Source organism: Mytilus californianus, unplaced genomic scaffold (genome assembly GCF_021869535.1).
Source record: "Mytilus californianus isolate M0D057914Y unplaced genomic scaffold, xbMytCali1.0.p SCAF_2, whole genome shotgun sequence".
Taxonomy (NCBI): Eukaryota; Metazoa; Mollusca; class Bivalvia; order Mytilida; family Mytilidae; genus Mytilus; species Mytilus californianus.
This window is the reverse complement of record NW_026262668.1, coordinates 89,573,140-89,709,038: the sequence shown is the minus strand read 5'-3', so window position 1 is coordinate 89,709,038 and position 135,899 is coordinate 89,573,140. Positions and strand designations below refer to the sequence as shown.

Here is a 135,899-nt window from a genome sequence, read left to right as displayed (position 1 = left end):
ATGTGTCAAGGAGACAATAACCCGACCAAAGATCATAATGATTCCACATAACGAAAATTCATGAAAGTGATCTTTTGCATACAGCTTTTCACGGCAATAATGTTTATCATATTTATAAGCTACAGAAAATTCAGAATATTTTGAACTTCAAATTTGCTTCCATGGCTTTATAGACCTATTGATAAAGGTGGTGATGATACTGAGTTTCATATTTTATTTTGATACTAGTAATTCAATTCGCTAATCAGTTTGAACTAAACTTTCAATGTTTCTTTTTGATTTTCTGAGTAGTTTGTTTGTTGTCATTGCATACGATCATGTCTCCCTGTACTATTTATGGCGTTGCTTTATAAAGTCCTCTTTGAAGTACATTAACAAATATAAAGTGTAGGACCGAATGCGTTCCTTATCATCTAGTTAAGAACGTTGAGCTTGTTTTCAGTAACTGAACGATTTTTAATGCGGTATAATGTTTTTTTTTATCTACTAGCATACCTTTTATGTTTTAGAGTATATTAGTCTTTTTCCTGTACTTACTTTATTGAATTTTCGTGTTTGTACTTTTTTTCACTATGGATCGAGATTTAAAAAAGTGGGAGATTTATGACTTAAATAAAACTATGTTAATCCAGCCACCTGTTGGAACCTGTTCGGGATTTGTTTTATGTCATAACTTAAGAGTTTTTGTTATATGGAGAATTTGGTTATGATTGCAACCTTTGATTGTATTTGTTAAACTTATCCACAACATTTGTGGAGGTTGGGACAATTCAGAGCTTGGCATATTATATAGACTCCTGTCTTTTGTTGAAGATGCTTATTTTACACTATAAATGTGTTTTTGCTATTTTTATCGTTGTCTTACTGTCCCATTTATGTATACCCCACACCACCTTTTATTCATACTGCAAAGATAAAAAGTAGTAAATTTTAACAATTTTTAGTATTATAACGATAAAAAATTCTGTTAAAGTTTAGAAAAAATATCTATTATAAGATGTGGAGAAATTAATAGTGTAGATACATATAACTGCATTGATATATATCTGAATTAGAGCAAGACACAAATTTCGTTAGCGTGTGACATAGGTAGCCAACTTTGTGTATGATTTCAATTATCGAGTAAATTTTATAATTCTATTTTAAGCCTGTATTTTAAGAATTTGCTGAATGATGATGATAATGGATGGCTGCTTAACGTCCAGCGGGAAATTAATATGCATATTCATGTTAATGTAACAGAAATATTAACCCTGCTTTGTACTAGACAGACACGCTGAGCCGGATTTTTAACGTGCTATTTCACAAGGTAACAATCGCAGTAAGACTTGTCACCTTACACGGACACATTATTATGACTCCGAGCTTACCATTCTTTGCTCTTATTACTTAATGCCGCGTGCTTAGCGGAGAAGCAGCATTTTAAAGTCCTTGGTTTGATCCGGCCTGGGTTCGAACCCACGACCTCCCGCATTCGAGGCGAACACGCTACCACGAGACACCCAAGGTGGTTAAATTTTGTGAATAAATGGCGTATTGAATGTTAAGTCAGACTTTATCAAGTACACTTTTATATTCCTTATGCTAAAGATTCACTATTTAAATTTTTCAATTAACAAATGTAAAGGTAAAAATGTTTGCATTCATCGACCCCTTGAAAATCTTTATTATTCGTGATAGTGAATAAGTTTGATTTTCTTATAAGAAATAATCACACGTTCAGTCTTTTTAGCAATGAAGCAAAACACAATTTCTTTTATTACAAATGATTACTTGAATAGTTAACATTGTTGTTAACTGGTTCGTTTGGATTATTAACAATAGTGTGTTGCAAAATATCGTATCCTACTATCATCTACTGTAAGATCACGTTTGATTAGAGGATTGATGCCTTTGACCCATTCATTCATGAATATTAGAAAGTTGAAATGGCCTAGAATGGATGGAAAATTCCGAATTAAAACCAGTAAAAGCAACTGTATAAGATAAGATAAGATAACTTTTAAAACCCCTTAGTAAGTAACCCAACCTGTACAATAAAGTTTTAAATAAACCTTTGTGCAAAACACTGTCATGAAAATTGTCAAAAACTATTCTTACATTAAATTATCAAATAAATGAAATGTAATGCACTAAACTCCCTGTAATGTTGCTGTCATTTAAAGGATCGTCTACAGTCACACATATTCAGATACAAGTGGTGCACAAATGTATAAGTACAGCTCTGCGACGGATCCATGCATTGGATCACCAGTGAAGGTGATAAACGGCTGGTAACACATATTATATTCTTAATTATATACTCTATAAATAATAGGCCACCGAAAGTTGAATTTTTAGTTCAGTCTAGGTGGCCGAGTGGTTTAGAGCGCTGGACACAGTGCAGGCGGTGTTGTCTCGATATCTCAATAGCATGAGTCCGGCGAGGGAAGAACAAAAATTTTCTTCCGCAAATTTGCAGATTTAACATTGTTGTGCTGATATTTAGGGTAATTATGAATATAATATGTGTTTTCAGCCGTGTATCACCTTCACTGGATCTGTTGTAGAGTTGTCACTTGTTTAGACGTACCTATCAAATAAATATTTCTGTGACTGCATCTTACGATCCTTTATGATAGATAATTTAGCTAATCTGCAATCAATTCCATCTTCATGTCTAATATATCATTTACTGTGTTACAACTCTAGATTATACTGACGAGGAAAGGTAACACTAGGCCACCGAAAGCTGAATTTTCAGTTCAGTCTAGGTGGCCGAGTGGTCTAGAGCGCTGGACACAGTGCAGGCGGTGTTGTCTCGATATCTCAATAGCATGAGTTCGAATCCCGGCGAGGGAAGAACGAAAATTTGAAAAGAAAGCAAATTTTTTGTTCTTCCCTGGCCGGGATTCGAACTCATGCTACTGAGATATTGTGGCACCAAATCGCCTTGCACTATGCCCGACGCGCTATACCACTCGACCACCTATGCTCTACAAAAATAAAGCTTTCGGTGGCCGGGTGTTACCTTTCCTCGTCAGTTTTTATCTAGCGTCGTAACACAGTACATGATATATAAGACATGAAGATAGAATTGTTACAGATCAGCTGAATTATCTATTGTAAAGGATCCTACAAATCAATGTAAGATGCAGTCACAGAAATAATTATATTATAAGTACGTCTGAACCAGTACCGACTCTACAACAGATTTTATCCATCGGATCACCAGAGATGGTGATACAAGGCTGAAAACACATTCTGTATATATAATTCGTCTAAATAACAGCCCAACAATGTTAGATCTGTAAATTTGCGTTAGCAAATTTTTTTTGTATATATATATATATATATATATATATTAGCTTTCGGTGGCCTAGTGTTACCTTTCCTCGTCAGTATAATCTAGAGTTGTAACACAGTACATGATATATTAGACATGAAGATGGAATTGATTGCAGATTAGCTAAATTATCTATCATAAAGGATCGTAAGATACAGTCACAGAAATAATTATTTGATAAGTACGTCTAAACAAGTGATAACTCTACGACGGATCCATTCATTGGATCACCAGTGAAGGTGATACACGGCTAAAAACACATTATATCCATAACTACTCTAAATATCAGCACAACAATGTTAATATATATATATATATATATACAAGTCTAAATTGAAAACAACATTCAAACCTATGATTGCGTTGGATAAAAACCGCAATTTTTATACGTGTGCATGCAAAACAAATTTCTTGATAGAGGAGTCTAAATACAGCACAAACAACATTTTCCAAAAGACCAAAAGTGAAAAAAAGTATATTTTAACAAAACGCATTTGACTAGCAGGTCGAAAAACTGATGTTCTTAAACCCTGCTGACTGCCATGGCGATTGCCAAATAAACGGATCACCAGATGTAACAAAATGGATCTTAATTATTAATCTAATACCAAACAGAAAACAATAAACTTGCGGAAAAGATTGTATACCGCAAACATGAGGTGCAAAATGTGCACACCATATCCGGATTTCGACAATTAATGTCTCTTCAGTGATGTTAGGAATCGAAACGGTATTTGGAAGGCTATATAGTTTACCTCAATTAAGGATTGACTCTTGACTTTTGAAGGGTCGAAATTCTTGACTTTTGAAGAGTCGAAATAGGATAAACGGATCACATAAACCCGGAGGCAAATATAATACAAGCCCAAACGAAAAAATATAAACAAGTCTAAATTGAAAACAACGTTCAAACCTATGATTGCGTTGGATACAAACCGCAATTTTCATATGTGTGCATGCAAAACAAATTTCTTGGTATAGGGGTCTAAATACAGCACAAACAACATTTTCCAAAAGACCAAAAAAGTGAAAAAGTATATTTAAACAAAACGCATTTGACTAGCAGATATATAATTACTCTTAATATCAGCACAACAATGTTAAATCTGCAAATTTGCGGAAGCAATTATTTGTTCTTCCCTCGCCGGGATTCGAACTCATGCTATTGGGATATCGAGACAACACCGCCTGCACATACATACATATATAAATGTATATAAATGATAACTGTTAAATGATAGGGTTATTTTTTATATACCAGAATAATCGTTTCCATTTTCAGCTCATTTGGTCAAATGGACCAGGTAAGCTTATTTTCATCACTTAGCGTTCATCATCGTCGTCCGTACGCTGAAACCACTTCATATAAAAAAGAAGATGTGGTATGATTGCCAATGAGACAAATCTCTACTAGAGAGAACCAATTGACATAGAAGTTACTAGTAACAACTATATAGGTCACCGTACGGCCTTCAAAAAACCCATACCGCATAGTCCGCTTTAAAAGGCCCCAAAATGACAAATATAAAACAATTTAAACCAGAAAATTAACGGCTTTATGTATGCACAAACCTACAAACAAAAAACAAATATGATATATACAGAAACAAACGACAACCACTGAATTACAGACTCTTCACTTGGGACAGGCACATACAGAATGTGGCGGGGTTAAACATGTTAAACATCTGGCGCCAAACCCTCCCCTAACCTGGGACAGTGGTGTAACGGTACGACACAAGAACAAACTATAAAAATCAGTTGAAAAGAGCTTAACTAATCAGATCGATACAAAGCACATAAACACCCTAAGACACAAAGTACAGACCTGAGAGTACTCGCAGTTAACTGAAAGCTAGTTCAAAGCCAATAACTTAGTCTAATAAACAATCATGTGTCGAAGAGTCGAAATAGGATGAACGGATTATATAAACCCAAAGGTAAATATAATACAAGCCCAAACGAAAAAGAATAAAGAAGTCTAAATTGAAAACAAAAATTTGAACACCATATCCTGATTTCGACAATAAATGTCTCTTCAGTGATGTTAGGAATCGAAACGATATTTTGAAGGCCGTATAATTTACCTCAATTTAGGATTGGCTCTTGGCTTTTGAAGAGTCGAAATAGGATGAACGGATTATATAAACCCGAAGGCAAATATGATACAAGCCCAAACGAAAAAGTATAAACAAGTCTAAATTGAAAACAACGTTCAAACCTATGATTGCGTTGGATACAAACCGCAATTTTTATACGTGTGCATGCAAAACAAATTTCTATGTATAAGGGTCTAAATACAGCACAACTGTGACAATATTTTCCAAAAGACCAAAAAAGTGAAAAAGAATATTTAAACAAAACGCGTTTGACTAGCAGATATATAATTACTCTCATTATCAGCACAACAATGTTAAATCTGCAAATTTGCGGAAGCAAAATTTTGTTCTTCCCTCGCCGGGATTCGAACTCATCCTATTGGGATATCGAGACAACACCGCCTGCACATACATACATATATAAATGTATATAAATGATAGGGTTACTTTTTATATACCAGAATAATCGTTTCTATTTTCAGCTCATTTGGTCAAATGGGCCAGGTAAGCTTATTTTCATCACTTAGCGTTCATCATCGTCGTCCGTACACTTCTTGAAAACTCTTCGCTGAAACCACTTCATATAAAAAAGAAGATGTGGTATGATTGCCAATGAGACAACTCTCTACTAGAGAAAACCAACTGACATAGAAGTTAACAACTATAAAGGTCACCGTACGGCCTTCAAAAAACCCATACCGCATAGTCCGCTTTAAAAGGCCCCAAAATGACAAATGTAAAACAATTTAAACCAGAAAATTAACGGCTTTATGTATGCACAAACCGACAAACAAAAAACAAATATGATATATACAGAAACAAACGACAACCACTGAATTACAGACTCTTCACTTGGGACAGGCACATACAGAATGTGGCGGGGTTAAACATGTTTAACATCTGGCGCCAAACCCTCCCCTAACCTGGGACAGTGGTGTAACGGTACGACACAAGAACAAACTATAAAAATCAGTTGAAAAGAGCTTAACTAATCAGATCGATACAAAGCACATATAAACACCCTAAGACACAAAGTACAGACCTGAGATAACTCGCAGTTAAATGAAAGCTCGTTCAAAGCCAATAACTTAGTCTAATAAACAATCATGTGTCGAAGACTTATTGCAACAAAACTTCGACTGAATGACCTAAGGTTATCGCATGTGAAGCTTGCGTCTGTTCATACAAATCAACCAAACCTGCAACAATGGATAAAAAAGAACATACGGATAAATACAAATAATAATTTTCTAATATCTTGAAAAAAAATAACAGGTAGCGAAAATGTTATTCATAAAAAAAACTCCTTGGATTTCAAGAACTGCACAAAAAGAACTTTCTTTTTCCTTTTTGTACATGACGACTCCTTAGAGGAAGGTACTTGCCAATTTTGACCAATTTTAACTTTTTTAAACTATTTAAAAACCATAATAAATAGAAAGAAATATGATAAGCGACAAAAGATCTTCAAAAATACCAAAAAGACTGAAATGATCACTTGAATCCTTCTAGGAGTTTAACTATTGATTTTGTTTAATTGACTAATTTTAGCTGTTTTGCTTATTGTCTTCAAAACTATAGTAGTTTGAATGATAGACCAAAACTGTAAACTGCAAAAATGATCAGCAACGTTCAAGATCTAAAAATATACCAATATGACTGATAACTATCAACTGACTCAGTATAAGAGTTCTCCATTTATTACAACCGCCTATACATACTAGGACGGAAATCTGTTGGTTGCACTTGCCAAAAAATAATACAACGACTGAAAAGCTAAGTTACGCTCGAGTATGTTCACACTATACGGATTTCATTAACAGGGGTCTGCTCTTTACAAAAAAACTGTTTTAACAGAGTTATGACTGAAATTGACGCTATTTAAGTTTAACGGTCACCATTACTAATTGGTTGACCGATACGATGTGTCTTTGTCTCACTCACTAGCATCATGTTTCACGATCTTAGATCTTTATATACCAGAATAGTCGTCTGATCTGTGATTGTATCGATTGTGTCCTATTCCCGACTAAAACATTTTGACTGAGTTTGTATTCGCATAGCGGGTGATGCATCATATGAGGGGATGCTTACCCTGTCGACGCACCCGCTCCTTTGAGAGCTCATGTGATTTCCTCAGTTTTTGTATTTGTTACATTCAGGGGATGCTTACCTTGTCGACGCACCCGCTCATTTTGGAGCTCATACGATTACCTCAGTTTTTGTATTTGTAACATTCAGGGGATGCTTACCCTGTCGAGACAGACGCTCCGTTTAAAGTTCATGTGATTCCCTGAGTTTTTGTATTTGTTACATTCAGAGGATGCTTACCCTGTCGACGCACCCGCTCATTTTAGAGCTCATGTGATTCCCTCAGTTTTTGTATTTGTTACATTCAGGGGATGCTTACCTTGTCGACACACCCGCTCATTTTAGAGCTCATGCGATTCCCTAAGTTTTTGTATTTGTTACATTCAGGGGATGCATACCCTGTCGACACACCCGCTCCTTTTAGAGCTCATGCGATTCCCTCAGTCTTTGTATTTGTTACATTCAGGGGATGCTTACCCTGTTGTGGCATCTGCTTCTTTCAGAGCTCATGCGATTCCCTCAGTTTTTGTATTTGTTTCATTCAGGGGATGCTTACCCTGTCGTCGCATCCGCTTCTTTCAGAGCTCATGCAATTCCATCATTTTTGTATTTGTTACATTCAGGGGATGCTTACCCTGTCGACGCACCCGCTCCTTTTAGAGCTCATGTGATTCCCTCAGTTTTTGTATTTGTTACATTTAGGGGATGCTTACCCTGTCGACGCACCCGCTTCTTTCAGAGCTCATGCGATTCCCTCATTTTTAGTATTTGTTACATTCAGGGGATACTTACCCTGACGACACATCCGCTCCTTTTAGAGCTCATGTTATTCCCTCAGTTTTTGTATTTGTTACATATGAGAGGATGCTTACCCAGTCGACGCACCCGCTCCTTTTAGAGCTCATGTGATTCCCTCAGTTTTTGTATTTGTTACATTCAGGGGATGCTTATCCTGTCGACACACCCGCTCCTTTTAGAGCTCATGTGATTCCCTCAGTTTTTGTATTTGTTACATTCAGGGGATGCTCACCCTGTCGACGCACCCGCTTCTTTCAGAGCTCATGCGATTCCCTCAGTTTTTGTATTTGTTACATATGAGAGTGATGCTTACCCTGTCGACGCACCCGCTCCTTTTAGAGCTCGTGTGATTCCCTCAGTTTTTGTATTTGTTACATTGAGGGGATGCTTACCCTGTCGTCGCATCCGCTTCTTTCAGAGCTCATGCGATTCCCTCAGTTTTTGTATTTGTTACATTCAGGGAATGCTTACCCTGTCGACGCACCCGCTCCTTTTAGAGCTCATGTGATTCCCTCAGTTTTTGTATTTGTTACATTTAGGGGATGCTTCCCTGTCGACGCACCCGCTTCTTTCAGAGCTCATGCGATTCCCTCAGTTTTTGTATTTGTTACATTCAGGGGATGCTTTTCCTGACGGGGCACCCGCTCCTATTAGATATCATGTGATTCCCTCAGTTTTTGTATATGTTACATATGAGAGGATGCTTACCCTGTCGAGGCACCCGGTCCTTTTAGAGCTTATGTGATTCCCTCAGTTTTTGTATTTGTTACATTCAGGGGATGCTTACCCTGTCGACCCACCCGCTCCTTTTGGAGCTCATGTGATTCCCTCAGTTTTTGTATTTGTTACATATGAGAGGATGCTTATCCTGTCGAGGCACCCGGTCCTTTTAGAGCTTATGTGATTCCCTCAGTTTTTGTATTTGTTACATTCAGGGGATGCATACCCTGTCGACACACCCGCTCCTTTTAGAGCTCATGCGATTCCCTCAGTTTTTGTATTTGTTACATTCAGGAGATGCTTACCCTGTTGTGGCATCTGCTTCTTTCAGAGCTCATTCGATTCCCTCAGTTTTTGTATTTGTTACATTCAGGGGATGCTTACCCTGTCGACGCATCCGCTTCTTGCAGAGCTCATGCGATTCCCTCAGTTTTTGTATTTGTTACATTCAGGGGATGCTTACCCTATCGACACACCCGCTCCTTTTAGAACTCATGTGATTCCCTCAGTTTTTGTATTTGTTACATTCAGGGGATGCTTACCCTGTCGACGCATCCGCTCCTTTTGGAGCTCATTTGATTCCCTCAGTTTTTGTATATGTTACATTCAGGGGATGCTTACCCTGTCGTCGCATCCGCTTCTTTCAGAGCTCATGCGATTCCATCAGTTTTTGTATTTGTTACATTCAGGGGATGCTTACCCTGTCGACGCACCCGCTCCTTTTAGAGCTCATGTGATTCCCTCAGTTTTTGTATTTGTTACATTTAGGGGATGCTTACCCTGTCGACACACCCGCTTCTTTCAGAGCTCATGCGATTCCCTCAATTTTTGTATTTGTTATTCAGGGGATGCTTTTCTTGACGGGGCACCCGCTCCTATTAGATCTCATGTGATTCCCTCAGTTTTTGTATATGTTACATATGAGAGGATGCTTACCCTGTCGAGGCACCCGGTCCTTTTAGAGCTTATGTGATTCCCTCAGTTTTTGTATTTGTTACATTCAGGGGATGCTTACCCTGTAAACCCACCCACTCCTTTTGGAGCTCATGTGATTCCCTCAGTTTTTGTATTTGTTACATATGAGAGGATGCTTATCCTGTCGAGGCACCCGGTCCTTTTAGAGCTTATGTGATTCCCTCAGTTTTTGTATTTGTTACATTCAGGGGATGCATACCCTGTCGACACACCCGCTCCTTTTAGAGCTCATGCGATTCCCTCAGTTTTTGTATTTGTTACATTCAGGAGATGCTTACCCTGTTGTGGCATCTGCTTCTTTCAGAGCTCATTCGATTCCCTCAGTTTTTGTATTTGTTACATTCAGGGGATGCTTACCCTGTCGACGCATCCGCTTCTTGCAGAGCTCATGCGATTCCCTCAGTTTTTGTATTTGTTACATTCAGGGGATGCTTACCCTATCGACACACCCGCTCCTTTTAGAACTCATGTGATTCCCTCAGTTTTTGTATTTGTTACATTCAGGGGATGCTTACCCTGTCGACGCATCCGCTCCTTTTGGAGCTCATTTGATTCCCTCAGTTTTTGTATATGTTACATTCAGGGGATGCTTACCCTGTCGTCGCATCCGCTTCTTTCAGAGCTCATGCGATTCCATCAGTTTTTGTATTTGTTACATTCAGGGGATGCTTACCCTGTCGACGCACCCGCTCCTTTTAGAGCTCATGTGATTCCCTCAGTTTTTGTATTTGTTACATTTAGGGGATGCTTACCCTGTCGACACACCCGCTTCTTTCAGAGCTCATGCGATTCCCTCAATTTTTGTATTTGTTACATTCAGGGGATGCTTTTCTTGACGAGGCACCCGCTCCTATTAGATCTCATGTGATTCCCTCAGTTTTTGTATATGTTACATATGAGAGGATGCTTACCCTGTCGAGGCACCCGGTCCTTTTAGAGCTTATGTGATTCCCTCAGTTTTTGTATTTGTTACATTCAGGGGATGCTTACCCTGTAAACCCACCCGCTCCTTTTGGAGCTCATGTGATTCCCTCAGTTTTTGTATTTGTTACATATGAGAGGATGCTTATCCTGTCGAGGCACCTGGTCCTTTTAGAGCTTATGTGATTCCCTCAGTTTTTGTATTTGTTACATTCAGGGGATGCATACCCTGTCGACACACCCGCTACCTTTTAGAGCTCATGCGATTCCCTCAGTTTTTGTATTTGTTACATTCAGGGGATGCTTACCCTGTTGTGGCATCTGCTTCTTTCAGAGCTCATTCGATTCCCTCAGTTTTTGTATTTGTTACATTCAGGGGATGCTTACCCTGTCGACGCATCCGCTTCTTGCAGAGCTCATGCGATTCCCTCAGTTTTTGTATTTGTTACATTCAGGGGATGCTTACCCTATCGACACACCCGCTCCTTTTAGAACTCATGTGATTCCCTCAGTTTTTGTATTTGTTACATTCAGGGGATGCTTACCCTGTCGACGCATCCGCTCCTATTGGAGCTCATTTGATTCCCTCAGTTTTTGTATATGTTACATTCAGAGGATGCTTACCCTGTCGTCGCATCCGCTTCTTTCAGAGCTCATACGATTCCATTAGTTTTTGTATTTGTTACATTCAGGGGATGCTTACCCTGTCGACGCACCCGCTCCTTTTAGAGCTCATGTGATTCCCTCAGTTTTTGTATTTGTTACATTTAGGGGATGCTTACCCTTTTGACGAACCCGCTTCTTTCAGAGCTCATGCGATTCCCTCAGTTTTTGTATTTGTTACATTCAGGGGATACTTACCCTGACGACACATCCGCTCCTTTTAGAGCTCATGTTATTCCCTCAGTTTTTGTATTTGTTACATATGAGAGGATGCTTACCCAGTCGACGCACCCGCTCCTTTTAGAGCTCATGTGATTCCCTCAGTTTTTGTATTTGTTACATTCAGGGGATGCTTATCCTGTCGACACACCCGCTCCTTTTAGAGCTCATGTGATTCCCTCAGTTTTTGTATTTGTTACATTCAGGGGATGCTTACCCTGTCGACGCACCCGCTTCTTTCAGAGCTCATGCGATTCCCTCAGTTTTTGTATTTGTTACATATGAGAGTGATGCTTACCCTGTCGACGCACCCGCTCCTTTTGGAGCTCGTGTGATTCCCTCAGTTTTTGTATTTGTTACATTGAGGGGATGCTTACCCTGTCGTCGCATCCGCTTCTTTCAGAGCTCATGCGATTCCCTCAGTTTTTGTATTTGTTACATTCAGGGGATGCTTACCCTGTCGACGCACCCGCTCCTTTTAGAGCTCATGTGATTCCCTCAGTTTTTGTATTTGTTATATTTAGGGGATGCTTACCCTGTCGACGCACCCGCTTCTTTCAGAGCTCATGCGATTCCCTCAGTTTTTGTATTTGTTACATTCAGGGGATGCTTACCCTGACGGGGCACCCGCTCCTATTAGATCTCATGTGATTCCCTCAGTTTTTGTATATGTTACATATGAGAGGATGCTTACCCTGTCGAGGCACCCGGTCCTTTTAGAGCTTATGTGATTCCCTCAGTTTTTGTATTTGTTACATTCAGGGGATGCTTACCCTGTCGACCCACCCGCTCCTTTTGGAGCTCATGTGATTCCCTCAGTTTTTGTATTTGTTACATATGAGAGGATGCTTATCCTGTCGAGGCACCCGCTCCTTTTAGAGCTCATGTGATTCCCTTAGTTTTTGTATTTGTTACATATGAGAGGATGCTTACCCTGTTGAGGCACTTGGTCTTTTTAGAGCTCATGTGATTCCCTCAGTTTTTGTATTTGTTACATATGAGAGGGATGCTTACCCTGTCGAGACACCCGCTCCTTTTAGAGCTCATGTGATTCCCTGTTTTTGTATTTGTTACATATGAGAGGATGCTTACCCTGTCGAGGCACCCAGTCCTTTTAAAGCTCATGCGATTCCCTCAGTTTTTGTATTTGTTACATTCAGGGGATGCTTACCCTGTCGACCCACCCGCTCCTTTTGGAGCTCATGTGATTCCCTCAGTTTTTGTATTTGTTACATATGAGAGGATGCTTATCCTGTCGAGGCACCCGGTCCTTTTAGAGCTTATGTGATTCCCTCAGTTTTTGTATTTGTTACATTCAGGGGATGCATACCCTGTCGACACACCCGCTCCTTTTAGAGCTCATGCGATTCCCTCAGTTTTTGTATTTGTTACATTCAGGAGATGCTTACCCTGTTGTGGCATCTGCTTCTTTCAGAGCTCATTCGATTCCCTCAGTTTTTGTATTTGTTACATTCAGGGGATGCTTACCCTGTCGACGCATCCGCTTCTTGCAGAGCTCAAGCGATTCCCTCAGTTTTTGTATTTGTTACATTCAGGGGATGCTTACCCTATCGACACACCCGCTCCTTTTAGAACTCATGTGATTCCCTCAGTTTTTGTATTTGTTACATTCAGGGGATGCTTACCCTGTCGACGCATCCGCTCCTTTTGGAGCTCATTTGATTCCCTCAGTTTTTGTATATGTTACATTCAGGGGATGCTTACCCTGTCGTCGCATCCGCTTCTTTCAGAGCTCATGCGATTCCATCAGTTTTTGTATTTGTTACATTCAGGGGATGCTTACCCTGTCGACGCACCCGCTCCTTTTAGAGCTCATGTGATTCCCTCAGTTTTTGTATTTGTTACATTTAGGGGATGCTTACCCTGTCGACACACCCGCTTCTTTCAGAGCTCATGCGATTCCCTCAATTTTTGTATTTGTTACATTCAGGGGATGCTTTTCTTGACGAGGCACCCGCTCCTATTAGATCTCATGTGATTCCCTCAGTTTTTGTATATGTTACATATGAGAGGATGCTTACCCTGTCGAGGCACCCGGTCCTTTTAGAGCTTATGTGATTCCCTCAGTTTTTGTATTTGTTACATTCAGGGGATGCTTACCCTGTAAACCCACCCGCTCCTTTTGGAGCTCATGTGATTCCCTCAGTTTTTGTATTTGTTACATATGAGAGGATGCTTATCCTGTCGAGGCACCTGGTCCTTTTAGAGCTTATGTGATTCCCTCAGTTTTTGTATTTGTTACATTCAGGGGATGCATACCCTGTCGACACACCCGCTACCTTTTAGAGCTCATGCGATTCCCTCAGTTTTTGTATTTGTTACATTCAGGGGATGCTTACCCTGTTGTGGCATCTGCTTCTTTCAGAGCTCATTCGATTCCCTCAGTTTTTGTATTTGTTACATTCAGGGGATGCTTACCCTGTCGACGCATCCGCTTCTTGCAGAGCTCATGCGATTCCCTCAGTTTTTGTATTTGTTACATTCAGGGGATGCTTACCCTATCGACACACCCGCTCCTTTTAGAACTCATGTGATTCCCTCAGTTTTTGTATTTGTTACATTCAGGGGATGCTTACCCTGTCGACGCATCCGCTCCTATTGGAGCTCATTTGATTCCCTCAGTTTTTGTATATGTTACATTCAGAGGATGCTTACCCTGTCGTCGCATCCGCTTCTTTCAGAGCTCATACGATTCCATTAGTTTTTGTATTTGTTACATTCAGGGGATGCTTACCCTGTCGACGCACCCGCTCCTTTTAGAGCTCATGTGATTCCCTCAGTTTTTGTATTTGTTACATTTAGGGGATGCTTACCCTTTTGACGAACCCGCTTCTTTCAGAGCTCATGCGATTCCCTCAGTTTTTGTATTTGTTACATTCAGGGGATACTTACCCTGACGACACATCCGCTCCTTTTAGAGCTCATGTTATTCCCTCAGTTTTTGTATTTGTTACATATGAGAGGATGCTTACCGAGTCGACGCACCCGCTCCTTTTAGAGCTCATGTGATTCCCTCAGTTTTTGTATTTGTTACATTCAGGGGATGCTTATCCTGTCGACACACCCGCTCCTTTTAGAGCTCATGTGATTCCCTCAGTTTTTGTATTTGTTACATTCAGGGGATGCTTACCCTGTCGACGCACCCGCTTCTTTCAGAGCTCATGCGATTCCCTCAGTTTTTGTATTTGTTACATATGAGAGTGATGCTTACCCTGTCGACGCACCCGCTCCTTTTGGAGCTCGTGTGATTCCCTCAGTTTTTGTATTTGTTACATTGAGGGGATGCTTACCCTGTCGTCGCATCCGCTTCTTTCAGAGCGCATGCGATTCCCTCAGTTTTTGTATTTGTTACATTCAGGGGATGCTTACCCTGTCGACGCACCCGCTCCTTTTAGAGCTCATGTGATTCCCTCAGTTTTTGTATTTGTTATATTCAGGGGATACTTACCCTGTCGACGCACCCGCTTCTTTCAGAGCTCATGCGATTCCCTCAGTTTTTGTATTTGTTACATTCAGGGGATGCTTACCCTGACGGGGCACCCGCTCCTATTAGATCTCATGTGATTCCCTCAGTTTTTGTATATGTTACATATGAGAGCACTACAAAAGTCAAAAAGTCTGAAAAGACCAGTTTTTGTCTGAATTTGCATGAATTTTTACTCGACATTCTTAATTTGTCTGAATAATTTTTAAAAATTCTTGACATAGTATGAATTTGTCTAATAAGGTTCTTGATTTTTCTTGACAAGTGTCTTGACAGTATGAACATTGTCTTAAAATTTCTCGACACTTCCTGTATCATCTGATAAGAGTCTCGATTAGTCTCGTTCAATTCTTGACTGTCTTAAATTTGTCTCGATCTGTCTTGACATTCTTAATAATGTCTGAATATGTCTCGACATATTCTTGACATTCTAAATAATGTCTGAATATGTCTCGACACATTCTTGACAGTCTTAAATATGTCTTGACACTATCTCAACAGTATAAATTTAGCCTGAAATGTGAACAGACTTATTCTGCACTGTTTATGACATTCTATTGCTGTTGTATACTCCTTTTTATTATAGCTAAACTAAACTTTGAAGAATCAAGGATTAATTTGGTATAGTAAGATACCCTTTTGGTGCAACTAAGTTGGAATACCCTGAATAATCCCCCATGTAGTTTAATTTTGATTTATTTTTATTAAACATTTAAGTAATTGTTTTCACTTGGAATATTAGTCAAAGGTATTGACAAACAGCATTTAGATTTTTGCCGTTCGCAAAACTGCCAGTCAAATTTGCTTTACTAAAATAGGTGTCTTGTATCTCTTTTGGACCCCACAATTCATCTTTTGGGTTTGTGTGGCTAAAAAAAGAGGGGGGGGGGGGGGGGGCTTTCGTTTAGGTCAAAGAATTTGTTCCCATCTTGATTCAAAAACCTTATTCATTTTTTAGAACAACCCAAAAACATTTTTTATTCAAATGTGAGTGTTGAATTTTATAATTTTTTATCAAAAATAAATATTTGTGATAACTCCTTCCTGAAAAGAAAAAAATGTTTAGATCTATATTATGCAAGTCTGTGTGAGAACCATTTCATAAGACCGATGATTTCTATAGAAATCATTGATGGGACCAATTATAAATACATTTTTGTTATTATTCCTGGAGTAGATAATAATTTTCTTTTAATCTTTGGGAATTATTCAATTTGTTTTTATGTTAAAATAATTAACTTCATAATTTTGATGAAGAAAATCCATTTCAATTCAATTTTTTTTCATCAAAATGATGATTTTCATTTTTATCTATCAACAAACTTTTTAAATTGTAGTGGCATGGTCGGTCAACTGATAAGTTGTATGGCTGATTACAGGTAAAGCAATAACTTCTATTTGACAGTTGCGTGTACTCTGGGGTGTGGAATACCTTAATTTTATGGGGAACATCCTGTCCATGTGTAATACTTAATATATTCTAACAGATGACATTACACAAATTTTTCTTCTTTAAAATGAATGATTTGTATATCATCATAATTTGCTATTTATATAAACCACATTTTGGTATAATAATTATTTACCATATCAACATTGAATATTATGAATGTAGAATGAAATATGTCTACAGTATGATTGGTTTGAATCATTTAATTTATAAGATTTAGGAATCAAAATTTGTAATTATTTAAATGTTTTATATCAACACACCCACATTTGAATTATTTTATACTTTAGATTTCATAGCCATATTTGCATTTGTAAAAATATTTATATACCCAAATTTTGAATTATTTAACATGCCCAACTTTTATTTTTGTTGTAAAGAAGTGCAACTTGAAACAACAGTATATCATATAAAGAGAAATAAAGATTAAAGTTATATCATGAATATTGGTCATGATTGGTAAAACTCAGAACTGTCAAGTAAATTTAAGACACGATTCAAAATGTCCAGAATATGTCAAGCCATACTGAGAAAAAATAAGAATGTCGAGAATATGTCGAGAAATTTCAAGACAGTATTCAAATGTCAAGAATTTGTCAAGAAATTTTAAGACCATATTCAGAATGTCGAGAATATGTCAAGTAAATTTCATACAAATTTAATATAAATGAGAATTTGTCAAGAAAAATTAAGACACAAGTCATACTTTTGGAGAATGTCGAGTAAAAGTTCATGCAAATTAAGACAAAAACTGGTCTTTTCAGACTTTTAGACTTTTGTAGTGGAGGATGCTTACCCTGTCGAGGCACCCGGTCCTTTTAGAGCTTATGTGATTCCCTCAGTTTTTGTATTTGTTACATTCAGGGGATGCTTACCCTGTCGACCCACCCGCTCCTTTTGGAGCTCATGTGATTCCCTCAGTTTTTGTATTTGTTACATATGAGAGGATGCTTATCCTGTCGAGGCACCCGCTCCTTTTAGAGCTCATGTGATTCCCTTAGTTTTTGTATTTGTTACATATGAGAGGATGCTTACCCTGTCGAGGCACCCGGTCCTTTTAGAGCTTATGTGATTCCCTCAGTTTTTGTATTTGTTACATTCAGGGGATGCTTACCCTGTCGACCCACCCGCTCCTTTTGGAGCTCATGTGATTCCCTCAGTTTTTGTATTTGTTATATTCAGGGGATACTTACCCTGTCGACGCACCCGCTTCTTTCAGAGCTCATGCGATTCCCTCAGTTTTTGTATTTGTTACATTCAGGGGATGCTTACCCTGACGGGGCACCCGCTCCTATTAGATCTCATGTGATTCCCTCAGTTTTTGTATATGTTACATATGAGAGGATGCTTACCCTGTCGAGGCACCCGGTCCTTTTAGAGCTTATGTGATTCCCTCAGTTTTTGTATTTGTTACATTCAGGGGATGCTTACCCTGTCGACCCACCCGCTCCTTTTGGAGCTCATGTGATTCCCTCAGTTTTTGTATTTGTTACATATGAGAGGATGCTTATCCTGTCGAGGCACCCGCTCCTTTTAGAGCTCATGTGATTCCCTTAGTTTTTGTATTTGTTACATATGAGAGGATGCTTACCCTGTTGAGGCACTTGGTCTTTTTAGAGCTCATGTGATTCCCTCAGTTTTTGTATTTGTTACATATGAGAGGGATGCTTACCCTGTCGAGACACCCGCTCCTTTTAGAGCTCATGTGATTCCCTGTTTTTGTATTTGTTACATATGAGAGGATGCTTACCCTGTCGAGGCACCCAGTCCTTTTAAAGCTCATGCGATTCCCTCAGTTTTTGTATTTGTTACATTTGTTTGTATTATAAGTTTTGAACATCGGCTAACTTTACCTGAATAAAAACAAAATACAAATATACTGCGCAAAATAATTTAAGTATCAGTTTTTTCGAATTTTTTTCATATTGATTCTAATTATTCTAGGTATTTATTTGAATATTTTTAACTTAAGTTATTTTTTGCCATTTAACGTAATTCTTTACTTGATTTTTACGGGTTTTTAAATCAAGTTGAATAAATCCACAAGTAATAGCTTTTCAAAAAAAGGCTAGCCGTCTCTTAGCTGATGAAAATGGAAAGTGTTCTCGCTTTGTAGATTAATTCATTCAGAATAGTCTTGCATATCAATCAACAAATTTTACCACTCACGTGAGGTCACACGTTATGAAGTAGTATATCGTTTAACGTTGTGTGTGTTTACAAACTCCAGAAGATTCGGCTATTTATAGATAAAAGTTACCTGTGTACCAATCTCATGAATATGCATGATTAATGACCAGGCAAAATCTAATTGCTAAAATAGAGAGGACAAATCCGATACTCTACGGGATTAAAAGACATTTACTAGGTTTGGATTGTCCAAACCAATCAAGAAACTTTGATTATTCACGTCTCGTAATATCTTCCAATCAGGTAGTAAGAGGCATTCACGCACTGACTGTCCATCGTTCAATTCTTAATAACGTCTACGAGGAGACGTTAATAAACGAGTCATGGCTAAATAAACAAATTCATTCATGTGTACCGAAATGAATATTTAAAGGTTAGTATCAAGGGCTGAATATTTTTACGACGGCATTTTGGTTTTTGTACGGTAAGTTTATTTTTCTTTTAGTGATCATTTCCCTGGTGTACACATGCAAAACTTATTATTGACAGAGTTTGTTCATATATTTGTGTCCTATTTGTGAGATTTAGGCTCTTCTTTAATACTTCTGTCCATTACTATGTATTGGTTTAAATATACAGACGTTGTTTCTCTCATAACTGGTTTACGTTTTTTCCAGTTGATGTGTGAAATTGAGTTGAAATTTTACTTAGGTTTTTGGAGTTAACACGAAGATACAACCTGGCTTTGAAATTTTTAAAGACATCAATAATATTGTCAACCATTTTTAGAATTTTGAGTATTTTTAAAAAGAAACAAAGTTTAAAACTAATCGTTTACTTTTGTTTTCAATTTTGAGTATATTTTTTAGCAGTTAACATTTACATACTGACTGTGATTAGAATGTTAGAAGTTAATAACTTTGTTAATCTTCAAGAAATGTTATGAAATTTGGACAGAAGCTTATTCAAGATAAAAGCAAATTGCATTTGAAGAAAAGTGATTTTAGGATGAAAGGACTAAGATTTTGTCAGTCAGCATTACACTTTTACTCTAACGGCAGCAACATCAGTCGAGACACAGGGTTCCGCGGTTTCCTTTACGAATTATTTTCAAATTTTGCGACGAATTTGTCTGTTTTCTTTATTTCACCACTTTGTTTTTTTAATAATATGGTATTTCGAGGTTATGAAATGTGTTTACTTATTGTATGTTATATTAAATTTTTAAACTGCTCTTCTGTGTTTGAAACATCAAAATATTCAATAATTTAAAAATAAGGAGATGTGGTATGATTGAGACAACTATCATAAGTTGTTTTCATCAAGCACGCTTCTTAAATTAACTTAAAAATAATGCATAAAAATCGGCTTAGTATTGATCTTGGTATTATAATTTTTATATTCGTCTCAACTGAAGCAGGTTTGTTTGCGATTCCTGTGAATTCATGTTGTGCATAGATATTGATTACTTCATCATATATATTATTGATAAATGTTAAGATAACTTTACCAGTATTTTTCTTATTTAGATATAAGAAGATGTGGTATGAGTGCCAATGAGACAACTCTCCATCCAAGTCACAATTTGTAAAAGTAAACCATTATAGGTCAATGTACGGCCTTCAACACGGAGCCTTGGCTCACACCGAACAGCAAGCTATACAGGACCCCAAAAGTGACTAATGTAAAACCATTCAAACAGGAAAACCAACGGTCTAATCTATATAAAAAACGAGAAACGAGTTATTTGTCTGCTATGTGATCAATAGTACACAATGCCCTTCACTCAAACCTGTTTTGAATCTTTTATTAATTCAAAAAAGTGAAAGAAGGTGAACCAGTAGGTTTAAATATCAATGAAAATAAGTTATACATCTCATATTTCATTCTACATTTCACTTTTAATCAAACAAAATATCATTGTTCAAATCACCTGGGGATATTACATAACGTCATTTATAAACTGATCTGTGTACTTATTCAATAATTTGTGAGTTATCAGCTATTGAGAGTGGTTTTATGTGCCCGTTACCTGCATTTATTCTAGTTATCTCTTACTTTGTGACTAGTATTCTTCAGAGTGTCGGCTTTGAGCCTATGATTTGTCGATAGATGAAGATTTAACTCATTTTAAACCATATCAAATGTATATCAAACGAGAAAAGACAATTAAGGGCATACGATAAAGTTTTAATCGCACGGGGATTTTTTTACGAAAATTTGCATACAAGCTATTTTCCCCCTAGTCAATTCAAATATGTAATAAAAAATATATCCTTATGTGCTTTTTTCAGAGATAAATGGGGTCGGAAATTTAGACATTTACACAAAATTTCGGTTTCTTGATCATTTCTATCCGTTTTTGTTTTAAAAGACAAACACGGGCAGGCAGATTATTGTGAAAACATTTGGAAAATCTTCTTTACATAAGTATGCTCTAAATTTTTTGGAAATAATTCATTTTTATCATAGTTTCATGGTTTTAGAACAAAAAAGGCATTTTTGCTGTATGTAATTTATCTAATTTAAAAAAACTCTTCGGCGATTTTTTCAAAAAAATTGCTACAAATAACCTTTCTGCATAATCAACCCAAATGTCATTTTAAAAATGAGGGGTTAGTGTTCTCGTGTTCAAGCTAATGATTAAAATCAGGCGAAAAATGCATTTGGGTAGAATGACATCTCTCCCTGTGGATTGTTGCATTAGGAACTATCACTCTGTTTGTTGTTTAAGATGAAAGCAAATATAACTTTATTCAGAATAATTTTATCGTTCTGAGATGTAATATCTGTGAATGGATTATGTTTTTTATTCTTTCGTCTGCAGTGGTGTTACCAACAAAAAAAGATCATGAAAAAGCAAGTAAAAAAATGATTACAACTTCCCGTCGATAGTTCATTGGTATTCACTGGCAACAATACATCATAAAAAATATCCTTATTTTCAAAACTTAAAGTTCCAATTTTTGTTTCAAATAGCGCTTTTATACTGATTTTATGCCCGTGCAACTAAGAAGACAATTTTTTGTTTAATTTTGGACCTAGAATTTCATGAAAAATGATCTTGTCTCTATTTTTTGTATAATGCCTGCAGATCTGGGTTGTCGGTCATAAACTCTACTCAGTACTCAGACTACAAAATGTGTGCTCGAAACAGCAATCCAGCATTTTGATTGGTCTAATTCTGAGTACAATAACTGGAGCTAGTTTTATTTTTTAGAACCATCACATAATAGTAGGTACTTATATATGACAAACAACTTTCCTGAATTTTTCGTGGTTGGCGGACTTTTTGTGGAAATTTCGACCATTGGACTTCCTGAATTTTTTGTGTAGTACCTGTAGGTATGAGGCTGATATCCCCATCGATATAATTATTAATTATCTATACTGAAAAGCTTGATTTTTGTCGAGCCTAAGTGGTCGAGTGGTCTAGCGGTTCGGGCATAGTGCAAGGCGATTTAGTGCCACGATATCTCAGAAGAAGCAGTTCGAATCCCGGCCAGGGAAGACCAAAAAATTTGCTTCCGCAAATTTACAGATCTAACATTGTTGGGCTGTTATTTAGACGAATTATGTATACAGAATGTGTTTTCAGCCATGTGTCACCATTACTGGTGATCCGATGGATAACATCTGTCGTAGAGTTGTCACTGGTTCAAACGTACTTATATATATATACAAGTCTAAATTGAAAACAACGTTCCAATTTATGATTGCGTTGGATAAAAACCGCAATTTTTATACGTGTGCATTCAAAACAAATTACTTGGTAGAGGGGTCTAAATACAGCACAAACAACATTTTCCAAAAGACCAAATGAGTGAAAAAGTATATTTTAACAAAACGCATTTGACTAGCAGGTCGAACAACTGATGTTCTTAAACCCTGCTGACTGCCTATGGCGATTGCCAAATAATCGGATCACAAGATGTAACAAAATAGATCTTATTACTAATTTATTACCAAACAGAAAACAATAAACTTGCGGAAAAGGTGGTATACCGCAAACATGAGGTGCAAAAATTTGTACACCACTACATGTACAATTAATATCTCTTCAGTGATGTTAGGAATCGAAACGGTATTTGGAAGTTATCATAATTTACCTCAATTTAGGATAGACTCTTGAATTTTGAAAGAGTCAAAATAGGATGAACGGATCATTTTAACCCGAAGGCAAATATAATACATAAACAAGTCTAAATTGAAAACAACGTTCAAACCTATGATTGAGTTGGATAAAAACCGCAGTTTTAATACGTGTGCATGCAAAACAAATATCTTGGTAGAGGGGTCTAAATACAGCACAAACAACATTTTCCAAAAGACCAAATGAGTGAAAAAGTACATTTTAACAAAACGCATTTTGACTAGCAGGTCGAACAACTGATGTTCTTAAACCCTGCTGACTGCCATTGGCGATTGCCAAATAAACGGATCACAAGATGTAACAAAAAAGATCTTATTATTAATTTATTACCAAACAGAAAACAACAAACTTGCGGAAAAGATGGTATACCGCAAACATAAGGTGCAAAAATTTGTACACCATATCCGGATTTCGACAATTAATGTCTCTTCAGTGATGTTAGGAATCGAAACGGTATTTGGAAAGCCATATAATTTACCTCAAATTAGGATATACTCTTGAATTTTGAAAGAGTCAAAATAGGATGAACGGATCATATCAACACGAAGGCAAATATAATACATAAACAAGTCTAAATTGAAAACAACGTTCAAACCTATGATTGCGTTGGATAAAAACCGCAATTTTTATACGTGTACATGCAAAACAAATTTCTTGGTAAAGGGGTCTAAATACAGCACAAACAACATTTTCCAAAAGACCAAAAAAGTGACAAAGTATATTTTAACAAAACGCATTTGACTAGCAGGCCGTACACCGGATGTTCTTAAACCCTGCTGACTGCCATTGGCGATTGTCAAATAAAATGATCACCAGATGTAACAAAATGGATCTTAAATATTAATTTAATATTAAACAGAAAACAATAAACTTGCGTTAAAGATGGTATACCGCAAACAAAAGGTGCAAAAATATATATCGGTATTTATCAAAAGTAGAGCTGCAATTTATTCTTTCTTGTACATATGTATTTATATCATTAAATGGAAACTTTAAAACTATTCCTATTTTTCCTTGACTGTTGATCGTCTACGCAAAAGCCCACTAATACCGGTATGTGACCTAATGAACGTAATAAATGGAATCCAAAACTACTGAAAATTTGCAACACTTTGAGACCTTCATGATATGTCCGATAAATATGTCACTGTCAAGCGACACCTCTATGATGACTTTTTCTATGTAAAAAGGAAGGAAGTAGCTCATTCAAATTTTGGATAAATGTACCTGAATTAACTAATAAAAGACCAATATCTCAGTTATATTAATTTCACAGCGATTGATTTGTTTTTCCAAAAAGGGATAAGATTATTTTGTTAGAGCTTTGATCAGATCGCTTTTTACATCGCGATGACCGTGAGGGCATTCCGATGTATTGTTGCCGACGAGGTTTCTACTTACGTAACTTTCGTGTTTGACTGGTAACCGATCTATAAATACGCGGACATTATCGAGTGCAAAATAACATTCCTTATCGCTTGTTATAAATTCATTTCTTAAATGAATACTCATAAAATATTTTTTGTTTAGAACATAAATTAATAATATGAAAATGTTTTGTCGTTAGAAATATATATATATACAATTAAAAAATCATTGATAATATCTATGCACACGTACAGAAAAATTGTGTTAACGCATGCGGAGGAATATCTCAAGAACGTTTTGCGGGAAAATATCAATGCCTGCTCAAATCCAATCTATTAGAAAAATCATATTATTACAGAAGAGTGTCCACCATGCACTTGCACTGCACTATTATTAGAATAGTAAAATAGAATGATATACAAATGGATGAAAATAATATTTCATACATGTAACTGTTATATAAAAAAATTATTATAATATATAACAACAAACCAGAGTATAATGATTTGTATCACTACAATATAATAGTTATTACGGTGACGTTGAATTCCCTGTCATTCATTCATTATCCACACACGAACTTGTCTCCGAAAAAATATATCTCTGTACATTAACCTCACTTTCAGGTATACAGATGTGATTTTTTTTTCTGAGACAAGTGTTTGTGACCATCCACAAGAACTTGCGGTCATCCGATGTTCAGTACTTCAGTACTTTGATTAATATTTCTATGTATTCATTAAATGTATAATTGGAAACTTTTCGTATAGCGAAGTTACTAGGTTTATTACGGGCGTGTTTCGACTACATTCGGTTTTAGACTAAATTAAAACATTAGTATTTAGTCCAGAAGAAACAGACATACTGTTTACCTAAAGTTTATGCACCGTCATTGTCAACAGAGCAAACAGAGAAATCCTGATAAATAGACTTATACGATAAGAACTCGTCCTTGAGTCTCTGGGGGATAGTTATCTCAATGGCAATCATACCATATTATCCTTATTTTTTACTTTTATTATTACATTAAATTGTAAAATCTCTTTCCTTGAATTCATTCGAATAACAACACCAATGTATTTATCATTTAAAAATGATTCTTGTTATTTTAACTTTGGCTGTTTTATAATTTATGATTGTTTTTGTTTTTGTTTTTTTTTTTTTGTGTCGAATTAAACTGTGTTTTAAAAACTATTTTCATGGTTCAGTGGTTATAGTTAAGTTTTTGTGTTTTGGTCCGTTTTTCTTATACTTTATGCAATAGGTCTTCTATATTTGGTGTATGGAATAATTGTAAGGTGTACATGTCCAACTGGCAGGTGTCATCTGACTTTGACCTCATTTTCATGGTTCAGTGGTCAAAGTTAAGTTTTTGAGTTTTGGTCTTTTTTCTAATACTATATGCAATAAGTCAACTATATTTGGTGTATGGAAATATTTTATGATGTACATGTCAGTCTCGCAGGTTTTATTTGACCTTGACCTCATTTTCATGGTTCATTGCTCAGTGTTAAGTTTATGTGTTTCGGTCTGTTTTTCTTATACTATAAGCAATAGGTCAACTATATTTGTTGTATGGAAGGATTGTAAGCTGTTCATGTCTGTCTGGTATGGTTCATCTGACCTTGACCTCATTTTCACGATTCATTGGTCAATGTTTAGTTTTCTTGGTTAAGTCTTTTTCTTAGAAACTATAAGAAATAGGTCAACTATATTTAGTCTATTGAATGATTGTAAGGTGTACATGTATTTCTCGTTTGGTTTATATGACCTTGACTTCATTTTCTTGTTTATGTAATAGTTGTAGTAAAACTTTCATTTAGGACTATCAACATAATATCAATGGTTAGTAAAGAAGGCGAGACATTTCAGCGTGTGCACTCTTGTTATACTATTTACCTGTATTTACACATGTTTTTGTCGCAAATAAAATGCCAATTGGCGCAAAAGCAAAGAACCGGAATTAAATAATGAAGAAGACAACATCATGAAGGACTATATGCTATTTAGTGCATAAATAAATAGTCTTATTATAAGTAGTAGATACACCTTGAGGGCGTTATTGTCAATGCAGAATGATAGTTTTCAATAATTTAACAGGGGGTCTTTCAGCGATTTGACCATGCATATGTTGTTATTGAACAGCATGATAAATGCAGGGTATTCAATTTCATTTAACGACATCTTGGTGTAAATATATATATTTCTTGTTTTATTTCTTTTGTGTTATTGAATTTTTGTGAGGTTAAATAGCGTTTTGTCCGTCCATATATACATTTATGGTGCGTCTGGCACATTTTGAAATTAAGAAGCAGTACACCAAACTATATGGTGTATGGGGGAACTCGGAAGAATCCCTTTGGAAACTATTGTAAAACGTAAAATGGTCCTATTTTCTATTCCTACATTGTTTCTGTACCTCATAATCATAAGGAATAAAAAAAAACGAAAAAATGAACGAAAATAACTGTTTTAAATTGTACATCTTTTTATTAAACAAACAGTATCCTCCGAAAAATAAGTGGCTGCTACATGTATCATCATAAGTATTTAAAACGGACTGCTATCTTTTAAGAATCACGACAAGCCGTGAAAATTTCGAATTCTGCTGTTAAATTATATTTAACTAAGATTTTAAGATTTTTAGAACATTTGATTCTTATACAGTTTTTTGGTTTTTAGACATATCATTAAAATTGCCTGCTGGAAAAAAGTGGCTGCTATCTTGATTGGCTCCTAAAAGTGTGTGCCAGCTTAGTCTGGTAGAATTCAGGATTCTGTAACAATTTCTTTTTTTATTATATCTTGATAATTTTAACATTATACCAGCATGAATAACTGTCAAATGCCTTACGTAAGTCTATAATATAAAAATAAGGCGATTAGGTATCATTGCCAATGAGACAACTATCCACCAAAGTTCAAACAAAGTGGATGTAAGCATTTATAGGCAACCGTACAGCCTGTGGCAATCATATGATATCTCCTTATTATTATATATATACTTTCTTGCATCCTAATTTGCGATATTCATCAAATATAATGCATTGACTATTCTATTTTGATTTAAATAAACTTAATATGTCCTTTGATTGAGTTAAGCTATTTCAGTTGATATTTTATAGTGTGTCTTTCTATGTTGTGATGTTACACTATTGTTTCCGAAAAAAGGGTGAAGGTTTGGTACCATTAAAACGTTTAAACCCGCTGCATTTGTTCGCACTTGTCCTAAGTCAGGAATCTGATGTTCAGTAGTTGTCGTTTGTTGATGTGGTTCATAAGTGTTTCTCGTTTCTCGTTTTTTATACAGATTAGACCGTTGGTTTTCCCGTTTGAATGGTTTTACACTAGTAATTTTTGGGGCCCTTTATAGCTTACTGTTCGGTGTGAGCCAAGGCTCCGTGTTGAAGACCGTACTGTGACCTATAATGGTTTACTTTTATAAATTTTGACTTGGATGGAGAGTTGGCTCATTGGCACTCATACCACATCTTCTTATATCTACTAATTGAAGAAAGAAAACCCGTGCTTATATTGAAAATGTTATCTTCATTTTCACACATCTACATCAATGGACAGAATTAGTAATTACCGATCATAGATAATTATTACTTGTTCATTAAACTTGTCATTTAGGCTTTAGATAAATCTATTGTATTGCATACAGAATGACAATTTTATCATAATGAAGTGATAGACTAATTGATAAATTAATCAAAATTTGGATTATACTCTACACGGCGCACCATTTTTGCCAACCTGAGGGGGATGACACGTGCGACCGGTGACACCCCTGGATCCGCTTCTGTATAACAGTAACTGACAAAATTTGTTAATACATGTACAAATGGTGAGCCGAAACTTGACGTTAATAACTGAAAAATGATACAACCTTCTTATAGTGACTGCAAGACATAATCTAAGTCTGATGATATTTGTTCAGTAAGTGGTTGATACAGATCTATATTTTAATTAGATTGGTGGTTGATACTAGTCGGCGGATATCACTTACTTGTGATGTAGGGCTTTATCTATTAAATAAATATAAGTATAGCTTTAAACACTTGTGATTTGATTAAATTTATCATTATGTACTTTATTTTTATTTTCTATTGTCATATTGCTTTAACAATTAGTTTTTGTTTATCCCTTTTTCTTTTATGTACTTTGGTGTTTTGTTTGTCTCTTGCTTATTATGTAATATTAGGCAATTAATTAAGATTATATATATAATAAGGTTAGGTTAGTAAGGAATATACACACGTCGGCTGTATGTTTACGAAAACACTAAGTAGATACATTTTTCATACTTTACTTTACAAGTATTTTAACATATTATGTTTGATATTGACCTCTAAAGTTTAATTTAAGAGTTCTTTATGACATATCCACAGAGTACCTTACAGAAGCATTACGGTAGGTAACTTTAGTTTTTTTTTTGCAGGATTATAGCAAAATTTGATCTGCAGTCTTACATACATGTATAAATATTAGAAAAAATTTCGGAAGGAGAAGAAGCAATTAGAACTAATCGACTTTATATTGTGTCGTTCTGCTTGAGGTTAGTAGTTGGGTTTTCTCCGTGGATTGCCTTAGTTATCCTTTTTCTTCAATTAATTGAATTATTGCTTATAAATTCATTTTCTTATACAGACGACTTTGAATAATGGAATTCCACAACTTGAGCGAAGAAAACAACAGTACAAATTCTGTACGGGCACTTGTATCTAAAAAAAAGAAATCGCGACAGAATGTTTGTTTTTATGGGTTTCTGATATCTGCATTAATAGGAATTATGATTGGATTAGCCATTGGGATACCTTTAGCAAAGCGTGATTCTCCTGATCAGAATGTACAAGAAGCTCAAAATGTACTAAAACAGTATCCTTTAATTGATGGGTACGTATAAATTATGATATGAAGTATTTTAATTCATCTTGTAAGTATTGATTCGTAAGTATTAAAAATATGCAATATGTCTCATTTTTAAATTATAAATTGATATTGAAGAAAGCTTACCGTACTAATAAACATTAAAATCTTAAATAAAAGGATAACTGGAATTGCGAAAAATATCGGATTGTACAAACAGAGAGCAAGGCTGTAAAAAGTCAAACATAATTTATAAAGTACGTGAAGTCTAAACGTTCAACATAAATTCAACAAATTCAACATAAGTTTTTTTTATACGACAAATTATTTCAGATTTTAAGTTGTGCGAATACTATTGCAGCTATATGAACTGTCTCTTTGTGTACATGTATATCTTTTATATATCAATTTTAGTCACAATGATTTACCATGGCAATATCGACAATATGTTAAAAACAAAGTCTACGAAGTGAACCTAAGAGAAGACACTAGAATACAATGGACAAACACAACAAATATGACTAGTTATGATTTTCCTAGATTACCACCACAAACTGACATTCCAAGATTAAAGCAAGGCATGGTTGGCGCTCAGGTAAATGATTTCAAATGTGAATAAGGAAGGTCTACTTATTAATTAAATAGGAAGAAAGAATTAAATTTGTTTCATAAACGGTTCCATATACGATTTTTGTAATAATTATGAAAATATCACCATCTCCAAATCCATCTGTTCAAAAGAGGATCCATTTGTTTTCCGGTAGTCTATCGATTTGAAGGGTTAACCTTGCGATTAACATTTACTATTGTTAATAATCTCGTTTGGTAGATCTAGACAAGTACAACTCCCTCTCATGTCGTTAGCCAGTAGAAAAAAATTGTCAAAACTACTTTTGGGTCTTCCCACTGTTTGTAAATATATGTGTAAAATCTTTTAATCGGTATATGATATCTATCATAATAATAAAAACTTATGTATATACACGGTTGTCTTTTAACTCTTAGTTGTCAAAAATTACCACCACATATTTTGTACCACCTTCGTGAAAGTATACGACATATATAGATACACGTTACAACTCTGTGATTGTTTGATGTACATAATATACATCCTCTTTTCCAAACCCGTCCTATAAAGCAAGAAGGGATTCATGACCTCGTCCTATAAAGCAAATCAAGTTTTTGGTATCATGTAATGCAAAATATGAAAAAAGTAATTTACTTCAATTTATCTTTTTCTGATTTATTAGTTTTGGGCAGCATTCGGTCCATGTTCTGCAACTGGAAAGGATGCAATACGTATTGGTATGGACCAAGTTGATGTGATTCATAAATTTGTGAATAAGTATGATGACACCTTTGAACTAGTGACAACTGCACAAGGTAACTTAATGACTAAGTCTGATACAATATCTGTAATAAAAATCTACTTGGAAGGAAGTTTACATGCAACGTATACGACTCCATTACAAAAAAATATTAGGAAATGATACCTCTGGATATTTGCCATGCAATTACGATGATCTCAAAGTGATTGTACTGTAGACTGGTACCCGGCCGTTATTTGACAAGTTTGACAATATTGTATATATATAGTTATAATTCCGAAGGCGTACTGAATATTTTAACGTTAAATAGATGCAATCAAATGCAAAAGGTAACTTTTGGTCATGTATTTCGTTAGCACAATCAATACGAAAAGATCCTGACAAGGATAGACGATAACAATGTAATCCGTAGTCTAGTCACACTTAATTATTCGAGGCTTTTCCCATTGTTTCAATTTACCGAAAGCTAACGGTATGATATGTTTTGGAGAACCAAAGCTAAATAGAACCTTTGGCGTTTACGGTATAATACTTTACTCGAGGGGGTTGATTATTGTTCTATATCTATAATAATTATACCTTTAAGACGTGAATAGAAAATTTTACAATGAAAATATATTACGTAAAGCATGCCAGTAGCAAAGCAATTATTTTACGAAACTATAAATCATACCATATAAAAAAGTTTTGAGTATACATTGTATGTGTCGCATGTTCATTGATTCATATGTGTTGTTGAGATCATTCTTATTCATTTTTTGTTCTATGATTACGACACATTTTTTTGTTTTTGTTGTAAGATGTAAAATAAAATAACCTAATTCTTTTATCCAATTTTATTGCATTTTGAAAATTAAAACAATGATTGATAATTATACTTTGTTCTCGTTCAGGTATACTTGATGCATATCTCTCAAGGAACAGAATTGCGAGTCTGATTGGTTTAGAAGGTGGTCACATGATTAGTAATACATTGGGAGTTTTGCGGTCATTTTATTCATTAGGGGTTAGATATATGACATTAACTCACAGCTGTGACACTTCATGGTAATGTTTATGTCCATTCAATTAGAATGATCTTTAACTTTAAGAACATCCCAACACCTTCTACGGTCAATTTTCTCTGGGTAATACCAACTTTTTATATAATAAAATCAGAGACATATAGTGTATTGTTATGTATCTCATAACATAAACTATAAACTGAAAGCTTCAAATCGAAATGTATTTTTTTAAATAACGCAAATACCACATAAAAATGAGGAGACGTATCATGATTCTCACTGAGACAACTATCCATAAAAAAACAAAGGAGCTAGGAGTAAATGTGAACAATGACCAAAACCTAATCGTAAAGTAAGCTATAAAACAATCCGGGATGAAAATGTGAAATGGGATATATAAACGTCTGATTTATATTACAATAACAAACTATGACAGGTAGCAACCAACAAAACAACCACGGGATTATAGTTTCCTGACATGGGGCATTAAGATTGTTGCGGGCTTATACCATATATGTAATCATGTTAGTTAGTGATCAACCCTATATCTAACCTTGAACACAACATAACAATCAGTTGGAAAAGCTTGTCCCATAAGATGGGTACTACATATACATGTAAGCACAAAACAAATAAAAAAAAAAGACAAAAGACAAAAAGTTTAACAGTACTCGAAGCTACTGAAAGCTAGCTCAAAGCTCTATTTCAAAACTAAATTCTCCAAGAGCGAAATGGCAATAAACGAAAACAAAATCAAGTCAGCAAAAACTACAAAGAAAGTAAAAAAATGCATTACAAAACCTACCAAAAAAAAAGTCGGAGGTAATCTGACTTCAAAGGTGGTCCGAAAAGTTCAGGAGTTTCTGCTCCTCCATACTTATAACAAATAAAAATCTTGTGATATATATAGCTACATGTATTCAGTAAATATGTTTTGAATTTTGGGTTTTAATTCTGAAATGTATAATAAATGGAAACTTTCGAATATCTTTTTTTTAACAAAACGATTATTTTTACATGTAAATTTAGACATTTATTCAATTACTATTTCTTTTTACACTCAATTTTTGTTTTGAATGTTGAAAACTTTGTCATTTTAAGATCAATAATACGTTAAAGTATTTGTGTTTTAAAGGGCAGATAACTGGAAACAAGATTTAAACACGACCGGTTCACGACGCGGTTTATCGGCATTTGGAGAGGTAACATTATTAATACATTAAACTGTTACTTTTGTAAATATAAACGGGTGTTAATTTAGAAAAGTAACTACAAAGAATTTATGAAAAAAATAATAAGACACAACATAATATAACAAAATAAATACAGCTGATTTTTGTTTTTTTTTGTTTTTTTTTTGCATGTCCAATGATATCTATGTGTTTATGTTTTGAAACATCACGGAATGGTTTCCGTATGTCGCACAACAGCAAAATGAAACATGTTCCATTCCACCTTACTTCACGACAAACATATTTGTTGGTCTTGATCGTACACATGAAGATTATAAAAAAACACGTGTAATGTACAAACACAAATAATATCATACAATTTTAGCTTCGAATTCAGTTGTTGTCAATCATTCAAAATGATAAAAAAAACAATGCATGGGAAACATGTGATAAAATATTATTTAATGTTTATTTGGATGAATGTCTATATGTAAATATTGCGTTATTGAAATGTGTATCTAAGGTACGGTTTCATGGTGTTTTTGAATGCTAATAAAATACATCTAATGATATCAATTTGTAGATAGTTGTCAAAGAGATGAACCGCCTCGGCATGATAATAGACCTGGCTCATGTAGCTAAACAGACGATGATTGACGCCATTAAAATATCAGCTGCACCGGTTATCTTCAGTCATTCGTCAGCTTTTGAAAAATGCGAGCACTACCGAAATGTACAGAACGATGTTCTAGAGATGGTGGTACGTATTTATTAATATAAGTTTATTAATACCGGTTACGCTTATTTGTATACTATAAACTACGCTTCAGTGTTAAACTTCAATCTTATCTGAATTGAAGCTAAAATATAAAGTTAGTCTACGATTTTTATTTTTAGGGACGTTCAGGCAATTTACACATACTTCATCTTAACACTTAGTCAAACACTGTTAGATCTGTAAATTGGCAGTAGTAAATTATTTCGTTTTTCGTTCTTCTTCTGTGACATTGTTCAAATCTGCCTGCACTGTGTCCCGCGCTCTACACATCTCGGCTATATAAGGGGTAACTTCTTGGGTTGAGTTATGTGTTTCGATGTTTTGACCTTATCTAGTGTTGTTAAATAGTACAAACTGTATTGGTGCGGTGACGGAATACCTTGCAGATCAGCAGTTTCTATTGGATTGAATCATTGAAAACTAAATTGTTTTAAATTAGCACCCATGATGCAGCTGAAAAAACAAAATGAAAGGAAGATACCTAGTTACAAATACATATATGCAATTATTTAACAGAAAAACAATACTGGTTTGGTAATGGTAAATTTCTACGACGGATATATCAGTAAAGGATGTCTTCCAGTAAATGCTACAGAATCAACCATGCAGCACGTGATTGGTAATTATACATACTAAACATGTGTTTAAGTTCAATCTTATCTAAACTTTTAAATTATACATACTTCACGTCCACTTGTATTTGTAGTATTTGTATTTTTATCCATCTGATGAGTTAAGCCTCTTTCAACTGATTTTCATAGTTCGTTCTTATGTTGTACTGTGACACCACTGTCCCAGGTTAGGGGGAGGGTTGGGATCCCGCTAACATGTTTAACCCCGCCACATTCTGTATGTATGTGCCTGTCCCAAGTCAGGAGCCTGCAATTCAGTGGTTGTCGTTTGTTTATGTGTTACATATTTGTTATTCGTTCATTTTTTGTACATAAATTAGGCCGTTAGTTTTCTCGTTTGAATTGTTTTACATTGTCATTTCGGGGCCTTTTATAGCTGACTGTGCGGTATGGGCTTTGCTCATTGTTGAAGGCCGTACGGTGACCTATAGTTGTTAATCTCTGTGTTATTTGGTCTCTTGTGGAGAGTTGTCTCATTGGCAATCATACCACATCTTCTTTCTTATATATACAAAATTAATTGAGTTTGAAGAAAATGGGGTTTATTCCGTAATAGAATGATAAAGAAAAAAACATAAATACTTTGTCTTTGCCAAAGATTATCAATAATTGTTTCCCAAAAAGAAAAAGAGAAACAATATTTTGGAATATAAAGCTATTAACACATTAAGTTTTATACGTTTTGTAATGCCAAACTAAGTAGTTCAGAGAATTTATAGAATGATGTGTTATGACTTTTTTTATCATTATGAATCAGTTGAGGCAATCGTTATGTTTTATTATGTAGTAATCATGTAGTGAAATCTTCATCAGTTTCAACTCTGCATTGCACTTACATTAATCAGATGAATAAGTAAGAATTAGTTTCATGTATAATGTATTGATCCCATTAATCATGGAAGTATTGTATTGTCAATATGTCAGAATGTTCGGCAATAGACGAATGTAGACAAACACTGTTAAAGCATCATTTTGTAAACAGACCAAATATTTTAAAATTTCAAGATCTTATGAATAGCAACAACCCGTCTGAATTAAACAAACTGTGCAAATTGATACGAATAATTATTAAATTAAAATGCCTAGAATTTCCTGGGTAACCACTTTATGTCTCTGCTTTACATTTGTACTTACATTTTATATTATGTATTTTAATTTATTTGCATGTGTCTCTTTACCATTGTACTTTGGTTTATGAGAATAAAGATATATATGCAATAATGTAGGAATTTTTAGTACAATTATTTATTTATCTTAACACAGATCATATTAATTACATCAAAGACTTTATTGGTGTAGACTATGTCGGTATTGGTGCAGATTACGATGGAGTTCCAACGTAAGATTTTTTTTATTTTATCTAAATGAAATATTGTACTCGCTGTTAACAATAATTGTACATGTATATCTGTACTACGCTGATACACTTGTCTCAGCAAAGTTATATGTTACATTTGTAATTAGTAACAGAAGTCCGCGGAATTCATTTTGATGTTTATATTTTGCATTTTTGTTTCGTTTTCATAGTGTTTATATTAAAATTGAACAAGTATTTTAAACATGTTATGTTATCCTCTAATTATTTACTAATGTAAAAAAGTAATAAACTTTAAGACTCTCATGGAAGTTTCTATGCATTGCGTTTTTTACAACGCAATGCATAGAAACTTGAAAATAATATATATTAAGATGAAACAGAGTGGGACTTTTTTTTTAATTTACAGCTTGCCGGTTGGTTTAGAAGATGTATCAAAGTATCCGGATTTGTTTGGAAAACTCAGAGCAGATGGATGGTCTACCGAAGATCTTAAGAAGTTGGCAGGAGAAAACTTTATACGAGTGTTTAAAGATGTTGAAAAGGTACCTGTTAATAAGGTTAAGACGCGTTGCCTTGAAACATAATTGAACTAGCTCACATATTTATACTTGCTTCACCCTGCCACATTTTGTATGTGCCTGTCCTTATTCAGGAGCCAGTAATTAGTAATGGTCGCTGTTTGCCTGTTTTTTTCTTTTCTTTCGTTTTTAGTTTTAGAATAAATCTGGCCGTTGGTTTTCTCAATTGAATTGTTTCACATTTTGTCATGTCGGGGCCTTTTATAGCAAGCTATACGAGCTTTGCTTGTTGTTGTCGAACTGTCATCTATAGTGGTTTGTATCCTCGTCTATTGGTCAATGGTGTATAGTTTTCTCAATGGCAACCATGTCACATCTACATATTTTGTTTATCGTGAAATGTATTTTCACAGCCTGATATAACAGTATAAACTTAAATGATACCACATTTAGGATGATGCAGTATGTAAGCATTTCAAAAATAAGATTTTCACCAATCGTGCCCAAAAGAAATTTTGGGAATCCGAAAGTATTCATTGGAGAAGTTCTAGTATGCTAATTTGTTGACAATAAGATCTTCATGCATTAAATAATTTAAGTTCCAGTATAGAAGTATAGTAAAGAGCTATTTAGAGTTATCTTATCAGTATTTGTCGAATTTGTTGCTTGGAAGTAAACTATAATTTTTTTTTAAGTTGAAATGCAATACAATGGAGTGTTTTTTAGTCAATAGCTTTAACATAAAAGCAAGATTGACGAGGATATTAGAATTGACGTAATACTATTGTTTGGTTCTTTAAGACAGATATTATCTTTTCACATCATGCAATCTACAATTAAAACTGTGAAAACGGTGTTTTCCGATTGCCCCACTTATTGAAATTACATGTAAAAAAAGTAATTAAATAAGGAAGATGTTTCAAATTGTTTGACTATGATAAGTGTAAAAATAATTTGTCTCCTCTCAGTTATCTACTTTTGCGGGTATAATGGGTCATGAATATCTGTTTACTGGTAACGCGTTAGCAGAACTAGCAAACAGATATCTGTAAAAATCAAATCAAAAAGTATAACCTACCAATTTCCAAATTCAAATCTATTTTATTTTTAGGCTTTTCTCATCACTTGGCGTCCGTCGTACGTCGTCGTTCGATAACTTTTACAAAAATCTTCTCCTCTGAAACTACTGGACAAAATTTAACCAAACTTGGCCACAATCATCATTGGGGTACCTAGTTTTAAAAATATGTCCGATGACCCGCTTCCCAACCAAGATGGCCGACATAGCTAAAAATAGAACATAGAGGTAAAATGCAAGTTTTGTGTATTATTTTTATAACCGTTACTAATAGAGAAATTCTGACAGGACAAAAATGTTCAGAATGTTGAACTCTACCAATTGTTCGTTGACGTCAAAACTGTCAGGCGACGTCTTATAGAAGTTATTGCCCTTAAATGTTTATCTTGAAAACTATAATAGAAAGATAAAAGTTGCAAAAATGATCAGCAAGACAAGATCTACGAATAATTATGCATGGTCGTAATCGTCATTCGACTCCTAATTAGAGTTATTGCCCTTTGATGACGGTTTTTACCAATTTTTTACGTTTTTGCCTTATATCTTAAAAATTATGATAGATAGATAGAAACTTTAATCAGCAAAAATGATCAGCAAGACAAGATCTTCATTTAAAACAAGTGGAGGAAATTTTCTGAAGACTCCTTAATGAAGTTATTGCCCTTAAATGCCGATTGTTACCATTTATTTTGCGTTTTGCCTTATTTAATAAAATTTATAATAGATAAGTAGGAACTTTAAAAAACAAAAATATATCAGCAAGGCAAGATCCACAAAAAAGTAAATTTTTGCCGATATTTTTACTGTATTTAAACTAAACAGACAAAATGATCAGCTATTCAAGATCAACAAAACAGAAATTTTTGTCATGATTTCTATTTTTGTTTAAAATGTTGGAGAGAGTCCATTGTTGATTATGCACATAGACCTAGGTGAGCGACACATGCTCTTTAGAGCCTCTAGTTTCTATTGCATCTTAAAGAAAACATTATGATATCATCTATTTCAGAAAAGTTTAGATCAAGTCTAAGCACAGTTTCAGACTAACGATCATGGAAATAGCATGTGCAATTTTCAATTGGTCTTGAACTATTTTGATAGATTTATTAAAAAGTAAATATTAGGGTAAAGAAGCTACATTTCTGACAACAAGTAAAATTTTGTTATTAACAATATGTGACCCACAGCATTATTAACATCAGGTACGAAAACAATATCAAGTACATTTTTTTTAATGACAACAATTCAAAACTCAAATAAAAAGGCAGCGTCTTCATAATTGAGCAAATTTTGTCAATGTTGCGCCATTTGAACTAGAAATTGAACAAAAATGGCTTTATTCTAAATGTCCGACGTCTGGCCTGCGTGTGCAAGTTTCGATTAAACAGGTCAGTTAAAAATATGCTTACCTCTAGGCGTCTTACATTTTCTAATGAAGTTTGGTTGCTGTCCATCTTTTGTGATGTTAAGTTTATCGCAATTCATACAGGCAGTAATTCCAAGAAACCGATCTTTTGGTAATGTCAAACAGAGAATTGTTACTTTTTGGCAATTATGAAATGTTTCAACTTGGCTTGTGACCACACCTGATTTTTGTAACATATTTCTGACAATAAATTTTCCTGTATCTCTATAAACGCAAAACAGTACTGACTTGTACATATTTCTCATTTAGGTTAAAGAGAAACAAAAGACATTTCAACCATACGAGGACATTTTACCAGAAGATGAAGCTGTTCCAAACCGCATGTGTTATACATCCTTTTAAAGCAAAACATGATAGATATGTATATATATATATATATATTATATCTAAGTTCTCAATAAATTTGAGATATGACGCTTATGGTATATTTTATAAACTGCAATATATTGAAAAATCAAAATGACGATGTTTTAAAAGATTAAATTAAAACTTTCAATTCTGTATATATGTCAACCGAATTTGTATAAGTTAATGTTAATGAAAAGAAATCTGAATTTTGTATATATAGATATATATCTACAAAAAAAGTTATATTCTAGTACAATACTATCTATTAAAAACTAAGCGAGATTCACTTAATAATTATTGTCGGCTTATTAATAACTTAGACTACATGTCAATTAATAATATTGTATATTGTTCTGTCCATTGTAATTAATTTTGTCATTCATATAGGAGCTGAATTTGTCACTTGTTATATACTGCAGGACGTGTGTATACATTTGTTTACTGAATATTACCCTTGTTGACTGAGGTGGAACTTGTATTATAATAAATGTGTACTTTTTTTCTCTTGAATAGTAAAATATAAAGATATTTTCCTTCTAACTTGAAATACCACGAGTATAAAGTATCGGTTTACAGTATGAAACATAGACACTTCATATGCATGTCCCCTTTATCTTTCAAAGATTCTTACAAGTATTCTCACTACATTCAAAGAATGCCTTCAGAACTTTCATGAAGAGAGGTACTCTACAAGCTGTGTCATAAGACATGGATTGGAAATAATTCAAAAGATTTGCTGATATAGAGTGAGAGACCTATATTCGCCGCATAATTCGCTCATTTCCACTTACATCCGACCTACATTCGAATATTTGGAACTTTTTATAAAGGTTTCAGAAATTTAACTATATCAAAAAAATGTTTGATAAAGAAATTATCTTCAAAACATTGTTTAATTGTTCTAAAAACGAACGCAAACTCAAGAGGAAATCAAGTTGTTCGTGTACCATGGGGGACACATTTTCGCCGCAATGTATGATATGACCATCCTCATTATCTTCGTATATTATAAAAACGAATGTTTGCAATTACATGAATTAGCTTGAGAGATCATTCCTATACGATTTTTCTCACAAATATTTACTTTAAGACTGCGCATGATTGCCATATAAATCTTACATAATTGCCAAAATCATTTAAAAACACCTGCGTATTTTCTCAATATGTGCGAATAACCTTGGAAATGGGGTAAAGAGGAATATCAACAATTGTAACATTGCAAACAGCCTTTACCATCTATTTAGGCAAGTATTGAGTAAAGGCACACACATTTTACAGAAAAAATAGCAAAACGGCGAAAATGTGTCCAAGGCGAATATGCGCCACCCACTCTATATTCATTAAAAAGCACCCAAATATTGCACGAATTTCAAAATCTTCAACAAAATGTACATTACAAACTTTAGATCATCTGCATCTTTCTACTAAATAGTCTTTATTTTAATCGAAGAGAAAAATCCAGTCTTGGTCAAACCACACGTATTCTAATCACATGTACTTGCAGATAGTGTCCCTTTGTTTATCGACTTGCTTATGTGGTAATATGAAATAAAATTTAAACAAATCTTGCTTGTACATGTTAAAGATACTGAAGAACACTCCTTTTATTTCACTTTCATATCATCATGATGATGACCTTTCAATGAGTTTTCTTTATATTGATGCTGATGACCTATTTACAAACTTGATGATTTCAGTTTGATATTATTCACTTCCAATTTTTGAGTAGTACCATCCTGTCTTTCCACACATATGACGTTTATATATGAAAATAAGTAGTATTGATTGGTGAATATCGACATTTCAGTGAACTGAAGTATCACGTTAATGAAATTAAATAGTAACAAATTTGCCGCACTGTACGTGCATTTATACTTTTGTAGGTTAAATTTAAGTATGATATTTGTTTTTTTTTGCGAATGTTTCTGGAATAATCTCCTTCATGAACGCTGGAACTCAAGTGGCGGAACTAGAAATTTTCATAAGAGGGGGGGCACTGACTGCCACTGCCATAGAGGGGGCCCGCTCCAGTCATGCTTCAGTGAATCCCTAGATAATCAATCAAAAACATGAACACATAAACTATCAAAAGGAAAAGAAATAATATAATGTATCAATAAATTTCCCTTGGAGTTCGGTATTTTTGTTATTTTACTTTTTTCATGACACAAAACCACTACACGCACATGCATTAAAAATAAACAAAAGTAAAGTTACAGAACTTATTTCTGTTCACAGTGAGGCCTTCAACATGAGCAAAACATTTACATTTTACTGCAAGTTCAACACTTACTCCGGTTTTAGCAGGATTCTTTGCTACAAATGTAGATGTCGATCACTGTACACCTGTCAATCATGGAACTCAACGACTCTATTTAAAAAACATCTTACGATTTAAATTGATCGTAAGTTTTACTGAAATGTGTGTATTTCTACTCTTAAGATTTTTTTGTGAAAAGAGTCGCAGATGCGGAGACTATAGCTAGGTACCATCTTAGGCCTTGAAATATAATGGATAGTTACATATCTTGTAAGATAGTAAGGACAACCATCTGAAAACTGTTACAAATGTACGATCTATCAACAACACCTATAACAAAAGATGCAACCTGATAGTGTAATTTAAAAATTTTGAATTAAACAAACCAAACAAACAAGCATTTCCTGCAATAGTATGTGCATACAAATAAATAATCTTGCCTCTATGTGTTAATTGAATACAAATTCTTGAAAGTCATCAGTTTGTTTAAGCCATTGTGAAATAAAAATAAAACATTTATATAATCCACAATGTAATAGTTTTCAGGAATACTACAAAAAATAAAGTTTCTATACGTATCCATTTGATTACCTCGGATTTCCCTGGCTTTACCAACTATTATAAAAATTACAAATACATGTAATAAATGACACCTTTGTTTAGTACTGAGGAATGAGTCAAAACTATTAAATGCTGCAGATTTTATTTCTTCAAGTTATATTTATCTTGCATTTCCAATTCTAATAATGTATTAATTCATTCTTTTTGTTGTTTTTGTAGTTTTAGGTTTAATCACTTTTTCGCTAGTTCCAACTACATGTATTATATTCTTTCATTTCCACGTCTTTATAGTTTTCATTACAATTTTGAATCTTTTATTTTTTAAGTCAAAATGTTTGTTTTAATTAAGGTACATTCCGATAAAATTCATGGAAAAGATATATATATATATCTATATAAGGTTGTCACTGTTACAATTTGGCTAACAGGGTCATGGATGAATAATGTTCTTATTAAAGAAATATTATTTAGTGTAATACCCACTAGGATGAGGTCAGTTGGTGGTTAGTGAATTAAAGGTATGTATTAAAATAAATATCTTTGTCCGCTTAAAATAGAATTTCTGATTTTTTCATTACTTGGGGGAGTTATTAAATTTTTGTGAACAAAAATAATAATTTATATTATGTGTAAATAAATGGTCATTTGCAAATTACAATGATTTAAAAAATATTTGCTTTGTTTAAATAAAAAAAAAAAGTTGTGAATATGTCATATAGTATAAAACGAAAATAACACTTGATAAGTTGTGTACGTCCGAAAAAAAATTATGTGTAAAATGACAGTGTGTACCAAGGTCTCAGGAGTAAATTATGTGTAAAATGACAGTTTGTACCAAGGTCTCAGGAGTAAATTATGTGTAAAATGACAGTTTGTACCAAGGTCTCAGGAGTAAATTATGTGTAAAATGACAGTTTGTACCAAGGTCTCAGGAGTATATTATTCCATTAATTCAGTAATAAAATTCACAATTTTTGAAAGGATTGAGGAATCTTTCTAGTTTTGCAATTTAAGTGGCCATATAATAAACCATTGCTTATTTTTTACATTATGATTCAATTCCATAATTCTACATATCGGTTACATTGATAACTTTTTTGCTTTAAAGCAAATCGTTCTTTATCAGTTGCAACGAATGTCACTGTCGGCGATTTAGAGAATCCATATTTGTATGCAGAAGGTAAATGATCTTATGGATTGGTTCTTACCGCCAAAATCCAATGGTTTGAAGTTTTCGTCTATCAATTGTTGAGCGCACTCGACCAGGTTTCAATGAGAACATTTAGCTTTATACATGTCTGACATTTTGAATGATAGGTGAGATATAGATTGGGCAGTGCTTGTACGATGAGGGATTTTGTAATAATAAATGAAATATCATGAGATGTGTAAAATTTCTAACTAGCTTAGTTAATTTATGAAGATTCTTTTTTACGGATTCTGGTATAATTCAGGGATTTTAGAGAAAAAACATTTTTGTATTGAAATAATCAAGCACTACCTTCTTGTTTATAGTCATTTTGACTCGCTCTCTCATATTTCCTTAAGCACTAACTCTCTGAAAACAAAGCAAAATTTATAATAGTTGATTAAAATACAAATTTATGATTTGGTGCTATTCGGGATTAAATTGACGAAAATACTTGATATCAAAAGTGTATTTTATTTACTGGTTATCAACTCATAAACGTTTTTGTTCATTGTTTGTAGCAAATATCAGGTCATTGTTTTCTTTCTGAATTGTTTTACATTTTGTCATGACGGGATCTTTTATAGATTTCTGTACTGTGCAGGTTCTATTTTTACATATTTTCTGGTTAATTCAGTTTTTATACATTATTTTTTTTTTACAAATTCCTCTGGATTAAATCAGTTTCATATGTTGTCATGTCGGGGTCTTTTAAAGCTGACTATACGGTATGTGTTTTGCTCACTGTCGAATGCCGTACATTGACCTATATTATCTTAAATCAACTTCATTTGGACTCTGTTGAATAGTTATCTCATTGGCAATCATACCATACTACGCATTGTATATTTAAGCCATTTGCAATCTGAGTTCTGCTTAAAACCAGTTCGATTTTGATCTGTGTTGGAGGCCCCACTGTGACTTTGAGATGAAGAACAGCAATAAAAGCGCAGTTCCTTTGTTTGATGCAATTTTGTGTTGATATCTTATACACCGCTTCCTTTCTTTTCCCTTACATTGACAGAGTCTGTATGGATGCCGTATAAAGTTCTAGGGGCGTGATGTCTTTTTTTTAATATTTTAGTTATTACTTTAACTTACTGTGAGGTGTGAACTTTTGTTCTGCGTTGAACGTTTCACTGTGACTTTGAAATGATGAGGACATGCACATTAAAGCTTGTTCGTTTGTTTTGGTTTGCAGGGTTTTTGTGATCAATAAATACACTTTATTCTTTATTTTCCATTTTAGTCACACTCTAACAAGAAACAGAATGCTGTAAAATTACCCGTAAAATGTTTCGATAAAGCAGAACTTCCTATGTGTAAATAGTCCAAATAAGCATAATGCTGATTGGCAGTTCGAGAATGTTGAATGACAATACATTCTAACCACTCAGATTTTCAATGTACCTCAGAATATTTCGTTCAAAACTTGAAGAACATAAGCAGAACTATTTGTCCTCAGTTTTTTGAAAGACTATCATAATTAGGCTACTTATTTCTTCCTTTTGTAGTCCAAACAATTGACAACTCCATTTTCTGCTTGCATGATCGTTAACGTACATTTGTAAAATGTGCAAGATAAATTAACACGCTATAAAGATGCACTGATAATAGTTTTGGGTGATCGTGGTGATTGTTGAAGACAAAATTCAATAAATTGAAATATATTTGTCGTAAAATTTAGTTTTAAATTGACCTCAATATATTTCAATATCCCGAAAAACGTGTGGATCGGACCAGACTGTATCCTATTTGTAACTGTGAAATGCTTTATTCCAAGTTTTAGAATTAGTTGGTAAGAGGACATATCTACATAGAGGGACGTGAAGTTAGAGGATATTGCATCATATTCCATGGCATGCCCCCTTTCAGGCACCAACTATGTTGAGGATTATTTTGTCAAGAATTATTTGAAGAATTAGCCAATGAACATTGATTTTCAAATAAAAGACACATTCCCTATTCTTAGAGTAATGAATTGTGTTGGTTGTAGAAACTTTTCTTGAAATTCACTCCTATTGATAACTATTGTACTTAGCGTTTTTAAAAATGACGTCGTGGAAATGAGGTTTATCTCTTCAATTGAAATAAACGATAATTGTTTTCTATGGTGGCCGGATGCGGCCATTTCGCCTTTTCGCGTTTTCGCGCTTTCTCCTTTCAATTTGCAAACGCGAAATCGAGAAATCGAGAAAAGCAAAATCGAGAAATCGGGAAATTGAGATATCTGGAAATCGGGAAGTCGAGAAAGCGAAATCAAGAAATCGGGAAATCGGGAAATCGAGAAAGCGAAAACGCGAAATCGAGAAATCTATTTCCCGTTTTCGCGTTTTCGCCTTCGCGTTTTCTCGTTTTTGCTTTCTTGATTTCTCGCTTTCTCGATTTCTCGAATTCCCGATTTCCCGATTTCTCTATTTCTCTATTTCTCGATTATCCGATTCCTCTATTTCTCGATTTCTCGATTTTCCGATTTTTCGATTTCTCGATTTCGCGTGAAAGTGAAAGGAGAAAACGCGAAATGGCCGCATCCGGCCACCATAGTTTTCACATTAAACAGGCTATGTCTTTAATACACTTTACACTTTTTTTCTGTCACAGCTCATGCTTAACTGATAAGTAGCTGATACTAGTTGGAAATAGATAGTGTACTTCATTAACAAAAGTATGACAGAATCATATAGCGTTAATGGAAAATCTTCAAGAAAAATAACATGGACCCGACATAACTATTATATGTTATTCGGCGTCATTTCAATTTCATTGATAGCTATTTGTATAGGCCTAGCTGTAGGTATTCCATTGTCCTCAAGACGTTCGTCAGATCCTGTTGTTCAAACCGTCCACAATGTTCTACAACAATATCCCTTAATTGACGGGTGAGTCAAAAATAGCTTAGGTTAATTTTGATAAAAAAATACATTCTTTGTAGATATTTTCATCAAGTTCACACGTTGTTTTGATAAGCGTTCTCTCTTACTCAGTAAAAAAAGTAAACAAGAAAGAAAATAAATTCAGACCTTTTACAGAAATTTTATTTAGAAACTATCACTCTTGCTTAGGATTTGTTTCTACTAAAAGATTGGTTATAATTTTGAATCCATTTTCAAATTTTGTGAACGATTTAATAAATAGGAAAATGATAACAATGTAAAATATCTGCCAATATTTATGATTTTACCTATATATTCTTTGTATTGTCTATTTGAAGACTATCAATAAGCCTAAAAAAATAAACAACTCGTATCTCAAAAACTAAACCGGACAGCACAATTTCTTTTTATATCTTCTGGTAAAACAAACAATATGTGAACAAACATAAAGAAAAATCAAATTATTATGTTTATCGTTTAATCGTTCCTCTATCAAATCTAAACGTAATATTTGCATACGTTATTTTTTTTTTTATCCAGCCACCATTTATATAAAAGAAATAAATTTAAGCTTTCTTCGCTAGACACAATGATTTACCATGGCAATACCGACAATATGCAAAGAACAAAGTGTATGACGTTAATCTACGAGAGGACACGAGAGTACAATGGCCTGATACGCTACCGATGGACAACATTGATTTCCCTCGGATATCACCGGCAACTGATATCCCGAGACTAAAGAAGGGAATGGTTGGTGCGCAGGTATATCTGCATTTTTATACGATAATTTATAGAAGCAATCATCATTTTCTTCTTAACATTTGTATCGATTATAAGTATGATTAAAATATCGAAGCCATTTATAAAATGAAACTTTCGTGTAAAATATGCATAACACAATGCTGATTGCAGTTATTATAGAACAACTTGAACAAGCCTATAAATGACACTGCTACATTTACACAAACAGTAATAAATATACAAGTCTAAAGATTTTTCAACGGTTCCAATTAGAGATACATACAGTGAAAAGAAACTAAATCGTACTACAATAAAAATATTTTGGCACAATAAATGGTCTTCTTCATTGTCGTTATTGGTTAGACAATATCGCCTATGTTGAATCGTAACACACACCTTCACACTTGTTAATGTATATAATAGATAGATAGATAAAACCCAAACAGATGGCATGGTATCCACAAACCTGTATTCTTAGCTTACTGACACTCAGAAATACCTGTCACCCAAAAGCGACCACCCTGCTCACTGTACTAAAATATTCCGTACGATTAAGCACTCTAGAACGGAGTCAAACTAATATGACACAGATACAATTAAAAAACGGCTGAGCAAACTGGAAACCAGTCTGATGACACTTTGTTATAGACACGTGCACAAACCCTTTAAATTGTCAAGAAAAACAACAGACCAACATATTCAAAAGGTATTGGATCGTGGAGATTTTACAATACTACATAGACAGGAAAACAAATTAAAATTGTGTTACTGTACTGATAAAAGATAGACTAAGTATTATATATGTACGATTAAGTTGAAAACAAATATTTCGGCATTACAGATGACGTTCGTCATTGTTAATCATTTTTCTTCAAAGTGTAATAATAGAACAAAAGTTCTTTGACTGTATATTAAAAGAGCTCACTCATACAGGTATAGTTGTAATCCTAAACTTCCTCAAAACTAATCAAAACTATGTCCAATATTGTTGACGCGTATTTAACCATCAAACGATGTCAAAAGGTAAAACTACTAGTGAAGACTGCTACTTTTTTCTGGTGATGCCATTTGGGTAAAGCACTTTAACTTCCTTTCATCAGTATCTTTCCAGATCTTTTCGCTGGGCATAATTCCAGTGAAGAATTTGTTAAATCACTAGAATTTCCATGCAGATAAAGTCATCGAGGTTGTGGTCCGACTGCCTTAATTGTTGACTTTCTAGGGGAATTGGCTTCTTTGTGATATCACTTGTTTGTAGGATAGTTGCATTGACGCATTGACTCTCCAACATCGGAGGACATAGATCGAACATTCTAGAATGTAAATAGCATTCGGTCGTTTTTTAATGGATCACTAAATTTGTATGGATCATAACTTATTTACGGGCAAAACTTTTAATTTCATTTATAGAAATGTTAAATCAGACCACATGTTTTGTGTGACTGTCCAAATCAGGAGCCTGTAATTCAGTGTGTGTCGTTAGTCACCATCTGCCATATTTATTTTCGTTTATCTTGTTATGCATAAATAAGGCCGGTAGTTAATTGTATCTCTTTTGGATTGTTTGACATTTTGTCCTGCCGGACTTCTATTAGCTTACTATACGGTATTGGGTTTGCTCATTGTTGGAGACCGTACGGTGATATACAGTAAAAGTTTTTGGCATCCTCATGATCCAATGGTATGTGGTGGATATCATAGTTGTCTCATTGGCAATCATACCCATTCTCCTTATTTCTATATCAATACTTAAATCGTTGGTGTGTACTGATACATTAAAACTGTCAAAATCTTATGTATCAGCCAACACATAACACTGATGAATGTACAAATGTAGTGAAGAAACAGCTATTGTATCTGCTAATTCATCTTGATGAATGGCGTTAAGTTCTTTTATTTAGCTTTTTACTAGATCCTCCCGACACGTCTGAAGGCCATTTGTAGTGTCAAAATATTTGTCAATATGATATCATTTCATATAAGTTGTATGTAATAAATTTTTTTTATCAGCATCGTTGTCTTTAGACTTGTATTATTTATCCCTGTTTGTGTAGAATAAATAAGTTATTAAATATTTCGAGATGGTTGTTTTCATTTGACTTTTTTCATATATAGATATTTTTAATGAAATATTGAACTGCTTTGACACCCTTCGTTATAAATGTTGTTTACATTAAAGTATTTTTTTTCTAAGTTTTGGGCATCTTTTGCATCCTGCAGTTCAACAGGAAGAGATGCAGTACGTATTGGTATGGAACAGGTTGATGTCATCCATAAGATAATCAACAAATATGACGATACGTTTGAGCTAGTGACAACTGCACAAGGTATCATATATATATTGATAATACAATAGGTCGTTCAATCTAGATAGAACAAAATCGAATTTGAACAGTTTTCATTTGATAGTAATTATGCTTATGACAAAAGTAAAGGCATGTGTATATCACACTAGCTAAAAACGTTGACAAAATTTTAACGGGTATACATAGTCTTTAACAAGCTGAAAGGCCCATTTATAATAAGATGTTTATTTTATAATTCAAAACGGCTTTATGAAAGTAAGGTGTCATAATAATGATAAAGAAATTCTTGGAACAAGGACATCCAGTGACCTACAGTGTTCTTGCTTGAAACAAGGACATCCAGTGACCTACAGTGTTCTTGCTTGGAACAAGGACATCCAGTAACCTTCGGTGTTCTTGCTTGGAACAAGGACATCCAGTGACCTACGGTGTTCTTGCTTGGAACAAGGACATCCAGTGACCTACGGTGTTCTTGCTTGGAATAAGGATATCCAGTGACCTACGGTGTTCTTGCTTGGAACAAGGACATCCAGTGACTTACAGTGTTCTTGCTTGGAACAAGGTCATCAAGTGACTTACAGTGTTCTTGCTTGGAACAAGGACATTAAGTAATAGAATGAAACAGGAAATATAAAAATAAGGAGATTTGTTATGATTACCAATGAGACAAATATCCATAAAGACCAAAGGACAAAGATAATTTTATGCACAATTAAAGGTCACTTTACGGTCGTTATCAAATAGAAAAACTCATACTGGTCTAGTAACGTATATGATGAAAAGTTGTGGAATAATTCTAAGGAGAAATTCAACAATTTTGTAATTTGAGGTAGTTACCATGATCATAAAAATATGTCTTTGTTGTGTGCAATTACTGTCTTATTCAATAGGAATTATTTATCGCTAATGCATGTAATTCAATTGCAATATTTGTTTTGTTCAAATATATTGTTTTAATTTATTTTAGGAATTTTAGATGCATACCTTATAAGAATATAAGATTGCAAGTTTAATTGGGTTGGAAGGTGGTCACATGATCGGGAATACACTTGGTATACTGCGGTCGTATTATTCATTGGGAGTTAGATACATGACTTTGACACACAGTTGTGACACTTCATGGTAAATCTAAAATAAATATTGTAAATATATGTTCTAAAATACTTGCTATATTGAAAAATCATACTGATGCAAACAACAACAACACCAATAACTAAATTATTAATGATAAACACAATAACCAAGCAAGAGAAATGAACTAACTTAAAGTTTACTCACAGCTGTCGAGTTTCAAGTTAGAAGTATAAAATAAAACAGCAAGATACAGGGCAGGCATATTGAGACTATGACAAAGTAAGTTGGTCAATGGTTAATGAAAATGTTAGATAAAAGTTATTACCCGTGAATAATTATATTTGAGAACTATCACTTCTTTTATCCTGCAATCAGCCAACTATTGTACAAATACATTTGCAACAGGTACACGCAAAATTTATTTGTACTCGCGACCAAACAGGAGAAAAGCTCGGCAAGCCTCGCTTTTCATCCAATTTCTTAAGCTCGCAAAAATCGGTTTTATATTTTCCGACAATGTACATATATTGTATATTATATATAATTTTCAGGGCAGGTTTGTGGTCTGGGGTCATAAGCAGTGAAGTGTCATATATTAACACGAATTATGTATTTTCGTGTAAGTTTGAAAATATATGTTTAGATGAAATATATTAAAAACGGTAATTTTGGAAATGATGCAAGTCAATTATGCTTATTTTGAAGAAAATTATTGTAGTTTGATATATACGAATAAAAGTAAAGTATACGGTTAAAAAACTACGAAAACAAATATATTCTTCGTGCAGAAGGTGTATGGGCTTATATTTTTATATGGTGTATTTATATTTGAGATAGGTTCTCTTTTGTATGCTTCTTTATTTCTTTATATAATTTGTTATATTATTCAAAGTCCGCCCTAATTATTTGCCCCTTGCATGCATTATGCCTACCAATTTATCCAACATACAATTTGATCTACTCCCGTGATAGTCTTAATGTTTGTATTGTTTCTGTATTTCCGAAGAGATTTTTCGGACAATTTATGGCAATTTTGTTAAATTATTTTTTGCCCGATATAATTTATTTCCCACAACTATGTTTGTCAATACACTGATGTAGTGTGTTCAACAAATCGCAAACAATTCCGCTTAAAACGGAAGGTTTCGCTGTGACTATGACTTAGATGAAGCACAGCAATTAATGCGCTTTTCGATTGTTTTGCAATATTTTTTTCCCCAGAGATCAGCATATTGTATTTAACAATAAACCAGACTTAGTGTGTATTTTCCGGACCATATGAGTATTTGGATCATATGCGTATATTCTCATATGATCCGACCATACACGTATGGTCCGGGTAATTAATACGACGAGCGTTGAGCAGTAATTGCGTAAGGCATAAATAACCTTTCAAGGTGTCAAAGATTAAGAGTTTCGAAAAATGAGATATTGACTTAGATAATAATTTGGTAATCATTGTAACGTGATTAATGAAATAAAATGAATTTTACTCACAATTTAAATTATAGTAGAAGCATTTTTGCATGGTCATTAATTTGTCTTTACGAAACACGTTAAGCAAGAAGTCAACTGTTTTACACATTAGCAAATAGAGCATAGAACCCCCTATTTTCTTTATTTTGGTGTTTCAATTTGTAAAATAAGATTTCTTAAACATTTCAAATTATTTTCAGTTATTTAATTTGTTCATACTCCTCGTTATACGATTTACAATTGCAGTAGTTTATACGTGCTGCCCCTTTATTCTTATGTAGAAACCACTGTTATTGTAAGATCATACGAATAAGAGTATGAACACATCAGTTAAGTGAAAATAAGTGGAAATTTGAAGAAATTAAAGAAAATCTAATCTAAAAGCCGGGGAAAAGAAAAAAAATATCCATGCCCCAAACACCTGTGGTTTCACGTACGGACGAAACTGTCGACAGCATAAAGGTGCTTAAAATTGAATGTAGATAGCGAGGGCAAGATAACAAATATACCAAGATTCAGACAATATGTAACAAAGATAAAGGATTTCAGATAATAAATTGTACAAGTACAAGTAATAAATCCTCATAATGGACAATAACAAAAACATCTGACCATTATATGTCAAACGAATATCTAATATACAAAATTCATGACAGGCAGCCCTGCAACCCCGCTTTTTCAAAATTGATGGTTGTAATTTAACAGTTATATTGGTAAATCAATTTCTTTTGCATTATCTACCGGAATAGTATCGTTTTCATAACAGTGTGGACGAGACCATTTTTTGGCGCGCTCAAGTCTCCCATTGACAGGGTTAAATTAGGTAAACGTTCGTCTGTAACGCCCACTTATCACGTCGTATTTATTAAAGACATTTAAACTGTGGGGTCGCCAAAGGTTCTCAACGCCTGGCTCAAACAATTCGAAAAACTAGTACAGGAACAACCTTTGTGTTTTATGTTTTGATCAACAATTTCATTTTATGTATCGAAATGTGTAACACGTGTTTATCTAAATCCCCACTGAAAGGCCTCTGTCAGACTGCGTGAGCGTAAAATGATTGTTATCGATAGCCGACGACAAACAAGTTAAAGGTAAATTTATTGTAAAAAATTAAAACTACTAAGATATCCTGCACAAGGCACGGGCTTATCTATCGTAGTCCGCGATAACAATTTATTTAGAATTTATTGTAAAAAATTAAAACTACTAAGATATCCTGCACAAGGCACGGGCTTATCTGTCATAGTCCGCGAAAACAATTTATTTAGAATTTTATTGCAAAAAAAAAGTATTTTATTAAACAGAAAAAAACTCATATCAAATAAGTTTTAATAATTTTTTTTTTTATTTTTATTTTCTGAAGAAAAATTTTATTATTTTAAATAATCAAAAATTCTTTGTGAAACAATAAAGCTTATTACACTTTTACAGAAGATATAGTTAGGAAGTACATATATTGTATATAGTTGTAAATATTTATTTGTGTTCTTTTTTTCTTAATTATTATTATTGGTTTTGGTAATGCAGCCTTGGTATACCAAGACAGTCACAAGCCTGTTTAATGCAGAGTGTCCATACCGTAATATAATTTCATTATCAATTAATGATTAATTATGTAATGGGCACGTGTCAGTAAACAACCATCTAATTAACAATATGATAGAATTGTAAGGTAATAAATTTATGAACTTACCTGCTTTCTATAAATCATTTTTAAGTTATAAAATACACTTATAATACAATATTATTTAATTATCAATGTTTAAATGTCACCAATATGTGCTAATATTAAAATTTCAAGTGTTATTCGGTGATTACAAGTGTTATTTGGCTAATAACGGTGTTATTTGGTGATTCGTGTTACCCAATGATTCAGTAGTATTAACAACAAAAGTACAACGGTTGTCCACACTGTTACGGGAATACCTCTATTATAAAAACAGAAGTTCAAGTTAGTTTTCGATTTGGGAGAATTTGGGAGTTTGAAGGCTGGAGACCTCTTGTGAACATGTAACCGTAAACGCTTGATCATGAATAAAGATAAGTACCATCATCTCTCGTTTCCTCAATATTGCATCAAATTTAACAGAGACTATCCACCAACAAGATATACATAGTTCATCAACACTAAGTATAAATCCCTTAACGGACAAAACATAAGATATGACCAATGAAAATCACTGACATGATTCCTGATTAAGACAGACAAATGTGGCGGTTTCAACTAGAATAAATTATGTTATCACTTAAGGTGGTACATAACACTACAGGGAGATAACTCTGTAAAAATCAGCTGAACGTTTCAATCAAGTTCTATTGTTAAGGAAATATTAAGCTTCTCAATGATCAAAATTAGTGTTTGTCAAACTGTTATTTATGCAATGATTTTTTTCCGATAAAGTGTGTGGTTCAAGTTTTTTGAAATTTTGAAATTTTTGTCGAAGGATCAAAGTAAATATTTTTACAAAATTTTATGAAAATTAAACGAGCTAAATTAATTTTAGTCAAGGTGTTTGGTACCACCTTAAACTCGATCAAATGTACATAAAACGACATCGGAAAAAGAAAGGGTAAAGCTGTATAAAACCGGTATAACCATGATAACAGACAACAAAAATACAGGAAAAATAATTATAAAGTGAGTAGATTATATGACTGAAAATAACGTTTACTAGAGATATGATATAATGATATACTGTTATACTTTTCATTGTTCTGCAATAATTTATTTAAACAGATTATGACACTCATCTAGTACAGAACATTCCGATTGCAACAATCGTGCACTTTAAGCCATGAACTTTTTCAGCATTATCTAATTCAAATTATGCATCACGAAGTTTGTATGAATACCAATTGTTATAATTGTTAATATCTTTTAGGGCGGATAACTGGTTGCGTGATCAGAACAAGTCAGGATCAAAACTTGGGCTATCAGATTTTGGAAAGGTAATAATAGATGTAATCTATTACGCATATTTCCTGAAATTACACGAGAGAAGATCACAGCCTGCCGTAATTTGTACAATACAATTAATTTCTCCATTTGCGTGTGGCAATCAAAAAGGATAGACTCTGCTGAAACAATTGATTGTCATAGTTATATTTAGTTACAACATTTCAAGACTTTAGAAATATACAGAACAAAGTATCGATGATGGTGGTATGTATTTGGAATTAGTTAAAAGATAAGGCAAAATAGTTCAAAGCATCTTTATTGAACTGATCGGGGATAAAAGTCTTCTCGCAATAATTTCGTATTATTCAAGTTTCCTCGAAATAATTTATTGTGTTTCAGCAGTATTATTGTGTTAGTTTGTATAAACGATATACTTTGTTGGGAGTTACTGTAAAAAAAGTTCTCGAAACCTTGTAATAGTTAAGTTCGAACTTGACCTCATAAATCTTATTTGCAGTTATAGTGCAAACTATATTGAATGTTTAATTAATGGATTTATACTACTTAAAACCTCTTTTGCAGATAGTCATTAAGGAGATGAATCGTCTTGGTATGATGGTAGATTTGTCTCATGTGTCAAAACAGACAATGATAGACGCTATTGAGACATCTATTGCCCCAGTCATATTCAGCCATTCAGCAGCATTTGCAAAATGTCAACACTATCGAAATGTTCAGGATGATGTATTGAAGATGGTGGTATGTTTTGGGAGTCCGTTGACATTTTAAGAGGATAGTAACAAAGATAATTTCCTAGATACACACGTTTTGTTATCGCAAATAATTAGCTTTTGCCATTGCTTGTTTTAACTTTGATATGATTTTATTGAAAAAACTTACCTTTAATTAACAAAAAAGATTAAATAAATAAGACTGTAATAATAAAACTACGAGAATGTGCAAGCGAACAGCTAACTTACTTAGGTAGGAGGTTGACATCGCAAACGTGTAGATCCATTTTTTCTCACCAAGATCATATTAATTCTGAATTTATATCTATTTTGATGTACCCATAGCTCTTACTAACTAACCTGCCAAGATTCATTATTTAGACAGGCACATGAACTTGGGTGGAGTTAAACTTGTTTAGTTAGATCTCAAAAACCACTTATAATCTCGATCAGTAGACTAACAAAATAAGAATACAACTTTAAACATTTAGTGCCCTCGAAGCGCTATTCTAGACTTACACTCACTAGAAGCTCTTAAATAAAAAATGAAGACAGGGATGTATAAATACCTAATACGTGAGGAGCTATACCACCAAACATGACATATAAAGAATAGCCAAATCAGTATAAGTCAAAAAATCCTGAGGGAAATGAACCCTTAGTTTCCTAATAATTTCTAAATTTATAAACGGTGAATTCAAGAAAAGCTTGCATCTAATCATGTCAGTACCGAAGCACGGACTACTGATATTACCCTCGGAGACTAGCAGTCAACCAGCAGAGATATTGACCCAGCGCTAAAATATGAAAATAGCACTTTAAAGTTTGATGGGTCCAAAGCGCTTTTTTATTGACCTTCATCAGACAAGCTCGAACCAAAACATTTTATGCCAATGATCTGAATACTTTAGGAGCTATGCGATCAAAAGGGACATACAAAGAATAGCCAAATTCATCCAAGGTCAACTTTGCCTGAGAGAGGTGGTTCAATTATATGCACATATATATATATATATATATATATATATGTAAGACTCTGATCGACGTCCGTTCCTCAAATCGACGTCCAAATCTGACGTCACAATAAATTAGGATTCCAAATCGACGGCCAATATTATGCCCCTCTAATCGACTTCTTTTTTGTAATTCTCAAATCGACGTCCAATTTTTGGTTTCTGTAATCGACGTCCACTTTATGGACTTGCTGCAACGACGTCATAACTTTATTAAATGGCTTTAAAAGGCCCCGACATGAAAAATGTAAAACCATTCAAACTAGAAAACTAACGGCCTTATTTATAACAAAAAAAAAATCCAAAAAACAAATATGACAGACATGAACCAACGACAACCACCGAACTACAGGCTCCTGCATTGGGACAGGCATATAAAGAATGTGGTGGGGTTAAACATGTTTGTGTGCGCTTAACCCTTTCCTATCCTGGGACAGTGGTGTAACAGCTCAACATAAAAACACAATAGATATAAGAAGATGTGGTATGAGTGCAATGAGACAACTCTCCATCCAAGTCAAAATTTATAAAAGTAAACCATTATATGTCACAGCACGGTCTTCAACTCGGAGCCTTGGCTCACACCGAACAATGCCCATTTCTTTTGTATATGTTTCACTCCAGATGTAAAACTCAGAAATATGTTGAAAAATATCTTACAGAGTCAGAAAATAATACTCTCAAAACAATTGGCTGTATTTCTTTGTTTTGTCTATTGTTGAAGACTGAATGTTGCCCTCTAAAGCTATTGTTTGGTTATCTTTGTCGTTGTGTTGTTTTCTCATTGACGTATACTCACATGTCATTTTATCAATATGAATACGAATGACATACGACAACGTAGATTGATTGGACTAATTTCAATCAATATGAATATTAATATGCATGTTTATGTTATAAGCTGTCGGTGGTTGTCTTGTGGTCATTTATCGATGTTAGTCCTTTTACTTTGTTTTAGATGAATCTTTTGGAAGAGATGTAATTGACTTTGTTGTTCCCTCTCATACGTCTACTAAGTCATTACAATTCGTCATGTATAAAGACAATAAGTTTCTTAAAACAGCTTTACATCAATACAAAACGATACAGATGATGTAAATAAAGATCAACCTAATAACAATAATGCTGGGTCTAAAAATGAATATCAATAAATCTGTAACACATTTCGGTTTGAAAAAATCTATGGAAAGTCTATAACTGTTTGAAAATTGAGTTTTTATAAGAACTCTACAAAATAGACCAACAAACATTCATCTTTTATTTCGTATTTGAATATTCCAAATTCAATCAAAGTCTTATACATGTACATGTATTCGTGCAGTAATTTATTATTTATTGAGGACGTCGTTTTGGCAATACATGACGTCACATTGGACGTCGATTAGAGGGTCAAAATATTGGACACTAATTTAAGAATGTGACGTCAGATCTGAGTCTAACATATATATCCGGATATGGTGTACTAATTTTTGCACCTTTTGTTTGCGGTATACCATCTTTTCCGTTTATTGTTTTCTGTTTGGTATTAAATTAATAATTAAGATCCATTTTGTCACATATGGTGATCTATTTATTTGGCAATCGCCAATGGCAGTCAGCAGGGTTTAGGAACATCCGTTGTTCGACCTGGTAGTCAAATGCGTTTTGTTAAAATATCCTTTTTCACTTTTTTGGTCTTTTGGAAAATGTTGTTTGTGCTGTATTTAGACCCCTCTATCAAGTAATTTGTTTTGCATGCACCCGTATAAACATTGCGGTTTTTATCCAACGCAATCATAGGTTTGAACGTTGTTTTCAATTTAAACTTGTATATATATATATATATATATCTACTACATCTTATAGGCCTTACCGTTGCTACATTTATTATCTAATTACAGAAAGCAAATAATGGAATTGTTATGGTGAATTTCTATCCTCCATACATTAGTAAAGGATGTCTACCTAGGAATGCTACAGAGGCATTACTGACACATGTTACAGGTACTATTATACAATCACGTTGCAAAAATTAATGAGTATTCTAGAAACATCGGGTGTCCTTCTGTGTTATTTGTATTACCAGCACTACTATAGACGTTTTAGCTAATTTTATTTAAACCAAATTACATAAAACGAAAAACAAAGCAACATTTATGACAGAAAGCAACCACAGGACTACAGAGACACAAATAATAAGGTGGGGTTTAAGATGTTTTTAAGAAAATTTCCCTCTCCAAAAATTGGATAGTAGTGTAACGGTACAACATTAGAAAAAATAAAAATCCGTTGAAAGGGCTAAACTCGTCAGATATGTATTAAGCACAACAAGTGCCCACTAGATTGGGGTCTATTAGTAGTTTTTTTTTATGTAACTACAAGATCAATCTTCCCTAGATCGGTAGTTTCTTACCGTGATCAATCATCGCAGTACTTTCGGCTTTCATTTAGCAGCAATACAGCTAGGCATATCGGTTTGGTTTCTTAAAGGAGAAGGTCCGGTAAGGGCTTTTCAGATGGCTTTTGTCAAAAATGGAAGTGGCCGCATTCGTGTTCAGTCACAACCTTTGTATATGTTATGTATTATCATCAAATACAACATGTATTTAAATATCAAGACTGAACACAAATGCGGCCACTTCCATTTTAGACAAAAACCGTCTTAAAATTAGCACAAATGCTAAAATTGTGAAGATTTCAGTAATTTTGCATGAATTGATGATGCTAGAACCTGATGCCTGTGCATTGCATTGTTAAAACAGCCCATATTTTTAAAACAAAAGTATTCTACTTTCCAATAGATAGGTAAAAGTTTACATTTCAACAAATTTGTAAAAATGCTATATTTTGGGGCCAAAAAGGGGTTTTACCGGTCTTACTCCTTTGTCCTGACCGGTTTCTTGTTTATTTGATGTCATTAGCGCAGCATCCAGGACGACCTTTTCCTTTACTTTGTATATATGTTTGCACTGATTCTGTATTATTGCACTTTCTATGGAATTGTTTTAGTATTGATTACGTTTAATGACTCTGCTTGGTATTCTACGGAGCCCTGTTGGTCTCACACATATTATAAAGTGTCTTTTAAAGTCCTGCGCTGAAGATGTGTAAAGTCTAGCGCTGGAGATGTAAAGTCTAGCGCTAGAGATGTAAAGTCTAGCGCTGGAGATGTTAAGTCCAGCGCTGAAGATGTAAAGTCTAGCGCTGGAGATGTAAAGTCCAGCGCTGGAGATCTAAAGTCTAGCGCTGGAGATGTAAAGTCAAGCGCTGAAGATGTAAAGTCTAGCGCTGGGGATGTAAAGTCTAGCGCTGGAGATGTAAAATCTAGCGCTGGAGATATGCAAAGTCTAGCGCTGGAGATGTAAAGTCTAGCGCTGGAGATGTGCAAAGTCTTGTGCTGGAGGGTGTCTACTTTCAAAATTATTTCCGATGTTCCGGCCGGTCATCCAACATGGCCGCCATGGCTATAAATAAAACATAGGGGTAAAATCAATAAAAAAGTTCTATAAAATCATTTAATAGACCAATTGCTACCAGAATTGGGGTAAATGAAACACTTATGATTCCCTTTAAGAATTATGGTTGATGACCCCAACCGCTTTTAAACATGGCCGCCTTTGTTACTAAAAATAGAAAATTTGACAATTTTTTTTAAAAAATTCAAAAATCTTCTCCTCTGAAACCACTGGGCCAATTAAAACCAAACTTGGCCATGATCATCCTTAGTGTGTCTTCTTTCAAAATTGTATCCGATGTACCAGCCTGTCATCCAACATGGCCGCCATGGCTATCAAAAAAACATAGGGGTAAAATCAATAAAAAATTCAATAAAAAAATTCTATAAAATCATTTAATGGATCAATTGCTACCAAAATTGGGGTAAATGATACAGTTATGATTCCCTTTAAGAATTTTGGTTGATGACCCCAACAAATTTCAAACATGGCCGCCACCGTTACTAAAAATAGAAAATTTGACAATTTAAAAAAAACAATTTAAAAAATCTTCTCCTCTGAAACCACTGGGTCAATTGGAACCAAACTTGTGTTCGTTGACCTCGACCAATTTCTAAGATGGCCGCCACCACGAGACATAGCTTAACATAGAATCCTATGGGAAATACATATAATAAACAAGTTATTTTCCGAAGCCTTTTTTAGCAATGAATTGATATTATGCATGAATGATCAGATATTGGTTCTACATGAAAAATATGTTTTTGGCATCTATCCAACATCCAGAATGTCTGCTATGGAGGAACATAATTTAACATTGGACCCTAACGGGAAATATGTAAACAGCTTCTTCTCAGATACCAATTACCATTACAGAGATTGAACTGGTATTATGTATGAATGATCCTATGATGGTCCTTCACAAATTTTAAGATTTTTGTGTCAATCCGAAAAATCCAAGACGGTCGCCATAGCGGAGCACATTTTAACATTGGACACTATTCCAAAAACATATTAACAGTTTTTTTTCTCAGAAACGGCTACACAGATTGAATCAACATTATACATGAATGAACCTATGATGGTCCTCCACAATGTTTTGACGGCCACCTTGGCGGAACATAATTTAACATTGTGCTTTTGCCATCACTTGACATCCGTCATCTGTTGTCAGTCTATCCTCCGTCTGTAAAAATTTCACATTTTTAATCTTCTACTTCAAAATTGCTTGGTCAATTGGAACCAAATTTTGCAGGAATGTGTATGGAGGGTCCTCTAAACAGATTCCTCATTTTGTGCCGATTGATTTTCAAACATGGCCACAACGGGCAATACTTGTTTCTGATTTGTCGAAATAAACAAAATTTTTTCCTCTGAAACTACAAGGCCTATTGAACTGTTACTTGGTAGAAATGAAATATGGGAGGTTCTCTACAAAGATTTCACATTTTGTGCAATCAAACATGGCAGCCAATAATGCCATGGGCAATTCTTTTTTCGAAATTTAAAATCATCTCCTGTCAAAGTATATTCAGTAACTGTAACTAAAATGGTAGGAATGATGTATGGAAGTCCTGTACAAAGATTTCGTGTTGATTCAACCTCAAACATAGCCACCATTACCGTGACCATGGGCAGTACCTGTCTCTGATTGGTCGAAATCAAAAAATGTTTTCCTTTAAACTGTAACTTGGTGGGAATGGTGTATGGGAGGTCCTATACAAAGATTCCTCATTTTATGCTGATTTGATTTCAAAAATGGTCGCCATGGGAAATTCTTGCTTCTGATTGGTAGAAATAAAACTAAAGTCTTGTCCTCTGAAACTACAAGGCCTAGTGTTTAAACCTTGAAAATACAGTCGACTCTCGTTATCTCGAACACATGTACTGTATTCCTCGTATTAAGCACCCTTGCCATTATAAGCACCCCCTACCTAGTTTTCCAACAAAAAATTAATAAGAGCCCTCTAAAATAACCAAAAAGTATCGTTTTTTTGCGTAGAAACGTCAGTATGTTTCTGTTTGTGGCATGAGTTTCAAACTGGAAACACAATTTAAATGGTAATTTTACTCCAGAAACAGTTTCGAAGCGGTAAAAATTCCGGGTTTTGTCAATTTCAATAAGCGCTCCCTCTTTGGAATTTTGTAAGCGCCCTGGGCGCTTAATACGAGGAATACGGTAAGTCGAATTGTCGGATAACTCGAACAGAATGTTTGGACCATTTGTAGTAATATTTAAGTAAATTTACTCCTGATTACTCGAATTTTTGGTTAAGTAGAAATAAATTCATCGGTCCCTTCGAGTTCCACATAACGAGAGTCAACTGTATCCTAATAGGAATGATGAATAAAGGGTCATCTACAATATCTCCTCGTATCCAATATGGCTTTCATTTGCTATGCCTTGGGACCAGGATCGGGTTACAGGATTAGCGACACAGGCTATGGTGCACCCCTGAGATTCAAGTTAGACCAAACCGTCAAACAAATTTGCCAAAACACACAATTTATTTTGTTAAAACTTTGCAATCGGTACTGACTCAATACAAAGAAAATTTTATGATTGTGGTGCCAATTTTTAGAAATCAAAGATAGCTTCCGCAGCCAAACATAGTTTTGCGTAGAACATACCAATAAGTTCATTTAAACCAGGTGAACGATTACAGACTCTAGAGCTTCTGGTTTATCAGACTTGGATAAATTTATATATAGGTCACAATAATAGCTGAAGTGAATTCAAAGATGAGTTTTTAAAAAAAATTTGGTAGGAATTATGCATCTTGATAACTTTGAAAGCACTGGGTACTGTTTCACTAAAGGTCGTAAGAGTTACGACTGGCTGTAACTCTTACGACCTTTAGAGAAACGGTACCCTGGAGTCCTGGTTTTTAAATCTTCAACACTTGACTTTACATCTCCAGCGCAGGACTTTACATCTCCAGCGCTTGATTTTACATCTCCAGCGCTAGACTTTACATCTCCAGCGCTTGACTTTACATCTCCAGCGCTGGACTTTACATTTCCAGCGCTTGACTTTACATCTCCAGCGCTAGACTTTATATCTCCAGCGCTAGACTTTACATCTTCAGCGCTTGACTTTACATCTCCAGCGCTAGACTTTATATCTCCAGCGCTTGATTTTACATCTTCAGCGCTAGACTTTACATCTCCAGCGCTTGATTTTACATCTCCAGCGCTTGACTTTACATCTCCAGCGCTAGACTTTGCATATCTCCAGCGCTAGACTTTGCATATCTCCAGCGCTAGATTTTACACATCTCCAGCGCTAGACTTTACATCCCCAGCGCTAGACTTTACATCTTCAGCGCTTGACTTTACATCTCCAGCGCTAGACTTTAGATCTCCAGCGCTGGACTTTACATCTCCAGCGCTAGACTTTAAATCTTCAGCGCTGGACTTTACATCTCAAGCGCTAGACTTTACATCTTCAGCGCTGGACTTTACATCTCAACCGCTAGACTTTACATCTCTAGCGCTAGACTTTACATCTCCAGCGTACACATCTTCAGCGCAGGACTTTAAAAGACACTTTATAATCTGTGTGAGACCAACAGGGCTCCGTAGTATTCTAATACAATAATGTTTAACTGTCTGGTCACTCAGTTTGATGGTCGAAAAGTAAACAAATGGGAAAGATTTACATATCCCCTTATTTACACCCATCAGAAATAATGATATATTCATTTAAAATAAACTATGCATAATATCACTTTATTAATAAAACATATAAACCTCATCTACATGTACCATAGTCTTGATAAAACTTTCATTGTGATCGCGCTAGGTTTGTTTTATTTGTCGGCATGATGTTTTATTTCTTTAATTTTATTATTGGTGAAATAATTAGAAAGGTATAAACAAACTGGTCAAATTGCATTCAAAACAAATGCAGCGTACATGGTGTACATGTATTGATGTTCTCAAAAAGTCTTAGTCTATACTTATTTATGTTATATATCTTTGAAACGTTTTTATCAAAAAATAATATGATTTCTAATAATGCGTTTTGTGGTGTCGCTATCTTGATAACAATTAAAATGAAATAGACTTGGACGAAAGATTTAGGCGAGTATGTTTGCATATTTTTATAGCATTGTATCAATTGATTTTTTTCGGGGTGGTGGCTGGGGGCTAGGTTATATATCTCTTCAACTATTTCGGTTCTTATACATCCTTGGCTTTCAAATATTCGGATTTGAACGTAAATCCGAATATTTGAAAGCCAAGGATGTATAAGAACCGAAATAGTTGAAGAGATATATAACCTAGCCCCCAGCCACCACCCCGAAAAAAATCAATTGATACAATGCTATAAAAATATGCAAACATACTCGCCTAAATGATTTGGACGCATGAAATTTATAAAGTGCTGTTTTATAACTTTCTTGTACTATGACTTGTCACAGCAGGACTTCGGAATAGGTTAACTAATGTTCTATTTAATCTGTGCTGATACAGTGTGTTAAATAGTACTTCTACAACCATACCTCATGGCGGTTTTCCTAGTGAGAGGAAGAATTTACATACGACATTTCCTTACGTTCGCAAATCTTGACTTTAAAATGTAATTGTTATTGGAATTTCTAATATTTATTCTTTTTCTCATAAATTTTATAATCATGTATGTTTGTATTTTTGTTGTAGTACGAAATCGTAAAAACAGGAGAAACTATATCAATCCTAATCCCAAGTATTACCAATCCAAAAAAAAACAAAAAAACAAAACAAAACCAGACAAGCCCGCTAAACATTTATCAGTTACAACAATATAAAGTTGAGTAAAACGAACCTACAAAATACAAAGGGTATATTCATACGCAAGTCTTTCCCACTCCACTAGTTACACCTGTTGAGTATTAAAACCACAAAAATGACACGGTAAAAATAACATCTTGGTCGCACTGCAAAATAACATTTACATTTTTTAAAAACATTAAGATACAAAACATGTAGCTCGATGTCTGTGCTGGTAACTTATTCAGATACGATAAGAAATAAGAAAAACAAAATGCTGAATCTTATATTGTTTTTAACATTCATCGTACTTCGGCTACGAGTACATTATATGTGACCATGTTTAGTTCAACATAATTCAGTTTGAATTGCGATTCTTAGATGAATTAATCTTCAATTCTTACTTTCACAGAACTGAACCTTTTACAAGTACACAGCAATCACTTGGCATATATTACTACGTTTCACTTTTCAGATCATATCAACTATATTAAGGATTTAATTGGTATTGATTATGTTGGTATTGGTTCTGATTTTGATGGAATACCAAGGTAAGACCAATAACATGACAGTTTCAATTTGGTTATTTCAATTTAAGGTGGATAAAACACTGGATTGTGCGTAAGTGCAACATCATTAGATCATGGATATATTAGGGTTTCCTTTAGAGGTTATTCATCTTAAGAGTCTCCATTCCCTTTAAAAATGCCTGACAAAAGTTGGACCCCAAAGAAAATGTTAAAAAGAAAGAAAAACATAATATTTTAGGAATCACAAGAAGTCTGTATTTGGACTTCTGTAAAGGAGAAGGTCCGGTAAGGGCTAATTTCGGCCTAAAAATCGAAATACAACTGATGAAAGATTTTTGACGTTTTTTAAACACTTAAGTGTCTACTTTAGTTGATTTAATTAGTTTATGTTAAAGGTTTGAACTGATTTGGTCATTAAAGACGCTCAAATTCATGCTTAGATAGAATCATGTGCAAAACAGTGTAGCCGAGACCATTGATTGGCGCGCTAAAATATCCCATTGACTGGGTCAGATTAGGTGAACGTTCGTCTGTAACGCCCACAACTCACGACGTACTTATTATAGAATTTAAACTGTGGGGTCACCAAAGGGTCTCAACGCCTAAATAAAATAATTCAAAAAACTAATCAGGAATAACCTTTGTGTTTTGATTTATATTGAATACTTAAACGTTCTTTACTTGTGTTTTTGTTATGTTTTGATAATGAATTTTTATGATATCGGACGTTCTTTCAGCAAAAAAGGATTTAACTGGCTTTAAAAGTTACAATGGATGTGTTGATTATTATCTTTTTTTCGGACGTCAAAGCGATTTAACAATTGCGGTTGTCTAATTATGTCATCTTTCAACTTTTATCTGGTCAAAATTTTATTTTAGAACGAATGCATGATCAACTTTAAAAAGTGTGCAAACACAAAACATATACACAAAATATACTTCTTTCCTATCTTTTTCGTACTTGCAAGTTATTAGACAGTAAAAAGGCTATTTGGATCAAGCCTTGTGAAATTTGCATTAACATTTTTGAATAGGTACAGTCAAGTTTAGCGATTGATAATTCATTGATAACATTCTGGCGTATCACAAACAAACAACTTGTAACGTCTCATTTCATTGGCCGAAAGATTTAAATACAACAACAATTGTAGTGTGCACGTGAATTGACACAGGTGACCGACAATGGAATGTACTACGTTACTACGAACGTAAAAAACAATGATTTTTGGTCGAAATAATTAAATAAGTATTTTGTGAATTTCAAATAGTGGGGTCGAAATATTATACTAATAATTTGTGTTAAGTAATATTCTTTATGCATGCAGCACTTGTACCGCACTATGAAAAATATAAGGATAAAATAAAATACATGTGCCGCTTTAATACGGATGAATGTATGAACCACTTTAATTTCTTTCATATTGACGCTAGGTTATTATCCTGACAATGTCGTAGTTACTTATAATAAGGATCTCATAATACTGATCCATTTCAAATTTATGATGGGTTGCACATTCCTCTTTTATTGTTTTCATGCTATAAAACGAAAATAAAGTAGCTAAGCGTTTGGTCATTCAGAAATGACGTGTCATAAACGGGCAAATTGTCCCCGAAAGATCGTATCATGTGTGCACGTGAATATAGATGTGCTATGCAATGTACTATCATGGTCACCACGAAATTCAAATGAATTCAGTGAAGGCATGTTGGTGTAAAAAGGTTTGAAATGTTTCATCGGCGAAGATTTTATTTTTGAATGTGTGGAACTAAAAAATAAATAAATACTTGTGAGAAATGTCGTAGTTTATAAGGAACTATATAAATGTACTGTTTTCGATTTTAATTGGTTGAAAATTTATCCTTTAATTTCATACCGTAAGAATAGAGCTTTGCATAACATTGTTGAACTATCCGCCAGAGTAACGTGTGGCATGCGTGCGTATTAAAATGAAATACAAAATCATACATGTATGATAAACTTATAAACGAAATATTAAGAAATTAAGGATGACTACTGTAAAAGTATGTACAAAAATGGAGTCACCTTTTATCAATACATTTAGTGAATAACCACACTGTTTAAAACTGATTGTTTTCTATGCAACTATTTAAATATTTACAATATATAATTTTCAACCGAGGATAGCAAAACAGTTAATTATAAATTAAGAAAGTATATCGCTGGAGTTTATAAAGTACATTTCCTTCCACTGTGCCATGGTTTGCCATCTCCATTTTTTCTCTAAACAAAGCATGGTTGGTTACATGTTCTGAATTTACTTAGAATTTCGGGCTTTTTTTTTCAAAATCAAGTAAACTAAATCAGAAAAAAATCACACTATCCTAAAACTTATGAAAGAATATGAATAATGAACATGACAGTTTATAACACAAACCGATTTACTATAAAAATCGAGCAATATCTTTAGTATGTAATTTGGTTATTTTTGTAGTTAAGTACGGTTTCATTTCAAGTACAACGTTAATTCATCAAGTCCATTGAATTAAAGATAAGGCAGGGTGAGCAACTTGACAAAAAAAAATGCAGGATGACGATTCATGTAAAAAAAATCAGGATAAACTAATAAATAAAGTCAGGACCTAACAGACTGAAAAATAGAAAGACAGGACAGAGATAACAACTAAAAAAAAATGCAGGACAAAATGTTTCATCCAAGTCCCCCACCCCCAATCAAAATAAAATGGTAGTTCCCTTAATCCAGAACCAATTGAGAGGAGACAGTTGAATTAAATATTTCGACGTGACTGTTAAGATTAAAGTTTAAAATTTTACATGCACATGTATAAAAGCTAGAATTGCCATGGGATAATCAAGAACACAATCATCTACGTGAATACGACGATGGAAGTTTTTAACGACCTTGACCGGCTACGTGAATACTGATCAGTCCATTCAGCTTTATAGTACGCTTGTTCTATTTTCGCAGGTGTGAGGTCAAGGGTTTGAATTGACCAATGAAAACGATCGTTCCTTAACGAGTTAATCTAATAAAGTTTGTTTGACTGATTATGTTGCACGACCTTTCGCTAAGCTTGGCCGCAGTTCAGTATACAATGTATAGTTTGATGATCTTTTCTGCTAACTTCTATACTTGTGAAAAACCCTTGGCAACAGAAACATATTCAGCTTTTTTTTTAATCGACCCAATTTACATAGTAATGGACGACTTCGTACATTTTATGATCGCAAATAAAATATGTATATAATATACTGTGCACTGTAGTTCGTATATATACTGAGACCCTTTGGCAACCCCACAGTTTAAATGTTTATAATAAATACGTCGTGAGTTGTGGGCGTTACAGACGAACGTTCACCTAATCTGACCCAGTCAATGGGATATTTTAGCGCGCCAATCAATGGTCTCGGCTACACTGTTTTGCACATGATTCTATGAAAAATCTATCAAATATGCCACAACACGTCACTTTTCAGATGATTTTTGTCTAAAATGGAAGTGGCCGCATTCGTGTTCAGTCTCAACATTTATAAATGTTATGTATTAATATCAAATACAAAATTAACATATATCTAAATATTAAGAATGAAGTGCGGCCACTTCCATTTTCGACAAAATGCTTCATCTATAAATTATTTTCCTTGCTTAACGTCCAGTGGGTTAATATTCCAAGACGAGAACAGATTAACAATAAATCCAAGTTGCTTGACAGGAATGAAGGGTGGGTATTTCGACGTCAATCAAAAATAAGGATATGATTTTAATTAATCTTGTAACAGCTTGTTGTTTGAAGGGTTCCTTTACGCGCAGAAAAATTGGCCTTTTCTCTACTCAATCCATCAAAGTAAACGTCCCTATTCTAACCGGACTTAAAATCGTATTTAAACATCTCGTATAGCATATATCTTTATTCTCAATAAACCATCATTTTGACCCAGTCAATCATTTTAGTATGTTTTGGCTTTTATATTGTTACATACTTTCAGAAACAAAAAGGTGCACAACTTTTGGCATATTCGTAGTTCTACCTAACCTTAATATAAATAATTGAATCGTAAACGGCCAATATAGATATTCCTGACAGTGTTTTGTTATTGTTTGGAAAAAAATTAACCTTTCGTTTGTTTTTCCAATTTCGATTCACGGATTGAAAAACGAACTTTTTCATTGAAACAGCCACTAACCACTAAAACTCAAGTTCAAGCGTAAAATGTAAAGAAAAGAAATAAGTAAACATAGGTATGTAAGTTCTAATATTGAATACATGAAAAGAACAGTACCTTGATAAAATCTACTGAAATTTGGCGATCGCAAAAAATAAAATAAAACACTGCACAAAGATCACACAAATACATAAAATCGGTAAAAAAGATATATCAAACACCGTGATAAATTTTCAAACTAATAAATGATCTTTATTTGAAGTAAGTGCTTTAACAAACACACGTTGTGTTCTATCATTACCATAATTGGTTTGTCAGCTGTAATCTGTTAATTTTTATCATAGTTACACAACAGGCCTTGAAGATGTATCCAAATATCCAGAATTGTTTACAGAATTACATCGACAGGGATGGACTCCCGATGAATTACAAAAGCTGGCAGGCGAAAATTTTATCAGAGTATTTAGAAAAGTTGAAAAGGTAAATTCATCGAAAAATTGACCATATGCGGAATAAACAGTAACCTCCTCCGAACAAAAGGTCCGTCCTTAGTCGTTTTCTAAAAATTGCAATACTACCTGACATGTATGAAATCTTATTGAGTATCTTCACTGGAGTCATTCAAAGTTTTTTTTTATTTTTTGAAATACAGTGCATAATAATATTAATCACATTTTTGAAATGTAAATTTAAAACAAAACAGTAATGAAACATTAAAATGATATTTAACAACAAATAAAACTAACCAAGCCCAATTTTCTGTTTGAGAATAAATCAGGCCGTTAGCTTTCTTTTTCGAATTAATTCACATTTTGTCATGCCGCTGCCTTTTATAACTTTACTTTACAGTATGGGTTTTGCTTATTGATGAGAGCCATATGGCGAAGTATAGTTGTTAACATCCTCGACCCTGGTCACTAGTGCACAATGGTCTCATTGGTAATCATTACACATTTCCTTATTCTCATATAACATATAACGAAGGATATTGGTATTAAATGATGCTAAGTCTGAAAACCATGTCAGATGCTTCTCAAACAAAACCGATTATTCCGCTCTTGCTATTTTTTTTAATTGTAAAGAAAAGTTATATTATGCATTATTACGCGTAGGCGAAATTAACACTCATCTTACTAAATTGCACTGTTTGAAGATATTGCTATTCAAACTTAGAACATAACTTTTGGACACACATTTTTCTATAATGTCGTTTATTCTGACTTTTCTTGGCCTTGAAATCCCAAAGGGGGATTTAATTTTAAAAATTATATTTAATCATTATGTGAACCAACACTAATTTTTGCCTTAGAACAATTGTAATACACATTGAAATTCTATAAATTGATATATGATTTAATTTGTTTTCCCTTGACTAGTCATAATGGTACCAATTATTAGTAAGTTGTTATCCGATAGTGCATTTGCAGCAATACACATGTATATACTATTCAAGTTGAGAAAAGAAACTACATGATACCAAGTTTAATTTGTTTAATGCGCATTAGAAAATTTCTCATCACTGCGGTGCTCGAAATCAAATATATATAAAAAAAAAAGTAAAATCACAAAAATACTGAACACCGAGGAAAATTCAATCGGAAAGTCCCTAATCACATGGCAAAATCAAATGACAAAACACATCAAACGAATGTCATCTTAACAAATGTAACATGTTTTAGTTATCTTAAATTTTTTTCAAGTATCAATGAAATAGGATCGTGTCGGTACTAAACTAGTTTTGTAGTACCCTCGGCAACGTAAGTATACCAGTAGCGACATTTACCCAGTTGTAATACTACAAAATATCCTGTATCTACATTAATTGCAGATAAAACAACAGCTTAGAGAAATCCAGCCTTATGAGGATGTTATGCCCGAGAATGAGGCAGTTCCTGATCGAAATTGTTATACTTCTTTCTAACTCGATCACAACTCAATTTAGCTATGTATTAGATAACATTAGTTATGTATATGTGATTCCTAATTGACATTGTATGTATAAACAAATTCAGCTATGATAATTATAAATATGTAGAACAGTAATATGTAGATGGAATATTAAATATTGGATACATATGTCATTAACTGCGTTAATGCGTTTGTGAAAGCATATGAATGTCGACGTTTGGAATATCATGTAATAACTTTAAGGTAATTACCAATGTTTTAAACCTCGAAGTGGTATAGAAAATGGAAAGTTCGAATAAATATCAAGAACAGGAAGAAAACATTTAAAACTATTCTATCAATTAATACTGTATTACTGACACACTTTTCGTCCTTTTATATTGAACACGGCAAGCCTAATCTCCCACATGCAGGAGTTAAAAAGTTCAAAACGGATGTAAAAGGTTTATAGAGAAATCTATGAATGCTGAACAATGTATTTCCTAAAGCGGTCCACCAAATATAATAGGTCTATTAAAAATCAGTTACATTGAATTGCGTTTCATCATTTGTTAACATTATAAACATCTAGCTTCGAATGGTAATGGTATCACTTAATGAAATTGGGCACATGCATTTAAATCATAAATGTATGATCCAGGATTATGACAATAAGGAAAACGTATAACAAAATACTGAACTGCAAGGCAAATTCAAAAAGGGGAAGTCCATAAACACTGACAAAATCAAACGCTATCAATCAACGAAACAAGTGAAAAACAACTGCTTTATTCCTGACTTGGTATGTGCTCTGGACATAATTTAACATTTAGTAAAGAAAGATGCAAAAGAATAGTAAAATGTAAATCAAAATTAGAAACGAGTACCATCAGGTTTAAAGATGAAAGGAGAATATGCAATTATCAGCTGCATAAACTAAGCCAGACAAAAACAAATAGTTGCATGCTTATATCATCAAGTGCGCTAGTTATCCTTTGTGTAATACAACCCATGCTGAAATAAGCTTGACCCCAAACAAATTAAAATTATAAGGTAACTAAGAGGAATAACTCTTAAACAGAAAATGTCAACATTATCAAATTCGAACTTGACCAGTATTTTATTATTTATAACGTTGTGTTCAAATTTTCAAAAGATTCGGTAACCAGTATTTTCTATCGTCATCTGCGAACCGAACTTGAGACACACAAAAGGCAATCAAGAAGCACAATTCTTGGAAGTTTTTGTACCACGATTGAGAGGCATTTGATCAGGTAATTTGTACCATATTGAAGTTGTATTAAGTCATTAATTTGTCCAATGGCGGAGTCTTATAATCATCATTTTGTACCACTGGATTCGTATTATCACCTGTTCATCCATGTTGGGAGTCATTTTATTACTTCGAATCACATAAAAAGTAGAAAAACAAAAATACCGAACTCCAAAGAAAATTCAAAACGGAAATTCCTTTATCAAATGGTAAAATCAAAAGCTGAAACACATCAAACTAATGGAAAAAAAAACTCCTGACGAGGTACAGGCATTTCCTTATGTAGAACATGGTGGATAAAACCTGGTTTTATAGCTAGCTAAACCTCTCACTTGTATGACAGTCGCATATAATTCCATTATATTGACAACAATATGTGAGCAAAACAAACAGACATAAAAGGTAAAAATGTCAAAAATTGTGGTACAGCAGTCAACATCGTGTTATGTTCTTAATCACTATAGACACAAAGAACTATGCCAACAAAGAAAATCAAGATGGCGTATAGTGACTCTATAGAAAAAAGCTCATAAGCAAAAATGAAAGAAAAAAGAATACAATGAATGTCCATAGCACAATAACACAATGACGGGATAGATCAAAACTATATGATATGATCGCCGTAACATTGTTACGGGTTTGTTTTCTTAGCTAATATGGTCCGAAACATGTTTCTTTGGTTTTTTGTTTTGTTATTTTTATCATGAAAAATACAACATTTTTTCCGTTTGAAGTGCAAGACGTATAAATATCAAGTTAGCAAAATTTGTAAATTATTTTTCCATCATACGCATTGTACAAATGAATCTTGACTTTATAATACATCACGGTTACTTTTTTTGTCTCTTTGTTTTTTCGGTAAATTAAGTAGGGGAAATGCATTTAGCTGATATTTGTGCTTGTGCTAATACGTCCAAGCCCTATTGGTATCTTGGGTAAATACATATAGTCATCTAGGATTTTTTCGTCAGACAGTAAAACCCATGCTAAAGAGGGGTGTCCGTTGGCTAGTGCGGATTATATCAATACGGAGTCAAAATGCAGATGTTAGATCCAATGCATCGTATGAGGAAACTGTGAAATTATCTAAACTTTAGAAAACCTTTTAACAACTCTGTAAGTGGTAGGTAGGTCGCCTGTTGCAAGACATTTTTGTTTACTCCGTTTAAACATACCCTATTACTATTGGCGGGCTAAATGATGATCGATTCGAAAACATTAAAATATACTACAACGTGTTATATGATATAAGTAACTAATTATTTTCTAAAACTTCTGTAGCGGCCTTTTTATCGAGAAGTACTCAAATCAGCATTCTTTTCTACAGTCAGATCTACAATTTATAACATTTTTCTTTCCGCTTGAAAAAATTGACGGCTATAAATTGTTTAAGGATGTATCTTCTGATGTTTCAGTCTCGTTTAAATCTCGTTCGGGAATTGTTTCCAAAACATGTGATACAAGTGGAAAATATCAACGAATTTAAAAAATATTTCAATCAAACTATACTCTTTGAAAAAATTGTGTACTTACAAATAGTAGTTTTTGAGTAATAAAATTTTCAAATTTTATAACCAATCCGGTCAGAGTCATCAGCCAAAATGTTGAGAAAATTGGTGAGGGGTACAAAGAAATGATTTTACCAAAAATATGTACATCCCATATCAATTTTTTCTTTTCAAAATTCTAAGCTGTATTTTTTAAAACATTTATAACAAAGAAATTGAAATAATATGCTTTTTGTTCTAAGAAATGAGAAAAATCCTAAATTTACAAAATTAACAGCATGGTCAATTTGACACGAAAAAGCATTAAAGTTTAATAAAACTTTTTAATATTAACACTAACCTATAGTTTTTTTTAAGTTAATTTTATTCAGATTGGTCCACTTCATCTTTTATAGTGAAAGTATAAAAAAAAGTTTAATTGTGAAACTATGATTTTTTCATGAAAAAACCCCCAAAAATGGGTAAAAATTGATGAAAAAAGGGAAAATCATTAAAAATTGGGTACTTTCAAATGGCCGTAGCAAAAAAAGTGCACCATCATATGATTTTTTCTTCATCAATTACTTTCTTACAGTCATATAAACTCAAAAATCCTGTTAAGAAAAAAAGTTTAATTCTAGAAATATTTAGCTCCTCAGAGGTGTATATTCTTAATCTATTTTCCAAAATATAAACTCGATTTCAGAATATAATCTATCATTTATAGATATTGTCCTCTATTTAATTACATTATGTAATTGCGTGTAACATTCAGGTTTAAAGTTCGTATTTTTTTTTATCTTTCTGTAGTCTTTTACTGGCTGACTATTGACCTAAAATAGGTGAAGCTTTTTTCGAATAACTATCGAAAGATTTAAAATAATAACCACTGACTTTTTTGAAGTAGTCCTTATAGTAATTGTGATGATAAGTAAATCAATATGATGATGTCTCTACGTATAGCCGTATTAGCAATTACTGCTAAAATGCAATAACGATGTATATGTACAAAACGCATTTATTTCAAGGTTTCAAAATGGGTAAATTTTCGTCTAATCCCTGAGGCGCATTTACATTGAGATCAATATCGACATTACACATTGGAATAGTCAGTTCCTTGAGTTCCATGTTTCCATTTGTATCCCAAGTGTCCGGAATACACGTGTGATGTGTGTCATGGTCTGTAACGAATGTTTTTAAACGTGAAGACATGTTGCTTTGACAGCGCATTATACGCCGACGACGCCAATGCTTCTTGATTTCTCTTTGAACCTGTGAATTACAATCAATAAATGAAATATATTTAATGAACGGTTTTAAACTGAAACAAATGTCATTGGACCACATGGAATTCGACAGGCGTATACATATCATATTAATTTCTCATCTAAATTTGTGATATAGCATATGATGTGTCAATATCAAAACATATCATTGTTTCTCCTTATAAAAGGTTTGGAACGTGATAAGTTGCTTTGCCTTAATATCATACGCTGTCCACGCCAATGATTCCTGATCTCCGAATGAACCTGTCAATAAAAATCGCTCTATGTCAAAACTGAAATAAAACAAATCAAAATCTCCGACGTGTTTTGTTTGTTTGTTGGTTAATATGGAATTGCCGATCATTCACGGCGGACTTTTTTATTGACGAAAAGAGCACATTGCTAACATTATCTTGCTGTTGTATTTCAAACGTTTTCTTTAACTTAAATTGCATATAAGGTCGTACTGGTGCCCGGAATTTTGTAGGTACCATAACAGGTACATTGTACTTTACAACTAAGAAACAAGCAATACATGCCGTTCTTTTTAAATTTCATTTTCAGTTTTATTAATATATTGTACATATTTTGGAAGTTACATCTATCCATAGGAACTATTATGTTTGAACTATGTATTACTTTCTGGTATGGCCTTTCTGTCCGGGGCACGAATTATTGGTGTTAAACATTTAACTTATCATAAAAACAATATTGAATATCTCTCATATTATCTCCCACTTTGATCTCAAATATTATTGTCAACCTTAGCACTACAAACAGAAGGTACCCCCAAATATATATTTTTTCGAGACATTGACACATCTGGACTTCTTCAAAGTTGAAATAATCTATGAAAAACGTGATGGTTTCAGTGTTCCCATTGTCTGTCATCTTCACACTTCTCGTTACCTTTTGTCCTATCGTATAGCTTATGCAAATCTTAATTGATACGTAACGCTCGTTTGTGGACTGCATTTATCACATTCAGACGATCAACCAGGGATTTGAAGAAGAAAAATGATTAAAATCGATCACAACAATTCATAACAAACTCACATGATACATGTTTTCTCCATCTTAAATTTTAATACAGCAAACTAGTAGTCTAATTAGGATATCTACTAATTGTGTTGTATGACCTATCGTGATATTATTTGCTGGGTGCGGAATTGTACTTTGGGTGATGTATACATATTAGGTATTACTTAATCGACTCAGACCATCGCGCTCTGTTTTGAGTGTATTCGATTCGGTCAGTTCTTTCTCTTAGTTGGGATATTAAAAAAAAAATTTAAGAGGTTTGAACATATGTTAACTACTGATACGTTTTATTAAGTATAGTGCATTTTAAGATCTTGTAAGAAGTCAAAAAAGATACTAGCCTTATAACTGAATATTTTTTTTTTCAAATATAAGAATTTTAATGAAAGAGTAAATAGTTTAATATGGCAATATCAATCAAACTATGAAACTGAGTGCGATTATTTGTCGTGCAATTTGTCTAAACGAGAACCATAGTTTATCACTTTTATTTTAATACAAGACATATTCTGAAAAAGGCAACATATTTCTTGCGTCATCAAAATAAAATTTAATTTTTCTGTAGTTTACCCTCTCAATGTTTAAACTATGTAATTGTGTAATAATTTTGTTCAAGAAACGTTATGATTACCTCCCCGTTCATGAAGCAAAATAATAAGGCAACTGCAAATCCCTGAAACGAAATAATAACCAATCATTGATTTGATATTTGAAATATTTAAAACATTTAATGTAAACAACAGGATACTTGTATCTATATCACCTGTAAAACTTGTTTAGCCCCCCATGTTTGTGCCTGTACTACATCAGGCTATCTTGACCATATTTTGTTTGTCTTTGTTTTGTTTTTCTGTTTTTTTCTCTCAGAAGAGTCGGGTGTTAATTGTCGATATGGTCTGTGGTTCTGTGCAGTATTTTTGATGATTCCAGTTATCCCTTTTAATTTTTATGTAAAATTGAAATAAACTATATACATTTGTGGTTACATCCTTCATCACTAACCTGGAATGAATTGAAGAACATTTCCGAATACATCCATATGACCTCTAATTTAGGATCCATACATATAGGCACTGCTATAAAAACTGCATAATACACACCAAACAAAGGAATGAGTACCAATGTTGATCTGGCCAACTTTCTACAATATTTTGAATTATTCACATAAAAAGATAATACATGTGTGTAATAAGATTATGCGTAGACATTTTCGGCATAGTTAAAATTACAGACCAAAAAATATGGACTTCTGAAAACACATATGGTTATCATCAATTCAAGGTTGATATAAACCACATTTTCTAGATTTATTTTCTCCAAAAACTCTTAAAATCTCCCAAGATGAGAAACCCTTAAACTTGTTATCACCTCGGCGGTATGTTTTAAATTCGATTATTTGAATTAAAATAATCATATTCTAAGGTCTGCGTTACCTTATGGAGTTGTAAGCATGTTTTGTGTTTCACGTTTCTCGTTTTTTATATAGATTAGACCGTTGGTTTTCCCGTTTGAATGGTTTTACACTTGTAATTTTTTGGGGCCCTTTATAGCTTACTGTTCGGTGTGAGCCAAGGCTCCGTGTTGAAGACCGTACTGTGACCTATAATGGTTTACTTTTATAAATTTTGACTTGGATGGAGAGTTGTCTCATTGGCACACATACCACATCTTCTTATATCTATTTGGTAAAATGAACAAAATCTATCAGCTTACAATTCATTACAACATATAATGAATAAATACATTGACTTCTGAGAACAGTTTATCAACAGTCGTATCGATCATTGCGAACGTTCCATTGATTTACCGTTCCATAAAGATATTCCCAAATTCACCATATATAACAAGGAACGTAGGAGGCAAAATATATTGAAGATGTACATATACCTGGATAGCTATTAAAACGTTCAGTAAAAAAGACACTAAACGTGTAATTTGCCTTATTTTTGCCCGTGAAATTTGCCTTATTTTTTCCAAATGTGTCATTTGAGAATTTATCAAATGTATGTAATAATTCAATCATGGCTTATTTCAATCGTTGTTTATTTTGATGCTGAAAGGTATACAGTATGACAGTCATAGTATTAGTCTAATGATCGCGAATCAATACATGTACCAGCACCAACTCAGGCTACCTCAAAAAGTTGTCATTCGTTATTGTTTTTCTTCGTTTGTATGTTTGTTTTTCGTAAGTGGACGGATGTTGGTCGTTTATTTGGTCTGATGTACTGTAGGGCAACTCCTACTTTGACTTTTTATATATTACTTGATGACACATCTGTTGAACCACATAATGCTGGCTACAAATGTTCGAAAGAGAAAAACATAATAAACATTGCTATTGAAGTTAAAACCTGATTAAACATACCTGTATTTATTTGGATCTTTTGTGTGTGCTGCATTCAATTTTGTATACAACACTCGAATAATATTAATAAAAAACACTAGATTTATCTGCAATAAAAAATAATTGAATAAAGAATTTTCTTTGAAATAATATTGAATCAAGTACATAGTCAAATTAACTAGAAGCTCCATGGAGTCTGAATCGTTCACTTGGCAAAAATATGCAGCATTGAAACCTTGATCAACAAATACCATACATCTTTCACACACAAAACAAATGACTAACCAGGTTTGATTTTGATCAATTAGGAAGGCATTTTGGAAAATAAGGAGTCACATTACGATTTCCGCACGAAGCCAAAATTAAACAATTAACATAAGTTTTAATAATTAAGTATCACATTTTCCTATTAATAGGTGTGACAATGATATCTTTGAAAAATATGTTTATTCATAGAATAAAGGATTTGATAAAACCTGACGTGTCATTAATGAGAAAATGTAATACATAATCATTAAACTCATCACATATACTAGGTTTACAATTTTGAACGAAAGACGACCTTTTTGCCTACATCATACTTGTCCGTGACGCTAGAACCTAAACAGTCGGAAAGCCGAATCAAATACGAATTAGAAGAACATTTTATATCGAACATTCCAAAACAATTGAGCCAAATAAGGCTAATATATCGTCACTATTTATAAGTTAGATATTGCTATTGCTTCATTGGCATGTTTTGTAGTATGATATTGAGTTTCGTATTTTCAGGAAAGTAACGGTACTGTAATTTGTTAACTTACAATACATGTTACCATAATTGGACCTTTAATTATCCAGAAAAATCCTTTGTCCATAGTGTTCCAACACCTAAAGATATAAATTTAAAGTTTTTTTATAATGCATGAAAATAAAGAGATTATGCGACAATACACCATCATCTGACTAACTTCGACAGTCAATTAAAGATGCAAATACTTTCTCTAAACGACATCCTTGGATCTTCGCCTTTTTTCTAGTACACCACAGGTATGCAGATAATTATGTGTATCGCTTTGATTATCTGAAGTTATCAGGGTGGTAGTAGATTTTTAAAAGGTTGAAATGAGGTATTTTTTTCAGTTGTATCTCTACTGAACATGTGAAACGTTTAATATTTGTGTAAATAAGAATAAGTATAGTAAATAATAGTATTCCTTTGCTATTCACTTTTGGTTTTGCCTTTATTGTAAACAATACTACCGTTTGACATACAGCACATATGTCTTATTCTTACTGATTATTTATAGAAAAAAGAACAAGCTGAGCTCATGAATTCATCCCCATTGTCCTCATAAAATATACCTGAAAGACGTAATTAGTTTTGCATATTTAAGAAATAATTCATGGAAGTAGATAGATATGAGAAGATGTGGTATGGTGCCAATGAGACAACTCTCCATCCAAGTCAAAATTTATAAAAGAAAACCATTATATGTCAAAGTACGGTCTTCAACCCGGAGCTTTGGCTCACACCGAACAGCAAGCTATAAAGGGCCCCAAAATTACTAGTGTAAAACCATTCAAACGGAAAAACCAACGGTCTAATCTATATAAAAAATGAGAAACGAGAAACACTTATGAACCACATCAATAAACGACAACTACTGAACATCAGATTCCTGACTTAGGACAGGTGCAAACAATTGCAGCGGGTTTAAAAGTTTTAATGGTACCAAACCTTCACCCTATCTGAAACAATAGTGTAACATCACAACATAGAAAGACACACTATAAAAATCAATTGAAATGGCTTAACTCAATCAAAAGACATTTTAACACCAGTGAACATACACTGAACAAATAAATTTGATCTATGATACAATGTAAATACTTGTTGGAAATTTATTCGAATTTTATGCTAAGAGATAGCGAGGGATAAAATGAACGAATATCACGGCCCAGGCCATGTGTAAATTTCCTACAAATCCATGGCTTTCGATTCTAATAGGACAAATACGATAATTAAAAAACTGAAGCGAGGGAGGGTATGTCGTGTGTGTGGCTGTTCTGTTTTACCCCCTGTTAGATAAAACTGAAAAATTCCAATAAATCTATAGCTTGCATGAATTATTTCTTAAATAACCACTAGAAAAAATGTGTTTAAACCCCAACATTTGCAATTTTTAATTTACATTTTTTTCTCGTAAGCTACCGTCAAATTCACAGTTGACATTTCGTAACTAAGGAGCCGCCATGTTGACTTGGTGAAATCAGTGAAATGTGCGAATAATGCAATAGAATAGAAAATAAAACAACACCAACCTCAAAAACTCTATTTTAATGCAATATTATCCGAATTTGGAGTGTTCACGTAACGGAAGAAGCTTCAGCTTTAGCGTTTTCATTCGTATGGCGTCATGTTTTGAAATGACTTTCATGCGCCAAAAGTAATAATGGTGTTGTGGTATCTTCTCCCTCTCTTCTCTTCTTCCACTGCTAACGGACATGCATGTAAACATGCAGAAAAACGAAATGCAAAAGGGGCCAACGGACCAGTCACAACGATCAGTGTATACTAGCGCACCACAACGGTCGAACAGATGGATCGAAGCGGTCATTATGAAACATTTAAACTTCGTGCATCCGGAGCATTTTTTGAGGAACTTCGTACATCCAGAGCGTTTTTGAGGAATGCTCCAACCATAACATTTGAAACCCTTGGATGTAAAAACATGTAGAAATCTTTGAATCTATATGACATTAAGGAACCTATACTTAACTTTACCCCTAGAAACCTAACAATAACTGTTATCAGTTAACAAAACTAACTTTATTCTTAACTGACAAGACATATATGTACTTTTTCTGATATACTTTTTGTCCAGAACAGATTCCCTCAGTATTTGTTGATATCATAATTTTGTCTTCTTAATCGATTTATGAAATGTGAACATCGGTAAACTATTGTTGTCTTAAAGCATAATTTGGTGACTCCGATCGCGAGTTAATATCATTATCTGACCAGTTATTACATTCTCATCCATATTCATAAAAACAGTCCTAGGACAAAGGGTTGTTTTCAAGTAATTATATGTTTTGTCATGTGAACTATTATATCTGTCGTAGTCAAAAGTCTGGTTTAGTGGCAATACAGTTTTGACTATAACAAAATATATACACAAAAACCCACATTATTCAGAACAGATCGACAAAAACATAAAGTAGATAACTATTAGAATATTTCATGTTAATGTAATGTATAACATAATTTTATGCAACTGCACGGCTAAATTTCTTTATCCAATTTTAAAATGTATAGAACTTTGCTTTTATGATAAAATTTTGCATATGGTATAATAACGTAAACATTGTACTTACAGTGTGTTTTCGAACATATATCGCACAATTACCCATGGTATAACTGATAATAAAGGCACACCTGAATGAAAGATTTTCTGTTATTAAATATAAAGACATGCTACTTCCGTTTTTACTTGAATATGTAAATGTGTTCAATCTACGTTGTGATATGTAATGGTTTAGAAATATAATGGTTATACATATTATATGCTGGTTTCAAAATATTACATTTATTATGCTACATGTGTATCTACATATGTAATATTCAGAAACGTGTCCATCCCCAAAAACGTATCCAACCCCAAAACGTGTCCATATGACGTCATTGAACTCCAAAACATGCCTAGTTGATTAAGGAGCCAAAACGTGTCCTTGGTATGTTCCATCATATCCATATTTTAAAAACAACCAAACGTGTCCACCTTAATTAAAAGTATTTTGTTGTCACAAATGTTTGAAACCAAATCCAGTCGAGATTCTTGAGATATTTTTGTTGCTGTTTTGGAGGGGGGGGGGGGCATATCAACTACAGTTTTAATTATTCTATTCGAAATCTAATTGATGCATATCAAACTCTTTCTTCCTTTTAATTCGAATTCGGTAATCGCAGGTTTGCACTCTGGTAAATAAAAACGTTACATATAAGGCCACACCAATTTAATTTCTTGTTCTACGGATTTTCCACTCCAGACATTGGGGCAAGCGAGCGATTTGAAAATTGTAATAAAATAAATGTCATTTGCAAATTTTTGAGGCGAATTATTTATTTGTTTGTTTACATAAAATCATAGGTTCTGACAATATTGATAAAAACAAGATGGTATGAAAATTGATTTACCACTTGTACTTTGACATTTCTTTAATTTATCAACTGCTGAAGTGTTTTGTTTCCTGTTCACGAAGACATGTAATGCCCACTTTTAATTGCAGCATATTTGTGACTTCTTGTATTACTGTTTCTTTCTGAGGACATCAGATCTTGAACTGAATAATTGAATATGACTTATAACAAGCACACGGCGGGTGTCTTGCAAGAATTAAGAACTAATTATCCTCACGGAACACCTGAGTTCACAACCAGTTTTAAGGGTTCGTGCTGTTCGTTGATTTGTGTACTTTTTAGTTTTTTGTGTTATATGTTGGTTGTCTGTGTCTCAGTCGTTTTGGTGTTCTCATTTTTGTTCTTTGTCTTTTGGCACTTTGTATATAAATAAGATGTGGTATGAGTTCCAATGAGACAACTCTTTATCCAAGTCACAATGTTTTTAAAGTTAACAATTATAGGTCAAAGTACGGCCTTCAACACGGAGCCTTCGTTCACACTGAACAGCAAGCTATAAAGGGCCCCAAAATGACTAGTGTAAAACAATTCAAACAGAAAAACCAACGGTCTAATCTATATACAAAACGAGAAATATCTTTGAACCACACCAATAAACGACAACTACTGAACAAGAGGCTCCTGACTTGGGACAGGTGCATAAAAATGCATCGGGTATGGATAGTTTTGCTTAAAGGTGTCTGTATTAGCACACACACCTTTATTCTAACAACGAAACTCGGCATGATTTTGTGAAGGATCGTCCTTGACTTTGATAAGAAATCTATGTTAATGCTCGAAACAGTTTAAAGGGTCGCGATTTGACGTTGACTAAAACGCTCTGGCGATCGCTTTTTTTAATGTTTACAAAAAAAACCGGCGCGGGAAATAAACACGATTACTTTTCCGGATGCGGGAAGCGGGAATATATAAAAAAAAAATTCCGTTTAGAAAAAAAATATGTGCGGGCGGGTCCGTGGAACAAGGAATTAAATTGGCATGGCCTAACGCTTTAATATTTTAAACACTGACATGTTCCAATTGTCGTAACAACTAACACGTCCATCCCGGGGTAAAAAAAATTAGATCTGAAACGGTCATTTTGTTGTTTTGTATACTGTCATTTGTCTTTTAGTCGTTTATATTTTTGGTTACGGTCAGTTTCTCATCGAATTGAATTTCTCTTTGGTATATTCCGCCTCTCTTTTTTATTATCTCATGGAAGTAGTACTTTGAAATATTTTTCTGTGCAGCTAACTTATATTTTTCTGTGCAGCTTATTATTATTACAGGTATGTTACTGTCTGGTGGCATTTTTGTAAAGATATCAACTATTGTAGTTCAAATGGCACAGCAAGTTGATTAAAATGTACAACAACGAAAGAGGTCTATTGGCAATTTTCGAAGCAATAACATCATCAAAATGTAATATATACTCACACCATCCTAATATAAGAAATGTCCTGTAAAGTCGTCGTGATACGTTGTATTTTGTCGACAAAACAAAGGTATGTAAAAATAGTCCTTCAACAAATATCCACATGAAATTTGCAGTTAATACATAGTAGAAGATGACGTAAACCGATTTACATATCGATGCCTACAAATCGAGCAAAAAATAAACATGTAATATTAACATTTACGAATTAATGTATTAAATGCTCGAACAGTGCAACTTTGAGTGCATAAATTATTTTAATGAGTAAGGTGTGCCTAAATAAGATTTGTTATAATAATGGGCTTTTACATTTGTCAAATATGTTTATTTCATTATAGGATGCCTTTACACAAAATGTCTGTTATTCTAAGATAATGACATTCGTTTTCCGTAGTAGCTTGTTTTTCAGATGCATGTAAATGAATTTGTTGTCTTGAGATTTTCAATGAGATTTACAGCCCCGAGCAAATTGAATAGTGTTACTTCCCCCACAATTCTTGGCGGATACAAACAAAATCTTGTTTGATATATTTTGTGGATTGCTTTCAAAGCCCCTAGGATAAGTAGTTTAATGCGACATTAGTTTAGCGATGTTCAAATCTCGTAAATCGATTAGGAAAAGACAAATCAATGTCATGTAACAAAAATCTGAGAAGTAACCCCAAAAGAAACGAGACCGAGTTCATCGACAGGTCACGCATCTCCTGTTATGCATGTCTCACCCTCAATGCGATTTTACACTCATTCAAAATGTCTCAATCGGAAATGGGACACATCCGGTAAAATTACAGATCAGAAGACATTATTGATATTCATAGATTTTAAACCACGAAAACACGTCGTTAGTGAGTTGAGACACCGACACATTGTATCGGTTAAACAATTGATGATGGTTACAGTAAAACTTATGGAGGGGCGATTTCATACATCCATCCTCATAACTCTGTTGGAGCAGTTTTTGTATAAGGAGCACACCTCTGTAAGTGAACATGCACGAACGTAACGCATTAACAGAGATATGTAAACACCAAACGATGGAGCAGAGGATATGTTACTGCTGAGAAATGGGAAAAATTATGTGCCAATATAGCGGAAAAGATCTGAACCAGATTAATTTTCGTTAGTAACCTTAAATTTAAGTTTATTAGGATATATGAGATGTAAGCACTCTTTGATATGTGGGTTCAAAGGAGTTGTGATCAAAGGAATAATAATTGTAAAGGTATTCTTCCTTTTCAAACAACAGAAAAAAGAAAAATTAATTAACTGCTTGTTTATTGCGTAACTTCCAGTGACAGATATTTAAAGCATGATCATTTTACGGGGAAAGACAACGTGTAAAGTGGATGAAATGAACATCTAGTAATAAATATTTCTAGTTATTTATTCTGACATGATAAAAGTAGAAACCCCACAAAAACTGAAGTTCAAGAATCGATGTCTTTAAATACACTGGTTGGGGTCAATAGGAAAAGGAAAAACATGATGATCCTAGTTTCCTTCAAACATATTTTTGTGTAAGTGCGACCTATTTATATGTATCTCGATTTTATTACCTCTAGAAATTTGAAAGCATTTGATGAAAAAGAGGAGCAAAAGATACCAGAGGGACAAACTCATAAGTCGAAATTAAACTGACAACGCCATGGCTAAAAAAGAAAAAGACCAATAGACAAACAATGGTACACAATACATAACATAGAAAACTGAGCAACACGAACTCCACCAAAACTGGGGGTGATCTGAGGTGCTCCGGAAGGGTAAGCAGATCCTGCTCCACATGTGGCACCCGTCGTGTTGCTCATGTTAGTGCAAAGATAGATATAAGAAGATGTGGTATGAGTGCAAATGAGACAACTCTCCATCCAAGTCAAAACCCATAAAAGTAAACCACTATTGGTCAAAGTACGGTCTTCAAACCCGGTAATAAGTCTAATTCGGTATGAAAATATTTTACAATATGCCTCTTTGTTTATAGACCACGTTATATCCTTTTGTAGCTGCTCTCGGACCATCATTTACTTCACGGGACACTTTACTTTCTGGTTAGGGTTAGAGTTCCGTGTAAAAAAAGATTTTTTAATGTATGCAATGCATTTTTGTCATGGCTTGCTTTTCATAGCAGTTTCTTGTGATACACCGTCTTTTTGGTATACTTTGATCGAGTGTTGAAAAAACAACAGTTTACTGTTAATGGTTAATAAGTCTACATAACTGAAAACTCAAGCATAATCTCATTTAAGTGCTTATTTACTATAAACATAAAAAACACTACTATTTACATTTCCAAAAAAAAAACTATGATAGTTGTTTTTGACATTTCTACGTTTTCATAAGTGGTGTAAAACATAATTTAGCCTCTCAGCTGATAACAGACAGTTGTTTAACGTGAATTCTCCTCCTGCTGAGTCAAATTTTCAGCGCTTATTTTTGGTGAATACATTATTGCTTAAATCATTGATATGAATTTGACAGAATTTAAATATTATTTTCGAAATCAATCTTAGCAAATAATATTGCGTTTCCGTATTGCATTTGCATTGTACAGAACGATATTATAATTGTCGATGGAACACATATTCGTTATAAAGGATTATCAATTTAGTGTTGTCGGATAATGTCGCTTCGTTGTTTGCATTATTTGTTTTTAGTCTAATTTTTTTTTACATTGAACATATATTAGAGCCTTGCATTAATTTGAAATTTTCTATCTCGTGTTATTTTTAAAAAGAAGTAAACTAATAAAATGAGTGCCAATGAGACAACTCTCCGTCCAAGTCAAAACTTATAAAAGTAAACCATTATAGGTCAAAGTACGGTCTTCAACACGGAGCCTTGGCTCACACCGAACAGCAAGCTATAAAGGGCCCCAAAAATTACTAGTGTAAAACCATTCAAACGGGAAAACCAACGGTCTAATCTATATAAAAAATGAGAAACGAGAAACACTTATGAACCACATCAACAAACGACAACTACTGAACATATGCTTATATTTCAGTATTTATGTGAGGTCATAGTAGTTCCTTTTATATTGGTTTTTTTTTCCTACGTTCGCCAGGAAAATGTGTTTTCCGACTCAATGCATATTAGTTTCGTTATTAACTACAAAACATTGAAAGTTAAAATGGTGGTCTATACCTGACCAAATGTTGTTTCTTCTTCTATAGTGGAGTTGTATACTTCAGGCGTTATGTCTATGTCCTTGATGAAACAAATGATGGATCTTAATATAAATGAAATAAACATGTTGATGTGAACAGTATTCCTCTGGCAATGTAGCTTTCTGAAAGAAATAAACAAAATATGTATTTTACTAACATTACAGTATATGTGCAATTACGCATTGATAAAAAAAGATAAAACTGATATATAATAGTTATTTTTTTATCAATTTGTCTGTCGTCAGGTTCATATATGACCTACACAATGTTTTAATCATTCGTTGTATAATCTTATTTTGCTAAGAGGTGCGTGTTCTGAAAGAAAATTAGAAGGTAAGCGATACAAACCCTCCTAAGTCGGAATTATCACAATGAAAAAGAATTTCGTAGGGTTTTCCAGATGAAATTCAAATCAGACAATTTGGTCAGGTATGCAAAAACAATCTTGTAAAAACCCCCTAAAAAATATTAGTTTAGTGATCTGATGTCGAATCTTAACGCACTTGGCTCCTCGAAATCCTTGTTTTCTGGTTTATGACAACCTGTTATTGAAGACAACGGATATATTTTTGTTCATAAAACAACAGTTAACTCCATTGAAGATCAGAGGGAACATTACTATTCATGTTACAATACTGATGGTTGAAAAAGCAAATTATTGTTATATCCGGGAAAAACCAACCGCACCTTTTAAATCTTGTAAAACTTAAAATAACAAAAAAATCAAACGACCGATATTTTAACGCCTTATAGCTTTATATGTCTAATGATGATTGTTTGGGGCTGATTAAAACAATCTGTACTTTCAGAGCCAATATTCGGGTTAATTTCTTTCTGCCGAGATTTTCAAAATCTCTCAATAAAATGTTATATCAACGAAATGCATGCGAAATTTATGCTTATGTTTACGTGCAGGCGAGTATCTTCTTTTTTCACCCTATTTTAGTTGTATCTCATATATGTGTTAATCATGACAATCTAAAGACCACTTTGACTTTAAGCAACGGTAAAGTTGAGTACGAAGAACTATATATTAGCCCACTTTCAGCCATATTCATACGGCAATTTAAAATACTGAAATACTGCCTGTATCATGTATGTATGCCAAAATATCTCAAAAATCCGAAAATATAGAAGGCTGTAATAACACTATGATTAATCCACAAGCATTGGTATTCACAAAACTAGTTAAACCTGACCATATTGTTTATGCAACTGTCCTAAAAAATCCCATCAAAAATGTAAGTCAAAAATCCGTTTAGTAGTTTTTTTTTTTTGTGGGCTATTTTTTTTTGGGGGGGGGGGGGGGTGGATTTTTTTTTGTTCTCTTAAGAAATTTATATTTTACGTCAGATCATTGATGTTTCGTGAATCATTATTTCGCTGTCTTTTAAGATTGACTAATGGTACAATTAAAAACCGTATGCTGGTCTCTAAATCTTCTAAAATAACAATTTTTGTACTGTCATCTTAATGTTTTTATTTTGGAAAAAATTAAAATGATGCACACTGTAAAGTAAAAATACTAGTAGAACAAACGTCATGTGTTTCTGATTTGGATTAAAAGGGTAATTGGTTCCTTAAGAATGAAATATATTGCCTCAGTGTAAACCTCGTTATTGTAACTGTCATTCAACTCAAGTAAATTTATCGTCAAAATATTCAAACAAATGCTTTGAATTTAGTTATTACGAAATATTTGAGCATTTGAATATATTAACGTTTGGCACCGAAAATTAAGTTATTAAAACACGTTTTTATTGAATAACCATTATAACTAAATGCAATCGAATTCAAAGGTTTAAAATTCATAGACTCATACAGTGTTGTAGGTTAAGAAAAAGAACTATCAAGACAAAGTTTTATGATGAGAATGAAAATACCTGAAATAAATCATTAATATTACTGCAACGAGGAGTGAAATCAGCGAAATACCATAACCAAAGTTGTAGAATATCTGGATCCTAGGCATATGTTCCTGTAATAGACAGACAGGATATATTTCACGGAAGAAATACTAGTAATGATAAAGATTAAGCCGTCACATTAGTAAAATATTCGATGGTTGCTCTTTATCCTATGTTAAGTACCAATGCAAGCATCGTTACTGTAAAATCATTTTTCAAAGAGATGTACATCATTATCGTCCGTTTGAGTACTATAAATCTTCCAACATATCTTTATTAAAAATCATTTTAAAAATGATATATATGGTAGTTAATTTTATACCCCATCTTTTTTATACCCCATCTTTTTAACTTTTTTACGAAATATGACGATTTTTACTCGCCTTTTTAATCAATTATCAGATAAATAGTTCATCAGTCTGTCTCCATAGTAGGCATGTATTGTATGCAAACAAACGATCCTGTATGGAGGGAGCAGCTATATCATTATCACCAACAGTACTATTTTCATTGAAATTCAGATAAAGGACCCTTGACCATTTGATCCCCTTTCGTATCTTAATTATCGTATGTTGAATAGAAATGTGAACCGAATTCCTGATCAGTTGCTGTCATGGTCAATTTATGCAACATAATGATAGTATGTTAGCAAGTACAAATATCTCTGACACGGATAATTTTATGAGACTTAAAGAACTTAACACTACCGTTTCATAAAGTACCTGTTTGCAATGAAGAGGATTTTCAAAAGTAGCCATCATTAATACTAAGGTTTTCATATTTGATGTGTGAACTTTTAAAAATCCTTTTCATTGCAAGCAGGTAAACACGTTTGCAGTTTATCGTTGTATCCGTTTATTGAGATTATTGCATATACATACATATATATATATGTTTATTTGGCAATGGCCAATGGCAGTCAGCAGGGTTTAAGAACATTTTTTGTTCGACCTGTTAGTCAAATGCGTTTTGTTAAAATATACTTTTTCACTATTTTGGTCTTTTGGAAAATGTTGTTTGTGCTGTATTTAGACCCCTCTAACAAGAAATCATAGGTTTTAACGTTGTTTTCAATTTAGACTTGTTTATATTTTTTCGTTTGGGCTTGTATTATATTTGCCTTCGGGTTTATATGATCCGTTCATCCTATTTTGACTCCTCAAAATTCAAGAGTCTATCCTAAATTGAGGTAAATTGTATGGCTTTCCAAATACCGTTTCGATTCCTAACATCAATGAAGAGACATTAATTGTCGAAATCCGGATATAGTGTACAAAAACCTTTGCACCTTTTGTTTGCGGTATACCATCTTTTCCGTAAGTTTATTGTTTTCTGTTTAGTATTAAATTTATAATTAAGATCCATTCATTACATCGGTGATCCGTTTATTTTGCTATCGCCAATGGCAGTCAGCAGGGTTTAAGAACATTTGTTGTTCGACCTGTTAGTCAAATGCGTTTTGTTAAAATATATTTTTTCACCATTTTGGTCTTTTGGAAAATGTTGTTTGTGCTGTATTTAGACCCCTCTAACAAGAAATTTGTTTTGCATGCACACGTATAAAAATTGCGGTTTTTATCCAACGCAATCAAAGGTTTGAACGTTGTTTTCAATTTAGACTTGCATATATATATATATATATATATATATATATAAATAACCAGTCTAAAAGGGTACAACATCACCAAAAAATGACAATAAACGAACAAATGTAACTATAAATATTTCGGATAACAGATATCCTTCATCAGTATGAGCACGATGTAAAATGAATCAGATCAATCTATTCTGATTATTAAACTTTAGCAATCTTGAATTCTATACAATAAAAAAGTGAAACAGTTTCACCCGAACATCATATGTAGAGACGCTTATAAATTTTTAAAATTTCCAAATAAATAGCAGTTTTATAATGCTATTTATTTGGGATGATAAATACGCAGCCTCTGTTTGACATATTTTACCAGCTTATATCGATCAGTGCTGTTTTTTTGGGAATGTATTTACACGCAGTTGTTGTAACATCTTAACTGACGTCATTTTGGAATTTAAGAGTTGTGCCTGTTCATATCTCTAATTACTGTTTTCATTTTAGGAATGTCTTTGAGTCGTTTTTTGAAAATTTTAAAAATTTATTAGCGTCTCTACATATGATGTTCGGGTGAAACTGTTTCACTTTTTTTATTGTATAGAATTCAAGATTGCTAAAGTTTAATAATCAGAATAGATTGATCTGATTCATTTTACATCGTGCTCATACTGATGAAGGATATCTGTTATCCGAAATATTTATAGTTACATTTGTTCGTTTATTGTCATATTTTGGTGATGTTGTAAGAAGCTGGGAAATTTACATTTATCTCAAATAGCATATTATCTTTACAAGATGATAGTTTTTTTACTCTGATTCGTTTTCAATTGTACAATTTTAAGCACCACTTATTCATCTCATTGAGATATCAATACCATCACGTGTTTTCAATTAGACATAAATTATTATTGAAAGTGTAGTCTGTTGAAATGTAAAGCAGCCGATTGGTTGTATTTGAAATTTCAAAAGGAAGTACAAAAAGTCATCCAAATAAGAGTCTGTCTTATCTTAGAGTAATCCAAAACCTAAACATATACCTGAATTACATCCGGCACTAGTGATTGGTTATCTGTTATGTTTTCAACACAACCGGAATAGTTTGTCCATGTTTTGTTTAATTCAGGATGAACAAACCAGTCGCCACTTTCCAAACATCTCCTGGTCGCAAAGCCTTTAAAAATAGATAATATTTTCATTTTTACAAAACAAATGCATGTAAAACATCCAGAGTCCATTTATAGTTATTGCCACACATAATAAATCAAATTACGCGAACTAGCTTAAGATACATTATAGATGAACTTAATCTCGGAAATAAACATTTGTTGACTTTTATAATTCACCTATTCAATACTCAGCCGTAATCTACGACAAGATAAAATGAACCTGTAGTTGGTAGAAGCCTCATGTGTACATTTCAGCATGCGAATGACTATCACAATATGCACCATTTTGTTAAATAACAAAAATTTGATACAATAATACCAAACTTAACACTGTAAATATAACAAGAAAATACAGTTTTCGACAAATCTTCGAAAAGTTATTCAAATAGAATATGCGATATAAAGCCGAATTTGTTTTTACAAAAACGACAACATTTGGCATACAATATTATAAGCCTTTTATCGATGTTACTGCTGGTAGGCGTTTCCTCTCCTGGGGGTATCACCAGCCCAGTCAAAAGTAAATAACAAAAATGCCGAACTCCAAGGAAAATTCAAATCGGAAAGTCCCTTATCAAATGGCAAAATCAAAAGCTCAAACACACCAAACGAATGGAAAACAACTGTCGTATTTCTGACTTGGTACAGGCATTTCCTCATGTAGAAAATCGTAATCGACACTTTTGTGTTGACATTTAAAATCATTGATATGCTGATTTTCTGTAAATTTACTGTTTATAGAAGTTGAATTATTCGAAACACTGATGTGTTTCTGCTGCCAGACATAGATTTTCTAAGCCGTATTAGGCACAACTTTTATGTTTTCGGTTGTTAATGCTCTTCAACTTCGTATATTAGTTGGCCTTCTAACAAACTCTATTTGAGCGCTATTGATGAGACTCATATAGACGAAATGCGCGTCTGACGTACCGAATTAAATGCCTGGTATCCTTGATGAGTTTTTAATTTTCACATACATATGATATTTGCTTGTTAAAATTTAAAGCAATACATGTATCTAACTATGATGAACAAAACATGATAGAGGTTTTAAAAACAACTAACACAGGATTAGAAGACCAACGAATTAAGTAGGACCTTTTCAAACTTCTCTCCTATATGATATAATAATAGATGGATGGCGTCAATAATACAGCATTGTTTTGAATAAAGAAATATTTGTTGACCAAATTCATTACAATATATTTTATTTGGTCTAATCTCCCAAGTCTGGCTGAATGTATGAACATGCTAATAATAACTCACGAGATAAATATATATTTAGGATTTGTTTTTTTAAATATTTCTTATATGCCTTGTATTATTTATCTAATTCACACTGCAATTATATCATTATTGACCGTTATGGAATATCTTTTTCACAGATGACAACAGATATGTTCCAATTGTCGTAACTACAATCCCGTCCCCTTTTCCTCGAATGTGACCTACCGAATAAGATTTATCGCCGGGTTTGTACTAACATGAGCAACACGACGGGTGCCACATGTTGAGCAGGATCCGCTTATTCTTCCGGAGCACATGAGATCACCCCCAGTTTTTGGTGGGGTTCCTTAGTTTTCAATGTTGTGTTTTGTGTACTGTTTGTCTTTTTCTTTTTTATCCATGGCGTTGTCAGTTAATTTTCGACTTATGAGTTTGAATGTCCCTTTGGTATCTTTTCCTCTCTTTTAATGTTCTAGTATTAAATACAAAATAATAACAAGTGTGTGCAAAATCTAATATAGCAGCAAAATAACGAATATTCATTTTAAAAGAAAAAAACAAATAAATTTTTTTAATGATTTTTAGACCAGCATATGATGTTTGTCTATGGTTCATTCACGCAAGAGATTGGTCACTTCTCAGTATTATGGGTTCCTTTTGTAAGCTCAACTATTGTAAAATTAATTGCTCGTTCATTATAATAATGCGACTAAACATATATTAACGCACAAACAACGTACAATTTGGTCGTTTGTTATCATATGATTGTGTCATGTATGATCGTAGATGTATTTCATTAAATGGCATGCAAGCACACACAAATATACACACACATACACAGACAGCTTTGATTAATTTGTTAACAGTTAGATATAGAATAAATGCATCTCTGACTGGTTTATATGTAAAGGTTTAGATTGGTATGTTCTTTTATTGATTCCGATCTCAACTGAACTTACTAAATGGCTTGCTTTTGTCAAAAGTCATTACGAAGCAGGATATAATGCTTATCCTTAAAGATTGTTTGGTGTAACTCCATGTTTTGAATAGACATTAGTTTTAATTGTTCGCTGTTTGTATAAGTCTGTCTTGTTAATTAGTACACATGACTCATAGCTATTGGTTTATCTCATTTTTGAATAGCCATTTTTTGTGTCCGTTTTGACATAGCTGGTTTACTTTTTTCCACTTGTTATTTTTCATATTTACATCAAGAAATCTATGAAATACTTGTACGCCTACTTAGATATAGAAAGGAATTGTCCTTTTCTTTATACCCATGAATTGTGAATCTATAACACATTATTTTGTAATTGATTGGACAAATACATTAAACTATTTCCGTTTAATTGCAATTTACTCTCTATTTTATGGATGTACATTGATTAATATGTCTGCTGATTCACGATTGTAGCATCATCGATATCAAAACGAGAGAGAGAAAAAAATAAAGACAACAAATACTCATGTAGCAAAACATTTGTCCAGTTTCTTAAATGGTTATGATATTGAGCAGTTGTGCCTCCTTGTATCCCATACACAGAAACTATAAATTTGTCTATAATTGTCAATGTGCATGTCGGATCATTTGAAACCCGTCTTCTTAGTCGTATTTTTGATTAGTTGAATACAATTTGCAAAGACGGAATCATAATATTATAGGTCAATTCAAATCAGCTGGTTCAAAAGAAACTTATGGAATTTAAAAAAAACAAATACACAAACAAATCATTCCAAGAACGCAGTAACAAATATTGCAGCAAAAAATCCTTAAAACACTTTAAAATGTTAACGCAAACATATTACTTAAATTCATATAAAACAAGTCTGGCCCATTTCCCCTTGCATTTGTTTCAATAATTGAGTCAGAATCCTATTGCTGATTAAAGTTACTACACTGGCTATTTCAGAGTTTAAAAATAAACACCAAAACAAAATCTAACACTTATATGCCATATATTATTTCTTTTTTCAATGTTCTTTTCAACATTGTGCTATAATTTATGCTGCACCGACAGAATAAAATTGAGAAAGGAAATGGTGAATATTTCAAAGAGACAACAACCCGACCAAAGAGCACACAACAGCCGAACGCGACCAATGGGTCTTCAACGCAGCGAGAAAATCCCGCACCCGGAGGTGGTCCTCAGCTGGCCCCTAAATAAATTTGTGTACTAGTTCAGTGAAAATGGACGTCACCCTAAACTCCAAAACATATAAATGAACTAAAATTTAAAAACATACAAGACTAACAAAAGCCAGAGGCTCCTGACTTGGGACAGGCGCAAAAATGCGGCGGGATTAAACATGTTTTCTGAGATCTCAACCCTCCCCTATACCTCTAGCCAATGTAGAATAAAGAAACACATAGCAATGCGCACAGTAAAACTCAGTTTAAAAGAAGTCCGAGTCCGATGTCAGAATAGGTATCAAAAGAAAGAAGCATTTTACATAATATTGCTACTTTTATTACCTATTAACCTTGGTGATTGCCTTCAGCATTTACTGCTCTTACACAAACCATTGTATTATATGATCAATAAAAATCATTGTAATAAGAGAGAACCAATTATATTAGAATACTCCTTAGAGAGATTCAAATTATTACTGGTTGTACAATAAGCTAAGCTGACTTTCGTACATTGAAGTTAACACTATTCTATGCAAGAAATCAGTCCTCAATAACGCCATCGGGAACTTGATGATAACTCCTTAAATGGAATTGGTAATAAAACTGGTTTATTTACTGTTTATATTAATTGGTTTCTTGTCATTAAAAGTTTGTAATATTCCACAGTTATCATTAAATTTTATTTAACCTTTCAAAAATACTGATGTTGAAGTGTTAAAGAGCTTTATTACTATCTGGGTGATAAAAAAAAAATTATTTTCTGTATTTTTTTATCTTGAGTACTAGTATACTATCTAATGAATGCACATGAATCCGCGAAAATGAAAAATCATTTCCTGTACATTTAGATTCAAATTGTTTGACAGCATTTTGTAGCTGACTATGCGGTATGGGTTTTACTCATTGTTGAAGGCCGTACGGTGACCTATTATTGTTAATTTCTGTGTCATTTAGTCACTAGTGGAGAGTTGTCTCATTGGCAATCATACCACATCTTCTTATTTTTATATTGTAGCCGACGAGATATTTAGCCTTCAAACAGGTTTAGTGTATGTATTTGGCTTTGTCGATAATACTTGCAGTTCTCACAATGCAAGTCCTTGGCTTAGATAAATCAACATAATTACGTAAAAGAGGGACGAAAGATACCAGAGGGACAGTCAAACTCATAGATCGAAAATAAACTGACAACGCCATGGCCAAAAATAAAAAGACAAACAGACAAATAATAGTACAGATGACACAACATAGAAAACTAAAGACTAAGCAACACGAACCCCACCAAAAACTGAGAGTGATCTCAGGTGCTCCGGAAGGGTAATCAGACCCTGCTCCACATGTGGCACCCGTCGTGTTGCTTATGTTATTACAAATCCGGTAAATAGTCTAATTCGGTAAGTCACATTCGTGAAAAGGGAGGGTATTGTAGTTACGACATAAGGAACATATCCGATATCATCTGTGAAACGGTTATTCCATAACGGTTAACCAACTCGTGATGGCGTCCGTAAAATTTACAAAGGGATGACTTCAACTTCACCATTTGGAACTCTTGGTTTAATAGCTTCCTTGTGAGCAGCAATCCTCTATCAAGGAAATCATAGGAAACACAAGCCCGTGAATATCGTATCAATTGGGAGATATATACTTCGTATGCAGGCGCTGCTGGAATGTTGCTACATAGAAATGGAAAGTTCACAATTGGAAATCTGAAATCATGTCTTTTGTCGTATAGTTTTGTTTTCAACCGACCCTCATTGTCAATTTCTAGATGTGAGTCAAGATATGAGGCAGACTTAACTGTATCAGTAGTATCCTTTATCTTTAGTTCGATGGGATAGATTCGTTCAACATAGTCACCAAATTTTGTATTATTTAGTGAGAGAACATCATCTATATAGCGGAACGTAGAGTTAAAGGATATTGCTAACTTCTTATCTTTCTTCCTGAAGAAGTTCCTGTATGAAGTCAGCCTCATAATAATAAAGAAACAAGTCGGAAAGAAGAGGGGCACAAATGGTTCCCATTGGAATTCCGACAGTCTGTTGAAAAACACGTCCTCCAAACGTAACAAATATGTTGTCAATCAAGAAAGCAAGCATTTTGATAATGTCAGTTTCAGAGAATTTTTTGTTTGAATCAGAGTGATTCTTTACAAAGTAGGATTTATCCCTCCCCAAGACAAGATACTTAGTATCTACGTTCGCCATTCTTTTTAATGAAACAAAGTAATACCAACTTTTTCAATTTGTCTTTTAGTTTGGAATGGGGAATACTTGTGTAAAGTGTAGAAAAGTCAAATGTTTTAATACTATTGCAAGATGAGAGAGTCTTAGATTGTATGTACTCTAAAAGATCTTTTGAATTTTTAAAATCCACATCTGATTCACGCCACCTCTAGAATAGGCATTTTCACAATAACTTTGGAGCCCTGCTTTGATTGCTGATAAAATAGATGTTAATAACGTAGAAAGAAGTTTCGTGGAGCACTTGGAAGACCCAGCAATTTACCGTTGTTTGTAAGGACACTTATGTAGTTTAGGTATCCAATACAGTGATTGAGGATCCAGTTCTTCATCTTTGGTTGAAATTCCAAAGGAACATAGAACCGTCCTATGATTATCCAGGATTTCCTCTTTGGTAAGTGTCGTGAGGGTATATGTTGAGTTTCCAAGTGAATTGTCAATACCTAATTCATTTATCAAGCAGTCTATGTAATGATATTTACACACAAAAACGATGTTGTTTGGGGCTTTATCTGCGGGGACAACAACATATTTGTCATGGAGGTAGGACAAGTGTTTTGTAACATTTGGGTCTTTAAAAATTAACGTAGCGTGGGTATTGATAGACCCATTTAGTTTCTTAATTCGGATTTGTATCAACGACCTCACAGCCTTAATCCATTCGGAAAGAGTATATACGTCTTTTTTCTCCCGTTTAGCCCATTGCCTGGCATAATCCTCGACTGAATCCATCAGTATTTTGAAGTTGTATTTCCAATTGATGGATTTAGGCTCACGATATTTCGGACCTTTGGATAACAAATTTCGCAGGGAAGTGTTATTGACAATGTTAAGGTCTCCGGTGATAATGTGGCCAGCCGGATTATATGGGAACTAGCATAGGTGCAATCAAGAGGTTTAGACTTGAAGTCGTCAATGTTGAGATCCTGCAAAACGTGTTTGTAATTGAAAATTTTAGTTGCAATTGGTTTGGTATAGGTATAAGAAATTATTGGTACAGATTAATCTTTAAAATAAGGTGGTATTTTCGACTGAACTAATTTATGATGAAGGATATTGCCTAAGTTGACGCCATCGAGACCTTTGTTGGCAAAGGAAAGGTTAAGAAAAGATGTTTTCTCTTTTTTATCTTTTCCAATGCGAACTGGTTTGAAAAGTCTGTGACTTGCAATATCCGAAATGATAGCTATTTGAATTGGTTTAAATGAGGGTTTGTAACAGTGGTTTCCAAACATAAATTAAACAGAGAATGAAGTTTTGAAAGGGGTAATGAATACAGTTTCGTGCGAATATGATGAATGCCTAACGGCTTTTGTATAAATGGCAGCAAGTCATTACAGAAACATCATGCAAAGTAGGTGATGTATATTGACGATGACCATGATTGCGTCTACGTCGAGGAGTAGAGTTGACAATATTCATTACATTCACCGAGCTACAGGAAGGACTAAATAGAATACCTATACCATCAATTTTGTCGTTGCAACCATATGGTGTCGCAGTTCCCAATTGTCGAATCCAGTAGTCCTCTTTTTGTTTACGGAGAGGCGTTGCAAGTTGAGGATTGTTAGTCTTATGGTATATTTTTTCGATTATACGAACTGTCATAGAAACGATGGAATGATCAGGCTGATTAAAATGCTGGTACAGAATGTCGTTTGCATTGAGGTTGATATCTGATCTATGGCCGCACATACGTTTGTTTAGCCTTCCTTTCGTTTCACCGACGTAAACCAATCCACAAAATTACACTCTAATCCGTACACGACATTTATAGATGTACAATTCAGATCATCGTAACTTCTAGTAAAGTAAGACTTTTTAGTTAAATTGCTAGTGAATTGAGCGTCTGTTATTAAAATTTCCCAAGTTTTGCAGCAATTAGTTCCGCATTTCGAAATGAGACAGTGTTGTTCAGAGTCATCGAAATCCAAAATGTCTTTAAGGAGAACTGAACATGGCTGTGTATGTGTACTATTGCTATTGTCACTAGTATGATGATCTGAATGAGTCATGTTTGTGATATTTGTCATGTCTGGTGATGAGGGGACACCCGCCTTATCAGACGACACCGTGTCCATGGTGACGTCTGTTTCGGACCTTTTTATACTGGGCGACGTCCGAGCCAGTATCCTGTTAGATCTTCGTAAATTCATGCAATTTTGCTACTGGGCGGATGATGTCCTCGGGGACAAAATGTCCACCAGCAGAGACATCAACCCAGTGGTTATAAAAGAGGGACGAAAGATACCAGAGGAACAGTCAAACTCATAAATCGAAAACAAACTGACAACGTAAGTTATCACGGCAAAGAATGAGATATCGGATATACCAAACAACATATATGATAGATAACAAAAACAATTTGACAGACACATTTGCATTATTAGCCAAAATCTTCTGTTTTTATTACATTAAACAACACATTTTCACGAGGCGTTTACCTAAACTAACCAATCTGATTTTTATACATGTATACATATGTAAAAGGATTTTATTATGATAATTGGTAATAATTCATGAACGTGTCTTGATAGTATAGTGAGATGACTAAATCAAACCAAATAAAACAACTAGGGGTCAACATTTGTTTTTTTTACTAGACATAATATGTCGAGCTCTAAATTGTCGTTAGAATAGGAATAATTGTGAAGCCTTCTATCAACACCTAATTCCTTAATGAACGAAAAACATAAACATATATATAAACTTTGGGACAAGAACACTGACATATGGCGGGATATAATACGTTCTTTTAGCATTCAACCAACCTCTTTTTATTTCGATCAGTAAAATTGCAAATGGTTAACAAAAATAGTTCCAAAAAGCACATTTACTTAACATCGGTACCATGGCAATAACGGTACCAGTTTTACAGACCAGATGCAAATTTCGACAAATATATCTCTTTATAGATGCTACAGGCCAAAACATTTGAAAGTCTGATATTTATACAATTGTTGAAGAGATGATGAAACCAGGTACGATGGAAAAGTAAAATCAAACCAGAGCAAAGAATCACAAATATTCATGAACGAGATACATTCCTTAATTTAAAATAATTTTGAAATTTTAAAACTGCAAAGTGAATAAAAACAACATCCGTATTTTCATGCCATAACAAAAGTACTTGCTACTTGGCTAGACACTAAACATTATTTGATAATAATCTGGCAATTTTCGAGTCTCGTAAACGAATCTAGCTTTTGTACAACGGATTGTGTATTGAAGATTACCTCGTACATAGAACCCTTACTAACACTAACGGTATAAACGTTATTGCACAAGATGCGCATTTCGACATTTAATACCTCTACAGGAATGCCAAAAGGTCAAAGTATTTGATAGTCCACAAACTGGTGAGGAATAAATGACTTAACAGCTCTTCTTGGCCTAATTTAAAAAATGGGGCCAGTGTTTGAAATATATCTGTTCTGGCCATGGGGAGACTGGTAACAATGTCCTATTACACCGCTACAAGATCAAACTGTTTCTGTCATTTGCATCCTACTAGAACTGTAATTAGACTATTTACCGGATTTGTAATAACATTAGCAACACGACGGGTGCCACATGTGGAGCAGGATCTGCTTACCCTTCCGGAGCACCTGAGATCACCCCCAGTTTTTGGTGGGGTTCGTGTTGCTTAGTCTTTGGTTTTCTATGTTGTGTCATCTGTACTATTATTTTTTCTGTTTGTCTTTTTATTTTTGGCCATGGCGTTGTCAGTGTGTTTTCGATCTATGAGTTTGACTGTCCCTCTGGTATCTTTCGTCCCTCTTTTAAAAAAATGCAGATAAGTAAAATAAATTTTAGATTCCAATCAAAAATGTTAATATGGAATTCCCTGGACTATGCTGATAGGGTATTTTTCTCTAGCGCTGAAAAATCATTATTTATACCCTTTTGAGGTAACTTCAAGTATAGCACTTATGGAAATCCATTTACAAAATATGTTTGCAAATAGAAAGCAGATAACAAAGGGGATATAATGAAATACATAAAACAAAATAAACCAACACCATGGTCAAGAAAAAAAGATGAAAAACCCACAACCAATTCCACAAAATAAAACTATGAACCTTTCCCGGCTGTGAAATCTTTCATTCGATAAATGACCAATTTCTATTAGTTTACTACTTTACCAAAAGAATAAAACAGTTGTGAAATAAAGAATTTCATAATTGGAATTTCTACGCTTGGTTGAGTTCGATGTCGTAATCAAAGAAAGGAGAATGAAGTTGAGGCTTCGACATGTAGGGCATATCGTTAGTCTCTTGGCCATCTGTGACATATATTTTTATTATGACCAACTTTATCATAATGTTGTTTGTAAAACCTGAAGAGATGACTCCAACTTAATGATGGATGTATAGTCACTCAATAAGATTTTTGGTTTTTCTGTAAGCAAATATAGTATTTTTCAAATAATTCTATAGTAAACACAGTCGTTCTTTCGGTCCATAAAATTGCTCTAAATAGACCCCATGTATATATACATAAAAAAGATTTTAGTAACAATTGCACATATAAGCCGAAAACACTGTTAAGCCAAAGTGCATTTGACTTGCGGTTTCTGACAACAGCTGCGGACAGTTGCATATATTCTTTGGTTGGCTCTATAATACCATTTTAAAGAATTTTCTCAGTAATAAAACAAGCGTGAAGTTTGTCATACTGGGTGTGTAAATAAAATTGAGAATGGAAATGGGGAATATGCCAAAGAGACAACAACCCGACCAAAGAGCACACAACAGCCGAAAGCTAAGCATTGCGGCACGTTAATTTCTATGACACAATGCCAACTTCAATAGCGTTGAGAAAAAAATCGTATGAACTGAAAATAGCAATCTTACCATCTGGTTTAACTTTATGGATATAACTTGGACATTGTTGAACGCTTGTGGTTCCATATTCTACTGGCGGCCAACACATAATACCGTCCCATACTTGGCCACACTGCCTTGCTGCAATATAAAATAGTTTTGGTGCAGGTATTGTTAGCAAAGCGTGGTATAAAGTGAACACTACCACACAACATTTAATTTTTTTTTACTGGAATTTTAAATATTTCTAAGGCTAATATAATGCATTTAAACTAAACATAATAGAATAATGTTGTGAATAATATTTTTATTCCTGTACACTCATTTTTTTTATACTTACAGTTTTTATCATTTTGATTTTTAATATCTGTAAAACATCGCTTCAGTTCTTGTTCGACCAAGGCATTTTGTTGATGTTTTGACAAAATTTGAGCCTGAAAATACATATATTACATGAATTAACAAAAGACAAAACAGTCAGTCATTAAATTTTTCTAAAATAAAGTAATATAGTAGTATTTATTGTTCCTGTGTAGAAATGTAACATTTTAGACATACGCATGGGACATGATTGTTATTTTGTCCTAATAAATAGCAAACACAGATAGAGAAAACGTGAATGAGGTACGATCCAATTTTCAAAAAGACAGAAACCAACTCTTACCCAGGAGCAATAATACCAAATTCTAGAGCTGACAAAGATAGCCTATTGTTAGATTATAAGGTTAAAAGGAATTTAATAAAGATAACGGGTGCCATCTACTTTTGATTCAAAAGAAAAGCTACAATGGCTGTCCTATTAATTATAAAATAAAAAAAATAGTGATACTAGTACATAAATGTCGGCTTTTTGTGCGTGAAAATAGCGAGAAATTTGGAGGTAACTCTTGGTAATGAGAAAAAATTAAGCAAGTGAAACCTTCAAAATGCCATTTTTCTTTAATAAAATCTGTGACACTAAAATTCAGAATTAGACATTTTTTCAACGTATTTTTCTTGGTGAAAACACAGAACTCAAAAATAGCTACTATTGTTGCATATGCAAATAAACCATAAAACCTCCTCAAGGATAAACCTTTGAAGAAAAATTAAATAAAATCAACCAGCGTTTAGACAAACGGTAAATTTCTCCGCTCATATGATCATTACAGAAATCTTTTACATTTGGTTCTGTATATTTGCGTGCGATAATATAACCGTATGACATCTATAAAAATCGTTGCAGTTTGATGTTAGTCGGTTCTTAAGGATTTCCGTAATGATTAAAGTTTTTCTGACAGATAAGAATCTTGAATATTGGTCATTTGCAAGTCACTTCCTGTTTAAGTTATTTAATCACGTTTTGTTATGTTACTTAAGAATTTTTTTAAATATCTAATCAATATAAGATTTTGTAATCATTTATGAAGTTCAACACTTGAAGATATATAACACCATGATATGTATATACAAGTAACAGAATTTAAGCTAAAACAACAAAGCAAAAACAGTAGTGACCGAGTGCTTTGCTATTCACCTTGTTGACCTTAACAAACATGTTTGTCATATGTGTGTTTAACAGTTCATGTTTATTTTTTTTTTTTTTTGCGTGAAGCAATCAAAAACAAAATTAGACGCAGAATTCACAATCCGGTCGAAAACGGGATCTATATTCAATTTTTGTAGTGTGGTTAATCATAATGGTTTGATAACAATTATTTTCATTTCTATAACTATCCATTATTTCACAGGCTATGTAAGCCATGGAACCTAATCTATTGTAGAGATTAATGGGTTACTGTATGAAGAGATTTAAATCAACATTTCCTTTGTTCTAAGCGTATAATTTATATTAAATGTCAGTTAATTTTTCTTCATTCATGTTGAAAAATTAATACTCGATTAAACTGACATGAAAATGAAAAACATCCATCTATTCCACTACATTAAATGAAATACATTACGTAAAGTGTCAATATAACTAGCAAGCTAATTAAGGGTAATTGTTAAAAGCGTTAAAGACAATATACTATAGTTCACTGAAGCGTTTAAACATTGTATATTTTAATTCAACTCTCAAGATTATAGGACCATAAATGATGCTTTTCGGCATTTAAATTGTAATGGCATTCCAGCTGTTTTGTGTAAATGAAACATGAGTCTGGCTTACCATTTTTCAAATTTTGTTTTTTTTTATTTAATCATTATTATTATTGCTGGTGTTTTTGTAATCTAAATTGTCTCATCTGCTGTAATATACATGTATAATTATCAAATTGGCAACAAACGTTATGACTGAGGTCAAGGTCTAACTAAAACTACCAGAAGCAGATATTTAAGAACATGAAACATTAGCAACCCTCATACCAAATATTGTTAACTTAACGTTCAATTACTGAAAAAAAACTGTCTTTATATTGAAAAATTCACCCGGTTAATGAAGAGTGAACTGAGGCCAAAATGACAATACTTGCTGAAAAGATCTCATAATAAACAATTTGTCAACACCGTCGTTCCTATTTTAACATTCGATATACGTGTAAACTGAAAATGGATCCAAGAAAAAATGAGTCTAGGTTTTCAACTAACAAACAGATCAAAGGAAAAAGATATTCGAATCTTTGTTTTTACTGACAGAAGGAATAAACATAACAAAGAAAATACGAATTAGTTCAAAGTCAAAAATACAATTTGCTTATTTGCATATAACTTATTGAATCAATACCATAAAATAAAATTTAGAATAGCAAGACGTCTCACGATTTGTGTTTTGATAAAAATCTCTTTAAAAGAAATTCCATTAAACTCTGGCGTTGAAAGCTAATCAAATGTACAAGACATTTCTAAATTAAATTATGTTTTGAATTAATATATCTTAAACAATCACTAATTTTCTGTACAAATGGATTATATCATGTCTTCAATATTGTTCATTTCATTTCGATTTACATTTTACTTATAGCATGAAGTTACCAGAAGTAGATTGATAATAAAATCATTGTGTAAGCAAGACAGATTTAGAACCATAAATCATATCCAATTATTCCCTTTTATCATGTGATGGACTGAACAAAGGAATGTATTAAAATAACTATAACTGATTAAAACTGCTTGTATAGTCGATTTTTGCTATTCTTTGTCAATAATGTCTTAGAATTGCCATGTCAATTTCGCTTAGTGTGTGCTTTGGGACTATCGTTTAATTTATTATTTTTCTTCACGCAACACATCCATTCAATTATTATTTGTTCATAGAATATAAAAGAGAGGCTTGAGATACCAAAATGATATACTCATAAGTCGATGACAAACTAACAACGCCATTGCAAAAAAACGTAAAACAACCAAAAAACAAACAGTATACAAAGTCAACATAGAAACCTAAAGACTGCGAAACACGAACCCCAACAAAAGTCATGGGCAATCTCAGGTGCTCAAGAAGAGTAAGCAGATACTAGTCCACATATGGCACCCGTCGTGTTCCTCATGTAAGTACAACTCGTTGATAAGTTTAATTCCGTGCTGTCACATTCGAGAACAAGTTTAATTCCGTGCTGTCACATTCGAGAACAAGTTTAATTCAGTGCTGTCACATTTGAGAAAAGATGACCGGTTTGTGGTTACAAAAATAGGAACATATCCGTCTTCATCTGTGAAACAGAAATTCCTTACTGTGAACCAACGCATTTTTGCGTCAATTAAATTTGAGAACTCCACCACTGCAATATACTTTGCAGAAAATTTTACCAAATACTTTTAAATTAATAGAAATAAATATTTTATATTCGGACGGTAGTTACAAATTCTGGTTTGTAAACTTTTATCGTAGTCTACAGAAACAGACACAGGCTAAATGACCATTTTTTGTCACGTGAACAATTATTTTCATGTTCTTTACTTGATATAGAATTATTTCTAATCGTTTTGCGCAAAACAGTGCAAGCTTTCATTTTTTTTTCTTTTTGGAATATTACCTTTCAATTCGGACGCCATAAATTTATTAGGTATAATAAATGATGTTTTTCCTGATAATGGCAGATTGTTGGTAATTTCTGTTTAATTGATAGATTGTGATTTTGAGCTTGGCATATTGTTTAGACGCTTATCCATTGGTTAAGACTGTATGCTAACATGCAGGATCCTTCTAGTAATTTTCGTCTTTTGTTGTGGTCACACATAAGTAAATCCCACCCATCCAATTGTATTTCTATTAAATTTATTATTTTCGATATTATTCATAATCGCTTATAAATCAACAATTGTATTTGCAATGAAATGCAATTTATTCAAACTTGTCATTGTTTGAGTTACCTTGATCAGCAATATACTACAGCTTTGCGACAGTCAAACTTGAAAAACAGAATGGGAAACTGACACATGATGGAAATGAATTCAAAATTAACACTAACGATCATTACAAATCTATCATTTCAGACTGTTATAAATTGATGATTTTAAATATTCTTGAAAGATAGTCTTAAAAAAAATACAACATACCTACACACTTATAAATGGTACTGTTGTGTTGTCTTTGTTTTTGGGATAAAACTTGTTTGTGTATATAAACCAAACGAAGACATACATATAGACAGACAGTTGCATGTAAAGAGGATATTTTGTAACTCTGACCTAATCTATTTAACTTTAATAAATGTACAAGAATTTCATCTGTGCTGTTGAAAAGTAGCATCATGTGTACAGGTACAGTGTAGTCATTCATTTCATAACAAATTTTTTCATGTCTAATTAGTTTATATCAAAGAACAAAGAACAGAAGTATTATAGAAAAGAAAAGTCAATGACCCAAATTGTCTGATAATTAGCTGCTGACAACATATATCACAAAAAAATTGTTTTCTTAATAAAAAAAATCAGGAAAATAGTAGTTTGATTTTGTTATTGTAATACTTTTTTATCCGCATGATGTATTATATGAATAAACTTGATTAAATAAATATGAATATCAGTTCGTCTGTGAGCCAAATGCATGTTAAGATATTAAGTTGAGTTTATGGTTATAGTATTTTGTTATAAGAATTCTATTAAATCTTTATTTGTTTGTATTTGTAATTGTTCTGAAAGTGTTAAAGTAAAAAATAGGATAAAATAAAAAAAAAAAAAAGACTACACTTACTTTTTGCTCATGACAAATCTTGCTTATTGCTGTTCCCATAAATTCCAAAAACAAAACCAGCATTAATGAGAATGTCAACATGGTCAGTTCTTTGTTATCACTTTTTAATAATTTGAATATTCATTACAGTTTAATCAAATGTAAAATATAGTCCTTTCCTGGAATGACGACATTCTTTCTCTGTGCTGTGTCATGCAGTCCATTTACATTCTGAAATTTAGAATAATTGACAGATTATTTAGATGACGGAGAAATCTTGCATATGAATATCGTTAACCAATTGGCTTCGTTTGCATAAAGCGTTTGCCACTATTTAATAGTTTTATCGATACTAGTACTCACCGTCTTCCTAATGATATTATGTATTACTTAGTTTCTATATTCACAATTGAATTTTACCACTAAGTTTTTATTTAATAAGTCTGAAACAGATATTAAGTTACATGGAAGGTTCGATAACCAATTATTAAAATGAAGAAAACACCCTACTTTTAAAGAGTCATTTAGTGCGGTAAATAAAAGCATTATATGATATTCTGATACTCAAGAAGTTGTACTGACTTCGTTCTTACGTAGATGAGGAAACAAATACACAGTGCAAAAGATCTTGAAAACATCACTTAAATGTGTAAATCCTATGTCATATCATAGAAACATGGAAGAAATGAGCATTAATTGTAAATATTGGGCTCTAGTAAAAAACGGTTTATTGGCGTATTAGGAAATATTCAGCAGTTTACAAATAATACCTTTTTGTTAAATATGTAAAAGAAGGAATGCATGTATTTTTGAAATAAAAAGCTTTAAATATACGGATTGCAAAAACAATACGCTGTGCATTCAATTGTGTTTCCCTTCTTCGTTGAAACCAAAGAGAACTATATTTAGCCAGTACTTAAAGTTACCAATTTATAGCCATTCACACATGATATTAACATGAAATATTTTTAAATTGGTTCTTCTACACAACTTGTAACAATGATGTTGTACAGGCTACATTAAGATGCTTACTGTTACTCGTTTAGCTTGATTCTTAACCTCTGTAACAAACTTACAATTATAAGCATGTTTACCTATGCAGAAGGTAAGCTATCAATTTTTTTTTGATTTTCGTTATTTTCCTTTTATTTCTTGGTATCAAAATTCTTTTTATTTGTACAAACAAAAAAATATGGTTAAGATCTTGAAAAAAATCGTTTCTGAGAGTATTTATTTTAAATGAAATGTATGCCTGTTGATTTAAAGTGAACTGAATCATTTAACAAAATATAATGAAATATTAACTTACAAAAAACACTAAGTAATTTAAATTTCGGATCAATATTTCTTTTGTCAAAAGTTTGCTTAAACACAAAATAACAAAGTTAGCAATAATTTGTACTTACGAGTTCACAAACATTTTTTAAAATAAATTTATTTATATGTCAGTGAAAATTTCTTTCAACACACAAAAAACAAATATTTGATCGGCGTTTTCTTTTATGATTTCGATTTTGATTATTCGATTAATTTACGTCACGTATATATAGTGTTACATTTATGCAAACCATTGACACATTCTGAACGACATTGTCTATGAAGGATTTCTTTTATATTTCACTTTTAAGTTCATGCTTAAGTACAACGTAACTTTTGTCTATAAGGAAAACACCTGGAAATCCCTAGTGTTAAGACGATTATATCGAAACTTGCATTTTAGCCTTTTAAGTAGAAAATTTAAAACTTAAGACAATTTTCGAAATATCAAAGGCTGATGAACAACTCCTTTGAAAATTTCGTATTTAATCAAATACGTCTACATTAGTTCACGTGTTAAAAACCCCAATCTTTCTTGATCTTGAATGTAGAATATTTAAATGTTTAAATATAAAAATAAGGAAATGATTGCCAATAAGACAACTATCAACTATTGCCAAATACCAAACAAAAATCTTGTTATCAACTATAGGTAACCGTACGGCCTTCTTGAAGTGACCGTTAAATGTATTAAATGTCAATTTCAGTCGTTCTGCCTCGTAACTCTATGCAGGTTTATTTGTCAGGAGCACACCACTAATAACAAAGACTTAAAGTGTGAACATGCATGAGCGTACCGTATTTATTGAGAATCCTACATGTAAACGTATAAATATGTATGATTAAAACAAAACTCTGTATTTAGGAAATCAGCTCGCCTGCACAGTATAGTAAATCACTTTATTCAATAAGCTACACATATATAATTTACTACTATTCATGAACGTCCCCGGCCGCTGTGTCGTCAGTAAGAACAAAAAATGCATACATTGTAATCCAATCTATAAAAGAAAAACTTTCTACACTCAACCAATTTAAAAATGCATAATTTTCAATTCTAAATTTCAAACAGTTTAAGAGGTTTAACATGTATGAAAATATTAAATCGACTTGATTATCTCCTCTGATTAACCATACGTTTCAGAAACACCAACCTGGATTGTCCGAAAGGCTAGCATCGAATAAAACAATAGAGAACAGTGTCTTATCGTTACAGTCCTTCCCACATAATTTGGTTCATTAGTTGCTCACTCATTGTAGATCTTATTCGCATGCTAGATATCCAAACAAATGTCCCAGAACAAATATACGTGTTCATTATTTATAACATTAAGAGATACATTTATTGTCTTATTCGTCTACTCAGGCGAATTTAAAAAATTTATAAATAAAAACCAAACACTACATATGGGACATTAGCTCCATTGGACAGTACAGAACTGCATCGTCAAGCAAAACCATACCCGTTTTAATGATATAAAATTATCATATGGTCGCCGATTCTTTTTTTTTTTTTGGTGTATTAACCAACTGTAATATAGTTGGTTGCGAAAACGTCAATTTCGGCGTTTTACGGCCCACCACGCGTCGACGTTACGCTTATTGGTTGATACCATTTGATTTGTCAGTTTTTATGGACTTCCTTCTTGAATTAACCTTGGAGTTTAGTATTTTTGTAATACTTTTTTATTTCGACGTTTTGTGGTATTTCTAACCTAGAACACCATGTATACCGTAAAAACGAAGTCGGTGACACTTTCGTTATTTTACATCATTAAAACGATGTTTTAAGAAAAATCTATGGGTTTGAAATTGGAGATTTGATGATGTTAAGACAAATTTATGAACATTGTTTGCCGATTGTATGTGTTTTCTATACAAATGTTCACTTAGTGTCAAAGATATCAATCAGTATTATTTCAGAAAATAAAAGTAAATAATGCATTATTATTTCGATATTGAGTTATAGTTTAACGGGCCAAAGTTGTATTCAAAATTTCACGAAAATCTGTGTGACATTTACTGTTCCTTGACCTTAACAAATTTTGAAATTTCAATACATTTTCATGACAAAACAAAACCATCAACAAGGTACAAAAACTACATTTACATCGTTTTCACGCCAGTAGTTCTATAGGTCTCAGACATTTTATAAATATGTATAAAACCGTACATATACCAAATACCAAAAAAGTAAAACAATACAGCTGATTCCTAGAAAAATTTTGACAACCGACTAATATCCAAAGCTTATTTCAAAATTATGCATGTACTTATCCTTCTGAAAATGCTTACAGCTATATTTCTATCTGCAATTGCTATTGGACTTTTAATTGATTTATTTGAATGATGGATCAAGAATAAGTCGTTTTAGCCAGATATATGTATCGCCACGTATAAAGGATTGATAGCATAAGATTGAAATGGTACTCCAAATACACACCCGGAGGAAACTAACTCTGAAACAGTATAAGTGACAAATGATTCATACCGGAAGGATGATTTGTTTTTCTTAACAATATTCTAATTAGTAGGTCAATAAATTTAACTACGTAAGCGTTATTGATAGTGTCAAACGCCTATATATTCCAAAAAGAGTACATGCTTCGCTTACCTTCTTGCCACAACAGTAAACCTGTTATTATGACTAACAAAATCTCTTCAAAGATATGAATTTGTGCCAAGAAAAAGTAATTCATACTGTGAACCACTTTCCCATTGATAACAACTAAAATCATTCAGAGTACAATTATACTTATTTACATTTCTCAATGTATGTGGTTAGCGGCTCTTGATGATACGAAACCAACGGATCCTAAATTGAGATGGGGCAATTTTTTCTCTAAACATCGAACTGCTCAGGAAGAGCAATGTGTCTTACGCCGTGCAATGCTGTAACGAAAGGTGTTGATTATAAGGTGAATAAGCATATGCCTTGGTCGGCGCAAAAATTGGGTTTACTGGGATGCAGAGCGGGATGGCCTTTTGAATTTTTTTTATGTTGTGCATGGTTCAGCTCTCCGTCTGCCAAATTTTCTTCACGTCCTCGCTGTCGGAAGCTATGTTGTTAAACTCATATTCCCGGAAATTTGAATATTTTGCCCAAGAAGACTCTGAGATCCTCATTAGCTTGTTATGGTCTGTTTAACTTTTCTAACAAGTTACACTTTTTGCCTCTGTTGACGGTATCAACTTGAAGAGTTTGTTGAATTAATTTACAGTTTCTTCGTTGAACTGAAACTGATTGTATGTGTTAAAACATGTTAGAAACTTAATCTTTTACACATGGCTTGTTGCTCTCGTACCAACTTGAATTCAATTAGTTTCTAGGAGGTGAGTCGACTACAAAAGTAGACTCTGTTTTGTATAATCGACAATATTGAAGCAGAAATACCAGACTAGAGTGTCCGAAAAGCTAGCGTCTATTAACAGATAAGAAAACCTTAATTTAACGTTAAAGTTCTTGTGACCTAGCTTTGCTCGTGGATAAGTCACTAGCTGAGTTCACCTAAGTCACATGATAAATGTCAAAACAAATGTCCCAATAATAAATTTACGCTTGCATTCCCAGCAAACACAAAAACATCTTTAAAATGTTTTTAAAATGTTGTGTCTAATGTCATGAAAATATCACAAAAAAACGTGAGAAAAACATTAAATGTATGGTAGAATATATATCGCTAAAACGTTTTCTAATATATTTTCTAAAATATTTGCATAATATAATTAAAATGTTGTAAAGAAATATCATGATAATGTGAAAAACAATGGCGTATAAAACATTTTGATAATCTTTTAAAAAATATTTTCTAGAAATATTTTCTGAACGTTTGAAAAATATCATGAACATCAAATAATGTTATAAAAATGTTTTTTGGATGTTTTCTTGCAAGTGAGACTGTTAAGAAGATGTTTTTGGTTGATATCTAGATCATATCAATAAAAAAATGTCTGTACTTTTAATTGAGTTTCCTGCTTTTTTAAATAACAAATCATTAGTTAAATTAATTTATACACAGTGATTAATTCTATACATGTATACAAACAAGAATAAATCAGTTGTTTTGCTAAGCATATGAAATTCACAATTCAAAGTCTCTAAAAACAAGAAGTATCTACAAATTTTGACACATCCAAAATGGCAGACACAACTCATCATGGTCAAGCCACTTACCAAATATGAAGTCATTCTGTTCAACAGCATTACTAATTAAAGTAATGAAAAATTTGAGAACATTCAAAATTTTGAAATACAAAGTATAAGCAAACAGGAAACAGGTGCCAGATACAAAAATGTTCACACATCACAGTTCATCACTATCAAGCAGCTCATTAAATATGAACTCATCTTTATCAGCAGTTTTGTGAAAAACAGCACTTGATGAAAATATTTGTTGGACAAAATCCGACAAATATAGGTGGACAGATGACAGACAGTGCAAGAAAACCCACATTCCAACCACAATGGTATAATGTTTAGTTTTTCACTCTCAACTTTTATTACCTATCTTATACACATCATGCATATGTCAACCTGAACATGCATGACATATATGCCATTGGACATTATGCAAATATTATACACATTTTTAAGTTCAAGTTACATTGACTAAAACTTGTGTCCCAAATTCAGATTTTTCAATACAACTTCTCTTTCTAAACTAAAACGCTACACTTCTAATAGGGTTACATCTTAAGTCAATAATCATTGATAATTGGCTGAACAGATGAGAACAAAACACCATTTTACATCAACTATTTGATTTATTTAAGAATACATTGAAAAAGTCAACCAATTGTCTTATTCAAAATCACTAGGAATGTCTTGTAGTGTCTTATATCTTTTTCTTGCTGTGCCATGCTTCTGAAAAAAAAAATTAATCTTACATTCATATATGAACTTCTTGCACATTCCTTTATTATAGAACGATTCAAGTTGCCTGAAGGATATACATCCCCTCCCCTTTAAAGTTTTGAAACAAATAACGATGATAGTCTGTCGGAAGGGGACTATAAATGGCTGACCGTGTTAAGAGAGAGCAATATGCCACGCTGAACTTCATTTAGTTATTAAAAAAAAACACATAAAAAACTTTAGACTAGATATGTGTCCAGTCCAGAGTCTTATTTCATTATACTCGTTGATTGTTGTCTATCATATTTTTTTTCTTTTATTGTTTTGTATAAATCAGGCTGTTGTTTTTCTTGTTTTTTTTTAGTTTTCATTAAATGCATTGTATCATGTAAGGGCCTTTAAAAGCCCTGCTACATAATGTCATTAAACATCTTATTGTCCTTTTTAAGTGTTAAACTCTGTAGAGTGACATAGTTTATAACTTGTCATTTGTATCTAAGGGCATATGATACAGTCCTAGAAGTATACTATAGGCACATAATAACTTATCGAAGTGTTACGCATTGTTTTTGCAATGATGATAATAATATAACTTAACTTCCGAGAAACACACAGATGTCATTAAATGAGTTGTTTATACATGTATGTATTTGAAATACTTCAAAGGAAAGCAAATATGTTTATGAAAGCACACTGTTGGACTAAAAGATTGATTTAAATAAACAACTTGTTTCTATTTTGTCACAAAAAATATAATTTATTCAAATATCCAGATATCTTTTCTGTATTGTATGCCCTTAATCTTGAATGTAATGCATTGTTTATGCTAAATATTTGAATTAAATATGGAATGACAGTAATTCTGTATGAAAATCTTACTTCAAAAAAAAATTCTCCTGAAAGGTTGTAGACATTTCAAAGAACCTGCGCCACTTCCAAATTGTAAACCTGCATATTGAACTTGTCCTTTGTGGCTTTTCTTTTAGCTCCTGTTAAAAAATAAAAGATACATTGTATGTACATTGTGTGTATGAAGCAATAAATATAGTTTTAAGCAACAGTTTATATTATCTTGCTTGTGCTGAAGTCTTACATAGTCTTTGTAATGTTCATTAAGCTGTTAAGGGAAATTTAATTTACTGTTTTGCAAATACATACATACACTGATTTTACTAGAAAAAAAAATCTCCATATTCAAATGGTGCTTATATTAGTGTTATTGTAACTTGTTTGTGTGCCTCGGAAACAAGGTATTGAGTCATGCTTATTGCAATAGTTGTTGTTGGTTTACAGTCAGAGATATTACTCTATAGGGTTATTACAGAAAATAACTTGCGTGTGTTATTACAGATACTTTCATGAGTTATCTACTCTTTATTCCTTAAATTTTCTAAATCTGTAATAACATATGTTTGTTATTTGTAAAATAAATCAAAAATATTTTAATTCATAGTGGGCTCTAGGGAACTCTTGAGACTTTGCGCAGAAACTAAATGCATAGCCTTGATAACTAATTTTTAAATTAAATTAATACATTTTTGATTAACCATGGTAAATCAATGAGACAAGGCTTTTAAGGGATAAACTTAGCTGTAATAACAAGGCTTAGTTATTAAAGGAATGTAACTTATTATATGAGACACTTGGGAATCACTGGGAAGCTTGGCAGAACCTCATTACATGCTCTGGTCATTATTTCTTACAATAAATTAAAATACATTGTAATTAAGCATGATGTATGTCTCAGCAAATGCTTTGGAGTGATATAGAGAAGCTGTGATAACACCCTTTAGTTATTACAGGCATATATTTTCTGTAATAACATAGGTATACTATTCAAAATTGTCAAACTATGAACTGTTATATCTTTCTATAGTTAAGTATACATAAAGACAATAGTAATATCAATAGAACTTGCATACATTTTAACTAAACTAATGATGTATATTGTCCCTTTGAAACATGTAACATACATATGTTATCACAGTTCTTTGATTTTTCAGTCCACAGTAACAAATGTATGTTATTTTTCTGTAATAACCCTATAGAGTTATATCCCTGACTGGTTTAAGTCTGTCAAATTTCTTTTTCATAATACATGTATGTATTTAATGTATGCAGTTAGTTGTTTTGTTTCAATTGTGTTGAGAAAAATTTAACATTTGTTTGTCAAGGCTTCAAAGTGGACTATATGGCATTGGTTTTCTCAGTTTTGAAAGCCGTACAGTGACTTATAATTTCTTTTATCCAAGTCATTTAAATTCTGGTGGATAGCTGTCTCATACACCTTATCGCTATTTCAGTATTTGGAAATCTGTCCCGCTTGAACTTTTTACGTCAGCATACGTCATACAATAATACACCTTATCGCTATTCCCGCTTGACCCGAGAATCTATCCTGCTTGAACTTTTGATGTCAAACAACAATCACTTTTCCATTGTGGCATCAGATATTTTTTATGATGATGTCAAAATTTTAAGGGAACTTGTGACAGTTGTGTGATGTCCAGTAATGGCGGACAAATAGTGATAAGGTGTATTACTTTCAATTGTGGTGTCAAATATTTTCTAATATGACGTCAACATTTTACGGGAACTTTTGTGATGTCCATGGCCAGTAATGGCGGACAAATAGCGATAAGGTGTATTGGCAATCAATTCAAACACACAAGCCACATATCCTTATAATATTTTTATATCAATGAACAAATTCATAATTGGTGTACGTAGATGCTTGAACAGTGGCGGAGTTAGGGGCCCCGGCCCCCTTATGGAGCTACTTATAAGATAAATGTATAGACTATTTACAAGTATCACTCCAAACGTTTGCTTGCCTTGGCCGGCTTGGGCAGGGGCCCCCTTTTTTTCAAAACCTTGATCCGCACCTCCAGAAACAGATGTAATTTGGTTCCGATTATGATTGAACACACACAATGAATGCACAAGTTTCATCTTAACAGATTAATCATTCTTACCAAGTGAGTATATATCGCGTAACAAACAATTTTCTTGGCTCTCTTTGTTGATATCCTGTCTTCGTTTAACCCGAATAATTCAGTCCCTCCCCGTAATCGATCTCTCCTACTTGCGAGGTTAATGGAGTAATCGTAGATCAGCGGAATATAACGACTGAATTATTCGGGTTAGTCTTCGTTTCGAAATTCAAATTTCAAAATCAATTCCGGTGATAAAACAAAAGTCGATTCCGGAAAAGGTCGGTTTTCCGTAAGGCATATAAACGATACGAAAATTGAACTTAGTACAGTTACAGTTTTCATTTCTTAATTTCTAAAATATACACGAACGAAATGAATAAACATTAAAGAACGGTGATTGTTTATCTATACATTATTGCTTAATTTAATGTTGACTCTTTTGAATTTTAATATAAGAAGGAATAAACTCTGACTTCAAGGATCTTCAAGATATCAATTAAGGATTTCAACCATAGTATCTTGCTTGTCATGAAATGTAGTACTATATCTTATCCTGAAAAAAACGAGCTAATTCCACAAAACGTTGTTTGTGGGGTTTTGAATAAAGTTTAAATAAAATGTTATTTTTATATCCGTAAAATGTTGAATAAAATATCAGTAAGGCTATTAAGTAATGTGTATGTCAAAATATTTTAAAGAAAACATTTAGCTGATATTTTTCAGATGTTTTATGTAAAACATTTTAATTTTACGTTATAAAACATTTTATGCAAATAGCAAAACTATATTTTCTGTAAAACATTTTTTTGCAGAATGCTTTTTGGATATTTGGAAAATATTTACTCTAAATGTTGTTAAAATATAAAATACCAATTGAAGAAAATATTATTTGTTTTATATTATAAAATATCTACGGGATATTTTAGAACAATGTTTGAGAACATGAATAAAAGATATTAGCAAATAATATTGTGTTAATGTTGTAAAAACATTTTACTTAAATGTTAGAAATAAAACATTTCAAAAACAATAAAATAAACATTTTTTTTATGTTTAACTGATATCTTATTGAAATATTTTGTGAGAGACGTCCATATGACATTTAAAAAATGTTTTTAAAATGTTGTGTGTTTGCTGGGTTGTAACATTTATAAATATACATTGTCGGTGTTGAAATAGATTTGAAAATGTTTCTGATTCCCAATTTATAATTAAAAAGTTCATGTCACCTGTTGGAGCAATGACTTATTTGGACTGCCTGAGGACATAATCACATTTATATCTAGCCAAAAGTTTTACAACAAATGCACCAGACTGTTGTCATGTAATTTGATTTGATAGTCATCGTAGGAACTTTTATATTTTCAAAATTGGACAGATAAAAAGGTTGAACAAGAGAACATAAAATATTTTTTTTTCAAATGAAAGTATTAACTGTTCTCTATGTGTTTCTTTGTAGTAATTTCAAAGTACCACAAACCTACATGTATTATCAATAACACAAATTCTCGCATATTCAAGTTTCTAGATGTCTTATATACAATACAAGTTTGCAAAGCTTTTTTTATTGCATATAATGGGAAAAAATAGCCTCGGTGATTATATATTTGTGTATATTTTGAGTCTTAAAATTAAAAACGTCAAACTAATTTAAAAAACAAACGGAATATGCAAAACATAAACTTACAAATATTATGTGATACTATGAATACAAAAACATTGTAGTACTATATGTAGATACCAATCTAAATGTGAATACACTGATGCCGTCCGTTTGTGTAGGATTGAAAAGTAAAAACAATGACACTTGCTGACGCAAAAGCATTGCACAGGTTAGATACAGAGGTTATTTTCAACGGTCTCAGTGGGAAATCTAGTGAACGAGAACAATAGAAAATTTGCTCTTCTTATGAAAAAGTCGAAAAAATATATAATAAAACAATGCCGGCGACGATACTGATCAAAAGTTATTTTTAAACAACAATTGTACATTTTAAAGAAATTATTTGTTAAACTGTGTTATTACAAATATACATGCAAATACACGGTGTTTTATGTTCAGTATTAATCGAGATAATTACATTAAAAGCTTGTGAAACTGAATCTAAAAAATATTAATCTTTGCTGCATATTGATAAAAAGAATGGAAAAAATCATGTACATACAAAATCTTAAGATCTTTCGGGTCACTAATTTTCTTTGTGTTCCACAAAGTCCTTAGCATGTTACAGTTCCCAAAATATAACTATTTTCACATCTACGTTTTCGAGTACCCCGGTCTGCTCTTGTCAAGTGAACATTCAATATAGAAATATTGGCTTTTCGTGAATATAAAATTTAAAAGTTTATCTGAGCAGGTTCAAAAATTAAAGATAAATATTTTTTTATAAAGTTGTTTTTTTTTACTATCTTTTGTTCACTTTTAAGAGGATTCGTCTCGATTTTTGTACATGTATTTGCGGTCTTCTCGATCTATTCGCGCTTAGTAACTTAATTTCAAAAGTGTTAATCTTTACTGAATATCAATCGATTTCTTTGGAATTTTTTCCCTGAACTTCTCTGATCTGGCCGCATATATATAATATATATATAAACAAGTCTAAATTGAAAACAACGTTCAAACCTATGATTGTGTTGGATAAAAACCGCAATATACGTGTGCATGCAAAACAAATTTCTTGGTAGAGGGGTTTAAATACAGCACAAACAACATTTTCCAAAAGACCAAAAAAGTGAAAAAGTATATTTTAACAAAACGCATTTGACTAACAGGTCGAACAACGGATGTTCTTAAACCCTGCTGACTGCCATTGGCGATTGGCAAATGAACGGATCACCAGATGTAACAAAATGGATTTTAACTATTAATTTAATACCAAACAGAAAACAATAAACTTGCGGAAAAGATGGTATACCGCAAACAAAAGGTACAAAAATTAGTACACCATATCCGGATTTCGACAATAAATGTCTCTTCAGTGATGTTAGGAATCGAAACGGTATTTGGAAGGCCATATAATTTACCTCAATTTAGAATAGACTCTTGAATTTTGAAGAGTCGAAATAGGATGAACGGATCATTTAAACCCGAAGGCAAATATAATACAAGCCCAAACGAAAAAACATAAACAAGTCTAAATTGAAAACAACGTTCAAACCTATGATTGCGTTGGATAAAAACCGCATTTTTTATACGTGTGCATGCAAAACAAATTTCTTGGTAGAGGGGTCTAAATACAGCACAAACAACATTTTCCAAAAGACTAAAAAAGTGAAAAAGTATATTTTAACAAAATGCATTGAACAACGAATGTTCTTAATTCCTGCTGACTGCCATTGGCGATTGGCAAATAAACGGATCACCAGATGTAACAAAATGAATCTTAACTATTAATTTAATACCAAACAGAAAACAATAAACTTGCGGAAAAGTTGGTATACCGCAAACAAAAGGTGCAAAAATTAGTACACCATATCCGGATTTCGACAATTAATGTCTCTTCAGTGATATATATATATATAAGTCTAAATTGAAAACAATATAAATATTATATATAGCGAAAGCAAAAAAATACGGTGTACAGAATGTATATATTAACGTTTGTAATTCGCAAAGACTACATTTCACATCAAATAATAACAGTTCGTTAAAATAATGTCACTAGCGCTTTCATGCCTTCTGGCAATCGTCAGGCGACGATTTAACAATGTCCTTGACGACACTACAGTTAGTAACGTTAATTACGTTACAATTATAGTAAGGGGAGATAAATCTCACGTGTTTACGTAGATTCGTTTAATTTTAGCTGAAAGACCTTTATAAAGTGCGCTTCCTTTGCCAGTCCTTTATATTTATAAGATCGTTCATTTTATAGAGGGAACGATTTCCGTAGTTCTCTCTCTATGTGCTGTGGACCTGAGTTCGGTCACTGGTATTGCTTTTGCCTTTTCTATTCCCTGATCTATTTGTGGATTTGGATAGTTTTGTTCTTTTAAAAACACCCTTAGTTCATTCAAACGTAATTCCTTCATGGACTCATCACTTCCAATTGTACATACACGTCTTGCAAGACAAAACGGGATGTTTCGTTTCCTGTGTGAAGGATGGCATGAATGAAAATTCAGGTATTGGTGGGTGTCCGTCTTCTTATAATATATATCTGTTGTTAAGGTTGTTCCATTCTTTAATATCAAAATATCCAGAAATGGCAACCTATGCTCGCTTGATTCGTTGGTAAAATTGTGATATTTGTTTAAAATAATGAAACAGTCGTCTAAGAATCGCTTCCATTTCGATTTTATGTACATTTTAAAGCTGTATCAAATTCAATTTCGACTTGTTGATACATTTAATCCTCTGGAAATCCCATCACGACAGTTGCGTATGTTTGAGCAACGTTTGTTCCCATAGCTGTACCAGAGATCTGCAGATAATATTTTCCATCAAAGAAAAAAGTGTTATTTTCTATTATGATTTTCAATCCTTCCAACAAAATATTATTCTAAAATTTTTGGTCAGTAATATGCCCATATGACTCTAGCCAAAATTTAACGGCATCTAGTCCTAGTTTGTGCGGTATATTGGTGTAAAGACTGGTTACGTCGAAGCTTACCAATATTGCATCTTCTTTGACTTCGGCCGGTAAATGATTTAAAAAATCAAAATTATCACGGATAAAACTAGGAACATATTGGCATAACTGTCTCTTCAGTGATGTTAGGAATCGAAACGATATTTGGAAAGCCATACAATTTACCTCAATTTAGGATAGACTCTCGAATTTTGAGGAGTCAAAATAGGATGAACGGATCATATAAACCCGAAGGCAAATATAATACAAGCTCAAACGAAAAAATATAACAAGTCTAAATATTGAAAACAACGTTCAAACCTATGATTGCGTTGGATAAAAACCGCATTTTTTATACGTGTGCATGCAAAACAAATTTCTTGTTAGAGGGGTCTAAATACAGCACAAACAACATTTTCCAAAAGAGTATATATATATATATACGGATAAATAGCATGTTCCAGAGAGGTATACAAACAGTAGAAAAATAAATTGGAGTTGGTACTTCAGGAATGTATTCGCATAGCAACATTTCAAACCAGTTTTACATCAACCTCCTAAAGCCTGCTGTACTCTTCATTTGTTATTTAAGGAGGGAAATGATAACATTAAATGGAAGTTTTGTTTTTATTTCAACTTATTTCTATTTATACTATTTATCGTGAATTTATAATTGATAGCGTCCTTGCTAAAACTGGACAAACATTGAAAAGATCTAGTTTTCAGTGTTTATAGGGTAGGTAATATTTTGTCACTAGATTTACCACTGGTCTGTCCTGTGCTATACACCAATCTAGTTAGAACTTCAGGGTAGACCTGGGGTAAGGGATGGAACCATGTTATTAGTATGAAAATAAGGTGCGTTTATTGTAGTCAATTAATCGATGAATGTTAATTTTGACACATATCTGATATACAGTTTGCATTATGTATGGTAAATGTAAGAGGGTACTACAATAGGAATTGGGACAATTTGCAAGAGTTGGCCTTGTGAATATATATATATGTTTACTGTTGCAGCCATTTTTTATTATGTAAATCAATCTTCGGATAATTGTCGATCAGCTTTGGAATATTAAATAAGTTAATTAAGACTCCTTCGATTCCGACATATTCGTTTCATTTTAACATAACCTATACAAACATGATATTTCCCATTATAGAGGTGTTATATGAACAATGTACAAATGCTTTCATAGTTTAATATATCCTAATCATAAAATGTTTCGGTGAATTTATTAAAAATTTAACAGACCTAATAAATAAAAAAATATTTGGGGTAAACGTATTGGTACAGCAAACAAACGACAGAAACAACAAAAAGACATCTATAGGAAAACATACAGTCAGCAATAAACAAATGTCTATGTAATATGCCAAGCTCTAAATCGTCTCGAGTCTATAATAGTTGTGAGTTTAAACAGAAATAATCGCATACCTGTCACTATCAACCCAATAACGATAAACATAAAGATATAACAAACGACATGTACTACTGACGAGGTTCCTGATTTGGGAAGAGCAAATGAGAATGGAAAGGGTTTAAATAATTGATTCATGCCAACCCTCTACCTTCTTTAGTTTTGATTAGAAAATTTACTGAGAAAAAAACTATATTTTGACTGGAGAATTTATCCAGCTATGCAGCAAAATTCGTGTATTTTACTTTGTCTAATTATTTTTTTACACGTAGTTCTGACAGTTAAATCATATGCAGGTTTCTTTTACTTTGAATGGAAAATGTATTGATAATAAAAATTACTACCCATTGAAGATAAATCAAAAAATAAAATGGTACTACCGGGTTATATGGTTGACAATCCTTAATATGAAATTGACTTTAAATTTGCGAAATTTGAATTTCAGTTATTAACCTCTTACATAACACACGTATATTGATCCTTGCTTTATGTTACAGTATAAATTTTTCTCAATGTATTGAATGTTTCATTTTGTATCAAGTACTTCTGGTTTTTTTTTATGAAAAGATTTACCTGATATATAATAATTCAAGTCTTTTATTTACATATCTCCTCACTTCAATGTTAATGAATATTTACATATAAATTCATATCAATATCAAGACCAGTTGACATCAGATGACCTTTTTGAAATATCAATGAGTCAGTACTATTATAAGATTTTGTTTAATTTCCGATGAAAATAAATATAACGTGGACTTTCGTCGATAAGATTGCAAACAAACTTCTTACGGAAGCTAGGGGAAAATTACGTAGGTCAACAAACCATCTTTATAAATAGATAGTTATGCCTCTACACACATACATAGCTAAAAGTCGTTCAAGAGCATTTCGATCGGGAAGGAAGGCGGACATGTTTTAACCACTCGGAGGAAATTGGATAATGTATGTGGTTGTTTTCTGTATAATAGTTCATTAAGTAGAGAATGTTATATTCATGTTGAATAAAGTAACACTACAAACCAGTAAAAGTCTGAAATGGCCTATATTTGTATTCGACTGTACTGATTTTTACTCGACAAGTCTGAATTGGTCTTAAATTTACTTGATAATACTCGACTGTAGTCTGAATCATACTTAACAGTCTGAACTTGTACTGGACCTTTACGAGACCAGTACTTAACCATTTTATTTTCGTCTCAACCATGCTCGACCTCGTCTGAACCATGCTCGACCTAGTCTGAACCATACTCGACCTAGTCTGAACCATACTCGACCTAGTCTGAACCATACTCGACTAAGTCTTAACCAACCTAGACCTAATTTTTGTATCTATCTATTGTATTTCATCAATTTAGGAACTGTTTTAACAGCTATTTCCCCTTGCTAGAAATTTGAACAACAATTTGAAATTTAAAATGTATTCAATATGGCATTGAAACCAAAATTTCACAATAAACATAATATAAATTCAACACCATATTTATCAACACTTACATATATATATCACCTTTAAAATAAAATATAACAAGCTGTATAAATTATCTCAAAACTGAATTGTGACTAATATTTTCAATGTTATTCAAATTTTTTTGAATGTTTCAGATATATTTTATGGTTACTGGACAATTTTCACCATTTACTTAAGCCTTGTATAGATTTATGGTGTCAGTTGAGTTTAGTTAATAATGCAGTGAACATTTTTTTTTTATAAAAATATATTTAAAATAGTATATAAAGCAACTTAATAAATTTACAAAATCACACCTCTGTTTTGTAAAACCAAGAATTTAATATAATCATGATAATAGAACTTCCATAGCAATCCTTGATAACCATTTAAAAAAGGAAGTGTGTTCCAAAGTTGCAGAAAAAAATTATTTCAATTAAATTAAATAACTTTTGTCAAAATTAAAGACATGGCATACAAGAAGCACTTTAATAAGATTTATTTACCGCAGTACATGTGTGTTTTACAGGTAAAAAGAAAGCCTTTTTTTTCTTAAACTCGTGTATTACTTATCTAGTGAATTCAAAAGGCCTTGCGATTTAAGATTCACAGGATGTTTCAATTTTTAATGAATGTTAATTAGAAATTAATACTCTCTGACCAGGTGTGATCTTTTTAATGAGTTTGCCCCAAGCAGGAGGTATTACTTTATACTTTACCACTAATCAGAAGAAAAATTGTATCTATTTCTTTAATTTTTTTTTATCCCTATTTGATATATCCCAAATTATAATAAGAATAGAAATATTTCTAATATAAGGTTAAACAATTTCAGTGATTTTTTGTTTGTTGTTACCTGATTAAAAAGATAATTATATAACTATTGTATGTAACCATGAAACCTATATAGTTTTTCTTTAGGAATTTAGGAAAGTTAAGTTTAAAAAAAAAAAAACACACATGCCAAACAAGAAGCACCTTAATTAATAAGGTTTTATTACCCTCAGTAAAGGTGTAGTTTTTAGTTAAAAGAAAACACTTTTTTTAATAAAACTCTAAAACTTTAACATTAATATAATTAAATTATTATATAAGATAATTTAATTTAACTATCTCTATTTGATAAATCTGAGAATCATGTAAGGATGTAAAAATATGTTTTTATATATATATCTTTATTTTATTGTGGCTGTTGTCATGTCAGAAAAAAAGAAATTAATTTTAACAGCTAAATAAAAAAAAGTATAGGTTTTTTGGTCAAGTATGGTTCAGACTGGTCGAGTATTGTTCAGACCTTTGGTCGAGTATGGTTTAGACTGAAAAATTTGGTCGAGTGCAGGTCGAGAATGGGTTAAGACTGTTTCAGACTGGTCGAGTAATAGTTCAGACTATTTTCAATGACAAAGATAGGGGTCAAGTACAAATCAGTACGGTCGAGTATGGTTAAGACTGGGGTCGAGTAATGTCGAGTAAAATTCAGACCAATTCAGACTGGTCGAGTAAACATCAGTACAGTCGAGAACAGATATAGGCCATTTCAGACTTTTACTGGTTTGTAGGTAAGGTACAAAAGCTTGTTAATTAATCAGTGAATTTCTTTCATCGAAATTAAATACGATCTAAACAGAACAGTTAAAGCAGTCTAAAATCATCTTCACCTAAAAGAGTTGCAACCTTAATTCTAGTACAATTATATTGTTTATAAACTGACGATTTTCAATGATGTCTTGATACATATTTCAAGAAAAATCAAAAGGTCTTTGATGTTTATTTAAACTGTATTCAATGTGATATTAGGTGCGGATCCAGGATTTTGAAAAAAAGGAGGGGGGGGGGGGGGGTGGGGGGGGGGGGGGGGGCTTGTTAGCCAACGTTTGGACTGATGCTTGTAGAAAGTGTATGCATTTATCATTCATGTAGCTCCATAATCCCCGCCCCTAAATCAGCCTCTAGATATTTATTGATAAACACTACATACAACTTTGAAAGAATATATACATATCAAAATAATCAAAGAATAAAGAAGACAATCATAGAACCAATACAACAATGAAGGTTACATTGACAAAGAAAAGAAATCTTGTACTAATTGGATAATTAAAAAGAATGGACAGTATACACAAAATTTAATATTAAATTTGCCTAAAACGAAAAATAGAATTTTGAATAAAATAGCTTATTGTATGTCATAGCGGCTAAATAGATAAAACTTTATTTTGTAAAAATATTTCCTTTCTCTATTGGAACTGTACACGTATACCTAACAACAAAATTATTTTCATTTACCTGTGTTTAAATTAATTACAAATGGCTGATATTTTTGTTCGAGCATATTGTTTTTCTTAAATTGTTTAACATTTCATACCGATATAACATGTTACTTTTATTATTCTTCCCTTAGTTTATTTATTTTGTATTTGCATTGTATCATAGGTCAAATTTATTTGTTCAGTGTATGTTCACTGGTGTTAATATGTCCTTTGATTGAGTTAAGCTATTTCAGTTGATATTTTATAGTGTGTCTTTCTATGTTGTGATGTTACACTATTGTTTCAGAAAAAGGGTGAAGGTTTGGTACCATTAAAACGTTTAAACCCGCTGCATTTGTTTGCACCTATCCTAAGTCAGGAATCTGATGTTCAGTAGTTGTCGTTTGTTGATGTGGTTCATAAGTGTTTCTCGTTTCTTGTTTTTTATATAGATTAGACCGTTGGTTTTCCCGTTTGAATGGTTTTACACTTGTAATTTTTGGGGCCCTTTATAGCTTACTGTTCGGTGTGAGCCAAGGCTCCGTGTTGAAGACTGTACTTTGACCTATAAAGGTTTACTTTTATAAATTTTGACTTGGATGGAGAGTTGTCTCATTGGCACTCATACCACATCTTCTTATATCTATAAAACATTCACAATCACCATCGCAAAAGGAGTGATATCTTTCAGTACGGTGTCCATTATCAAAAAGAATAACACTACGAAAATTGGATGTATACATGTATGATGCCTTCATTAAAAAATTTGAGGAGGACGGTCACCACAAAGGCTAAAAGATAAAAGTAGGAAAGATAATCCATTAGACACCTCACATAAATTAAAGATGGGGTTAGACGAGGCCAACTTTAAACTCGGGTTGAATTCAGGTTAAATAGGAATGCCGATTTTCGTCCACTAAACTTAATATGTATAGTTTGTCCCTTTCTTAAACAAGTTAGTTTTATTTACATTTTTCAATTTTCTTTTTATTGAACAAAATTGGACAAGTTCAGAATGAGGAATTATACTTGTGTTGGAAAGTTAAAGTTGTTTTACTATTTGACGTAGAGAGGTATCAACTTTTTTTGTATCCAACACAATCTCTGGTTTTCAGTATCCACATTTTATTCACACCATAACGTTTTCAATGACTGCATCCATTCTGGGTTTTTTATTTGTACTTCTCATGTCCTTTGAACCCTCGGACGCTTACACTCGGACTTTTTGTGTTTAAAAATGTTCTGTGTTCTTATATCTTTCTTCATAAGTGTGTTTTCTTACAACCGCGGAGCTTGCATTTTCATCATTGACTAGGTGCTTGCATTTTCATCATTGACTAGGTGAAATATTCCATCTGACAATGCTAGTATTCTGCCTCACAAGGAGTTGTAACGGTTAACAGTAATCATAAGGTTGTAGTAGACCTACTCCTCTATAATAACATCTGTAGAAGGACTTGGCTTATCTTCACGACAACAGTACATTGCCATTTACGCGTAGAAGTATAATAATTATCATTCTGCTATAAAGTGACCTATATGACTATGAATTCATAAAATGATGTCATGTCCAATTATAAGTGAAGTAAGTAAACGAAAGATAGTTCAAAAAACGATCTGGTACACGTTTTTTGCTTATTAAGTGTTTGGTAAGCAAAAAACTTGTACCAGATCGTTTTTTGAACTATCTTTCGTTTACTTACTAATTTAAAACGATTTCCACTATTTATGCTCGTTTGATTCATTTTCGTTTCTTTCTACTTTGAGGCTACGTACGTGTTTTCAATTATTAATTTTGTATTACGCTTATTCGCGGTCCACTTGTTACCAGTATTACATGTTGAATTACAAATGCAAAACAATTGCTGAGGTCATCAAAGCGGTATGTATTGTCCGACGGCTAACGAAGTTTTTATAATCTGTCCTTAGAAGATAATTCAAAGAGTGAACATTTATACTCTTGCAAGAACCAGGTTTCTAAACAATTTAATTCAGTGAATCATGAAATACAATCAAATTCGTAGCATCTATAAACAATAGCAAGAACTCGTTCAATTAAATGTTGTATGCATTATTTGTCAACTAGAACAAACAAAATAAAAAACCTGAATCTGCGCTGAATGCATATATGGGAAGTTGTTTTCATATTAATTATGTAGACAACCTGCAATCATTGCATAAATTATGCTTGAACCTACTAAAAGTTATATGAACATATTAATATAATCATAAAATCCTGCGGTATCTATATAGAAAAATGTTATACGTTACATTTGTTTATTTGTGTGTGCAATTGATAAGATCATATAACACATATGTTTGAACTTTTATAAATCAGTGTGACTAAAATACACCTCATCAAACATCTAATCGTAAAATATGGTATCTAAGATAGCTAAATTAATTTGCAGCTGTATATCCTAAAATTAAAAGGAGAGAATAAGAAATAGGTATATTATCACTGAAAGATTGTAAGCAGAAAATGTGTACAAAACATTGGTCAGATATCAGAAACTGTCGTCATTCTGAGTGAAAATTATGACATTTACAGTTACGTCTTTCTTTTAACTTTTGATTAATGAATTGATGTTTATCCCAAAAAAACAGGAAGTGATTGAACAACGTATGTTACAAATACACTTGTCTTAAATTATATCAAAGCAAAGCAAAAAGGATACGATCTACATTAATAATACAACATTTAGGACCGGCACGTAAATATGAGTAGTATTCGGAGTTTTTGTACTTCAAAATATATAACATAATTATGATATTTCAAATAAAATATATTGTAATTTAAAGATTGTATTTCAACAATAGGGAGAACACTTAATACCAGAAGCTAACTATATTCAACTGGTTTATCTCATAATGATCTGGGCGCATGGGGGGATAAAGATATGAAAAAATGAATATTTGTATATATATAAATATCTTAATGTGTATTGCAACTAAAAGAAAATGATAAAACTTAATTATTTTTGTTGACAACTTTTGGCTGTCATAGAAAATGAAGAGTTTTAGAATCTCATAATTGCATGTCAAACAAATATCTATAACAATATCTTCAGCATAGGATTTGCTCAAATCTATCAAATTCAACAGGAATCGATATATATTTTGCCGTTTGTTGTTTTTGGCTGGAATGGCTACGATGTTTAATTTCATTTGAAAAGAAAACCAGAAAGTGCTTTAAAGTTGTAATTTATGATAAGATTTTTTACAAAGATAAAATTCGTTCCCGTTTATCGCGATTTCTAGTACCGGCTTTGTCCTCATCCATTCACATTTGCTACATCTTTTATCTACATAGTTTCTCATTACATCGATTGCATTCCCCAATTTACCATACACCGATTTCCGTGGTAACATTTCTCTTTCCGCACTGCAATACCCCCTTATATTCCATTCCTTATTCCTTTGAAGACGATTTATTGCGGAGATTTCACGGCTTACAGCTGTAAGTTCGAATGAATGATATGAAATTAAGCCTAAAAGTATTATGTTTTAGATATGGTTTAGATTTCCCCTTGGTATCTGTTCCAATTTTTTGTTTTATTATATTTCCGTATTTATAGACGTGTATGTATTCTTTTTGGTCCAGCAAGGAAAAAAAGGGAAGGGAGCTCTAATTTATTCAAAAATTTTAAAAAATAGGAGTGTTCTTATATTTTATATTTTAGAATAGATTTATTGATTGATTGTTAGTTGGTTAACGTCCAGTGGCAAACATTTCATGTATGTTTAGGACGTGAATAAAATTAACAAGAAATACCATAGGTAGGTCTCGTAATTGAGGCCGTCCGGGATAAGGTCGGGGAAATTTCGACTGCCACTGGAAAATGATGGTTTATTGGATAGGGACAGAAATTTGGAGTTCCAACAGGTCACCTACGGACCCCTCGAAGAGTTGTTGCAAGGGTTCTTAACGTGCAGAGAGCGTTGCACTCTCTCTACACGTGGCATTGAATAAACGTCCCCATTCTTACCGGACGTGGCTGCGTACTTGATACATCCCGCACAGCCAAACAGACGCCCCACTTTGGGGAGGGTTTTACTGCCTGTCGGAAAAGACCAAAGTGACCATTTTTCTATTCCCCAGTCACCCTTGGGGGCTTTTAAAATAGAAATTAAAAACAATGAAAGCATAGTTAACTGTCATTTTAAAGCATCGAAAATTAGAAAAATCAAGCATGGGTTGTTTTTGTTTTTGTTTTTTTTTCGGGAATGAAAAATGAAGGAATATAAATCATTGTACGTTTTAGACATGTTAATCATATCCAAGCAGAAACTGTTGATTTGCTAAAGTTTATTTCAAAACCCAAATGAAAATGTAGTTCAGTTGGTTTTTTTGTTTTTTGTATATAATTATTTCATAATTTAAAATAAATAAATAAATGTATCAGGAAGAAACGAAATGTTCCAAATTGACGCTAAATCGGTAAACGCACCATTTTTATGGCATTTTTTTTTTTTAAAGTCGCGACGAGTAAAACGTTCATGAAAATGTCTAAAAGTCAATGGTGTAAGAAAGTCCATATGGACGAATTTCTATAAAATTAGATAATAAACATTTCTGTCGGATCAAAACTTGACATATCCGTACGGAAATATGTGTCCCCAAAATTGACTTTAAATGGTCTTTAAGCAATGAAGAGTTATCTTTTAATAAGAATAATTCTTACATCAAGCTATCTTGTACATATAAATGTGCCTCTTCACGTGTAATATTAACAGACGTGGATACCTTAACATTTATAAGACCCCTTAAAATCATGCATAGTATATCAAGCCAACATAATTAATTTTGATAAATTTAGATATTTAATGAACTGTTCGGAGACTGATGTTCTCAACAGATTTCTTTTATATATTGACAAATGTATTTTGATTAGAAATTCATCAGTGGGAATAACTGCATAATATTGAAGTGGTTGTTTTGTCTATTGTTTGTTATAAGTGTCACAATTGTTGTCTCTTTATGTTTTATTTTTGTTTTGTTTTTCTATGTTTTCATGTATTTCAGCGATGATCCTTTTGTACTGGATTTTATACTGAATAAAATTAGTTAGTTAGTTAGTTAATTAATAGCAAAAATGTATTAATAGCAATCGGATGTGCGTAGGGTAATATGAGAATTAATGACATTCAGTGAGGAAACAATTAAGTGACCGATTATGAATCTTTGGTATAGAATAGTCAAGGATTCAGAACTTGATTTTTTAAATCATTTATATCACACATAACTTACTGACCTAGATAGTTATCATAAAGTAAAAAACGTTAGTATACATCTCTAGTAACAAAGATAAAGTACTCACCTATACTGTCGGTGGGGTATTGTTGTTTATTTTTTCCTTGTCATACGTAAAAATCTTTAAACGATTAAACATCCGTGTTTAAGATATGTAATTTCACTTCCCTTATATCCAAAATGATAAAAAAGCTTTGCACTTGATCATAATGATTGTTGTTTGATATCAATTACTGTACTATAACATGGATCAGTTATGTGTAGGGTAAAAATACATCCGACGTGAACTTTCAGTGATCAACGCCATTTCAAACATCTGGATTAAAATAATAAAGTTGAATCTCAGTAGAAATGTTACATGTACATGTAATTCAATAACTCCTTCATCCAAGGTACATTACTTTTTTTTTGTATACTCAACGACAGTAAGTACAAGTAGTTATGTAGTTACCAGTCTGAGAGTAATTGATGACATTACATAAGTCGTATTACATGTATTTGTGCTCTTTATTTGTCATAATCAATTACTTGGTTATATAAAATGTATGCTAAAGTTTTATTGTGGACTCAATATCATATTCCACGACATCTTAATAGTTGGAAAATAATAGCGAAAAGTACGTTCTCTTAATTTGCAATGCAGTCGAGGTCAAACAAAGCAGAATTCCTCAATAGAATAAATCAACTAGTTTGACGAATATAATTTGTGGATAATAAGATTTGCACTTTTGTATTGGACGGGATTTCGAAATGTTGATTTAATTTATAATAAAATATTTTAAAAGGACAAAAAAAATGTTGTCTTGTCACTCTATATTTGTTTAGCCTTCCGTTTAACCTACCATAAAAGATAATCAAATATTTAAGTTCTCGTTCATTAGACCTTCATCTATCAATTACACCTTTTGGTAGATTAACACCATTCTTTGATTTCCCTTGTCACCTGAAACCTCGCTTTAGAAATGTTCTGATTGAAAACTAACAACACGGAGCATAAAAAGTTATTTATTAACACATTCATCAAAATTCTTTTGTTAAAACGTGTAAAATATTAAAAAGTTAAATAAAAAACAGATCTTATAATTGAACTTTAAAAATATGAAGGGTATTTCATCATTTTCGAAATAAAATTTTCAGATGTTTACGTTGCTAACTTGCCTTGTTATATTCGACGTTGGTAACAGAGTGGATTAAAGAGGTATTGTATTCGCCTATACTATAATATACCTGCATTCTGGAAACTCTTTAATTACTTGCTAGGTTTAAGTCTAACATCGGTTATGTTTTGTAAGGACGGTTGAGTTATGGATAAACAAAACAATTCTGAATTGTGGTACAATTTAATGACCTTGTAACCAAATCCTGCATTGAGTTTAATTTTGTAAGGATGAGAAAATGAAGCACTTAGAGCAATATGTAATTGAATAATCGGCTTTTGGTGGGGTTTGTGTTGCTCAGTCTTTAGTTTTTTATGTTGTGTTTTGTGTACTGCATGCTGTTTGTCTTTTCGTCGTTTTTTGTTTTTTGCCATGGCATTGTCAGTTTGTTTTTGACTTATGAGATTAAGTATACGTATTGTATCTTTCGCCTCTCTTTTGAAACACTCGACTGATAACGATCGATAATTTTTTAAGGTGGTCGTAAAATTTTTATAGTGATGACACCATCTTTTCGATTTTGAAAAGTCTATGTTCAAACGAGTGAAAAAAAAATCCAAATGAGCATCGAAATAATAGTGGCCATGGGAATGCCAAGTGTCTTTTGAATAGTGTCTCTCAATTTCAACGAAGACGTTGAATCGATCAATATTCTGGAGCGTTCTAACAAAACATTCCACTACGACCTCACAGTGTACGTACTGTTTGATTTATTCCTTATTTTGTTTTTTCCTTAGGAAACATAATGCATTGTCATTTTAACCTTAACCTTATTTCATGCATTGGTCACGTTCATGTCGGGGCTATATTTGGAAAAATCAATAAGACGAATACTTGAAATAATTCAAATGTTTGCAACATATATAAACGTCTAAATATGTGACAACTTTACGTCAGACGTTCTTCATCGGATAACCTGTGAATATACAGTCTGAGTGCTAACACCATATTTTAAATTACATATAATTCGTCCCAAATTTAGCCCAACAATGTTAGATCTGCAAATTTGCGTTAGCAAACTTTTTTTCTTTCCTCATCGGGATTCGAAACCCTGCATCTGATAAATCGTGGCAACACGGCCTGCAATGTGTCATTCGCCCTTTTATTTCGATCCCTGAATTCTGGGATGGTTGTCAAATATATAATGTTAATTTTGGTATTAACATGTGGTATGATTGATAATGAGACAATCGCCCTAGACCACTCGACCAACTAGGCTATATAAAATTATAGCTTTCGTTAGTCGAGTAATGCCTTTCCTCGTCGGCTTTATCTAGGGTTATAACACAGTACATGATGTATAGTGGTAAGTAGATGGTATACCTTGCAGATCAGATGTTTTTTGTCTGTCGTAAAGGATGATAATTTTACCTACCATGACGTCATATCAATATATAGAGAGATTCTATCACTGCATCGAGTGTGATACGATATTTATCCACTCGAGACAGTTGAATTTTCAAATTTAAAACGCGAGGCTCTCCGAATTTAAATTTAACTGTCGAGAGTGGATACATGTCGTATTGCACGAGATTCGGTGGTGGAATCTGTCTCTCTAATGATTTTTAGACGATATTCAGACAAACTTAATCCTTCTTTTCGAAAGATCTTCAAAAAGATGTGTTCTTTCTATGTGACGTCATCAGGCATGACGTCACAATAGGAATTTCAGAGGAAAGCAAGAAAATTTGACGCCATCATGAATCGAATTTTGACCAATGAAGAACTGAGATCAAACAAACCACACGTTGATTAGATAAAAATAATCAACAGGTCAGGAAAAGGATAAATCGGGTAAGAATTAGAGAAATATACATATATATAACGTCACAGTACCCAAATTGCACCTATTTAGCAAAAATCGCAGCGGATATCTTACAAGTTTTTTTAGAGACTAAATAATTTGTATTTTTATGATTTTACATTATGCACGTCTTTCAGCATATCTAATTATATGTAGACATGCACAAAACTTTCACAGTATATATCAACAGATGAAGTATTCATTGGAAAAAGTAAAATCTATCGAAACGTCGCCATGCGACGTCCACGAAAAGTCATCTTTTAAAATTGAGCAAATAAAATATGTTACACGCACCCATTTCCTAAAACATGAATAGTAAGCATAGATTAATGTCAAATTGTTCTAAATATTTGAAGAAATAACGCAAAACATCTGTTATACGATTTTTAAGGATTTGCATTTGGTGATGGATGCAATTTGGGTAATCCTCATTACAGAATCATGAATCGTTTGGAGGTCGGTTCAAACCCATTTTTCTATGATTCAATATGGATTCAAAATTAAATTGGTGGAACTGTATGGAACATAGTGATACATCTACAAAATAAACCCAGAATGGAAACTTTTGTCCGGATCATAAATAAACGTAGGTGAAAAAACTGTCGAAATAGGTGCAATTTGGGTACCCTCACGTTATATATACATATTTATTGTGTAAAAAATGGTTGAAAAAACATTTACTATTTACAATATTATTTTGATTCTTTATCATTGAAATCTTACAACTATGAAGAATAGATTCAGCAAGAGAATCAAAAACTGAGAAGGTTGTCATACCTCTAATCTAAGCAGGCAACGACTTCTCCAGAGAGAACACTATGTGAAGTGGCGGTTTATTCTTGTATCGTTAAGTTTCGGTTTCTATATGTGCTTGAGTGCGCTGATAGTCAGACATTTTAATTACGGCCATAGCAACTCTGTAGTTTTTTATGATATTTAAGGACCGATGATGATCTATATTTCTGTAACAAGTTTTATTGTAAACATTAAAAGTGTTTTTCTGGTTATTACATTAGTTTTATTTTGCCGTGTAAATATTTATTAACGTGACCTTCAATTACAGATTAAACATATCGATTACTCAATGCAACATTTTATTTTGCGCATAACTGTGTGATAGTCTATTTACTATTGTCTGAAGTGTGACTAATTATTTGAACAAATATTGTCGTACAAGGATTTTGCTTCACTTCATTGGGATAATTACGCCGTAATTTCAAATTGAATCAATGTGATATACATTTGTACTCATTTTATTGCTTCATTCAGTTTATTGCTTTATTTGTTAATTTTCAAATGAAATAGATTACATTTAATAACAGAAAAATAATGTATTGATTCAACTGTATTCAGAGGGGATATCAACAAAGGTAAAATAAGGACAACAATAGAAAAACAAAGGATATGGGGTATCCATCCATGACACAAAATCAGTACATGCACAGCAACAACAACAAAAAAACACACACAAAAAAGCAAATGAACAGCGCTTTTATTGCTGTTCTTCATGGGGAATATGTCAAAGAGACCACAACCCGACCAAAGAGCAGAAAACAGCCGAAGGCCACCAATGGGTCTTCAACACGGCGGAAAAATCCCGCACCCGTAGGCGGGCTTCAGCTGGCCCCTAAATAAAAATGTGTATTAGTTCAGTGAAAATGGACGTCATACTAAACTCCAAAACATATAAATGAACTAAAATTGAAAAAACATACAAGACTAACAAAGACAAGAGGCTCCTGACTTGGGACA

At 33.1% G+C, this 135,899-nt stretch overlaps 3 protein-coding genes across 10 annotated transcripts; 2 read left to right on the top strand and 1 right to left on the bottom strand.

The window, feature by feature from the left end:
* The first annotated feature begins 19,183 nt into the window (after window positions 1-19,183).
* LOC127728394 (dipeptidase 1-like) lies at window positions 19,184-39,424 on the top strand. 4 transcript variants are annotated; one of them, XM_052235752.1, is made up of 12 exons: window positions 19,185-19,329; window positions 28,862-28,978; window positions 29,071-29,316; window positions 29,704-29,884; window positions 30,540-30,672; window positions 31,511-31,664; window positions 32,757-32,823; window positions 33,377-33,553; window positions 34,088-34,190; window positions 35,467-35,542; window positions 35,928-36,063; window positions 38,793-39,424. In XM_052235752.1, the coding sequence occupies exons 3-12, from the start codon at window positions 29,084-29,086 to the stop codon at window positions 38,883-38,885; spliced, it is 1,353 nt and encodes a 450-aa protein (XP_052091712.1). In that variant the 5' UTR covers window positions 19,185-19,329; window positions 28,862-28,978; window positions 29,071-29,083; the 3' UTR covers window positions 38,886-39,424. The 4 variants fall into 4 exon arrangements, with proteins under 4 accessions (XP_052091711.1, XP_052091712.1, XP_052091710.1 ...); XM_052235753.1 differs by having other exon boundaries at window positions 19,324-19,380; XM_052235751.1 differs by lacking the exon at window positions 28,862-28,978 and having other exon boundaries at window positions 19,184-19,329.
* Window positions 39,425-45,440: 6,016 nt separating this feature from the next.
* On the top strand, window positions 45,441-71,152 carry LOC127728414 (dipeptidase 1-like). Of its 5 annotated transcripts, none has more exons than XM_052235781.1 (10): window positions 45,441-45,780; window positions 46,359-46,539; window positions 48,713-48,845; window positions 49,792-49,946; window positions 54,260-54,326; window positions 54,859-55,035; window positions 57,901-58,003; window positions 64,685-64,760; window positions 69,228-69,363; window positions 70,712-71,152. In XM_052235781.1, the coding sequence occupies exons 4-10, from the start codon at window positions 49,858-49,860 to the stop codon at window positions 70,802-70,804; spliced, it is 741 nt and encodes a 246-aa protein (XP_052091741.1). In that variant the 5' UTR covers window positions 45,441-45,780; window positions 46,359-46,539; window positions 48,713-48,845; window positions 49,792-49,857; the 3' UTR covers window positions 70,805-71,152. The 5 variants fall into 5 exon arrangements, with proteins under 5 accessions (XP_052091741.1, XP_052091740.1, XP_052091744.1 ...); XM_052235784.1 differs by adding an exon at window positions 50,450-50,517 and having other exon boundaries at window positions 45,444-46,539; XM_052235780.1 differs by having other exon boundaries at window positions 45,441-46,539.
* Window positions 71,153-74,147: 2,995 nt separating this feature from the next.
* LOC127728391 (parathyroid hormone/parathyroid hormone-related peptide receptor-like) lies at window positions 74,148-131,573 on the bottom strand. Its single transcript, XM_052235747.1, has 14 exons — window positions 131,254-131,573; window positions 107,155-107,364; window positions 102,382-102,475; window positions 102,072-102,182; window positions 91,483-91,616; window positions 88,831-88,925; window positions 86,925-87,069; window positions 83,786-83,945; window positions 81,544-81,604; window positions 78,987-79,053; window positions 78,205-78,290; window positions 76,839-76,977; window positions 76,468-76,509; window positions 74,148-74,802 (listed from the first exon to the last, which is right to left on the bottom strand). Exons 2-14 carry the CDS (start codon window positions 107,233-107,235, stop codon window positions 74,554-74,556), a joined length of 1,464 nt encoding a protein of 487 aa, XP_052091707.1. The 5' UTR covers window positions 107,236-107,364; window positions 131,254-131,573; the 3' UTR covers window positions 74,148-74,553.
* Window positions 131,574-135,899: the final 4,326 nt, after the last annotated feature.

What these genes read in the sequence shown, in the direction of transcription:
- LOC127728394 (XM_052235751.1), top strand. Translation starts at nt 29,084, where the DNA reads ATGGAATTCCACAACTTGAGCGAAGAAAACAACAGTACAAATTCTGTA. An exon ending in CAGTATCCTTTAATTGATGG is followed by an intron (nt 29,317 to 29,703) that starts GTACGTATAAAT and finishes TATCAATTTTAG; the next exon opens with TCACAATGATTTACCATGGC. An exon ending in AACCATGCAGCACGTGATTG is followed by an intron (nt 34,191 to 35,466) that starts GTAATTATACAT and finishes ATCTTAACACAG; the next exon opens with ATCATATTAATTACATCAAA.
- LOC127728414 (XM_052235781.1), top strand. Translation starts at nt 49,858, where the DNA reads ATGATCGGGAATACACTTGGTATACTGCGGTCGTATTATTCATTGGGA. An exon ending in GGCTATCAGATTTTGGAAAG is followed by an intron (nt 54,327 to 54,858) that starts GTAATAATAGAT and finishes CCTCTTTTGCAG; the next exon opens with ATAGTCATTAAGGAGATGAA. An exon ending in GATTTTGATGGAATACCAAG is followed by an intron (nt 64,761 to 69,227) that starts GTAAGACCAATA and finishes TTTTTATCATAG; the next exon opens with TTACACAACAGGCCTTGAAG.
- LOC127728391 (XM_052235747.1), bottom strand. Translation starts at nt 107,235, where the DNA reads ATGTTGACATTCTCATTAATGCTGGTTTTGTTTTTGGAATTTATGGGA. An exon ending in CCATAAAGTTAAACCAGATG is followed by an intron (nt 91,617 to 102,071) that starts GTAAGATTGCTA and finishes CTATTTTTAAAG; the next exon opens with GCTTTGCGACCAGGAGATGT. An exon ending in AAGAAACAACATTTGGTCAG is followed by an intron (nt 83,946 to 86,924) that starts GTATAGACCACC and finishes CTCGATTTGTAG; the next exon opens with GCATCGATATGTAAATCGGT.